General features: G+C 41.5%; 4 protein-coding genes and 1 long non-coding RNA gene across 5 annotated transcripts; 2 read left to right on the top strand and 3 right to left on the bottom strand.

Moving 5' to 3' along the window:
• Positions 1-8,589: 8,589 nt before the first annotated feature.
• CRLF2 (cytokine receptor like factor 2) lies at positions 8,590-27,845 on the bottom strand. The gene is made up of 8 exons (XM_069972377.1): positions 27,768-27,845; positions 27,587-27,650; positions 22,445-22,612; positions 20,183-20,325; positions 14,884-15,073; positions 14,670-14,787; positions 12,793-12,877; positions 8,590-8,835 (listed from the first exon to the last, which is right to left on the bottom strand). Exons 3-8 carry the CDS (start codon positions 22,512-22,514, stop codon positions 8,590-8,592), a joined length of 852 nt encoding a protein of 283 aa, XP_069828478.1. The 5' UTR covers positions 22,515-22,612; positions 27,587-27,650; positions 27,768-27,845.
• A 317-nt stretch (positions 27,846-28,162) lies between these two features.
• LOC138793696 (uncharacterized) lies at positions 28,163-34,994 on the top strand. The gene is made up of 3 exons (XR_011363319.1): positions 28,163-28,331; positions 30,826-30,857; positions 34,910-34,994. It is a non-coding gene; the product is annotated as an uncharacterized lncRNA (long non-coding RNA).
• A 3,111-nt stretch (positions 34,995-38,105) lies between these two features.
• Positions 38,106-63,469, bottom strand: GRK1 (G protein-coupled receptor kinase 1). The gene is made up of 7 exons (XM_069972376.1): positions 62,768-63,469; positions 55,529-55,656; positions 52,564-52,721; positions 51,501-51,584; positions 49,537-49,661; positions 42,384-42,585; positions 38,106-38,383 (listed from the first exon to the last, which is right to left on the bottom strand). The coding sequence occupies exons 1-7, from the start codon at positions 63,467-63,469 to the stop codon at positions 38,106-38,108; spliced, it is 1,677 nt and encodes a 558-aa protein (XP_069828477.1).
• A 7,391-nt stretch (positions 63,470-70,860) lies between these two features.
• ATP4B (ATPase H+/K+ transporting subunit beta) lies at positions 70,861-82,566 on the top strand. Its single transcript, XM_069970811.1, has 8 exons — positions 70,861-71,036; positions 72,460-72,588; positions 74,154-74,267; positions 74,540-74,742; positions 76,829-76,885; positions 78,938-79,024; positions 79,106-79,293; positions 80,981-82,566. The coding sequence occupies exons 1-7, from the start codon at positions 70,925-70,927 to the stop codon at positions 79,265-79,267; spliced, it is 864 nt and encodes a 287-aa protein (XP_069826912.1). The 5' UTR covers positions 70,861-70,924; the 3' UTR covers positions 79,268-79,293; positions 80,981-82,566.
• Positions 82,567-90,347: 7,781 nt separating this feature from the next.
• TFDP1 (transcription factor Dp-1) lies at positions 90,348-141,553 on the bottom strand. Its single transcript, XM_069970806.1, has 12 exons — positions 141,017-141,553; positions 131,185-131,246; positions 124,678-124,744; positions 110,249-110,346; positions 103,701-103,822; positions 103,010-103,175; positions 98,501-98,647; positions 97,140-97,208; positions 96,664-96,815; positions 95,844-96,010; positions 95,192-95,273; positions 90,348-91,894 (listed from the first exon to the last, which is right to left on the bottom strand). Exons 2-12 carry the CDS (start codon positions 131,194-131,196, stop codon positions 91,753-91,755), a joined length of 1,224 nt encoding a protein of 407 aa, XP_069826907.1. The 5' UTR covers positions 131,197-131,246; positions 141,017-141,553; the 3' UTR covers positions 90,348-91,752.
• Positions 141,554-144,179: the final 2,626 nt, after the last annotated feature.

The raw sequence follows: 144,179 nt of genomic DNA, 5'->3' as shown, positions 1-144,179 counted from the left end.
GAAGTAGGTCTGCTCTGTCCAAATGTTTTATTACTAAAAATTTTGAATGCAATCCTAAGGTCTTATAAGAATATGCATGTACGTATTTGAATGTACAAAGGAAAAATATGTTAGCATAGTATTAAGGATAATGTAAATTTCACTTTTAAATTAAAATATATGAATTTCAATGACCAGAAATATTCATTATATTAAAGACTTTAAGCATCTTAAAAAAGGCTAAAGACATTCGGAGAAAAATGTTAAACAAAGAAGCTAAAGAGATTTGCTGCCATCTTCTGGGCAAGTTATAACCTTACAGCAGCTTGGGGAAAATCCCAATGAATGTAATGAAAAGACACTGATTTTACATATATTATTAGTCATAGTGATTAGTAAGGAAAAAAGTAATCATTCAATCATAACTTCATCTATTATATGCTTACAGCTTCTGTAATATAACGCTATGGGGGAAATTTATCGAGGGCTTTGCGCCTGTTTTGAGGTAATTTGATTATTCACCCATTTTTTGGTCTAAGTTCTATTAATGAACCAGTATTCGACGGGTGAATATTTTTAGATGCAATTTTCTTTAATCTGCATGGTGTATTTACCCCAAAATTTGCATAATCAGGGATTCATGCCGAATTTGCCATGTGCAAATTTTTTAAAAAAAATAGCACACAAACTGGTGCAGGCTTACATCCGTCAGTATAAGGTGAATATTTTTGGACAATTTTTTTGCAATTATTTTGTGAATATTCTGCTATTGTTTTTATTCACAAATTTATGAATGTTTTGTACTTTATTGGGCAATCTATCTATAAATACGTTTGTTAGCAACTTACCTGACTTTGGTTCAGCACCGGTCTCCCTGGTTTAGGAACAAGACGGCGCTGATGGTCAGATTTTCTTATGCACCGTGTAGTCTGTACACTGGCCTATTTCTCTGCACAGGTTGTCTCTGTTGTGTTCTCTGGCAATTGCAGGGTTAACATTGGTTTGCCTTGCATCCTGTGACAGGCAGGTTTGCTCCGTGTGTGTGTGTGTGTGTGTGTGTGTTTCAGGTGTCTGTGGTTGGAGATCAGGGGCTGGGCCAATCTTGTCCTCAACCAGTTCCCTAGTTCCTCATATAACACCCTCTGTGTCTGCAGAAGTTGCTGGCTATTTTGGTGTGTGTTCACACAGTGTCTCAGCTTCTTGTTTTGCTATTATCTCCTGTTTCTAACATTTTGGCTTGTTCCTGGACCTTCCTTGTTTGCTACGTGCCCCAATCTTCTGCTTGTCTTCTGACCTTGCTTTGGCTTTGTAACTCAGTACCTCTGCTACCTGACAGTGTATGACCCGAATTGCTGACATTTCTTTATTGTGTTTGTTTGTCTCTTTTTGTCTTGTGTTTCACATACTCAGTGTAAGGAACATCTCCAAGTTACCCACTGTCAGTTAGTACAGAGTGTGATAAGTAGGCAGGGACACTGGATTGGGTCATGTCAGAGCTTACTTGTCTGTGTCCCTGCTTTTAAGGGATGTTCACACTAAGTAAATGTGGTGGAATTCTGTGGCGGATCTCTCGACTGCGTAATTCCGCCTGCCTCAATGTGCCATAGTCTGTCTATGAGAGGGCTCTTGCACCTCCGCTCTCGCCCCTCTCTGTGCAAAGAATTGACATGGAATTCTACTACATTTACTCAGTGTGAACATACCCTTATAACTGACCAGTCATTACAATGTTCTTACTAATAGTTTATCAGTAAGATAGAAAACATTAACATACAAATATTAATTGTAAATGGAGCATTTATTTTAACAATCCCTTTTTGCTATAAAAACTTTTGGAACTCTCAATGATCAGCACAACCACATGGGACAATAAAACCTTTTAGAAGCCCCATTAAAATCATTGCCAATGACATGCCAGGTCCTTCAAAGAGAAAGGCCCTCTACTGCTTTATTGCAAAGAAGCAAACAGTACAAAGACCATATCATCTCTGCTAACCAAGCCTCGATAGTAAAGAAAGAAATAAAAAATAAACATAGTAAACTATAAAAAAAATTAATAAAACAATGAGAAGTGAAATCCTACTCCACCTGTAAGCTTTAGCCCATAAAAGCCACCATCAGCAACACCAACAACCTATAACTGGTTGCGTCTAACCTCCCTTCTGCCTGTTGCAGCTAACTTCCCTGCTCTCCCAAGCTTGATGTCAAAGCTTTCTCATATTTTCCCAGAACCTGTGTGAACCTCTGTACTGTGAGATTTGGTTGATTTAAAGGTCTGGAAAGTAGCCCGGTAAATAGACCTCTGTGGTTAAAAATTCCCAGATGTATCACCCAGACCTGTGAAGTTACCTAGATTGGGGATCTCTAGATTTAGGCCTAGTTTGACAGACCTTAAAGTAGTCAGCTGGGCCAGATGGACAATGAAAGGAGTACAATACTGATACAAATATTCCACAGTCTTAATTTTCCTGAACTTTTTAGTGGTGCTCCAGAAGCAAGAAGGTACATTTACTAAATTTCAATGATGCCTCCACTCCCTTAGTTGGAGAAATTTTTTGATTGCTGGGAGAGTTACATCACCATTGTACCTCTCTGCCTGTACAGTGTTCTATTAACTCCTTCTCTGCTGGGCTAATTTTCGTTATTGTGATTTCGTTGTTTGCTCCTCCTGTTTAAAAGTCCATAGCGCTTGCATTTTTTCACCTACAGACCCATATGAGCCCTTATTGTTTATGCCCCTAATTGTACTTCACAATGACAGACTTAATTTTTGCTTAAAATATGCTGCAAAACCAGAAAAAAATTATATGCACAGTGAAATTGAAAATAAAACACAATATTTTTTATTTGGGTTGGTTTTGTGTTTACCTCATTCGCCCTATGGTAAAACTGACTTGTTATCTATGTTCGTAAAGTCAAAATGATTACAATGATATGTAACTTATATAACTTTTATTTGATTTGATGGCTTTAAAGTGACACTGTCACCCCCTTTGTGCATTCTGACATCTCTACACAGGTATAAAGAGTAAATTTAGAGGTTTTCATACTTTATTTCATATCATACGTCATGGTGCTCGTTCAAGTAAAAAGTGTCTTTTTATCAACTGCAGATTGTATTACGTGGGCGTGGCCTCGCAGCATTAGCGCCACTTAGCCACGCCCACAACGGCACCATTGGCCCCGGGGTGGGGTCTAGACCTTTCGGCCAGCTTGTTCCAATGGCCGGCGAGGGGGGCCAACTGTGGTGTTGTGGGCGGGGCTAGGTGGCGCTAATGCCATGAGGCCCCGCCCACTTAACACAATCTGTAGTTGATAAAAGATGACTTTTTACTTGAACAAGCACCATGACGTATGATATAAAATAAGGTATGAAAGCCGCTAAATTTACCCTTTACACCAGTGTAGAGATGTCAGAATGCAAAAAGGAGGTGACAGTGTCACTTTAAAAAAAAACTGTACTTAACTTAAAGAACTGTACTTAAGGCTGTGGAATCAGTGGCTGAAGCTACTGTAACTTGCCTATAGATGCTTATAGATATTTTCCCAGGAGGAAGGTTAACACATCGAGAAACAGCAGAAGTCATAGTAATTCCAAAAGTTAAAGAAGCAACTTCAACTATGTATGCTGATTACCCCTTCTAAGACGATTAAGAAGAATCCAAGAGTCTAAAGCCAATCAACAAAGAAGAAACAGGATCACCACCACAATGCCTTCCATATTAGGGAAGAATAGACTAGAATCTGACTTTTTACCTACCTTTGTATAAGCCCATTAAAAAATTGTCTCTAAAGTGGTGAAGACCTCAGAGCGTGCACACAGTGGAAGAGATTGTTGGCCTTTTAACCTAGGGATAAAGATCATCTGCTTTTGATAATGGCTTGTTAAGGATGTCATATTTTGTACATTTAGTGAAGCCATTACAATAAGGTGCTAACCTCCTAAACACATAGGGGGACATTTACTAAGAAGTCTAATATGTGCAACTTTTTTAATGAGGATTGGTGTGTATTTTGCTCCAATATGTTGTGACTGATTCATTAAAATGTAGTACTGCCATAGTGAACGTATCTAAGTAAAAAGTCGCACAAAAAGTCGCAAAATTGCAAAAATTGTGCACGCAAAATCCAATTATTCACCAAAAAATAGGTGAAAAGCCCTTGATAAATTTCCCCCATAGAGATGTTTACATTCCTGAAAGCTTATGTAAGGAAATGGCAGTGCTATGCAAGTAACTCATTTCGTACCTCAGCCAATGAAGTACTGACACAAGCCTTAGTAGATTGGATAAACAAGATCCACCCTAACCATCAGTGAGTTAGTGTGGTTGTTCAGTGTGCACTATAAGCTTTATAATTGGTAATTCGGAACAGACAGTCAATGTGACAGCACTCTTGAGTTGCATCCATATCAGGGTTGGGTATGGGAGGGGGAGCAAGGAGGTGTTACAGTTTGCTGCACTTCAGAAGCTCAGGAAAGCCTCTCTGACTTTTCATTCTAGAGAATAAAAGCATTTTTCTACATTCTGGGACCACAGATGGATATATGTGAAAGACCATGTGTCTTCTTGTACTAACAGCTACACAACAGTGTTAGCAGTTTGGAACGTGAATTGCAGTTGGCGGATTCCCTATACAAAGCACAAAGCTGGGGATATAAAACAAAAATGGCAACCAATCAGATTCCACTTTTCATTCCTCACAGATTATTTGGAAAATAAAAGGTGGAATCTGATTGGTTGCTATGGGCAACTGAGCCAATTCTACTTTACACGAGTTTGATAAATCTCCCCCTGTGTGTGTATATTAAAAGGAGGGTACACTGTGAGTACACAAATATACTGATAAAAAGTGCATTGCCAACAAGTGAAAACAACAAACAATTGAATTATAAACTGACATAAAAGAGCCGTGTGTTAATTCCCTTCTAAAGAAAGTTCCCAAAATCACATGATCAATGAATCACATGATTTGCGATGGAAAAACATAACAGAAAAAAACACAACCCAAAAAACATTACACAAAACGTAAAAAAAATTGAAGGCAACAAAAAGCCAGAAAAAATGTGTGCTAAGAGGCTGATAAAAGACATCTATTTTTGTTCATTCTTTTGACTTAACCTTTCTCTCTATTAATTTTATTTCACTTCACATACAGGAAATGTCTTATTTGGCAAGATGGAATTAGATATTAATATTAAACCACTACCATCTAGCAAGTCATAAAATACCTCAATCCACATGGTTTCTATCTTGTTGGATAATGTCTTATTCAAGTCAATATTATTAAAGAAAATATTTTGTAGACAAAGATATATTCACATATATAGATAGGTGTCATAAAAAATTTTGATAAAACTTTAAAGTAAAATAATGCTAGAATTCCTCAAAAGTGATTTTGTATATTTGTACATTAAATGCATAGAAGGTGTTTATAAATTTTAGCCAACAATCTAACCGCATTCATATTTATTAGCTTCATTTTATTCGGCAAAACCAGTTTAATGAGGGTAATATAAAATGCATACATGTTTGAAAAAGCCATTCTGAATAATTGCTAAATCCTGTGCAGGACTCTTAATAGGAAGCCCTGTTTCCCTTTAAAAGCAAAATGTCTATTATATTCTTCTGTGGAAAGTTTGCACACTATATTTCTTTCTTCATATGTAATTGAACATTTGGCAGTTTAATTTCCATTCTCAATATAAAGGAAGTTGCCCATCTGCTAAAATTTGGGGGATCGGCATTTGTGAAAAGCTGGAAAACAGTAAAGAATAGATAAGAAACAAATCAATGGTTGGCCAACCTCTTATGACACGGTGCTTTTTGGCCTTGTGGCCAATTTTTATTTTTGCATTGATTTTATGTTTGCAAAATGTATGACTAAATATTATTTATGGGGTGTAATTGGGAAAGAAAGGCACTATTTTATAAATTTTGGGGTGGGGTCCATTTTTACACATTTTCACTTTACGGTAAAACTCCACCTACAGATCTGTTTGGTGCAAATGCAGTAATGTAAGGGATATACCACAGCTGTTCAGGGACCCCCCTTGGGGTTGAGGGCCAAGGACAATTTCTCAGGTTAATCCCTACAGTGCCAGTATTTTACCACTGCTTTTGTATTGTGTGGCGAGGTATGCACACAAAAGGGAGGCTCACCCGTCTGTGTCACTTGCCTGCTGCTGAACAAGTGTTGTGGGTGAGGGAGGATTCAGCAGGCCAAGGAGCACAGATTAGTCTGCTGGGCCCTGTCATTCAGGTAAGTCAGACTGACTTAGGATCCTATTGCACTGAGCCATTTTTAACGATTAACGACTAATGATAAACGATCGCAAATGAGATTGTTTAACAATAACCTGAAATCGTTCACCATATTACTCAAAACGATTGTCGTTAGATACAATCATTATTGCAATCGTTACTATGATCGTTTATTCCTTCTGATCCCAACAAAACAATGAACAATGTGCAATTACACTGAATGATTAGGGAAAAAATGCGGAACGATTTTTAGATCATTGCCTGCAATTACACAAAATAATTATTGTTTAAATTTGAACGATATAATGATTTTTCACACGATAATCGCCCCGTGTAATAGGGCCCTTACTAAAATGACAGGACAGGATTGTTCCGCCCCCACAGGGACGCAAGAATCCACCACCTCAGGCAGAATCCTTATTCCGCCTCATAGCAGAGCCAGCTCTGGGTACATAATAGGTCCTTAAGGGGTTAAGTAGTAAATATAATATTAATTATAAAGTGTTTTATGCAACTCTACTAACTCTCTGTGTACTCATATCCTGCAGTCATGTGTTACTCAACTCTATCTGCTCCCTACTTCATGCTGACCTTTTGAATTTATTGAATGCGTAGGTTATTTATGATAAACTTTTTCAACTTAAAACTTTTTTTTAAAATCTATTAGTTAGCTAACTACTTGTTGATTAAAACACATTATTTTAACTTCCAACTTCACCAGACCCATTTTCAGACCCCTCCTAGAGGACCTTAATCATAGTAAAAAAAAAAGGGGGAATGTAACCCCCCACCTCCCTGAACAGCTGAGGGAAATACACCTATCCAGGGCTCTACAATTTCATCCACTATGTTGTCACTGTATACCAAGACCAGTATTACCACTAGTACCTATATACAAGGGACAAATTTCATCACACCATGACCATTATTATTACCACCATACTTTTACAGAATAAAATCCTATACTATACTAAAATGACTATCCCCCTATACTGTGACCATACTGTATATTGGTATATACCAGTTCTACACAGGCTCTACTGACATTTAACCCCCATATAGGCATCCCCCCTTCCCCAGTAAGGAGTATTCCCCATATATGTAATGCCCTGTATGTAGAACCTCAAGTAGATATACCCCCAGTAGGTAGTCCTTGTGGTAGTTGGCCCCTCATGTAGGTAGTCCCCCTAGAGCAGCCCCACACACACACACAACCACCCCCCATTTAGGCATCCCTGCTAGCAAAATGTGTTAGATAGCGTACAATTTTTATCTAGAATACTGTGTGAAAGGGTGTAGCTTTAGAAAGAACAAAGATAGCAGTCTAATCTTGGCACTGTACATATTATATGCCACACTTCAATATGGTGTAAACAGTTCTTTATTACATATATTTAACACATGCAAAAAGCACTTTAACTCTAGAAGGAATTCAAGCAAATGCCCATGATAATGCAGTAGGAACTTCCTCTACCCTTAAATTAAGCATGGGAAGTTATATTGTATAAGGAAGCTATAACTAATCATTAAACAGTATTGCATCACCACAGGCCTTAAAGAGAGTGGTGTTTAAGGGGTTAATGACAGGCTGCAGGCTGCCATTAAATGACGGCCATCCACTCAATTACAACATTGTATGAACAGAGCCTTTCTGTGTTTTCAATCCACTCCTGGTTTTGGTTGCAATATGAGGACCACAATACTGACTAAAATATGCTGTGTGTGAACCCAGCCTAAGTTGACATTTGGTATTGCCAGTACCTCAGCTTTTGATTAGTGGTGGCTGCTGAAGTTAAATGCAGCCCCAGGGAGTCCTGGAAAACATTGGAAACAGACTTTTTTTTCTTTTTTTTTCCGCAGGAACGGTTATATTTTTAGTGTCAATATTTAGTTTACAATATAATGTAGATGTCAAGTACAGATTTGAAGAGATCTCTAGTTTTTCACCTTAATCCCCACAAGAGAGTGTGGGTTTTGCTGCAGGCTAACACCCAGTTTCCAGTTCCCAGGGTTGTCCCCGATTAGCAGCCTGATACTGCACTGATGGCAGGATAGTGGGGAAATTAAAACCTAGCAAAAGCTTCTCACTAGAGATCAGCAAACTTCGACCGAACCAGGGCGTGCAGCATTTGGTTAACGGTGGCTGAAGAAGTTGGATGCAGCCCTGAGGCTGCCGGGAAAACATGGAATACATGACTGTATTCATGTTTTCCAGGACTACTCAGGACTGCATCCAACTTCTTCAGCAACCAAATGCTGAGGATGTAGGTAAGAACATGACCTTCATTCTAGTCTTCTAACCTGCTGTTAGTTTCCCCTTAATATATCTAGACCAAATACCCTATTATTACAGCATTACATACATGCTTTCAGTCATTGTAATGTTCATATTTCCACAGCAAACATTAGAAGCTTCCTCCTGCAGCAATGCAAAGGCAGGTGTAACATTGTCCTCTTGTTCATTGACAACAGACTGATTTCCTGGCATCACCTCAGTTTCCTTCACATACGTTGCTACAGGTTCATCATTCCGCACATCCATCACACATTCTACTTCTTGATGACTGTCAGAAATTGCTGTCTTCATCCATTCCTTAATAATGAGAAACGCAAAAATATTCCAATAAATGTACAGCAAATAATGAGAGCAAACAGGGGAGCAGATCCCTTACCATCCTACATGATGTATTTTTGTGTAATCAGGTAGCCTGACAAATAATTATTATAACACAATGCCCAGGATAATCGAGCGCTGATCTGTTAGGTCAGTGCTCGCTTACTAAGCCTATTAGATGGCTCAGTAGTCGTGCAGGCAGGGCCGTTGCTTTAATCAGCCCTCAGCTTTGCATCACCTATTACATGCAGAGATATTTTTTATATGTTAAAAGGCAACAATCAGCAAACAAACGAAAGTTAGTGATTACAGCGAGTCTCGCTGCTAAGACCCACTGTGATCAGGAGATATAGCCATGGAGAGAGCGTTGCAGCCATGACATTCACTACCTGCCCATATCTCTGTAAAGGCCAATTCCGACAATGTCTATAATTATCAGCTGCCCGAGGAGTGGATCACCCTGCTGTCGTGCTCTTCCCCTGATTATATCTCCTGATCACCTTATGCCTTATGACATTTCAAAAGTTATTTTTAGTGATGGGTATGCTTTAAGAGAACCAAAGAGTGCTATGATGAATGTATTCCCCCTACTGCTTCCATTCAAAGGAAACATTTAAAAAAAATATTTTTTTTTTTAATATTTGAATGTATTTCTTTTATATAACTTTATGAAAGAAATTTTAAAAAGAATATTTATTTGAATGACATGGGTCACAAAGTGCAGTATGCAGTTCTCCCCTATAAGCCTTGTATACACAGGTACAAGACAATAAATAGAGTAAGCAATCACCTAACATGAACTGGAGAGAATGGAACGGATCACCTAACATGCTCTTGAGGGTAGGGTATAAAGAAGAGCACTAGGAACGTGGGAGAAAAGACATTAATAATAGCTATTCAAACTATGCAGAAGCTATGGCATGGAGGTCTGGGCATTTTCTGAGGATGTATACATATATGTTCCATTTACAAAAGTCAGAATGAAAAGGTCAGAACCTTAGATAAAAAATAATGACAAGCCTTTGTCTCTAATATAACCTTCAGAGGAACTGTCTACCACGGTTAAACTTTACATAGATTAGCATCTATCCTTTGCATACTGTATGCGAAACTGAACTTTTTAAAAAAAGAATATCTCCCTTTACATAGATAAGAATCCATCTTGGTGTGAAAATTAACATTATTACATGCGTAAGCATATTTTATTGAGATTGAGTTCTACCTCAGACCTTCAAATCTTTAGAATTCAATGCATTGTGATAAGGCAAATTATATATATATATATATATATATATATATATATATATATATATATATATATATATATGAGCCCTGAAGAGCTTCGGCATTGGACTGTGCTGAAAAGAGGTGGCATGTCACTTTTTTCAGAATGTTTCTCTGCTCCCATGAAAGTCAAAAGGAGCAGAGTTTCCACATTCAAAACAGCACATGTTTTGCCTGTGTAAATGTACCCTAATCGGGAATACTGTATGTTTTGTGATCATGATGGTAGCTAGAGGGGTTAAAAAGACTGCAGTCATGCAAGGCTTTGCTGCATGAGGGGTATTGTAATATTCGTTCCCGAGCAGGCTTCAGCGGCAGTCTCTCTCCATGGAATATGGTGAAGGATGCGCTGTTTTTGCCTGATTTTGTGCATGTATTGTTTTATTGTCTTGCACTGGTCTGAACACTGCTCTATTCCTTTCTTAGAGTGTTGACTGGATTCCACCACACCAGTTTCTCCTGCTGACCTAGTCCTGGGCTGCAGATAGTTAAGCTAATGGTGATTGATAGATCCCTTTACCACTCGCATTCCTTCGTACTAGCCTAGATCTGTGTGGTCTAGATGTCACTGGATTGAGCCAATCTTGCCCCAAACACGGACTCTGACATCACATAAGTATACCTCTGACCTTTCTTTTACAGCTGTCTATAAGTTTTATTTGGCTGGTGTTTTACCTGTTTTGCTATTTTCAAGCTGACCCCCAGCTTACCCTTCTTTGATTTTCCATTTTCTTGCTGACTTGGTACTGTATTTGCTATCTCCGGTTTTGACCTACAGTATATATGCCTGACATCCCTTATTGTGTTTGTCTTGTTTTGTCTCTGTGTGCACTGTTATGTAGAAGGGGACTGTCAACCAGTTGTCGCTGACTGCCTAGGGTCAGGTCGGCAAATAGGTAGGAACAGTTTTGTGGGGCCTAGCTCTAGGGCTCACTGTGGTGTCTTTCCTGTCTGACCTCTCTGGTCTTATGGCCCTGACAGGTATAACTGCTCCTCCACATAAATGATACATTGAAGTCATGGTTTGCTTTGTAGCCCAGAAACATTTAGAGGGTAGTCCAGAGATTAAAAAATATATATAAATTAAAAAAAAAAAAAAAAAAAAATATATATATATATATATATATATATATATATATATTACAGTGGTGCCTTGGATTACCAGCATAGTTAATTCTGGGACCGTGCTTGTAATCCAAATCACTGTTAAACCAAAGCAAATTTTCCCATAAGAAATCATTGAAATGCCGACAAATGGTTCCACACCCCAAAACAATGATTTTTTTTTTTTCATTCTGAATAACAGGTAAAACAAAAGAAACAAACATTTAGAAAGCTGGATATGTCATATTATAACAATCAGCATTTGGAGTATAATGTATAGTTAGATCATAAGAATGAAAAAACAGCAGCAGTTTGTAAATACAGGATGGAGCTGGAGATCCCCATAATGAAGCAGGGCTGCTGTCAGAGGTCTGTGTGGTCACATGACTGCAATGAGGAAGGGGGTGTGTTCAGCTTGGAGCAATCAAGAAGTGAGAATCACAGAGCTGAGCAGGAGGACAGTGACAGAAACTTTTCTATACAGCAGTGTGAATGGCTGAGTGTGAGTGCAGGCACATTATAGCAGCAGCGTGTATAGCTGAGTGTAAGTGCAGGCAGATTATAGCAGGAATAGAGAAGATCTGAAACACAAGGGCTGACAGAGACTGCAGGGAGAAATGAGCAGGGCATATGTGGGCCGAGTATAGCAGCACTCTATGTCCGGGGTAGAGAGGGGTTACAGCTATGAAAAGATTACCTCCATAGTCCTGTTCCCTAATGCAATCTCCAGCCCAAGTGGATCTGCTATATGATTTGGAAGGTGAGGGAGACTTCCTGGGTCAGTGTACAGTGTGGTAGACCCCGCTATGCAGACCTTGCCCCTCCCAGACTTTCCCTCCCACCCAGTACAGGGAGCTCTTAAACCAAAGCAATGCTCTTAAACCAATATATATATATAGATATATATATATATATATATATATATATATATATATATATATAGATATATTTATATTTATATAATTTTTGCTAATACATTGCTTTTATAAAGTAATAATACTTTGTAACTTTATTAAAATAAATGTATACTCTATTTATCTACCATTCAACTTCCATTAAGTGGCAGCAGTAAGGGCCAACATGGGCCCCTCTGCTGCCACCAATGTTTGAGTTAGAAACTGCAGGACTGTCTAAGCCCTGCAGTTCCCAGACCGGTGCCCTGGTCAAGCACTGCCACACATCGCCATACAGAGCAGGGTCCCGATCCCTCTGTGATAGCAATCATCACTTGCTGTGCAGAGGTTGACACACACAACAATCGCATTGGGCAGCCTCATCCCAGGTAAAATAGAACTGAGCTGTAACACTAGGTACCAACTGAGGACAGGTGTTTTGGGAAGAAATAACTATTCATTTTAATGGAACTGAGCTGTAATAGTAGCAAACTGAGGACAGATGTTTTTGGAAAAAATCAGCTATATTTTTCTTAATCCTGCGCAGATACATAAATTATAAGCTAACTTTAATAAGAAACATACTGTACATACAGTATATTGCACTGTATTCATGTATGCTGGATTTATTTTAGATAAATTAAATACATGTTACCTGAAAGTATTCATTGTGGCTGTCAAACAAGTTATGAAATGAATTTTTTGGATCAGGTATTATTGGAAACACACAGTTCTTCATTCTGTTAAGAGAACACCTACATATTTACATTCATTCTGTTAAGAGAACACCTACATATTTACACAAATCAAACCTTATAAAAACCTTGTAGTTTTTATCTATCTCAGACATGGGAGGAATCTTCTTACTAAACTGTGATTTCCTGTCTGTACACTGTACTGAAAAGTGTTATCTGCCATCAGTATGCACAGCACAGAACTGTATAAGGAAATTAATAAAGACTGATAGGAAGTTTATTCTAGCAGGATATATAATGCATTTGGAAAGTCTTCACACCCTTTTACTTTACAATTTGTTCTCTCCATCGTTCTGCACTTTATACCCCATAAGGACAAAGTAGAATCAGAATGTTAGAAATCTTGCATTGACATACAGTACATATTCAGACCATTTACTCAGTACTTAGTTGAAGCCCTTTTGGCAGTGATTACAGCCTCCAGTTTTCTGATGTATGAGGCCACAAGGTTTGTACACCTGGATGTGGGGATTCTTCTCTGTAGATCCTCTTAAGCTCTGTCAGGTTAGATTTGGACTGTCAGTGGACAGTCATATTCATGACTCTCCAGAGATGTTCACTTGGGTTCAGGCCACTCAAGGCCATTTACAGTGTTTTTTTCCTATAAGCCTCTCATAGATCAGTGTTTAGAGAGCCTAGTACACGGATCATTAATTTTATGGGGAGAGCCTGCACAATCAATCACTGGATCATTCAGGTGGCCCTTTCCTGTAATCAGCTGCCAGTCACACACACACACACACACACGCCATTAAACAGGGAGATCAGCTGATGTTTTCTAAGCAGGTCAAAAAGACCCAATCTGCTGATAGATGAGCATTTGCTTGTTGGCTGGATTATCGGCAGCCCTTTTACACAGGGCCACATTTGTCTGTTTGGCTGATAATTGGCCTGTGCTTAGGGTCCTAAGTCACTCATGTGCTGTCTTGGCTGTTTGCTTAGGGTCAATGTTTTGTTGGACGATGAACCAATGGGCCACTCTGAGGTCCAGAGCACTCTGTGTCAATTTTTTTTATATAGAAAAAAAAATGAAATATATATATATAATTTTCTTAATTAGGGCTATATAATCAGGGACAAGCAAGCTGGAAGCCATGTGATGTTGTCCAGCCAATGAAAAGGCCAGTAGCCTTTTCTCTCCCATTCACTGAAGCAGAAGATGCTGAAGAGGAGGAAGAACAGGCTCATGACAACATTGACACAAAATAGCACCAGAAAAAGAGGACGTGGTCGACATGATATTGGTATGTATGTCTTTATTTCACTTCTGGGGTGGGGGCAGCTTGTTAATACACATTACAAATTAATATAATTTTGTAATGTGTGTTAAGTAAGTAAAAAAAGAAAAACCCTGGAGTTGTCCTTTAACATGAGTACATGTAAAAAAAATGCAAGAGTATTAAGACTTTCGGAATGCATTGTCCATCAAGCACCTACTTATGCAGCCAAAATGTTGGTAAGATGTAAGCAGCAAATTTTGGTAAATTGTGATTTAAGGCCTCCATTAAACTGATTTGTTTGTCTGCGCATTTTCTGTAGTGTGTACGTACCCTAATTCACAATACTTATTAATAGTTTGCCAGTTGCAAAGTAAAAACTAATGAGAAGAAATTGGCAAAACATTTTTGATAAAATATCTGGACGATTTATTGGTGTAAATAATATTTAGCAGTTGTCAATTGTATCTAAAATGAGAGAGTGAATTGCGATATAGATATCATTAATTTTAACAAAATTCACAGTAAAATAGCCACTTAGTGCTTATTCATTTACTTACCTTTTCATATTACACCTGAGAAATACTATGAGAAATATTATCAATGTGGAAGTTACTGAAAATAAAATGATGAAGAAGCTGGAGTTCTTCACTGGGGGTGTCGGGACATCACATGACTCTGATAAGGAGATAAGAACAAATAAGCATACTAGATACTTCAAAGCATTAGCACAAAGAACACTGCGGCAAATATATGACCAGTCATGACTCATACCTACTAGTCTGTAATTCTCCATGAAGATGTTATCACTCCAGTCACTGACATATGTTTCAGAAACACAGTACTCTACTGTTGCAAACTGCAATTGTACATTGAAACACCTCTCTGGATCAAGATCTGGGTTGGAAAATGCGCAATGCAATAACGAGCCAATTTGGGAGCATTCTTCAGATGTAATCTTTCTCTAGCAAGAAATGTAAAAGTAACATACTATTACACATTAAAATCTGTCCAGAGAGTGCAAAATAAGTGACATACACTACCGTTCAAAAGTTTGGGGTCACCAAAACAATTTTGTGTTTTCCATGAAAAGTCACACTTATTCACCACCATACGTTGTGAAATGAATAGAAAATAGAGTCAAGACATTGACAAGGTTAGAAATAATGATTTGTATTTGAAATAACATTGTTTTTACATCAAACTTTGCTTTTGTCAAAGAATCCACATTTTGCAGCAATTACAGCATTGCACACCTTTGGCATTCTAGCTATTAATCTGTTGAGGTAAGCTGGAGAAATTGCACCCCACGCTTCTAGAAGCAGCTCCCACAAGTTGGATTGGTTGGATGCGCACTTCTGGCGTACTATACGGTCAAGCTGCTCCCACAACAGCTCAATGGGGTTCAGATCTGGTGACTGCGCTGGCCACTCCATTACCGATAGAATACCAGCTGCTGCTTCTGCTGTAAATAGTTCTTGCACAATTTGGAGGTGTGTTTAGGTCATTGTCCTGTTGTAGGATGAAATTGGCTCCAATCAAGCGCTGTCCACTGGGTATGGCATGGCGTTGCAAAATTGAGTGATAGCCTTCCTTATTCAGAATCCCTTTTACCCTGTACAAATCTCCCACCTTACCAGCACCAAAGCAACCCCAGACCATCACATTACCTCCACCATGCTTAACAGATGGCATCAGGCATTCTTCCAGCATCTTTTCATTTGTTTTGCGTCTCACAAACGTTCTTTGTGATCCAAACACCTCAAACTTGGATTCATCCGTCCACAACACTTTTTTCCAGTCTTCCTCTGTCCAATGTCTGTATTCATTTGCCCATCTTAATCTTTTTCTTTTATTGGCCAGTCTCAGATATGGCTTTTTCTTTGCCACTCTGCCCTGAAGCCCAAAATCCCGCAGCCGCCTCTTCACTGTAGATGTTGACACTGGTGTTTTGCGGGTACTATTTAATGAAGATGCCAGTTGGGGACCTGTGAGGCGTCTGTTTCTCAAACTAGAGACTCTAATGTGCTTATCTTCTTGCTTAGTTGTGCAACGCGGCCTCCCACTTCTTTTTCTACTCTGGTTAGAGCCTGTTTGTGCTGTCCTCTGAAGGGAGTAGTACACACCGTTGTAGGAAATCTTCAGGTTCTTAGCAATTTCTCGCATGGAATAGCCTTCATTTCTAAAAACAAGAATAGACTGTCGAGTTTCAGATGAAAGTTCTCTTTTTCTGGCCATTTTGAGCGTTTAATTGACCCCACAAATGTGATGCTCCAGAAACACAATCTGCTCAAAGGAAGGTCAGTTTTGTAGCTTCTGTAATGAGCTAGACTGTTTTTAGATGTGTGAACATGATTGCACAAGGGTTTTCTAATCATCAATCAGCCTTCTTAGCCAATGAGCAAACACATTGTACCATTAGAACACTGGAGTGATAGTTGCTGGAAATGGGCCTCTATACACCTATGTAGATATTGCACCAAAAACCAGACATTTGCAGCTAGAATAGTCATTTACCACATTAGCAATGTATAGAGTGTATTTGTTTAAAGTTAGGACGAGTTTAAAGTTATCTTCATTGAAAAGTACAGTGCTTTTCCTTCAAAAATAAGGACATTTCAATGTGACCCCAAACTTTTGAATGGTAGTGTACACTATGGTGCCCATTGACACCAGAAGATAAACCTTAATCTTAAGGGTGCCTTCACACGTGCCATATCGCTGCGTATTTAACGCTGCGTTTTTATCGCTGCGTGTTTGGTGCGATTTTTACATGTGAGTTTTGATTTTCACATGATTTTCATGTGAAAATCAAAACTCGTATGTAAAAATCGCACAAAACATGCAGCGTTAATTACGCAGCGATACGGTACGTGTGAAGGCACCCTTAGGGATTTCTATTATTCTATTGGCTTTCCTTGTAGACCACTAATGTGAAAGCTGGTCTTTGTTTTAGGTAATGTAGCTGATCGTGACTTTAATTTTTTGTCTAAGTTGGGGAAAAATGTTGGTGACTTGAAATGAATATACATGTGGTCCATTATATTGGTTTGTCAAGTCCATTTGCTATTGCTTACAATGACCTAAAAAGGGGCCTATGAAAAGGGTCCGCTCTTTAATATGGGAAAGGATGCTATTAACGTAACTCTTGTTGTTACATACAATAGGATGGTCCAAAGTCTATTAACTAAACATGACATATAGTTATATACAGTATCTTAGTTCTATATCTTAGTATCAGTGAAACTCAATGTCTCCTTTATGTTAGTTTTTTTCTTGCTAATCTCTCACTGTTGACTTAAAACACTGGCAGTCTATGATTGGTCAGTGCAGGCATCGGTACTGTCTATTTCCAGCTGTTTTTTGAATCTCTTCCATTACGCAGCATACAGCTCAGTGAAGTTTTGTGCCGTACCGCACTGAGCACTGGAACATTTTTGTTTTTTCCTTGTGTAAGATGAACAGCCAGCTGCAAGAAAGTGTAAGAGTTACTGATATAATATCTAGAATCAGATAAGCAAATAAATGCTGACAATAAGGGAAACCGCAGTGATGCCACATGTGAGATGATAAGATAAAGGTAAAAAAAATATATATATAGAATAAATAATATTAAAATGTGTATTCTAAGCCTTTTATGGGTGCAAGTTCTTATAGTACCTCTCCATCTTATTAATAAAACGGAACTTGTTAATAAATGATGTTTTTTTTATTGTGACCATATTTTCACCTGTTAGAGCAGCAGTCTGTGCTCCTGTTCTTTGTTTCTGAACAACTTACCCTACAAACAGGAAAGTTGGCATCCCTTCACCAATCATATATTTCAATTGTGTGTATTGTGTATTCAATATTGTGTATGCTGTGATTATTAACCTTTCTGTTTCTATGTCATTATACACTGATACACAGGGGAAGGTATTTTTACTCTGAGGAAGGGAGAGAGCTAAAAGCACTTTGCTTAAGGAAATGATTTGGTTTAATGAAGGGCACAGTGTGAATAAGGTCATCTTTTTTGAAGTCATGCGTGCAATTTTACTTCAGTATATTACGACTCTTCTCCCGATAAGATTGGGTAACGATAGATATGATCACGCCCGGTGAGTTCTGTGCACAAGCCCTTTTTTCATTCTTTAGGGCTCATGAACAGAACTCATTCAGTGGTCGTATCCATATAGTGTAGATACCCAATCTTGTGGTGGCAGATCAGGTGAAGATTCAGAATGTCAGGTACGCTTTAAAGACAAAGACACTTCTAGCCTTATAGCCCACAGGATTATTTTTATTTCTTTTTACCCAACTGCATTTTGTCAGGCTGTTTGCAGAACTTTTGATGCTGTTGGACTCTCATAAAAACAGAACATGTCCCCAAAAAGACTTACAAGCTTTTCTGTTCTTTTTTATTTATTTTTTTGAGTGCTGCCTCTTCAGAAATGATTTTTGGTTGGATATGTTTGGGACTTTTATTTGGAGTTGGTCCCTCCATGTCATAACTCTGACACTTGGGATTGTCAGCTGTACAAAAAAAATGTACATGCTCCATAATCTATCATTTTTATTGGTATTATGTTGATGTGAATGACATTTTTTATCACTTTTCAGTTTTGTTTTGTTTGTTTGTTTGTTTTCAGATATAATAAAAACTATTTAGCAATCCTGGTGTTTTTTTTCTCTTTTTGTTAATGCTGTTCATCGTGGGGAAATCGTGTGGAACATTGATATATTTTACTAGATCGAATAATTCTGCACACTATACCAAATATGTTTATTTTATTTTATTTACATATTTTATTTGTATAATGGGAAAGGGGGTGATTTAAACTCTTATTGGGGGAGCTGTCATCCCCACCCATGGCTGCTTGCTCCCCCTATGTCATCTCTTCTTGCCAGCTCCTCCTGTCCCTGCTCTGTCCAGGGCATGTGTTCCTATCTCCTTGGGTGCGTACGCACCGGACAGAGCGGGGACATAAGAAGCCAGCAAGAAGAGGCGCCGCAGGGGGAACCAAGCACCCGCAGTGAAAGGTACATGGTTCTCCATGGCACTGAACACACAAGACCATAAAGCGTGTGACCCTTAAGGCCCTATTACACCAACAGATCTGACGACAGATTATCTGCCAAAGATTTGAAGCAAAACCCAGGAGTGGATTTGAAAAGAGGAGAAATCCAGTCTTTCCTTTATGACCTGATCTCTGATTATAGTCTGTTCCTGGGTTTGGCTTCAAATCTTTGGCAGATAATCTGTCGTCAGATCTTTTGGTGGAATAGGGCCTTTAGGGTCCGTTTACACAGAAAGATTATCTGACAGATTATCTGCCAAAGATTTGAAGCCAAAGCCAGGAATGGATTTGAAAAGAGGAAAAATCTCAGGCTTTTCTTTATGACCTGATCTCTAATTATAGTCTGTTTCTGGCTTTGGCTTCAAATCTTTGGCAGATAATCTGTCAGATAATCTTTCTGTGTAAACGGACCCTTATCCTGGTCCAATGGGTGTCGCAAGCATTATGGCATCTGGTGTGTTTGTCACCATGGAGGCCCGAACTTTGGCTCTAAGCGCAGAATTCACCTCTGATCCAGCAGCAGCTCCTCATGACAGGTACACTGTTGCCATCAAACTCATCTTCAATCCCAGAAGCTGCAGCATAGTCCAGTTGGGTTCCTGCTGCTGACAGTGCACAGTGCCTATGTGATCAAAGTGCACTAATAGTCTGGCACAGGTTCTCTGAGAACATCTGACTATATTGTACTATTATGACATAGGTCATCAAGAGGATAATATGTAATGACAGAAAATAATAAGCTTGCTAGCTTTTCTGCATTCAAAGAGAAAATTAAATATGAACTGAAGCCTAAACTTAACTGTATTTCAAAGGACATAGTAGGAAGTAATAGAATTAAAGTGTATGTCCAATCATGACTGCAGCCAAACGTTTGAAAGGGAGATGCAGCTTAGAGAGAAGGCAGCCCGTTCACTAAGTAGTTATATACTACCAGTAGTCTCTTCTACAAAGGTAGCAACATTATAATGATGTGTGCAACTAGGATATTGAAATATAATATATTAATTACCCCTTACCAGCCAATGCATTTCTTTGCTGACTTTCATTTGCAAAGCAAGTTTAAAGCAATCTCTACTCATATCCAGCGCAAACTGAACATCGGAAGTTTGAATCACCATCTCATCACCCTGCCATGTCAAATTCACGATCATTGGGGGACCTGCATAGTTAAAGTATGGAAAATTATATAAAAATGTTTTGTACTAATACAAATAAGAATATATAAAAAAAAAATATATATATATATATATATATATACGCGTTTACGCCAGAAGATTCAGCCCCTTTCTATGTGAGGACAGTTTTTATACCTTACTTTATTATAGATTTCTTGGTGCTTGGTCCAATGAAAAATGCTTTTTATTGTTGGTGAAATGTGCTACCTGGGAAGGGCTTCACAGCTGCTGTGACACTTGGTTCCACCCATATTGCCCACATAGGCCCCGTCCCTCTGTAACATGATTGTAGTCTAGGCCCCGCCCGGTCAGTGGCGGATGGAATGGGCCGTTCTAGAGGTCTAGGGCCCACCCCTTCTAGGTTGGCCCATTCCAATGGGGGGGCCTAGATAGCGATGACATCACTGAGGGGCAGGGCCTATGGAGCAGATTTGGGCAGAGCCAATCCACCAACGATGAAAAGCATTTTTCATTGGACCAAGCACCAAGAAATCTATTATAAAGTAAGGTATGACTATCACTTTAAATTTAGAGATGAGCGAACCTCGAGCATGCTCGAGTCCATCCAAACCCGAACTTTCGGCATTTGATTAGCGGTGGCTGCTAAAGTTGGATAAAGCCCTAAGGCTATGTGGAAAACATGGATATAGTCATTGGCTGTATCCATGTTTTCCAGACAACCTTAGAGCTTTATCCAAGTTCAGCAGCCCCAGCTAATTAAATGCCGATCGGATGGACTCGAACCCGAACCCGGTTCCCTCATTTCTATTTAAATTCAAACGATTTAATGATTTTTTAAAAGGCCCTTAAGGCTACATTAGACTTCTCATCAGGATTCTAGAAACTACTTTTTTTTATCTTTGTAGTCCCTTTCAGCAGCGAGATATACGCCTTTTTGTTAGTGTGTAAATAAGGTTCAAAAGCCCAGGGGGCATTCCCCAGCATGGTTAGAGTCAAATCAGGGGCAGAATAAATAGTTATATTCAGTGACTCATAGGTGATGTCTTCTCTTTCATTCATTTTCACTTTCTTGTTTATCCGGCCCAGGCCCTTACAAAGATGTTTTCCAGTCATATCTTACATTTATAGAGTTTCCTGCTCAAATGTCTCTGAATCCTTACCCTATACACCAGCTTCCTCTATTGTCACAAAATGCCACATGTGTGATCCCTGATCTGAATAATTATGCCACCATGACTCCTTAAAGGAGTTGTCTTATTCATCTACAAAAAAAAATACAGCCTGTATAATCAGAAAATAAAAAATATGCTATACTGACCTGTCAATTTCCCTCTCCCTGAAGAGAGAGTGCGCCTGTATACACTAAATTCAATCACTGGTCTCAGCAGTAGATTGCACAAGATCCAGAAGCCAATGATATTGGGCATCTAATATCTGCAGAGTAGTAAACAATAGCGGCACAGAGGACCAGAGTGGCAACATTGGACATGGCAATAATAAAACAGATGAGTATAATACATTGAAAAAACTAATAGTGCTACTGTACTTCCTGACATCATTTCATTGTGCCACTTTACCCCCTTAAGTCATTTAAGGATGCCACTGTCCCCCTACTAAACTGTGGTAACATCCCCTAATGAACTGTACCACTGTCCCAAATAAATGTTGGAAATTCCATTGGAAATTTGTTGATAAACTTGTAAGTCCTCTAATGTCCAAAAAAAAGAAATAAAAGAACGCTTGCCAAATAATGGCACAATAAATTATACATTTTCAGATCATTTATGTGGCATAACTATCTTTCTTACTAGCAGAAAATTTCAGATTTTTGCTGATTTTTCAAAATTTTCACAAAAGTTTTCACAAATAAACACTGAATGTATTGTTCAAAGTTTACCACTAATTTACAATACTATGTGTGTCGCAATAAGGGACTGAATCCCTTGGCTGAGCACTGTACCCATATGACTCACCAAGTACAGTAGTGAACAGTCAATAGTGTTTAAAGACTACAACCTGTATACAAATAGCCCAAGCAGAGACTAAAGTAGCCCATTATCCAAATGTAGTCAACCATTTTTATAATAAATGTATACTATATGAAACACTAAACTTCTCACAAGTCGGCAAAACTTTACTTACCTTTAAATCTACTTTGTTGAGCCTGCACAGACTCAGCCAAAGCAACACACAAGAGGGACAACAACATCATGTTCTGCAAATGGTAATGTTGATGTGTCACACGTGAAGCAGGGCAGATTGTGCGGCTCACAACACTGGGAAAAATGTCTTTAATGATGAGGAAAGAGTCTGAGGAAGTGACAACAGGAAAGAACTCTAAACAGATTTATACAAGCCATTTGTGGCAGTGCAAAGATCAAGATAAAAAAATATCTATGTAATGCATTTTTCACCTACAGTTCACTTAGTTCAAAGATGATTATTACTGATGGCATGATAGAAGATATGATGTCACTGCATTAGTGTTGTGGAAATTTAAAAAACAATTCCTACATCCTGATATAATAGTATAGTAAATGGGTTATCCAACGCTGCTAAAACATGGTCACTTTCTTCCAGAGACAGCTCCACTCTTGTCTCCAGCTTGGGCGGAGTTTTGCTGCTCAGTTCCATTGAAGTGAATGGAGCTTAATTGCAAACCGCACCTGGAGACAAGAGTCATGTTGTCTCTGGAAGGAAGTGGCCATTTTTTGTAGCACTGGATAACCCCTTTAAGGGCATTGGGTAGTTGAGACACCTTGACGCACTATTACCCTAACTGATCATGCCTTCACTCCCACTGTGCCTACACAATCACTGGTGAGAGAATGGCCATATTACACAATGCCACCCCAGCTGCCATTAATCTCTGGTACCAAAAGTTAACCCTTTCAGCACCATAATCATCCCTTAACGTATAATCTAATATCAAGGGACTCTCTTGTAGCTATGATTGTCAGCCTAAGCTATATGATTGCCAGGGCTGGCTTCACTATGACGATAGCTTTGGACCAGACAAGGGTACAAGGGCTGTCTATTGCCTACCAATCTTAAAGTCCAATAGGAACCTGTGAATATTTTTATGCATAGGCATAAGGCTAGGTTCACACTATGTAACTGTGCGGCTGTATTTTTTATGCGGCTGTAAATGTGCGGATGAAACTACGGCCGTGGGAAAAAATAGACATGCGGCTCAAAACATACGGTCATTTACTTGGAAATCTGGTTCAACTAAAAATAACAAATAAAATCTTAAGAAAGTGATGCAAACACCTCTGGATGCATCTGGGAAAGCAGGGAAACAGTTTACATGAATTGCTATTACCGGGGTTTGCGATCCTTTGCACTAATGCCGATGTCCCTCATGGTTAATCTATTAAAATAATAAAACACATTTTCGTTGTAATAAAGTGCCTTTTGTTGTTCAATAATTAAATTTAAACTAATCCATCATTTTAAAATTAAATATACTGTTAAAATAAATATATACATAAATAAATGTATATTTATATATATATATATATTTATTTTTTGACAGTATATTTAATTGCACAAAGATGGATTCGTTAGAATTAAATTATTGACCAACGAAACTGAATTTATTTCAACGAAAATGTGTTTTATTAATTAAATATTAATTAGTACAGGAAGCTCCATAAGCCGTTAATTCATATTGCCGGCAAAAGAGCATTCTGTACTAATCAACACTTTACTTTAATGAAAACATCAAATGTTTCTTCTAATTATGTTATCACAATAGCATTATTAGAAGAAACATTTAGAATTATATGTGCGCTCAGCTGATTGGCTGTTCGGCTCAGCGCACATATAATGAGCCGGTCCGCAGTACAGTGACTCCATTGTGCTGCGGACCAGCGAAGAGGACACATCGGGGTGAGTATAGAGCTCTCCCCACCCCCTCCCCAGCACTGCACCCCTCCCAGCAAGGAAGGGGGGTCAGTTAACCCCTTCCTTGCTGGGATGGGTGCAGTCTGACATCAGTCTGGCCCCCAAGGGGTTAAGGGGGATGCAATACATCCTCCCTTAACCCCTTGGGGGCCAGACTGTAAGCAGTGATCTGTAAAGATGCTGCATACTGTAAGGAGCACAACACCGCTCATAATGATGGGTGTTGTGCTCCTGTTTGTGTGTTTTTTGTGTGTTTCTCCCTTTTTGTTTTTCAGATATCGGTATCCTGTGGATTACGTCGGATTCCGTGGACTACGTCGATGACCAGCGTTTTTTTAATGGTTTTTTTTAATAAAATGGTCAATGAGGGGTGTGGGGGTGTTTTTATTTGAATAAAAATTTTATTTAACTTGTGTCTTGTCTTTATTTCTTTACTTTATAGACTTAGTAGTGGAAGCCGTCTAATAGACGGAATCCATTACTAAGTTGGGGCCTAGTGTTAGCCGGTATAAAATGGCTAACACTAACCCCCTATTATTACCCCAGTACCCAATGCCACCAGGGGTACTGGGAAGAGCCGGGTGCCAGTGGTCCCGGAGCGTCAAAATTGGTGCTCCTGGACCGGGCGGCAGCAGGCTGGTAAGATTTAGGCTTCCACTACTAAGTCTATAAAGTAAAGAAATAAAGACAAGACACAAGTTAAAAAAAAAATTTATTCAAATAAAAACACCCCCACACCCCTCATTGACTATTTTATAAAAAAAAAACAAATAAAAACGCTGGTCATCGACGTAGTCCACGGAATCCGACGTAATCCCCAGGATACCGATATCTGAAAAACAAAAAGGGAGAAACACACAAAAAACACACAAACAGGAGCACAACACCCATCATTGTGAGCGGTGTTGTGCACCTTACAGTATGCAGCATCTTTACAGATCGCTGCTTACAGTCTGGCCCCCAAGGGGTTAAGGGAGGATGTATTGCATCCCCCTTAACCCCTTGGGGGCCAGACTGATGTCAGACTGCACCCATCCCAGCAAGGAAGGGGTTAACTGACCCCCCCTTCCTTGCTGGGAGGGGTGCAGTGCTGGGGAGGGGGTGGGGAGAGCTCTATACTCACCCCGATGTTGTCTCTTCGCTGGTCCGCAGCACAATGAAGTCACTGTGCTGTGGACCCGCTAATTATATGTGCGCTGAGCCGATCAGCCAATCAGCTGAGCGCACATATAATTCTAAATGTTTCTTCTAATAATGCTATTGTGATAACATAATTAGAAGAAACATTTGATGTTTTCATTAAAGTAAAGTGATGATTAGTACAGAAAGCTCTATTGCCGGCAATATGAATTAACGGCTTATGGAGCTTCCTGTACTAATTAATATTTAATTAATAAAACACATTTTCGATTAAATAAATTCAGTTTCGTTGTTCAATAATTTAATTCTAACGAATCCATCATTGTGCAATTAAATATACTGTCAAAAAATAAATATATATATAAATATACATTTATTTATATATATTTATTTTAACAGTATATTTAATTGCAAAATGATGGATTCGTTAGAATTAAATTATTGACCAACGAAAGGGACTTTATTACAAAGAAAATGTGTTTTATTAATTTAATATATTAACTATTAGAGGCATCGGCATTCGGCATCATTGCCGGCTATTTTTGAAGTACTCCGTACGGACCGCCTGTCAATCCACGGCAGCGTTTCCAGCCGCAATCAATGGTCTTGTTCATTTTTTACGGGTCCGTTTACGATCGGGCCGTAGATTCAGACATAGTGTGCACTGTGCAGCCGTATATCCTATACTTTCCAGCGTACACATGAACCACCAAAAATACCGCCGCACAATTACAGCCGCAAATACAGCCGCACAGTTACATAGTCTGAACCTGGCCTAATACTGTATACTTACATACATACAGATATACAGTACATAAGTATATTGTGAGCAGTATTGTGAGAAAAAAATATATACATAAAAATACAAATTATATATAAAAAATGCATTTCACTTATTAATATTATTTATGTATTTTATTTATTATTTTATTTTTTTCCAAAGATGAAACCAAAAAGTAAGGAGTGCCAGTGGGTCCAGTCTTGATCCCAGACTAGCAGTATATATAAAAAAGATGCCAAACAGCACTCAAAATTTGCTTTTGCAAAAAGTTTGGTGTACTTTAATCCATCAAAAGGCAAATAAATTAACAAACAGGTGCAGCACAGCAAACCAATGCAATGTCTCCACAGCATCACACCATCATTTTCAAGCATGTTATGACATAGTCAGTGCTTTAAATATACATAATACAGCTTCGCATTGGCTATACGAGTGATTAATTAGGCAAACATATGTGAACCACATTATCAAAGTGTTTGTGTCAGCACATGTGCATAGCAATCCTCTTACAAGTATTAGAATCATAAGAGGTTCAAACATTGTGACCCTCTGTATTATATAATCAAATCTGTAAATAATCAACTTGAAAATGCTTTTACATTAAAGTCATGTTCATATATAAATCCTACATAATTACAATCAACGATTTGTGAGGACGCCATGTTGCTCACTAACAAGGTTTTTGTGCATGCTCATATTACAATATGCTGTTGGTCCACATGACAAGAGAGGTGTGTCTACAATGGTCATGTGGTCCTTTCATTCATAAAATATGCATACTATCTGCTGTTACATAGTACCAAAACTGCTGCTTCTGAACACAGTGAATCAGTTATTCACTTTTGTGCTAATGTGGGCTGACCACATTATGGCCATGTTCACACGTCAAAAATATTGAAAAAGCGGACGATTTTCATATTCAAAAAAACGTCCGTTATTGACACGATTTTACTGACTGCAATTGCAATGCATTGAAGTCAATGGAAAGACGGATGTCCAATGCACACAATGCATTGAGTAATGGACATTTTTACCGCGGACGGCAAAATAATTAACATAATCATAATTTTCGGTCGTCTTTGCAAACAGCAGATGCTTTTTATTAGTTGTTCACAGTTTTTCTTTTATCACCGTTCTTTCTCCGTTTTTACTATAAAATTCAATGGACTTTTCAATTAAGCCACACCCATAGAACAATTAGTAACCCAAACTAGAATAATGTACCAACAGCCATCATTGCAAGGGGAGGCCCAACAGCTAAATGACATCCATTATTTTAACTCAAAATAACGGACGCCATTTTAACCGGATGCAGAAAAAACGTTGTGTGAACATAGCCAAACAAAGATTCCATTATACTGGGCCTACAGCAGTGAGTCTCTCCGATTAGAAAAGGCAGAACCCGTGTAGTAACCAGTACCTATACCATCCATCAATATTACATGAGGATGTACCTCATTGATCCAATGTGACAGTCAGGAAACTACATCTGTTTTGGACCATCTTGTATTTCATTATCTGCAAGTAACAAGATAACAGAAATTACAGAGTAATTTATTACAGAATAACAGAGAATATTTAGAGAAATAATATTGTAACTACATTTTGCTACATCAATATTCTGTAACCTCTTACTCTACGACTAAATGGACATTCTCCAAGAGACATGACGCAAGCTCCCCTAAATATACTATTAGACACATGGGGAGATTTATCAAACATGGTGTAAAATGAAACTGGCTCAGTTGCCCCTAGTAACCAATCAGATCCCACTTCTCATTCCTCACAGACTCTTTGGGAAATGAAAGGTGAAATCTGATTGGTTGCTAGGGGCAACTGAGCCAGTTTCACTTTACACCATGTTTAATACATCTCCCCCTATGACCCAAATATAAACTGGTGCAAACTGCCCACAGCAACCAATCACAGCTCAGCTTTCAGTTTACCAGGGCTGAATGCTGATCTGTGATTGGGTACTATAGGCAGCTTATACCTGTGTTTATTTTATACCCTTTGCTAACTCTCCCCCTGTATATTTAGCATTACCCATAAGGGTCCTGTGCATCTAACTTATAAATCCATTGTACTTCTCTCTTATCCACCATTGTGTGCCTGTCTCCAGCTCTCCCACCATGCACCACAAAATCCAAATTCAAAAACCTCAGTTCGTTCTCTATATTTTCTGCTTCATCAATGCAGGTAAGTCTAATTTCTGTTTTTTCATAATGGACCAATGTTGATTGAGTCTGGTTTTTAAGTCATGGTGATAACTTTTTACAATATGCCAATATTTTCTAATAATGCCAACAATTTTATTGGAGAAATATGTGTATGTGGACACAAAGGGAATACGGGTTGGTTTAATAATATTGACCGTTTTCTTTAGTAAAGATTCTCTATCAAGATTCTCCCCCTTTTCCTACATTCCTACAGTAATTTCTGTGGATATCCTCTTTCTTGAAAATCTCCTGACATTCTATCCAATGGTGTTTTCAAATCATCGTCACTGTCTATCATACTCTTTGTTATTAACATTTGGCTGTACAGTAGAGATCCCACCATCCTGACAACTGTCACTTTTCCTAGAAATTAGGACATCTAAATATCTTCTTATTGGAGTATATCGCCATGAATTCAGGGGCAGATTTATTTTACCATAGGCACCGGGCTGTTTAACAAGTCTGGGCCCCTTCACCCCACTGTAACTATGGCAGCACTAGCATGGTGTTCATCGTACAGAATAGATATTGTGATATTTACTGTGTACCTGTAAAGTTTTATGAAAAATGATCAGGCAGCACTGTGTTCACTTTTCATTTTCTAAATTATTTTTTCCATTTAGAATTTGGTGCTTAAATACCCTAACAGAGGCGCCATTGTCTCTGCTCCCCGCTGTTTGTGCCTGTGAATTAGGAGGCAAAACTTCCTGATCCATTCCCAGTTTAAGCCCCAGTGTAATGTTATTCTATGGCGCAAGGCTGGAGACGGGTCTCATCAAGGAGTTAACCCCCTCACTCTGAATTAAATTATAGACACTGGACCCCAAAATGAATTCAGACCCCAAATTACACCAAAATACCGCCTTTTCCTCACACACACCAACACACACACACACTGCTCCAATGACCCTAATGTATCCCTTTGTCCTTCACCCCAAACTGGTCACCCTGTACTCCTCTCTACACTAGAGATGAGCGAACCTCGAGCATGCTCGAGTCCATCCGAACCCGATCGTTCGGTATTTGATTAGCGATGGCTGCTGAAGTTGAATAAAACCCTAAGGCTATGTGGAAAACATGGATATAGTCATTGGCTGTATCCATGTTTTCCAGACAACCTTAGAGCTTCATCCAACTTCAGCAGCCACCACTAATCAAATGCCGAACGATTGGGTTCGGATGAGGTTCGCTCATCTCTACTCTTCACTGATTGTCCTCCCTGTCCTTTTTCCACATACATGTAGCTTTAGTATTCCTCCTCCATAGTGCAGATTGTACAGGACCTGTGGTGACATCATTGTCTCATAATAAGGTCCTTTAGCATGTTCTCTAGTGTTACTGAATTGTCTCCTGGCTGCAGTGTTGCTCTGATTTGTGCAAAATTGTAGTAAAAACACAGCGATTTTTTGCAATTCATGGCAGAACTGTAGCCAGAAGACAATACATCACTGAAAGTGTAAAGCCCCTATTACACGGGGCGATATTGAGGAGCAAACAAGCTTTCTTTCTGTTTTATTTAGCTGCTTTTAGCTTTATTCATAGAAGTTGCATGTCATCCTGAAAGTGGATAAAGTGGTTAACACTAGGGTCCTGAGTTCTGACCAGCAACCCACTCTACATGAAGGCATCATGTTCTCTTTGCATTGGTCTGCATTGGTTTCCTGTGGTCACTATGATTTCCTGCCACACAACAAAAGTAGGTCAACATTTTGAAAACTAGATACAGAATCAAAACACGTGCATGGTCACATGGTTTATGTGTTAATTTGTTTCTATGGAACCAAGAGTTTTTACATTTCAAATTCTGGATCTGAATTATATTTATGAAGGTTGAGAAATTATTCACATTGACTCAGGCTGGGTTCACACTACGTATATTTCAGTCAGTATTGTGGTCCTCATATTGCAACCAAAACCAGGAGTGGATTGAAAACACAGAAAGGCTCTGTTCACACACTGATGAAATTTAGTGGATGACCATCATTTAATGGCAAATAATTGGCGTTATTTTAAAACATCGGCCGTTGTTATGAAATAACGCCATTATTTGTCATAAAATGAGGGCCATCCACTAAATATGAACCGTGTGTGAACATAGCCTTTCTGTGTTTTCAATTCACTCCTGGTTTTGGTTGCAATATGAGGACCACAATACTGAGCAAAAATTTCTGTGTGTGAACATAGCTGTGAAGAAATATCTTTTCGACACTTTAATGGACAAGTAATGAAATGGGTATTACAGTTTAGACAAATAAAGGTTATTCTTTTCTAGAATGGCGTATTAGTAGGAACTATCATTATGGACTAAATGTTATACCCTGGAGGTAAACATGAAGGTTCCTGTTGAATGACTGCAAATAGAGATCTTGAAAACTGTGAGGATATGGTATATGTGATAATTGTATAACTTTTCTCTAAACAAAGAATAACATGCCCAAAAATATACCTTTAATCCGTTCTCTTTCATTTCCAAGGATGGCCAGTAAGAGAAGCACTTCATCTCTTGGTAAGTTCTTGGTAAATCCTTGTTACGAATTGTCAAATCTGATCGCACCCAGAGCAAGAATCTTGGCTTTAAAACAAGAGTGAACATCATAATGGTGCTGTTACTTACTGTTCCATGGCTTGTCACCCTTCTTTTCTTTGGTGGAAAAGGTAACCTTTGCAAATAGCTGATATGTGTGACCCAGCAAGCCTTCTTAGTGTGGGTTCCCACATAACGAAATTGCAGTGGATTTAACACTGTGAGTTCGCATCGAAATTCGCTGTGATTCCCAGCACCTCCCCCTTTAACCCACAGCGGCGCAGTGAATACTTTTACCGATCCCTGTTCCGGCCTGCTTCTGTTGCTCCCAGCATCCTGACGTCCAGGCGTACCATTGATAATTCCCCACAATATATAATATATTCACTGATGTATAGCGTAAGATTAGCAGACTTTAACAGCAACATAATTTCTAGACACTCTATCACTAAGTGTATACACTATGTACCCTGTGTGTCTCATCCCGTCGTTATGTAAGTGAAGCCCTTTGATGTTCTGATGTTTTAATATTGTTTAAAAAACTTTTATAAGAAACTGCAATCCTTAACTATGCTAAAGGAAAAATTAAGGTGAACACATCTGTAAGGGTGCTTTTACACGGCTCAATATGGGGCTGTGCAAGGACATAAGCGAGCACTGATCAGCAAGATTGATTCATGATTGTGAGTGCCACACAAGCCACACAAAGAATCGCTGTATTATTTGTGTGGCTAATAACATTCATTGTTATTGGCGCACATCTCCTGTTTACATAGTGAGATGTGCGGCCAATAACAGTAGATTTTACCACTGGTCAAAAGATCCAATCAGCCGACAAGCTGACGTTTTCCAGCTTGTTGGCTGATCACTTGCACTTTAGGCTGGGTTCACACACAGTATATTTCAGGCTGTATTTGGTCCTCATGTCAGGTCCTCATAGCGACCAAAACCAGGAGTGGATTGAAAACACAGAAAGGATCTGTTCACACAATGTTGAAATTGAGTGGATGGCCGCCATATAACAGTAAATAACTGCCATTATTTCAATACAACGGCCGTTGTTTTAAAATAACAGCAAATATTTGCCATTAAATGGCGGCCATCCACTCAATTTCATCATTGTGTGAACAGAGCCTTTCTGTGTTTTCAATCCACTCCTGGTTTTGGTTGCTATGAGGACCTGACATGAGGACCAAATACTGCCTGAAATAAACTGTGTGTGAACCCAGCCTAAGGCTGCGTTCACACTACGTATATTTCAGTCAGTATTGAGGTCCTCATATTGCAACCAAAACCAGGAGTGGATTGAATACACAGAAAGGCTCTGTCCACACAATGTTGAAATTGGGTGGATGGCCGTCATTGTGTGGACAGAGCCTTTCTGTGTTTTTAATCCACTCCTGGTTTTGGTTGCAATATGAGGACCACAATACTGACTGAAATATACGTAGTGTAAACCCAGCCTAAGGCTGGGTTCACGCACAGTATATTTCAGGAAGTATTTGGTCCTCATGTCAGGTCCTCATAGCAACCAAAACCAGGAGTGGATTAAAAACACAGAAAGTCTATGTTCACAGAATGTTGAAATTGAGTGGATGGCTCCCATATAACGGTAAATAACTGCCATTATTTCAATACAACAGCCGTTGTTTTAAGATAACAGCAAATATTTGCCATTAAATGGCGTCAATCCACTCAATTACAACATTATGTGAACAGATCCTTTCTGTGTTTTTAATCCACTCCTGGTTTTGGTTGCTATGAGGACCTGACATGAGGACCAAATACTGCCTGAAATATACTGTGTGTGAACCCAGCTTTACAGGGGCCGGTTATTGGCCAAATGAGCGCTTCTAGGAACACCCATGTAAAAGGACCTTTATCCACATCAAGCTCCCCCACCACAAACATCAATGAAGTTTACACATTTTAGATTAGGTTTACATTTCAGCCTGAATTTGCACCCTGAAAGTCTGTTTGGCACCACAGAATGGAGTTGGACAGTCTGTTCAATACGAATATGAGAGATCCCATTAACTTCAATGTGGTCCACCAGATTTCACTAGACAGGAATGTTTAAAGGGGTTATCCAGCGCTACAAAAACATGGCCACTTTCCCCTACTGTTGTCTCCAGATTGGGTGTGGTTTTGAAACTCCGTTCCATTGAAGAAAATGGAGCTTAATTGCAAACCGCACCTGAACTGGAGACAACAGTAGGGGAAAAAGTGGCCATGCTTTTGTAGCGCTGGATAACCCCTTTAATGCATTTCTGACAGATAAAAGGGATTTTTGTCCGAAAACACATTTTTACTTGCTGACTTTCACCATAAACACTTCTCCAGTACAAATAGCTTTTCGCTAGTATTAAGGGGGGAAAAAAATCAGTATTTGGTTAAGGCTGGGTTCACACTACGTATATTTCAGTTAGTATTGTGGTCCTCATATTGCAACCAAAACCAGGAGTGGATTAAAAACACAGAAAGGATCTGTCCACACAATGTTGAAATTGAGTGGATGGCAGCCATATAACAGTTAATAACTGCCATTATTTCAATATAACAGACGTTGTTTTAAAATAACAGCAAATATTTGCCATTAAATGGCGGCCATCCACTCAATTTCAACATTGTGTGAACAGAGCCTTTCTGTGTATTTAATCCACTCCTGGTTTTGGTTGCAATATGAGGACCACAATACTGACTAAAATATACGTAGTGTGAACCCAGCCTTAAAGTAAATCTGTTAGCCCCTGACTGCCTACCAAGCTAGAGGCAATGCTAACTAGATATCACTAAATAAATTCAGAACAAACCTTTCTTGCCTGTCTCTGTTTTTTTATTTTAATTTTTTTTTTAAATCACCTTTATTCGGACAATGAAAAATGTCAAGGAGGTTTGTTTTACAATTAATTTTTTTATGAGTTTCAGGAGACACAGTGTATATTGTGTGTATTATAATAAATTTTAGGGGCTTTATTAAATCACAAAAAAAGAAAATGCTGCCACTACATGAACACACGTCTGCACTGGTCAAAGGTTTGGACTTAGCAAGTAACCGGCGTTGCTTACTGGCAAAACAACAGTCTTAAGAACACATCACTTCAAAAAAGGTGTATTATAATAGATTTCAGGGGGTCTGATGTGTATTAGCATGCTAACTCCTGATGAAGGTGTAGGTGATTGTATACCAGTGTGGACTTGCTATTGCAACCTATGGTTTACAGCATGGAGCACTTAGCACTTTCCTTGTATTTATGCCATTGATTGTATATTTTTTGTATTGCCGATTATATACCAATGCTTGATGTACTTGATGATAGTGCTATACTAGCAAGATTCTTTGTAATGGGTTATGTCTAATTCTGCCTGGTATATTAATTTCTGCTCCAAGTATTGTGGGGGCACTTGTGTTTCTATGGTGGCTGTTCTTTGGCCACTCTTTAAATTGTTTTTAACCTCTTGTGGATGTTAGTGCATTAATAAAGATTTATCCATTGTATATGGCTATTGGGTGTGCAACTTTTATATAGTTTAGTAGCTTTTTTCTTGTTCTGGAATATCTCACAGATTATGACAGATTTTTGCAGCCAAAGCCAGGACTGGATTTGAAAAGAGGAGAAATATCAGTCTTTCCTTTACGACCTGTTTTCTGTTTATAGTCTGTTCCTGGCTTTGGCTGCAAAACTCTGTCAAATAATCTGTCAGATATCTGTTGGTGTAATAGGGCCCTAACACACATTCCATGTATTTGTCTAGTTAACTAGTATATGTTTTTTTTCTGTGAACCTTTGTCAGTAAATTGCCTTTATTCTAAAACAGAAACGGTGTAAAAAAAATTATGGTATTGTTATATGGGGAACTGGAGATAAAAATCATAGTGAGCAGCAGAAAAATAACTCACTGCAGCACAAAATGGAGATTCAAACAGATGTGTTTCAAGATAACTTTTTGCTTTACGTGTATATTTTCTGACAGTATTTCACAAGAGATGAGTGATTCATTTCATTTTTAATTTTTTTGGGGGTGATTCCCAGGTCATTTTAGTATTTTTAGAGTAATTAAACTTGGCTCAGCCAATCCCGGCTGAGCAGCTGATGACGCGGCATAGGGGGTCCCGCATGAGGGACGGATGGAGCGGTTCAGCCGGCCTCCCGAAGACAACGTCATTGTCACAAGATGGCGGACGGGGGTCGACACGAATGCGGTAAGTATAATGCACCAACACTTCTGGGTCTAGGGTGGGTGGGGGGAAACATGGGGAAAGGGGCCATTCACATACATAACACACATTACAAAGTTGTATAACTTTGTAATGTGTGTTATTTTGTGAATAAATGTTTAGCGCTGCACTACCCCTTTAAAGGGCTAATACTATCTCAACCTATATAGAGATAAACTCGTAGGGCTCGCCAAATTATATTTTTTCACAAGTCCATGCATTTAGCAAATTTGCTCCCTTCTGTTCTGCTTCTCTTTCCTTCCCATTATTAACAGATGATTGTCTAGGTTACTGACCACCACTCTGCTCTAAAAGCAGTAGTCTAGCTGGTGTATTTATAGCTATAATGTAGATGTATAGTCCTTTAGTGTGTATATATACTAAATAATATATATTATGTATACTATAGCTATATATACATCAGCCAGACCACTGCTTTTAGAGCAGAAAGGTGGTCTGCAACCTAGAAAAAGAGCTGTCAACAATGGAAGAAAAAGAGCAGCACATCAGGAGAAGGAGAAGTTTGCTAAATTATTTATATTTGCAAAAATATTTACCTTGACGAGCCCTAAGGGTATAACTACATTAGTTGAGATGAGAATACCCTTGAAAAATCATGTAATTTTTTTAGTTAGGGAAATGAACAATAAAATGTATTCTGAATCTATTATTTTATGGTAGGTTGACGATTCTTAGAAATAGTTTTTGTTATGCAATGCAGTAACTGGGGGGGGGGGGGGGGGGACTATTAGAACTAGTAAAACTTTTAATACTACCTATGGCCAGAATTAATGATCAGAAAATTTGTTGAAAGATGGAAAATGTAACTATTATTGTAAAGCAATATTTAAAAAAATAATTACAAAAATCTTTAAAACAATGACAACTAATTGTTTAAGAAAAACAAGGATTTTTCTCATTTTTATTTTAAAGTTTAACAAAGTCAATCTATACAGTGTATGCAGGAGTATACAAAGCAGATATGTGCACTTTTCAATGTACATGCTTAACAGAAAGAAAATACAAAGCAACTAGATGTCCTAAAAAAATCTAGCATTCAGGGGATGTTATGAATTAATATCTTACAAGTTTCTAAAAGTTCAGCTGAAATTAAATCCAAGTATTCACTTATTTAAACTATTATAATATTTTCTTTGAAAATATATTTTAATACTTTTATTACAAATTATGAACCTATTTTATGTATTTGTGCCACAGAACCACTTTCATTAAATATTTCACCTAACAGAAAATTGTAACTGTAGCATCGGTACTTTGTACAAGGCAGTCATCCCATTAAGACGAATGTTGCCATTTTCTATCCCTTCTAGTATTAAAATAAAAATTATTTAAAGAGCCTCAACATTTCTTTATTAAAATCACATACATTCCCTCAATGCAGATATATCACAATGTAAGTATTCTGCAAATTGTAGGAACTACTAAAGGTAGTAGTAGTAGTATGGAACACATAAATTTTTCAGATAAAAACCTTACCAGATAAACTTTCTGTGTATCATTTCATTTCATATGCTATACATGAGTAAAGATTTATGAACAGAGTAGAATTTTGTACACATTACTTCTTTAGGGGAATATCATTTAATATAATAAAAAAATAAATACAAAAAAATAATATACATTTGATATATATATCTTTTTTCCGCAGTGGGCAATATCAGATCCCACTACTATCCCATCAGCTATACTGGACAAGAACCTACTTATTCCCATTTTAGACAAATATATATTAAAATTAAACCAGACAGGGCTGTGTGTGTGTGTGTGTGTGTGTGTGTGTGTATGTGTGTGTGTGTGTGTGTGTGTGTGTTTGTGTGTGTTGGATATGCTGTAAGCATTCTTAAAAAAAAGCTAAATTATCTCAGTCTCCTGTTATCTTAATTACCATACATCAGTTATTACATTTTATGTAGCTGTTGTTAGCTGGTCAGTACCAGAATAAATCAAGCTTAGCTTTTACAGTACTTATGTGCTTTAATATTGCATCAGAATATGATTATTTACCACATATATGTGATTATGAACTATTTAAATACCATAACAAAGAGGCTTTGTAATTTACATCATGTCCCAAAGCAATCCTTGAGCCAAAAGAATTGTTTTACTTGAGGTAAAACTCTGGGGAGTAATCATTTCTTTTATACTACTTTTCTTTTATTTCTTTGTAACATAACTTCATTAAAATAAATGTATACTTGTTTATACATGGCAGCAGTAAGGATGACACAAGTCCCTTTGTTGCCACCAATGTTTGTGTTGGGAACTGCAGGGCTGCCTAAGCTCTACAGTCCTCACTCTCCTGCTCTTATCCAGTGGAGCTGCACTGTGCATTGCAACTAAAGTAAAGCATGAAGAAACTTTGCAAATAGTCTTGTTTAAAAAATATGTCTCCACAGTTACAGACTACAAACAAACCCTGTGTAGTCTGATTCTGCTGTCATTCTCCCTTCCATTTGTCCCCTACATCTTTTTGTTTTTATTATTTTAATTCTTTTTTTGAAACAATACAAATAGTTGAAAAGGTGCATGTACTCTTTAAACGGGGAGGTCTTTTGCCAAATTACTATGCAAACAACTTTACAGCTATAGCTAGTTCATATGAATATAGAAAAACTATTTCTTCAGTCACATTTCCAATCAAAATGTCCATGAAATCCAATGCTAGCAAATGCCAGGTCAGGATCTAGTTTTATGACAACAAAAACAATTTCTCTTATGAGCAGAAGAACAATGATTGCAGAAGATTTTTTGAAGAGAATTTAGTAGGTGCTGATCTTTGCATCTCAGGTCCATATAGATTGATCTTTCCAGTGATTATGTGTAATAAATTCTTACCTAAGGGGGTGGGGAGTTGCAGTAATACGTGCCATAACATAATGTCTTAAGTGCTTCAAAGTTCTGAACACTTTCAACAGCCTAATGAGAAGTTCTTACATACAGACAACAATATAGGATAATTAATCTGTGGTTACATATCTTGATCACGCTTTCTATGCAATTCGACATACTCCAGACTTAGCAGAGTTGTCATTGGCAGTGGAATGTCGCCTCATGTCATTTACTTCCGCATTCAGTTCATCATAGATACCAGTTTCAATCATTTCTTCTTGCCATGGTATAGGAATGTTGCCGGATGCAAATTCATCAAAGAATTGCTTATCATTATCCTCAAGGTTGACTCCTCTAACTGTTGAAAATGCTCCTACATCCTGAATATCCTTAGCATACACTGTCTTGGAGTCAGGAGCAAAAGGCGGTGTAAGAATACCTGTTGGAAAGGAATATGAATTCATAGAGACTTATTCATTAACACAAGGAAAATGTCTTCAATGATATTATATTACATTGTAAAATACAAGGGAAAGCTCTGAGCCATGTATGATAAGCATTATTCTTAATAGAGAACATGAATATGTAAGAGAACAGGGATAACACGAGCATCCTTGGCTGTGTACATTGTGTTACTACAGCTCAGCTTATATTCACTTCACTGGAAGCTGAGCTGCAGTAAGTATACACAATGTATGAAACCAAGGCTTCTGGCTCTGTACACTGTGTACATCCGCTTTGTAATTGTTGTCAGAATATTATACTTATGTAATAAGCTGAGATTTCAGCTAGTTAAAATACAGATGGTATCAAATACCAAGAATAAGCAAGGCTGTTACTACCAGTTCCTGGAAAACGTTAGTGATTATTTTTTTTTATAGATATATCATATATTACACAAATTATATGGTTTGGTTGGGTTGTACGTTATAAATAAGGCGTGATACAGATACACATACAAATCAACCTATTCGTTTTAAAAACTTAGGACAGACTGAGCCCAGAGAGGTGATCAGACATTACTATGAGTGGTATGCCTATGCACTATGTTCAGAACTTTGTAATTATATCCCCTCTTCAGACGTGGCATGATCAAACAAGTGTTACTGTCCAGTAGCCAGTAAGCAAGTGAAGGAACATTAAATTGAATCTGCTCCAAACTGAGGACACTGTAAGATAGCTATTCAGTGATACACATGATATCTTTCATATATCCAGCAGTGCTTCCATAACATAGAAAAATGCTTTGATTCTTCAGTGCAAAGTATCACAGAGGTTTCGCAAACTCCTGAAGTGCTGTAAAATGCTTTCTCACTGCCCCTCCCATCCACATCCCTGCTCGATTGTCAGTCAGCTGGAATCTGAACCCCAAGCAGGGACAGGAGTGTGGCCAAAGAAGCATTCCAGCCAGTTCAGAGGCTCCTTGATACTTGACTTGCACAGAAAAAGAATTTTTTACCTTAGGGAAGTACTAATGGAAATTAGAGATGGTATTCAATCTAATATTGCGGTATTCGAAAGATTCTAATTCAATCGAGTAGTGTGTCGAATACGCGGGAAACATTCGAAAGCCCTCCCATCGCAGTTGGTGCTTTTTTAATCCAATCACCATGCAGGGAGACTGTGAGGGACCCTAGGAGTACGCACGCAGCGCGAAAACGGCGTCTACCCTCATTGGGTGGCTGAACCACATGACATCGAATATTTAATAATTGACTTCTGCCTTTCGACTGCAGATGCGCTTTCAACCTAGCCAATGAGAGATCTTGGAGCAGGGAGAGATTTTTTAGTAGCGATTTGGTTAGGCAGGATTACTACTGAACCCAAAAGTCCTTTTCAGGGCTAAGATCCAGCGAAAAAGTCATCTTTGAATCCAAGGCAATTCTCAGTGCTAAGACATAGATGATATAACTGCAGCAGCATCAGCAGCATCAGCAGCTGTATTCATTCCAGTACCCTGTGTGTACAAGTGACTTATAGTGTCCCTGGTTTAGCCCACTAACAGCACATAAACGTTATACCTATTGTGCCAGTTTCCCAGTAAAAGGTATGTGATACCTATTGTGCCAGTTGCCCAGTAAAAGGCGCATGATACCTATTGTGCCAGTTGCCCAGTAAAAGGCAAGTGATACCTATTGTGCCAGTTTCCCAGTAAAAGGCATGTGATACCTATTGTTCTAGTAACCCACTAAAAGGCACGTGTAGCTATTGTTCCAGTAGCCTAGTAAAAGGCACGTAAAGCTATTGTTCCAGTAGCCTAGTAAAAGACACGTCATACATACAGTTCCAGTAACGTTCATACAGCATGATGTGTATCAAATAACGTGATGCTCTATGGATGCACATTGGAATTATGTATGTAATGCTGCGCAAGAAATACGAAGGAAATGTGTGAACATTGCCGTAAACATTCGTAAAGCATTCACAAATATTTTTCATTCGCAACTGCAGAGAGTGGCATTATACTGCGATTTTAGGGTGTTGGGAGCACCCAGGCATGCTCCCCCTGATTTCACAGTGTCATTCCGGAGGTGTTGGCATCGTTTAGGGAGGTTTCATGGGGGACTTGGTGACCTCCAAGTGGTCGAATTTGGATTTCCAAGTGCCGAGATTTTTTTTCCCATAGACTATAATGGGATCGATTATTCGTTCGAATAGTCGAATCTCTGTGCCTATTCGATTCGAATTCTCGAAAGTCGAATATTTCACTACTCGCTCATCTCTAATGGATATGTAAAAGGTACCATATACCTGCCTGACCTAACAGCTATTTAAAAGTGTCAGCAGTTTAAGACCTGATTTGTAGCTGACAGATTCATTTTAAACTTCTGTGTGTCAGGGACTGGACACAATAGGCCAGATTTATCCATCTGCTTTATCACAGAAACCAATCACAAATTGTATTTTATATCTTAACAAGCTCTGGTAAAATAAAACCTGAACTTTGATTGGTTGTTGTGAGAAAAAAACAGACAGTATATGTTTCAGGAAGATTGATAAATCTGGGCCAAAAAGTCATTATCACTAGAGACTAGTGTAGTGTCCTGGTAAAGGGGTCACTAACTTGTTTACTGCCCATCAGAAAGTAACTCTGTCAGGTCTCACACCAAGGGCTGGGAGCTATGATTTACCCCCCAGCCACTAGGTGTCTCCCCTCACTCTCCCCCGTGCATAGCTGCAGAGTGTAAAGGTTTACCTATTTTTTGTATGTTGTCCAATCACAGATGTAAGACAATCTACATTTTTTCTTTCTCTACTCTTCCTTCTTCCTGTCACACAGATATAGGGGAAGATATGGGTTTCCTGTTTAGTTTAGTTCTGTTCCAGTCAGGATAGTGAGAGTAACCTTAGTTCCTGCAAGAGAGACTGAGACCACTAATATGCAGTGCTAAGCTTTAGAAGTGGGGCAACCATGAGCTGGAACCACCCTTGTCTACTCCTGGGGTTCTTCTTAAAGTCAGGTCAGTCACCCCCTAAAGGAAAGGAAGAGGGACTGATCCCAAGTAAGACAAAGCTGCTAAGTGCCAAAGTATCTTACTGACAATGCTTGTTCACTTGGGGGAGTCTTCAGAGGGAGCTTGATGTAGAGACAGAGACCTTGGACTCGTACTACCCTACCGGGGGATCTCCAAGTTGGTGGGGCAGAAGGTGGTCATATATGCAAAGCTTATATTCAAATATCTACACTACAGTCCCGGCAGAGTACTACACTAATTAGACAAGGACCCCTACACTACCCTTGCTAAAATCTACCTGAAGAGTTGTATTATTATTGCACTACCACCTGTGAGCAGTTTTCCCTACTGTATACTTTTTTTATTGTACTGAAACTTCTGGTTATCAACTACTGGTTAAGTGCTGGACTCTGTCACCTTCCTTCCTACCTACCTGCACCCTCACACCTCACTACCGTTCTACCAAACGACCAGTGCCCATGTGTCCATGAGTGGATACTGCCACTCCTGGCCACCGTGACAAGGTTACACCAAAACACCAGAGCCCACCAGCTGCCAACACATCCACATACGGCCCCTGGGTCACAGCACTAGGCATTAGAGGGTTACTAAATAGTAAGGAAAACAGTTCTGCTTTCTGTACATGGTTTGGAGGCAACTATCTTGCCAGAGCTGTTGCTCTGTTGCTGAAGTTCCTAAGTTGGATTTACAGCAACCACATGGACATTGGAAACTCATTGACTTTTAAGGCAGAGTTCTTGGGTATGTTCTATAATCTTTGCAGATGTAGTGTGCGCAGAGGAAGAGAAGGTGAGCTGTCCCCACTACCAATACTAGACACTCGGCAGACACTAAAGTTTGTTTGTCATCTGCTGAATCCAGCATAAAATAGGCAGCCTAGATCTAACACAATAGGGAATTCTGTGCCTTAGGATCCACAATCATTACCGTTCACTAAGTTATTCATAAAAGTATTTGACATACCGGCTTCAAGTTTCCTCCAATTTATGTTTTTAAAGAAAGGAACTACTCGTAGATCATTAGAACTTCCATTTCTAAACCCAATACGTTTCTTGGGGTCTTTTTCCAGTAAGGCTTCACAGAAGGATTTGCAATCCTTATTGAACTTTTCTGTGTATGTTACTGGATCATTACATATTCTGTTCTTTAAGTCCTTATTCTCTACCTAAAACAGAAAAGCACAAAAAATTATTCAGCGTATTTATTCCCTTTATTAAACAATGAGTTGTTGCACATTTCTTATCCTTTGTGAGAAACATATGTAGAGATTAGTGAAATGCTTCACTTAGGGTACAAACCCACTTGACGTATTTGCTGCGTGAATCAGTCTTAAAAATAAGCAGGCAAAACGCAGGTTGGCTTTATACAATTGTTCTGCGTTAAAATACGCAATTGCGTATTTTTAATGCGTTAAAATACGCAATTGCGTATTTTTGAAGCGTGAAGCTTGTTGTTAGCAAAGCATCAGTTGTTAACAACTTGTGCAAAAAACGCATGTAGCTTCACGCTTCAAAAATACGCAATTGCGTATTTTAACGCAGAACAATTGTATAAAGCCAACCTGCGTTTTGCCTGCTTATTTTTAAGACTGATTCACGCAGCAAATACGTCAAGTGGGTTTGTACCCTTCCTTACAGTTAGATGATAAACGGTGTACATGTAAAAGGGTTGGGAAAGACATGAACATAACTGAATTTTTACTATGGATCGCAATGCAAAGAAATGGAATTTGCCAAGCATGAATTTATGGCCAGATGTATATTTTGTGATCCACCACTAGAGGGCAATGTAGTGCTTTATAATCTATTTAAGGTCACCTAATATCATTTTATGCATTTTATAAAGGTATACCTGACTCCTTCTAGACATCCAGTTAGAACTGAAAGAAATACAATAAGGCTAAAGAGTATAGATGTACGTAAAAGAATCAGTTTAAGATTAAGATACTAACATGCAGCCTTTTTAAAGATTTTTACAAGTTTCAAATATCTGCCAGGAAATCTGCACCACAGTTGGAATAATATGGTGATCCTGATCTTGCAAGGTAAACGGCGTAAGTGCAAAAAAATACCAAAGTGCAAAATTGCGCATTTTTTGTCGCATCAAATCCAGAAAAATTGTAATAAAAAGCGATCAAAAAGTCACATATGCGCAATCAAGGTACCGATTGAAAGAACACATCATAGTGCAAAAAATTACACCTCACACTTCCCCATAGACCAAAGGATAAAAGCGCTATAAGCATGGGAAAAGAGCGATTTTAAGAAACATATATTTGTTAACAATAGTTTGAATTTTTTACAAGCCATCACATAAAATAAAAGTTACATGTTACATATTGTTGCAATCGTAACGACTTGAGGAACATATATAACAAGACAGTTTTACCCCAGGGCAAACGGCGTAAAAGCAATTTTTTTTCCAATTTCACCTCACATTACATTTTTTTCTGGTTTCGCAGTGTATTTTATGAAAAAATTCAGCCTGTCATTGCAAAGTACAATTAGTGATGCAAAAAAGAAAAAGGGCTCACGTGGGTTTCTAGGTGAAAAAATGCAAATGCTAAGGCCTTTTAAGCACAAGGAAAAAACGAAAACGCAAAAATTAAAATTGGCCAGGTCTTCTAAGGGTTAAAATAATGGTAATTATTTGTCATTAAATGACCGTCATTGACTAAACTTCAACAGTGTGTGAACATAGCCTTTCTGTGTTTTCAATCCACTCCTGGTTTTCAACCAACAAATCACAGCAATCACTGAGCTCATTGAGATCAGTGAAAGAATTCCAATAAAGTACTCATTCAAGAATCTTAATTGATGCCACCTAAAATTTTAAATATGCAAAAAAGGAGCCCTTGGAGCCTCGGTTATGAGTCTCAAAATACAGGAATAGCCAGATATCCCTAGCCTGCAAACCCTTGTCATGTCGCTATACTCAGAACAGAGTTAGGGTGCCTTCACACTTAACGGATCCGCAGCAGATTTCTCGCTGCAGATCCCTGCCCTGGACACTCTATGGGCAGACAAACTTGCAGCAGGATTGACATGCCGCTGCAAGTATGTCAGCAGCCCGCTCCGTAAACTCCCCACCGCCAGAGCGTATACTTGACTTTTTCCCTGCTTCGGCTTGCTTCGGGGGTTCCTGGCACATCCCGCTTGGCCAATTGGATTGGCCGCACTGATTGGCTGGAGAAATCCGCTGCGGATCCTTTATGCGTGAGGGCACCCGTAGACTTTGACAATAAGAGGCCTGAGCTCAGTAATTGCTGTAAATTGTTGGTCTATTTTTCATTGCCCCATCTAGCCAGGATCCTACTCCACACTGACGAGGGGCAAATACTCCGAAACACCTGTCTGTAGATTGATGCCTGCCTTGGTACCCTTGTCATGTCACTATACTCGCAACAGAGTTAGACTTTAAAAAAAAATGGGCCACCCTGGTGTTTCCCTAGTTATGTTCCAATACTCACAACTGAGTGGGACTTAAGGGGCTACCTATCAGGGGGGTTTGGTGCTCTCCCCATCTGGAGGCACCCCTTGACAACAGGCTAGGGATATCTAGCTATTCCCATGTTTTGAGACTTGCACCTAGGCTCCATGGACTCCTTTTTTGCACACTCCTGGTTTTGGTTGAAAAATACTGAGCAAAAATACATGAACATAGCCTAAAGACGAACTGTTTGCACCCCTGCCACTGCCATCTTGATAGTCTCCAGTGCTTCTTCCTCAACGTGCAGAAAATGCAGCCTGGCCACTACAGGGTGAAAGAGGAATGCAGGAAGCACTGGTTGGTGGGGCTGGGGTCATCCAAACAGCAGTGGCATAGGATAGGGGCACATGAAGGGCAAGTTCTTTATTAAAGTTAAACCAGCTTGGGACAAAAAAAATGGCACCAGAAACCTGTTTAGAATTCAGATGTCATCCTTGCTTATGGCTTCTCTCAGAACTTCTCTTCACTGTGACCATAAAGGCTTAGAATGTATACCCCATGCATTCTCCTGCCTTGTATTAGTATGTAGAGATTTTCCAGGTCAGCCCATTTGAGTGTTTGCTCCTGGAGTGAAAAACTGGTGTGGTTAACAGAGAAAGTAACTTGTCAAATGTGGAAAGCAAGCTCAAATCTAAGTGAATTATTCCTCCTCCTAGGCATAAAGTCAAGGTTCCATTATGATTCTGTACATGTTTCTGCAATCAACCTGGGTTGAAGTTGCAACCGTGATGCAGTTATTACCACTATAACAATTTAGGTAGTACAGTTCCCCTTACTGGGTATTTTGGAGATTCATTTTATTATTGAACTATCCCTGGGTGTAAAATTGAAAAATAACATACAATGACCCCACTAGCTCTCCTGTCGCCACGTACTGCTGTACAGCACTTATGGGATCAGGATCATAGTTTTTATATTGTTGTTTTTTTAGAATTTTCTTAATACTACTTTGAACAAATAGCAAACACTTGGACTGTAATAGTCTTAGTCACCTGGTGATTTGGGTGAGCAGGATAATGTGCATTTTGCATGTTGCACATTCGTGTTGGTGCAGGTGCAGGGCTCCCACTGTACTGGGCTGAAGATTTAGGCTGTATTACATGGCATGATATAGAGGAGGAAGTAAGTCCTGACCTGACCTTGTTCCCACCTTGCTACCTGTGATATTACATGCACAGACAAGGAGCAAGGAGGGGTATGGGGAACTGCAGGAGAGGCTGAGTGGACAATCCTTAGATCGTCTGGGCTGCCCATTAAAGGGGTAGTACGGCGCTAAACAATTATTTACTAAATAACACACATTACATAGTTATACAACTTTGTAATGTATGTTATGTTAGTGAATGGCCCCCTTCCCCATGTTTCCCCCCACCTACACCAGACCCGAAAGTGTAGTGTTCTATACATACCTGCCTCTAGCCGACCCCCGTCCGCCATCTTGTGCCATGACATCATCTTCGGACGGACGACCGAACTGACGTCATGGCACAAGATGGGGGACGGGGGTCGGCTAGAGGCAGGTATGTATAGAACACTACACTTCCGGGTCTGGTGTGGGGGGGGGGAATACGGGGAAGGGGGTGATTCACTAACATAACATACATTACAAAGTTGTATAACTTTGTAATGTGTGTTATTTAGTGAATAATTGTTTAGCGCCACATTACCCCTTTAAAGTCAGTGATGGACTGCTGCTGATCAAGATGTTGGCTGCATGTTGTGATTTGGATGTCAGCTACATCGTGTATGTTGGCTGATTGTGGTCTTTTAACACACGCTATCACACTAAACAAGTGTAGCTAGGGGTTCAGCCTAGGGGGGGCGAGTGAGTTTTAGTAGGCCCCCATTATGTTACCCATAGGGAACCTCAGAAGATGACACTGCTTTTCAAATAATAAAGGGTATATTCTGCTTTTTTACTTATAGTAAACAGGGACTGAGAACTGTGGAAAAGACTTTCTATAGTTCACATATATAACTATGTAAAAATTAAAGGGGTTATCCAGCATTTCAAAAACATAGCTGTCTTTTTCCAGAAACAGCGCCACTCTCCTCCAAAGTTTAAGTGCTGTAGTGCAGCTCAGTTCTACTAAAAGAGAATGGAAACAAGTTGTAAAACCACACACAACATAGGGGCAGCTATGGAGCTGTTTCAATTTTCGAAATAGCCATCCATCCATCCAATTTTACGAGTAATACCTCAACTCCATGACTACTACCATCATCACAACCTAATGACTAATACCAGGGTTGTCAAACTCACAGCCATCCAGATTTTTCAAAACTACAATTCCCATCATGCTTAGACAGACAAAGCACACAGGGCGTGTTCTCTGCATGAAATGTAAGTGACGCGTTTGCTAGGTAGTTTACTTTTCCTCTTTCCTCTGTCTGGCTCGGCCATCATGAAGACTTCTCTTGGCGATGCCTCGTCTCTGCCAGACAAAGATTTTAGGCATCTCACTAAGGCAGCATCCCTATGTGTATTGCTCCACACTGTTGCCCACATTATGCCCTCATGTAGTATTTAGACCCAGTTTTAGCCCTCACATAGAACACAGGGTCCCATATGCTCACATATAGTAAAAAGGCCACCATCTATACCCTAACATAGTAGATTATCAACCCCTTTACCTCCATATAGAAGATAGACCCTCCCTGTGTGCTCCTCCCATATAGTAGTCAGGCCCCTTTGTACCTTTATATTGAAGTTCAGCTTCTCTGTGCTCCATAGTAATTATTTCCCTCTGTTTCCATGTAGTAGTAGTTAGAATTTATATAGAAGTTAGAATCTGCATCTATATATAGTATTTAGACTTCTCTGGGCAGGCAATTCCCCCCAAAAAAGAAAAGGTAGTATCCTCCATGTATGCATCCCTTCCAGCACCAACTTAAGTAGGTAATCCCTTGGTATGTATTCCTCATGCAGCCACGCCCTTTCCCAGCAGTAATCTACCTGGTAATCCTCCTGGTAGTTAGACCCCCCCACACACACCACCACCACCACTGTGAGTAGACTGTACCTCCAAATTAGGTACCCACTTTTCAGTTAGCCAGCACATCCCATACCCCAACCCCCATAGATAACACCTTCCCAGGAGTTAGCCTCATCGACCCACATAGGTCTCCTCCTCTATAACTAAGGGGAAAAAAGCCATACTTACCTGTTGTGCGGTTGCAGTACTGTAGTCTACTGATGTCCACTCTCTCCCTGCTCTGTGAGCGCACAAGTAACATCACTCATGTCCCGCAGCTCTAAGGGATGGAATGGCCTCTTGTAGCCACAACAGTGATTGGCAGGGTGGAGAGCCTTTTCAATCACCGTGCCACATTCAACCGTATGTTCTCCTCGCATCAGGCACAGAGCGGAATCAACTAAATTTAATGGGCTGCCCAACAATCTAAAGACTGTTTGGGCAGCCCCTCCCGCAGCTCCCTACGGCCGCTCCCGCTGCTCACTGCTCACTGTCTGTGCGTGTAATAGTACAGGCAGTGAGCAGGGGACTAGGCAAATCTTGCCATGTAATACAGCCTTTAGTGACCAAGACTTTACAGCTGGTTTTTTTAGGTTAAGGAAATCATTTAAGCATACAGGAAAGCTACAGATGTCCTTCCTTACCCTCTTTTGGTGGTTCACTTTTTCTAGAGAAGCCTGGATTATGATTTGTTGGTATTATGGCCCCATGGCCCTTTGATATCACTGACATTCTGGAGCACAAAGACAACATGTATGTAGATGATTGTTTTTATCGTTATAGTTGTAAATTGCAACCATTTTTACTGCTGGATTTAGAAGTGCTCAACCATACAATGTCCATGTGACCCAGGGTTATATATTTGCTGTAAAAAGTGGGGTTTAAGTTTCCCATTCCTTGCCTAATAGTATTTCAATTTCTATTTCTGCAATGGTTGAAACTATAGTCTATTGGTGAATACAGTGGTCTTCACGTTACAATATCAATTTGCTATAGGGGGGACATTGTATGTTAAAATCATTGTGTCCTGAGACCAAAACTTGTAATTAATTTCAAAGTGTCCAAAATGTCAACTTAAAATAAGAAAAAAATGAAGATTAAAGAAAAAATACAAGATAACTAATACAGATAAATAATATGACCTTACAACTAAAAGTGAGAAATAGCTGCTAGAAGCTGTAAATCACATTATATATAAAGGACGTAAGCTTCTTTGGAGTCTGTAAAGTGCACACAGTGTACTGGTAACACCAAATGGAGCTGTCCTCACCTGGTGTCCAAAGGAGCAGCTAGTGTTAACACAAGTAAAGAGCACAATACCACACTATACTGTAGGGAGGCGCTACCAGACAGCAAATCAGTGCATGTACTTCAATCCTACCAGTTTTACCAGTGAAATGCCCACTCTGATTGGTCAGATCTTCCAGCCAATCACATGATGCACAGATCCAGGCCATCTGTAGGATTGTATGGCTTCAAGTTACAATGGTCCAGGAGAGAACACTGTATGTTGAATATATTGTAGCCTGAGACCATTGAATCTTGAAGAATCACTGTTTTATAGTAAAATAATTCTGTGTAGAATGAAATACTGAAACACCATAAAACCGTGAACAGATCTGCCGTATTTACTGTAGTAAATGTTTAGTTACCTTTTCTCCTCTTGACCTAAATGGACCACGTGCAGCAATCATTTCATATAAAGTCACACCCAATGAGAAGTAATCCACAGTGTAATCATATTCTTCTCCATTCAGCAGCTCAGGAGCCATGAACCCTGGTCCATGTTAAAAGAAGTAGAAAAACATTTAATAAATACATTTTAATACACTGATTTTCTTTCCATATCCTCCTGCAGAATGGTCACAACTATGATTATTATACAGCACAGAATGAAACGTTCACTACAACTCAGGAACCACTAACACCTGTGCTGAATCTAATCTGCCATTTCAAGGCACCCTTATTGGGTCATTGCCTTAATAATCCTTCATAAGTCAATTGATAATTGGCAAAGGATCAGCCATTTAGAAAAAAAACTAGATCCCTTGGAAAACCTGCTGCCAGTCTATTACCCCTAATGGATTGTAAGCTTTTGTACACAGGCCCCTCATACTTGTTGTTTAATTTGTTTAGTTGTTAGGCTGGGTTCACACTACGTATATTTCAGTCAGTATTGTGGTCCTCATATTGCAACCAAAACCAGGAGTGGATTAAAAACACAGAAAGGCTCTGTTCAAACAATGGTGAAATTGAGTGGATGGCCACCATATAAAAGTAAATAACAGCCATTATTTCAATATAACAGCCGTTGTTTTAAAATACCAACAAATATTTGCCATTAAATGGCTGCCATCCACTCAATTTCAACATTGTGTGAACAGAGCCTTTCTGTGTTTTCAATCCACTCCTGGTTTTGGTTGCAATATGAGGACCACAATACTGACTGAAATATACGTAGTGTGAACCCAGCCTTAACACTGTATTGTCTGATTTAATCTGTAATGTACATGTCCCCTCTGTGTTGTATGGTGCTGCAGAATATGTTGGTATTATACAAAGATTTTCAAGTAGAAAGTTTAATAAGTTTTAGTAGAAATAGTGTAGGATATTAGTGACTGACCTAAAAGATTTTAAAGGCCTATCTATAATATGTTTACTTATCATGAATATTGAGAATGGGGAATTTAGTTCAGAAGAAAACAGCAGATTCACAAATAATCGGCAACCATAACAAGCCTACTTTTCTATTAGCCTACTAAAGCATTCCACTTACGTATGACATCATATTACTGGCGTTAAGTTGTCTAGCTTGATATATATTTGTAATTCTTTATTTATATAACAATTTTAACAAATGTCAGAAACGAAACACACTGGCAAGGTCAACAAGACTATTATTTAATTTTACCAATTACTTGACTAGAAGTGCCTTCTCTCCATAGAGGGGAGGTCAAATAATAATTTTCCAAAGACCCCAAGTATGGTTGGATATGGTTGTATAGCAAAGGCGGACATGGGTGGTATTAGACAGGTAAGGAGGAAACATATAATGGTCAAAGAAAGGGAAAAAGAGAAAAAAAGGGTAGAAAGAGACCAAATGGGGGGGGGGATTATAATCCTTGGTACACCAGGGAAAAGGCACAGATTTAATGATCATGATCATTAATGGCTGCCGTAAGTATCAAAAGATGGCCGTCCAAAATGACAGCAGCAAAACGACAGCGTAGAACATAGTTTTAGAATGCAGCATTGCAAAAGAAGAAATTTAGCTCTGGTCACAAATTTACTACTTTCAAAATTTGTGTCCCACGCTCTCATCAGCTCTGGAGTAGAGAGACGTATTCCACGAGGAGTATTCCACAGGGCAATAAAGTTGTCGAGGCAAGCACAGGATGCCCAGAGAGTTCTATGCATGAGCTCCCTTCTAATTAAGAGGATCCATGCATAGAACTCACAGGGCATCAGACGGTTGACTCAGCAAACCCACAGCTCAGTGTGGACTGAGTCTCTCCATGGTAAAGCCGATGATGGAGTGGGACAGAAACTTTACAAGTATAGTATAACATATTATGAAGGGAAGCCTGAAATTTGTTTTAGTCTATTCTCCTTGTACCTGGAGTTCCTGCATAGCCTTTGGTTTTGTTTTTCTTCTCTTTCAGTTCCACAGCCAGCCCAAGGTCAGAAATACGGACATTCCCTGCAAAGTAAACACTGACTTTGTTCATCAAGACTACATACTGTTCTTTCACCCTCACCTACAACATATACCTTACATTAAAAAATGTGTCTGGTGATATTATATCACCCCCCCCCCCCATAAAATAAATAAATAAAATTAAAATAAATAAAGAATAGAAGGAGTTTCTCTATTTTTGTATGAATGTGAATATGTGAATTTTAATGCCTGCATTTAGGTACCCACTTCACAGGATATCCAGTATCTTATGTGCATTTTGGAAACGTAAAAACACATACACATTATACACAATAGAGATAGAGATTTCCCAGCACACACCAGGACATGTTATAATTATGAAGGTTTTCAATGGGGCTGTGGTTTTAAAATACATATATAGTAGAGATACGGAGTTAATAATAAAATAATGTGGGATATACATTGTGTTGTGGTCCTACATCATTATATAATTTTAGCTGGTCTTCATTCATTTTTCTCTTTAGTTCTTAATACTTATTAGAAGTTGCTATATATATTTTTTGTGATTGCTGATCAAACCTACATAGATTGTGTCAAAAAAGCTTTGAGGATAAGCTCTATCTATGATAACCATACCATCAGTGGCATAGCTACCATGAAGGCAGACCACACAACTGCTACAGGGCTTGTGTACTAAGGGGACCCACAGCCCCAGACTGGCATCTGGCCCTAAACTGTGATCATTTATGATGAGTGCTGCAGTGCTCTGACAGAGAAATAAGCTATTGGCTTCCCGCCTTCCAGTCTCTCTTGCACCTTCAGTCACAAGAGGCTGCTCTCTGTCCCAGCTCCATAGCACACGAGTGACGTCACTTGTGCACTTCAGAGCTGGGAGAAAGACGGAACGCTGGAGGACTATGCCAGGATAGGTGGGTATGTGTGTATGAGTATGTGGGGGAGGGAGGGGCTGTAAAGTTCTTTACTACTGGGCCCCATAAATCCTAGCTACGCCCCTGCATACCATCATTGTCCAGTAGCACATTTTCTGGTTTGAGATCGCGATAGATGATCCTGTTTTGGTGTAGATGTTCCATCCCGCATATAATCTGTGCAGTGTAAAAGCAAGCCCTGGGTTCATCTATACCTGGATTTTCCTCATCAACATTGTAAATGTGAAACCTGAAATCAGTAAAGAATTATTACAAATCATACAAGAACAATGTAGTGATAACAAATAGACATGAAGCAGAACATTAGAGGATAATAATTACAGACAGAAAACAAGTAAATTACATGTGAAATATATATTAACCCCTTAAGGACACATAATGTACCTGTGCTATGTGCAGCCGGGGACCCCAGCTTTTTAAATGACAACTGCATTTAAATGCCTCTGATCACCCTTTGGTGGTGGTCCAGTGGCAGGATCTAGCCCCCCAAATCAACGCCCCCCGTGATGCAATCACGGAGGGGAGATCCCTTCTTCTTAGACGCCCAGGCCTTAGCGTCGGACTGACGCTGATCCCCGCTCGGCAATGTATAGATATGATCTGCAGCAGACCAGAGCACTACAGCACTGATCTAATGGAAATAAACACATTCATATATCACCATGTGCTTATTCATCTGAGCTATTAAATTATCACCTTCTTGATCTCGCACAGTAAACGGTATAAGTGAAAAAAACGCAGGTTTCATATTATGAATATAAGATGAAAATTTGAAGCAAGCTGTTCTATGATTTGTTGCTTTGACCTCCAAAGAAATTGATCCATTGAATAAAAATAACATGATCAACACATAGAACAAAATCTAAGGGAAAAACAAAGCGTCACATCACAGGATCACTAGAGACTGCAGTGCAGAGGAACATGCTATACAGACAGGAAAGGGGAGGAGTAAGAGTTAGGCTGTATTGTCACATTGCATTTATGTTAAAAATGCGATATGGGAACACAGCCATATGCGTTAGCGAACTGCAGGCAGAACCCACCTGTAGTTCACAAGTGCATTCTTTATACACCATGGGTAGCATGGGAGGGACGAATGTCCTCAGATACCGGACTACGTTAGATTCTGTGGACTATGTCAATGACTGACATATATATATATATATATATATATATATATATATATATATATATAATGGTCAACAAGGAGTATGGGTTGTTTTTATTTGAATTAAGAAGTTCTCTGGTGTATGTTTTTTTTTTTCTTTACTCACCTTACTCATCCATTACTATGTTGGGGCTTAGAGTTAGCCCGTAAAATGGCTTACACTAACCCCTGCATTATTACCCCAGTACCCACCACCACAGAAACACTTGGAGGAGCAGGGTACCATCAGTCCCCAAGCATCAAAAAGTGGCCTTTCTGGCCTGGTCTGGAGAAGACTGTGATTATTAGGCTGGAAAGAGACAAAATAAATGGTCCTTCTCACCATGGTTTTACTAGGCTGCTGCTGCATGGTTTTTACATGGCTGGTTATGAAGTGTGTGTGTTGGGGGGGAGGTTATGGTTACATGCTTTTTAAAAATAAATAAAAAAATAACTAGGGTGAAAAGGGACATTTATTTTGACCCTTCCCAGGCTAATAATACTAGCCTGGTGTTCCTGCTCCTCTTTAGTAGGCAATGATCTATCTGTATACATCCCTGCTTACTGTCTGATCCCCAGGGGGTTAAGTGGTGATGCTACTCATCCCTACTTAACCCCTTCCTCCCTGGGACTGGTGCAGTGTGCTCAAAACAGCAAGCAGGGGCACAGTAAGCACCAAACTATATATATAAGTGCTCACGGATCCTGTGATTTTCTTTATTCAAGTATGATGCACAGCTGGGATTCCCTGGCCGGAAGAAGCACCATTGAGGCGTGAAACAGTTGTTCCGGGGTAGTGCACGCCCACTGCACCATCTGTCCTCCCTCCCTGCTGTGCTCAATACTTGAATAGAGAAAACTACAGGATCAGTGAGTGCTCATACCTGTTTGTTCATTTGAATATTTATCCTTTTCTTCTGCTTTGAAGCACTCTGCCAAGTTACCAATTCATCTGTCATAATATATGCTCAGTGCCTAAGAGTTACTGTGGTGCCGACTTTATCTCTCATTGTATAAACTATACATAAGATTGCTGTTTAGTTTCTGTCCCAAAAGAGATAAGTTGGGATGCACGGTATCCCTAATTAACCCCTTCCTGGAAAACTTAAAACCCAAACCCCATATACTGTTCAGGGCCTCGTGCCCATATAGAACCCCCTTCTATGTATGAGCAATATGTATCTGGGTAGGGGAGTGATGTATAGGCACTGGGCGCTAAACAGTATCTGCCAAAGGGGGGGGGGGGAGTGCTGTATTGGCACCAAGCACTGAACAGTATCTGGGAGGGGGGGGGGGGTAATGTATAGGCACCAGGCCCTAAACTGTATCTGGGGAAGGGGGTACTGTAGGATAAAGACCCCACACCCCCAGATACCATTCAGGGCTGAGTACACCCCCCAGCATGCATGTGTTCTGCATGGGGAGAGAAAATAAAATGCTACCTAGACAAATTTGGCAACTGCACTGCTAACCTCCCTAGAGAACGAAAAGATAGGGCATGTTGAAATCCAACACTGATCCTTTTTTCCCCCTGACACTTTAAATTGTGGGAAAGTCAAGACAAAATTAGCAGGTTTGACCTTATATTTCCCTGATTAGAGCTAAGAACTGGAACCTGTTCTTTTCTTATGTTTCTATTTTCTGATTGTAATTTTTTTTATTTAACTTTTTGTACATTGTTATTAGGACTGCCATCTTGCCTGAGGTATTTTTACAGCATTTAGTGATGTGCAAGACCTGTGGACCATAGGCACAACAGACAGCCACCCCACTTATGACATGTTCTTTTACAAATTCTCTGCTTAAAAAAAAAAGAAAAAAAAAGGAACTGCTAATTTTAAAGACAGTATACATACAAGTTGTGTAAAATTCTGGTTATAATAACTTACCGTAGGTCACCTCCATTCATGAGGGTCATAACTAAGCAGACCTCACTCTTTGTTTGGAATGCATATGCCAAAGAAACAATAAATCTACTATGCACTTTAGCCAGAATCCTTTTTTCCACCATGGCACCCTGTAAATACAAGAAACAGTATTAGATAATTAAGAAAACGTACAGGTAAACATGATACAAATACACTATATTAGGCTTATGATGGGCGTGTTCTTTATCAATAGAACAGCAACGGGAAGCCGTCCGATGCCAAGGCCTGGTTCCAGAACACGGCGCCAGTCTATTACCGGGCACCAGCCAGGGTCAAAGCACTGGGGGTGGGCCGTCCGCCCCCAGTTAGTGGAAACCCCTGTCTCTCTGTGACGCAGCTCCATTCATTCTAATGGAGCTGGTTCACAGAGAGGCGGGGGTTTCCTCCCACTAGCGGCGGGCCGGCCCACCTCCAGTGCTTCAGCCCCGGCCGGTGCCTAGTAGCAGATCAGCACCTCAGTTCAAAAAAAGGAATGCCACACCGGATTCCCTATGCTGACGTCATTCCATTAATATGTTACACTTAAAGGAAATGTGCCTCATGGTCCATTCGCTTTAAAGCCATCTAAATTGAATTGCAGGTAAAAAGACATAGGGGCAGATGTATTAACATCCAGCTTTTTAGCTTTTTTTGTGCTGTACTTATTTTCAAATTTCCCCAGCTTCACGCCGCTGGATTAATCAACAGCAGGAGCCTCTTGATAAGTCGGGCATAGTGGAGGCTGATGTGCAGGAGGCTAAAAATGCTGGCATAGATTTTTTGCCTAATATGTGCCTAATCGAGGTGCAAATGTTAATAAATGTTGCGCAAGTGGAGCACACGCCTACCTGCACACGGTGCCTTGCCACCCCTCCCACATGGCGAACCAGCCAAAAGGCACTGAATGCACAAAGGAGGTCTTTGTGCAAGCATTTTCAACCTTTTGTTGGTTTACACTAGGCGCAGACCTTGATGAATCTGCCCCAAAGGCTGCACAAAAATGCACTTTACTTAAGGAAGTCACATGAGGTTCTTACCATACAGTTGTATCACACTGACATCCATAAGTGGAGCCATATTGGTGTTAGTGCTGTGTGGTGACCTCTGTTGCTGTGGTGTTGTGGCCATAGGGTTATGCACCCCAGAGTCAAGGCACTTAGTTTGGCAACATGGATGCTGCTAGGCTTCTAGGTTGTTGTTTTTTTTAATGGAATGGGGACCTACTTAAAAGATGCTGTAATGAAGTGTTCTCTCCAACAGTTTTTTTTTAATGTGTGCTAAAAACTTCTTTAAATATATTGATTAGCAGCTCTGGATCACTGTAAATGATGGATGTGAAGTCCTTGCCTCTTTTCTGCAATTTTTGGATGTGCTTTAAAAGTATAAAGCAATATATAAAGAAGATATAAACACCACTTGATATAAAAAAAAAACATGAATGAAGTAAATGAAAGTGGGAAGTGGACCCTGCATGTGAGGGATTACAAACTTTATGGTGTTTGGAAGCAAGTTAGTGAAGCAGTTGTTCATAGTGCTGTACAGTGGAAGTAGGGGCACAGATATGTGAGGTGGGCAGAGCATAGGCTGAAGGAAAAAATAGTTTTGAGATGGAAGTAGCAGAAGGTAGTAACAGTTTGGATATGTGGTTTGAAACACAGGCACAATTGAAGCTTAACCCGATGCTGTGGGAGAGATCAAGGCCAATGACTGCAATTGACAAATCGGGGAGGGGGTTCAAGAAGACAAAAAGGTGGTGTGTGAGTGGATAGGGGGCCAACTCAAGGGGGCCAAGAAATTAGTATTTGTTATAAAAGGGGGTGAAAAACTGGTAGAGAAAGGTAGAGAAAAGGTCAAGAAGGCCAAAGACTTCACAGTATAAGGGTATGTTCACACTGAGCAAATACAGCGGAGCCCTCTGCCGCAGAATCCCGCTGTGCTCAGTGTCCTGCAGTAAGTGAATGGGAGGGACATGTGACTTCTTTGAGCGGTGAGCTGCGGCAGCAAAGGAGCGCACGCTCTCCCATAAAGGGTCAATGACACACTGAGACAGGCAGAATTCCACCATATTTGCTCAGTGTGAACATACCCTAATTGTGAGGTTTTGGCAACTAGCAGATCTTTAGTCACTTTGGTTAGGGCAGTTTCACTAGAGTGGTACGACCGGAAGCCAGATTATACTTTTTGGAGGATTACTGTAATGATCAGATGTTTAAATAAAGAAGAGAAGATCCCAGTGGTTAGAAATATATTGAACATATGGCTAGGATAAATACAGTGGTAAGGCTAGGGATTAGGTGGAATGGGACTGGCTAAAGTGCACAGGTCAAGACTAGCTTGGAGAACTTTTCATCATAATAGGCGCAAGTTATGGGAGAAAGCACTAAGCAGTTGTGAAGATCGGTTGTGGTTGTAGAGACTGTATGATAAGTCTTTCCTTCATAGATGTGGAAGGTGGGCAGTGGGGGCAGAGTAGTAAGTTAAAGTTGTTAAATAGTCCTGTTTAGCAGCATGCCACAGATTTCAACATACAATGAGACCAAACTACATCCTAGCTTCCTAGGGGTCTGTACAAAGTCTGTGTGTAGGTAATAGGTGTCATTTATCTTTTCTTTCAGAGGTAGATTTTCAATTCCACATAGGAAAAGCAGTGGATTTTTATTACAGATAATGGAGCGCACTGACCTCCTCAGAGGACATGTAAGATTTCAAGATAGCTACTACAATAAAATGGGTTCCATGTTACATATTAAAAGACAGTATCAGAGTCATTAGTAGCCCTGTAGTAGCTCTGTGCTGAGGCTAAGGCTGGGTTTTTGCAAAAACGAATGAAAAAAACGGATGCATTTGTGTTTATTTATACAAGATTTTTTGTTGAGGGTAAGCAGTAAGGGGCGAACAACGCTTGTGCCGGGAACTGCAGGCACAACTAACTGATCCAGCACTGCTGCACAGAACTATGGATACAGTGCAGGGTCCCTACTGTGTACTGTATATTATTAGAATATACAGAACCTGGTGGAAAGCTGCTTGTTACTATTACTGTCTGTGGCAGTCTCTGCACAGCGAAGGGTGCTTACTAGAGATTAGCGAACCTCGAGCATGCTTGAGCCCATCCAAACCCGATCGTTCGGCATTTGATTAGCGGTGGCTGCTGAAGTTGGATAAAGCCCTAAGGCTATGTGGAAATCATGGATATAGTCATTGGCTGTATCCATGTTTTCCAGACAACCTTTGAGCTTTATCCAACTTCAGTAGCCACCACTAATCAAATGCCGAACGATCGGGTTCGGATGGACTCGAGCATGCTCGAGGTTCGCTCATCTCTAGTGATTACTATCAATGCTTACTCTGCTAGAGCCTACTCAGTATCAATAGCGTTGTGCAGCAGCACTGGATCGGGAGAACGGGAGCAGGATGTGCAGGACATAGACAGCCCTGCAGTTCTCGGTGTAGCAGGTCAGATTAACCCCCACCCTGACTATACCCAGTTGTAGTTTGGCCTAGGCCAGAGTATACCCTGAAGTATAAAATAGCCTAGGCCAGAGTATACCCCTCCAGACCAGAATATACCTGAGATATAATCGAGCCTAATCTACTTTAACCCTGGGTATAGTCTGAACTCTAAACTCTAAACTCTAGCCTGTTATACTGGCACAAACGTAAGTCACCCTTAAAGAGGTTATCCAGCGCTACAAAAACATGGCCACTTTACCCCTCTCTTGTCTCCAGACTGGGTGGGGTTTCAAACTCAGTTTCATTGAAATAAATTGAGCTTAATTGCAAACAACACCTGAACTGGAGACAAGACAGGGGGAAAAGTGGCCATGTTTTTAGCGCTGGATAACCCCTTTAACTGCTGCCACTCAATGTAAAATCATGCATAAATAAAAAAAAAGTCTACATTTATTTTCATTGTTATATTTCACAGTAATATAACTTTATTAAAGCAATGTATAAAAAAATTGTAACTCTCTGAAGTAGAGCTGGATACAGATTCTACAGCTATAGCCAAATGCACTTTATGTATGATGCACATCAGTGGACATGCAACAAAAACCGCAGAATCCATTAATGTGAACTTTGTAGTAATGAGCTCACGAATGCTTTAACTAGGTCAGATGCTGTTGGCAGGGACTTTACTTCTGTAGGTACAGTACATTCAGTTGTGGTTTAAGGATTAGACTGGTGTCATGTAATCATTTGCATGTCTGAGCAGTACAAGCATTAAAAAGTCCTAATACATTGTGAAGAACTATATAGATATTATGCACTTATTTTAGTGCAGTGCTTCTGAGTACCTGGGATACAGAGGTGCCTTCACCCCCCCCCCCCCCACACACACACACACACACACCAACCTACCCACATCCTGTTCTCACATAGAAAGGGACAGGAACAGAAACTAGACAGACGACATAATTTGCATGTTGTACACAAGCTGCAAAGCATCATGGTTTAAAATTTTTTGCATAATTTAAGGCATTCCCAGAACTGTGAGACTTCGGAGGAGGACACCCAGGAAGGGGCACAGATACGACTGCAAGGGGGTGCTAGATATTGTAAGAGGTGCAACCCAATGTTTTGTTTTATTTTGTCAGAGCAAGCTAGCATTTAACAGCTACACATGTCGTAGGGATTACTTAATCTTGATCTTCAGGCTCATATTTGAGACTTATCAGACCAAAATATTACATTATGCCATCAAAGCATGCTAGCAAACCATGTAGCATATCCTTAGCATTTATATAAAAAATATTAATTACTAAAGGGGTTTTGTAAGGTTTTTTTTGATTACCCCAGGATGGGTCAGGAATGTAAGGAAGGTAGGTATGGTCAGCACTCAGCCTGCATGGATAAGCTTCTGAGCCATGTTTAGCTTGCAGAGTACGAAGGCGAAGTCCCTGGACTCCTGGGTGAACACACAGAAGGAAGAAATGGAATTCTTCAACTCATAAAATTCAATCAGCTTTATTTAAAATCTTTAAAGTTATTGGTAATTTTAAAAATCTGAAAATAATTTTATGAGCTGAAGGAATCCATTTCTTTCTTCTGTAGGTCAGGAATATCTGATCAGTAAAGGTCTAAAACATAGCAACCTTGCACAGAGACTTTAGCTGAGAACATAGCTGGAAGCAGACAGCTCCATACATTGTGTAGTGGCTTTCATGGGTTACTGCAGCTCTGCTCCCATTCACTTCAATGGAGGCTGAGCTGCAATAACTTAGCAGGGCCACTAAACAATGTACAGAGCTGTCTGCTTCTATCTGTTCTAACAGTATATTCAGGTGCCCCAACTCAAAACAGATGATCACACCTGTATTAAAGCTCTACCAATCAGATATTCATGGTATATCCTGATTGCAGGCAATCAATAAAAAAAAAAAGTCCTAAGACAATCCCTTTAAGATTCACATTTTAAAATTAGCATATCTGACTCTTCTTAACATACATAGTACATTTATTCTCTGTCTTAACAACCTGAACACTTACTGTACTTACTTTTACCCAATGCATTTTGTACACAAGTAATTCAATATTTACAATTATTTGTAGAAATATAAAATGTTCTAATAATAATAATTTGTAGATAATAATATTAATAATAATAACAACAACAACAAAAACAACAACAACAATAATAATAATAATAATAATAATAATAATAATAATAATTTGTAGATATCAAGTTGTATTATTTTACAAAACTCCCTCATTTTATAGCTCTTTTACTTTAATTTGATCTGAGGCTAGACGGATGCAGGGGCCTGATGAATGCAACAGAATTATTTTGGCAATAATGTGAAAATAATAATTAGAATTATTTTTAATTATGTTTATTATAACAATGCCAATAGTGGTACATAGAATGAGAATTAGTTAAGGAGTAGTATTACTAAGATGCCTGGAGCACATGAGATCTAATAATAAGTAATAAGTAACTAATAATAAGAGCTTACCAGTCGACTGCTTCAACACTTTTAATCTATTATAGCTGCAGATAAAGGTTTTCTTTAAAAAAAAGTAACTGTAAAAGTGTTCTATCTTGTAACTGTTGCTAAAATTGAGGAAGATGTAAAATTTTACATTTAAAATGTTCAATTAATTTATATTTTAGTAAAGTACCAACTTAGTGTGAATTGTTGCCTTTAAACATATTAACATATACATTTGTATGTAAGAAAAGTAACCTGCACATTAATAAAGCAAAGACAACTGAGGAAAAAGAACAACATTTAAAACTCCAGTTTTAACTTTTTGACCCTTTGTGAAAGTTACTGGTATCAAATAACATGTACAGTATATACTGCATGCCAACTCCCTGTGTCATATATTACTGTCTATCTCTCACAAAAACAGTGGCCTGAACGATCTCAGTCCTGCATTGAAATATCCCACTCTACGTAAGTGCTTCATGAACACAATGAGATTTGTACAACAATACCTGTTCTTTACAGGAAAGTCCCTGAGTTTCCCAAAATTTCATAAACAGAAAATGTTAGTTGATACTGCAGGTATTCCATATCTTCTATATCATCTATATGTTTGTAACCCCTCAATTGATGAAGTCTATCATCTTCATTATATTACGTGCATTATGCCATACACACTTATTAAGAAAGAAAGTTACTACTGACCCTGACCTGTTAGAAACCTTAGTAGACACCTTACATATTACAATTTCTCTCTCTCTCTCTCTCTCTCTCTCTCTCTCTCTCTCTATATATATATATATATATATATATATAATAAACTGTTGTCACTCTATCATATTCTGCATTTTCTATATCACGTTTTAACAGAACCAAAAATTTTAAAAGGGGGTATGGTTAGTTGTTTTCTGTACATCAGTACAGAAATTGTGTACTTGTACCGTCACATTTATAATCTAGCTGTTTTGTAACCAAGACTGTGCATGCTGCAATACCAATACAGATGTTTTAATATTACTCAATATATTATGTTGCCATCATAAGTCAAATATATAAATGAATTAAATCAAGTTTAATTTACAGTTAATTACATATCTGTAGAAAGAAGCACAAAAAATAATGTTAAATGTGATTAACCGTGACCTTCAAACATCTGAGCCTGTCAAGTAATCTGATCATGTGACCTTTAGCCAATCATAGCACTCCAAAGTGTATGTCTTTGTATCTGCTGTTTCAAAAGTAGAAAGTGGAAATCATTATTTGGACTAGTTATAAGGAATCAAATGCTTACTTCAAATCCCTTCCTCTTCTTCAAGCGTTTCTTGTTGAGTTTCTTACAAGCATACATTTTACCAGTTGCCCTCATTTGGGAAGCTGACACTTCCCCAAATCCACCTTTCCCAAGAATTCTAAAGTCCATAAACCAGTCCTCTCCAATAGGCTGCGATTCTAGCCATTTCCATTGAAGGAATCTTGAAAAAAATATGCTTTCCTTGTATTGTGGAAATGCATTTTCCTTTAAATAATTTGAGGTAGACTGAAGCAGTGGTTTAAAGAGCCCATCAGGGACCTTGTTGCATTCGGCCACCACTTCTGCAGTAGACTTCTCGTCTAAATAGTGACAGAAATGCTTGGAATGGGCGTCTAAATATTTGTTAATTATGCTGTTGGCTTTCTGCAAGCGATCATCATCCTCTGCCACATCATAATCCTCGATATCATTCCAGATATGCAATGCAGAAATAAATTGTTGAACTGTTCCCAAAAACTCCTGAAACAACTTCTTGCCAATGGGCTGCTTTTCACAAATATTTTCAAATTCCAGATCAATCTGATTCTTCAGATGCTCACACTCAGATATAGGAGGCAGCTTTAGCTTGGCACGAAACTTCTTGTTCCGAGTAATCTGAGGATTGAAGCCCCCATCAAAGCTACCACGAGCAGTAATATAGGCAGAATTGGCTACCACTGTTTCCAGTGCCCCAAAATCCATCTTTGATCGTTTAGTCTCCTGATCCAAACATGAACCACTTGGTAGCTACAGAACGCAAATCTTGACTGAAAGGAAGATCTGCCTACTGCATTCAGTGCTCCCAGGCTTAGCAAAATCCCTTTGATTGAGGTAGAATTATAGACTAAGGTCTTCAATCGGGTATTGTTTGTCCATGAAACTGTGCAAGAGGAAATAATAGGCCAAACAGCTCATAGCCTGAAGCTGTTCCAAAAAAAAAATTACAAAAATAAAAGTAGAAAAATGAAGGCGATGTGCAGTGAAGATGACCTCAGACGTAAAATAGTAATCCAGATCCTGTGTGATATAATATAAGAATGACTTATTAGAAGAGATAGCTAAATGACAGGTGAGGAACTAATACCCCTGACTCAACACCTCTGTAAACTCTTTATCCACTTAGGTAGATAATTCGACTCTCATTCTCTCTCTCTCTCTCTCTCTCTCTCTCTCTCTCTCTCTCTCTCTCCATCACTATCTCTAGCAAATCTGTTCTGTTCTTCTGCTGCAGTATGTAATATAATAGATTACACATTACACATTTCTTCCTCATCCTTGCACCCAGTGCATTTACCAAAGAACGGTAACCATGAATATCTACTTATTAAAGTATGTAGAGCTCTGTTTAATCGGTTGTGGGGATAGCTAGATGATGATAGAAGTATAGATGAACAGACAAAGACACAGCTGATACTCATTCATCCATTCTTCTACATTTCTTTTTGTTTGTAGACACGCGTACATATTATACAGTGCAAAGTGAGACTGTCACAGATTCCTCTTCACATGCTAGTTCTTTCATTACAGTGGAAATAGGATTATAGTCTTTGCAGACATATATAAAACAAAATCTCTGGATTAGTTCAGGCCTTCAGGAGTTTGTTTTTTACAAAGCAACTAGGAACGTATAATATGTGCTAGTGACTACTTGACTACCATAGATGTGGCTCCCTCTGTGTTTCCCTCTTTAAAATGAGGTGCCACACCCTGCAAATTGTGGCAGTTTTATGTTTAGTTTTATGTTAAGCTTTATTTGTGGCAGCTTCATTTAGTTTTTAAGTCCTTCCTTATCCCAATAAATACATTATTGCTGGATCTGCCTCCCTCAGTGTAGTAAAACAATAAAAAACCAGCATACTTACCTCCCCATTCCATCAAAGCTGCTGACCCATGCTGTGGTCCGCTCCTTTTTCCTCTTACAACATTCCACTCCTTCCCTGCCAAAAACAGATCTGAGATGGCAGTGTATGTGGGGGAAAAAATGCCACAGGAATCAGTAAGAAGAGGACTGCAGAGGGAAAAGGTAAGTATGCTGGCTTTTATTGTTTTACTGCTAAGGGAGGCATATACAGCCACATATATATATATATATATATATATATATATATATATATATATATATATATATTTGTCCAGGAAACACCTTTAATATTTTTAATTTATTTCAAATCCACTTTGACTGGCTACAGGAATTGCTGGCCCAGACCAGCTCAGCATTCATTGTCAGTGTTTTCCCCTTCCCTGTAACTCAGTTACAGGGGGAAAAAGAAATAAAAATATTGTAAAGTCTCACTTCTCCCCTAAAGTTCTTGCATGACATTATGGGGGGCACAATGTATAAAATGAAAAATAAAAACAAAATAAATGAGACAAAAAGCAAAGAAAGCAACAGACAGCCAGAACAATTGAAAATGATATACAGTACATGATGTATAAATGTGACAGTGATAGAAAAAGTATTTTAGTATAAATATAAATATGTATAAAGTATCAGTCAAATGTTAAAGTAGACCTTTTTGTGGACTAGCGTTAAGTGGATATGCTGAACTGTTTCGGTTGGGCAACGTTTTCCAAACTTCAGCATCCACCTTCTCCAGTCGCCGGGAGTCAAATGCAGAGTATTCATGTTCAAGCAGTTTTAGGATTAACACAAACTGTAATTTGTTAATTTTTTAAATTGGAATTAAATGTGTAGCATTTCCAGTGCATTTGCACATATTAGGATGTGTGCTTTTTTGCTGCTTGCGAAGAAATCTACAAACTATTCCTTCTACAAACTGTCCTCAACAAAGTGGCCAATAATCTTATAACTGCCAAAGCCTCACCGACACTCTGTGCTCCATCTCCTTGACCTATCCTCTGCCTTTGACAGTCGACCATTCCCTCCTCCTACAAACTCTTTAGTTCCTTGGCATCTCAGGCTTGGCCCTCTCCTTGACTCCCTTCTACCTTACCAACTGCTCATTCAGTGTAGCACAGTGTATCAGGGTTAGGTAGGATAACTGTCAATCATCGTTGGCTCTGCTACACTGTGCTGCGGCGCAGGTGACACAGGCTGCTTCCCAGGTGTAATGTCTATTCTAACACGAACATGCATTAGGATAGACATTAGGGGAGGCTTAGTATCACTAGCCTGCAATACGAATATTGCACATCATTTTATGGATAGGCCATCAATTCTATAAACCCAGACAAACCCTTTGATATTCTTTCTTTTAAATATATGGTATTTTTTAGCGAAATCTCATTCACAGCTAAGGAAATTATCTGATGGGATATACCATGACCCCAAGCAGCTTCTAGTAGTCAATGACAGTGTTGATCCTATAAGTCCAAGATTACAGTTCCTGACCTCTATAAGCTAAAACAAACAGATATTTAAATAATTGTAAATCCTGTGGAGAGGGACATCTACAACCTACTTATTATACTATGCTGGCAAACAAATCTGTAGTCGAAACGTCCCAAACACATTTATACTATTAAGAGATAACATTTATGTACTTATACAAGCCAAAACACCTGCATTAGCTGCACTGTTTAGCAGCTACTCAATAGGCATTATATGGCATATAGCATATTGCTCTTATAGTTCTTTACAATAATGCTGTATGTATGTACATATGAAAAAACATATGACACATGTTCAGAGGCAATAGACAGTGAAGCATAACAAAGAGTGGAGCAATACTAGGCAATTTAAATATTAGTTAGGTTATTGAAAACATTAAAGTAAAAGGTATAAGGTATAGTATAGGTAGTATAGGGTTAACCCTCTATTTAAAAAAAAAAAAAGCCTATTTTGGACTTCAGCAAACAGTCCTATTGTTCACATCTAGCATGTGTTATTTTTGTGGTAATAGCATAAAGAATGCTTTTACAAATCAAAGTGATTCTGAGGATTTTTTGCCACTTATTTGGCATGTAAATGTACGTTAATATATTTTGTGTTTGTCTAGTATTTGTCTCCTTTATGTATGCATTCTTCTAATAGATTTTTTTTTCATATAATATAGATGATAATAACACGAAAAGGTTATGTTCACACATGTCTTTTAGGACAGCTGTCATTTTGAGGCCAAAAGACGGCAGTTATTTAATAGTGATGCACGTGAGTGTGCAAGAAATAGCGTCATCATAAAGTATAGCTATTCTGCCTCAAAATGACTACTGTCCCAAAAGGTGGCCGTGAAATGACCAAAAAGATGGTGAGTGAACATAGCCATAAGCTTAAAGGGGCTATCCAGGGTTAGAAAAACATGGCTGTATCCCAGTTTTCCAGGCGGTCCTCAGGCTGTATCCACCCTCTCCACGGAGCTGGCAGACAGCGGCAGTCAGAAGCCGAGAGTTCAGGTTCATACGAATCCGAAACTCAGCAGGTTCGCTCATCTCTAATCAACACCTCTACTGTCTTTTTGTGGGGTTCTACTGCTCAATTCCATTGAAGTAATGGAGTTGATTTGTAATATTTTTTGTATATTTCTTTTAAAAATTTAGACATCCCTTTAAGGGATAAAATATACAAAAATCAACGAATAAATGTAACAGGCATAACTCATGGCTGAACGATCGGATATCAGTTATTGAAGGTTATTGCTACCTTTACACAAGCACCAAGCTCGATCAAGCATCCCGATGCTCGATCGAGCACTATGCATGGCTAAGCATGTTCACTCAACACTAGTTAATACTACAACATACCTTTTAATTTTTCCCATGAAAACAACCATGGACAAAGAAAAAACCAAAGAAACAAACAAACAAAAAAGATAGAAAAAAAATCTATTTCAAAAAAGTGGAATGGGGGAGGGTATATTTCGATTCATGACTGTCTGTCATGGTAGTATGTTATCCTGTAGTAATAAAGGGGTGCAGCAGTAGGAATAGTGCAGGGTCAGTGATTTAGTGTCACCATTATGTCTCATGCCAGAGTAGTGTGCGAGCCAGTGTCCCAAGTACCTCAGCCTTCTTTGTTAATGGAATTATTTCAATGATGCAAAGTTCTGATTTTTCTTTGCGATATATCCATGGTTGTTTTAGTAAAGTTATGTTTTAATATCTAAATGGGATCACTGGTCAGTTGTCTGGTGATTTTTTAGAGAGACAAGTTTCAGATTTTAAACATGCGGCTGTGTCCTTAAAGAGGTATTCTCATCTTAATTAATATAGTAATACTTGTAGAGCTTATCAGGTTAAATATTTTTGTAAATACATTCATTTAACAGACTTGTCTCCTCCTGAAATGCTGCTGTTTCCCTCCCTTTGTTGACGGCTCGTTGTCTAGGTTACCGTCCACCACTCTGCTCTAAAAACAGTGGTCTGGCTGGTGTATATATAGCTATAGTATATATATTTATATTTATTATACAGTATATAAACACTATGTTACTATTCGTTTAATATTAGAGCTAGATTCACATCAGCCAGACCACTGATTTTAAAGCAGAATAGTGGTCTGTAATCTAGAAAAGTAACTGTCAACAACTGAAGGAAAACAGCAGCATTTTAGGAGAAGGAGGTGTTTGCTCAATTAATGTATTTGCAAAATAGTTATGTGGAAGGGCCCTACAAGTTAATTGAGGTACCCCTTTAAGGCCAGAATTGGCTGGCCCTGAAGGGGTTAAAATAATAATTACTTAAATAAAAGGAGCAGGAGAATCCTATCACTCACTTTTACTTTTTACTTATATTATATAAAGCTATAATCCCATTACGTCTTAGTACAGCCTCTCTCTATATCTTAAGGCTATGTTCACACTGAGTATGAGTCCGGCCGTAGTGCGAACCGCGAATATACGCACGTAGTTTTGAGGTTGATGCGTTCTCTTGAAAGTATACGATATACGCCCGCACAGTGCACACTACGTATGAGCTTACGGCCGGATCGTATGCGGTGCCGTGAAAAATGAACAAGACCATTGTTTGAGGACGGAAATGTTCCAACTCACGGCCGTGGATTTCCATGTGGTCCCGTACGAAGTACTTATTTCAGCCAAATTGAACTTGATTTTTCGATCCAAAAGGTTCTGTGAGTTGTGCTGGGCGAAGATTTCCAAGAAAATGTCGATTTTTCCCACGCCCGTAGTTTCAGCGGTGTACGAAAAGCGGCCGGACTCATACGCAGTGTGAACATAGTCTAAACATATAAATCCATCCTTAAAGGGAACCTGTCACCCCCGTTGCCGGGGTGACAGGCTCCCAACCCCTCGCTAAGGCACCTTATACGTACCTGATCCCGCCGGGTCCCGCTTCTTGATTCGGTCGGGTGACGGAGATATCAGCGCCTGGCGCACACACTCCTGAGATGAGTCCAACACTCATAGAGAATGAGGGAGCGTCGGACTCACCAGTCATTCTCTATGAGCGTTGGACCCATCTCAGGAGCACGCGCGCCGGGCTTCAGGCGCTGATATCTCCGCCACCCAACCGAATCAAGAAGCGGGACCCGGCGGGATCAGATACGTATAAGGTGCTCTAGCGGTGGGTCGGGAGCCTGTCACCCCGGCACCGGGGGTGACAGGTCCTCTTTAAGCAGTGCACAATTTTCCAGTAGGAATATGAGGCCAAAAGACACACACTGGGAATCTGATGTAGACCAAAAAACTTTTTGCTGAAAAAAACTCAAAAAAGTGCAGAATGCACTCTAAATGCTCAAAGATGTTAATATACGTATATTACACCAAATAATCTTCCTACAGAAGAAACATCTGAGCAAACTCATAAATAATTAATAAAGTTTATTGGGACAATTATTTTGAAAAACATGATTATAAGCAACAATTTCATAAAATATTCTTTATACAAAGAGGAGGACAACACAGGATTGACAACACAACAAAAGGAAAGGGAAGCCACATGGAAACACCTCCTGACGAAGGGCGTGCCGAAACGTGCGTTGGGGTGTTCATGTGGGTAAGGGAACTGCACGGCTCATATGCATGGTGTTTTTGCTTCCTGTTATTTATTGGATTCTTTTTTTCTAAAGTGATTATCAGCTGATATTTAAGCACTCCGCACTTTACTTTTCTATTTTTTCACCACAGGAAACCAAACTATACAACAATTGTCTTACCTTTCTATGCATGCTTTGCCTTCGTTATTTTTGTCTATTGCATGATGCATACAGCACCTTGTGATATACATGATTCGCTGGTCAAAGCATGTTTTCTGTTTTTCCAATATACTCATGCATGGACCGTGTGACTTCCTTTTCCTTTTGTTGTGTTGTGAGTCCTGTGTTGTCCTCCTCTTTGTATAAAGAATATTTTATGAAATTGTTGCTTATAATCATGTTTTTCAAAATAATTGTCCCAATAAACTTCATTAATTATTTATAAAAATTGGTGAGTTGGCTCAGATGTTTCTTCTGTAGGAAGATTATTTGGTGTAATAACACTGGGAATCTGGTAGCCAAATTTATCACCAATTGAGCCCTTATGGGGAGCCAGCTTTGACATTCGGGGAGAGTGCAGGATCTAGAGGCCTAGCTGAAACATTCATGGTAAAATGTGCAGATAGATGCTATATGGACCCTGCATGTCCAGCTATATGTCATCCTTTATCCATGATAGAGGCGTTCCAACAGGGACCTTATAAACTTATCCTGTCCATCAAATATTGTAATCACTTGACGTTACACACATAAAACGGGATTCCAGCAACTCCTTCTTGATGCATTACTTGTGTGTAAGTGTGTATGTAATTTAGTGTGTAGTTGATTGTGTATGTAATTTTACATTTTTTTTAATACACACAAACAAAACAGGGACAAAAGAGAGCTAGCCTTAGCCAGTCTATATTTCATGAAATAAAATGAGAAATGTTGCTAAGGCTTTGTTGCATAAATTCTAATGTCCTTATCAAGGTAAATAAACTAATCAAGGTGCAGAAAATGCGTAATGCTAGTTAATGGATTGTGTAGGTGAAAATGGAAGGGGAAGGACATGCGATATCCACAGATTCTTTGCTGTGTGATATCGGCATCGAGGAGATAAAAATGCTAATGCAGGAGGAAAACTTGATCCGATTTGATGCTAGAACTTGGTGACATCTAAGCAACCTTCAGAAGTCTCTATAAAAAAGCCAAAGAATGACCGGAGGCTGCCTAGTTGTTGGACTTGCTGTGTTGTGGAAGGCGTTCAACTCTGGTCATCAGACATGGCGACGTTTAATGAAAAGAGGACATGCAGCGAGCGAATGGAAAACTTTGGCCGCTTTGTATGGAATTCTGACACAGGAGAGCTGATGGGAAGAACCTTAGTCAAATGGGGTATGTTTTTCAGCCATGCTAAAATAAGTATGACGATGATGAATGATATAGTTATACATCATAAAACAATAACATAAAACATATTGTCGTGAGGACATGGACATGTAGTAACACTGAAAAAAAAGGGTGGCACTAAATGTTTCTGTATTAGGCTATGTTCAAACAGTATTTTTGCTCAGTATTTTGCAACTAAAACCAAGAGTGGATTGAAAACACAGAAAGGCTCAGTGTTCACACACTGTTGAAATTTAGTGGATGGCCGCCATTTAATGGCAAATAATTATCGTTATTTTAAAAGAATGGCAATTATTTGCCAGTAAATGGCAGCCATCTACTAAATTTCAACAGTGTGTGAACATAGCCTTTCTGTGTTTTCAATCCACTCCTGGATTTGGTTGCAAAATACTGACCAAAACACTCAGCAAAAATACTGTGTGTGAACATAGCCTTAAAAGGGAAATAGACTTAAAATTTTACTAGAACTTCCTATTTGTCAGAAAAGCAATAAAAGAAGGATGGAAATTGAGGATAGATTTCTTGCAAACCTATTTAAGATACTGCAGAAAATTTTAAAGTTGAGAAATAAAAGGTTTGCTTTCTCATAGAGACAACGCCATGAAAAATATGTCACTATTTATACGTATTTTTCTACAATGCTTGCAATACAATTTTTCTTTTTAGCTTACCACTTTATCTTTGAGAAACTGATCTGTGCTTCTAACAATGTGGTTATACACATATGGATTATATGTTCCACGTGACCAATAAGGAACATGCATGACACCAAGATGATCAGAGCTAAACAAGTGAAATAATTGCATTTATTTATTTATAAATATATTAGCAATATTGTATATTTGTATCTTTGAATTTTAGAAAACATTTGCCAATTTGGCTAATTATGAAATCAGGAGTATTTGTTATTACCAAGGATTTTTACCACGCTTGGCTTGGTCTGAACTTGAGGGTGCAACATTTGATTACTGGTGGCTGAAGAAGTTGGATGCAGCCCTAAGGCTGCCTGAAAAACATGGATACAGCCATAGCCTATGTTCCCACAAGGTATTTTTTATGGCAAGAATGGCCATTGTTTTCAATTCTCGTCATAGCAAAATGTGTTACATTGAAGTCAATGCAAACAATGGCCGTCGTTCACAGTAATCAAATGTTGCACACTCAAGTTCAGACCAACCCAAGCCTGTCCCAGGTTCACTCATCTCTAGTTACTTTTTGTTTATTTATTTATTTTTTGTAATATAAATACACAAAGTCTCAAAATTTCCTAACGGTAAATAAATGTAATTTTAAAAGAAAAAGATACAATAGGAAAGAAATAGAGTGGTTGTCTAGTTTCGGATGTATAACACAAATGCCATACATAAAACATATAGATGTAATACTTCTATGATGTTTATCTTTGCAGTGTATATAAGTCTTTATTATGTGGCTTTTTACATTGTTATAATTGGACTGTTTGCACTTTCCATCTACTCTTTGATGCAAACATTAAACCCTTACGAACCGGATTATCAAGATCTACTGCAGTCGCCAGGTAATTTTAACCATTAATCCCCAGTATATAATGTGCTAGCGAACAGACTGTTGTCCTATTACCATGAAAAAAGCAGATTATGTCTACACAACATTGTTGGAATGACAGTTTTGTAACCTAAAGGCAGAGCACAAATCATCTATTCTGTCAATGATGACATTGTTGCTTTTGTGCTCAGGGGTCTACAACATGCTAAAACCCCTTATATACATTCATGATTTTACAGATGCAATCTGTGCCATGAAAGAAACCGGCATGCCCTATTGTGGCCTGTATTCGTGGCACAAAGTCCCTATAGTGAGTGAAGGGGTCCATGCAACTGCTAACCGGTTGCAGATGGTTGCTGGTACACATCTTTGGGGCTACGGATGTGTGAACAAGGCTGAAGTCCTTCACAATCTGTATCCCATAGACTACACAGTATACTGCTATGTAATATTATGGTGGTATACAACACTTTTTTTTATTTTGCTGATCAAAAATTGCTAAATTGCAGCATGTGCCTTGAGATTTTGTAATTTTATGGCTGGTAGCACAAGCAGAGCTGTGTGTCTTGCACTATGGAACTATAGTGTACACTATCATTTACACTATGGGGAATTTACTAATACCATCTAATTCTTGGACATTGTAAACTTAAACTAGTCTAATAACTCAGGCTGATAAATCTGATGCATATGTAGGCTGTTTAATCTAGGTTGCATTGTGGAATCCAACTTTAGAGCAACAATTTGTTGTCTTACCTTAGGCAAATAGTTTGGGGGCATATGTGGTGTACGGTTTTGAATTTTAAACCAAGAGACCCCTTAGAGTCAATCCACGTCCCTTTTTAACACAAAGCATGCATGCATGTTTTTAAGGCATAAAGAGTCAAAAATATTCTATTTTTCTGTAAATAATTTTACTTTTTTTGTGTTTATGCACTTTGTGCCTTGCACAACCAAGGGGCATGGCTTCAGAATAAAAGAGGTAAGAGGTATGGCTTTGGTAAAAGGGGGAAAGTTTTTTACCCTGTGTGACATTTGATACAAATTGTGCCATTGAAAGCAACTTAAAGGAGAAAAAGTTAGAAAAGTGGAGTGAAAAATGCAACAAATGATAAAGTCCACCCCCACTCACTAGGTGTATAATAAATGTGTTGAGATTGCCACAATTCTGGTACAGCGGCCATTATAAACCTGGGCCACTGGTGCCTGTTACAGATGAGCAAACCTGGAGCATGCTCGAGTCCATCCGAACCTGATCGTTCGGCATTTGATTAGCGGTGGCTGCTGAAGTTTAATAAAGCCCTAAGGCTATGTGGAAAACATGGATATAGTCATTGGCTGTATCCATGTTTTCCAGACAACCTTAGAGCTTTATCCAACTTCAGCAGCCCCCGCTAATCAAATGCCAAACAATTGGGTTCGGATGGACTCGAGCATGCTCGAGGTTCACTCATCTCTAGTGCCTGTTCTTTTACCAGCCGCACTGGATCTACTTCAATAGCAGCCAATAATTTAGATAGAAAATGTCTTTAAATATACATAAAAGTACACATTGAAATGTACATTATTGCTGGACAGGAGTGACAATGAGGCCAAATGCGTATGGAGACGGAGGATTTGAAGTTTATTACAATGTTTCTGATGAAAAGTCTTACAAAGGAATTGTGAAAAGTCTAAACAAATTTCTCACAGGTAGGTTTTTATTATTATCTTTACGCAACTTTTTTTGACATAGAACAATGGAATAATTAGGCTATGTTCACCATGTTTGTTTTGGGCTGTCTTTTAGGACAGCTGTCATTTTAATCACAGCTGTCTTTTGAGAACTATGGTCATAAATAATGATCATTATTCATGTCCGTCATTATCAAAAGACAGCTGTCCAAAAAGACATAGTGGGAACATAGCCTAAATGCACATTTGGATAAATTCATGCAAATTCTCACTGTTGTAATAAATTACAGTGTACAACAAAACCAACCAGGAAGCAATGCATAACAAGGACTGTCGCAACCTCACTGATGTCAAACATATGCTAACCGGTATCGGACGAACTAAGTATGCCTGTCAGTTCACTACTGAAATGCTTGGAAATTGCTCCTATGAAAAGGATCCCACATTCGGCTATGCATCAGGACAACCCTGTCTGTTTATAAAAATGAATAGGGTAAGAGTTCCAGAGATACTGTATAAGGGTATATTCACACGGACGGGCTCGCAGCGAGATTCTCGCTGCGAGCCCGGCAGGTCCTGGCAGTTCCCATACACTACATACTTGCTGCGGTCTAAACGACCGCAGCGAGTATGTAATTATACCGCCCTTAACCCCTTCTGCTCCCCTGCTGTGTGTATATACTTTACCTGTCCTCGCTGTACGGGTCCGGCGTCCTGCTCTCCTGTCCGGCCAATCAGTGTGTTGCCCAGCCACAGCCACTGATTGGCCGGGCGGGAGAGCAGGACGCCGGACCCGTGCAGCGAGGACAGGTAAAGTATATACACAGCGGGGGAGCAGAAGGGGTTAAGGGCGGTATAATTACATACTCGCTGTGGTCGTTTAGACTGCAGCAAGTATGTAGTGTATGGGAACTGCCAGGACCTGCCGGGCTCGCAGCGAGAATCTCGCTGCGAGCCCGTCTGTGTGAATATACCCTTAGGTTTACTTTTACTACAGCGCACATTATTTTCATGTGTTTTGCAGTTATTGATGAATGTGGAAAGCTACCATTTTATAAACCATTTGTGGCCATGAACTTGATTTTCAGACATAGAGGTCCAGATGTACTAATGTGTCTATTCCAGAATTCTATCCAAAATGTGGCACTTACAACTTTTCTCCACATTTTTGAGGCTTTGTAGACACTTAAAGGGGTTGGCCACATTAGAGTAAAATAGCTCAGTGTACAGTATTGGTAAGTGTACTCACAGTATATACTGACAGCAGCTCCCTATGTACCTCATAGAGCTAAAATCGGACTCCCCTCCTCCAGGCTGTGCTGCCCTGCTATGTGGTGAGTTTGTCTATAAGATGGCCAACATGGAGGAGCATGTGACCATGCCCCGCCCACCAGTGTCCACCATAGCTATACACAGGCTCAGTGTTAGACACTTGGGGACGGGGCACGGTCACATGCTCCTCCATGTCGGTCATCTTATGGACAGACTCACCACAGAGCAGGGTAGCACAGCCTGGAGGAAGGGTTGTCTGATTTAAGCTCTTTGAGGTACGGTACACTGGGAGCAGCTGTCAATAAGTGCTGAGAGTACACTTACTAAGGCTATGTTCACACTCTGTATTAGACCGGCCGTTTTGTGACCCAACCAGGTCACGGAACGGCTGATCTCTGCCCGGATCTTTCTGATCGTGGTGTCTGACTTTGAGAAAGGGATTGGTGCGATCCCGAAACGAGGTGTGTCGTCTTTTTAATAAATTTTTAGTACTTTATTTTGCCTTGCTTTTTTTTACCTGGACCTGCGCCCGTTGGACCCAGTTGTGGAGTGGAGGATTCTGTTGCTGTTCTTAGTAAATCTGGCCAGCAAAATGAGAGCAGGGCTTTATTTTGGACCATCATAACAGTACGCCGGTCTTAATAAATGTCCCCCTAAGTGTGCACATAGCTAATAAATCTGGGACACTGAAACAATGGGGTAGATTATCTAATACTGTCTAGTACCCGGATATTGTAAACTAGACAGGCTGAAACTGAGGCAGATTTATAACAATGGCTTGTGCTGTTTTGCAACTTTAGGATACTTGTGGTGTACAACTCATATCTTTGAAATTCTGCCCACTCCTCAGGGCCTCCATTGGGCATAACAGTGTATGGGTTTTTCACCTTTACAGTTTGTAAACCATAATTTGCAGATTTTCTATGACATAAAAGTTGGAGAATATGCATGTTTTTTTGTAGCACAGCTACCTCCATAAAAAATTGCATATGCTTGTGAATGGAGCTAAGATAGTCACTAGTAGACTACGATCAGTGCATTCAGTCCCATTAAATCAATAGGTGTAGCACGGTAAACATTGGCATACTGTTTTATGGGGAATATATAACCTGAAATGTCAGCCAAACATCATAAATTTAGGTTGGTTGTATTATTTGGTTGAAAAGTTTTGAAAATATCACAATTTAGTACCTGAGACAGTAAAGTATGTACCCCAAAGACACCAGCAAGACACTATATATGGAAGTAGATTCACATAGATAATAATAGTTTTATGTAACAGACTATATCCCATTCTTTACTTTCAGATCATAAACTTTGTTCCTGACAATAAGACAGCTGCAACTCTACATTGCACCTCAAAGGTTTGTTTGATGTACAGTACAATACTTTTGTTTTATGCAGTTTTAATCGAACCCTAAATCACTAAATTCTGTAGCCAGTGATGAAACCGGTGCAAGGTATTTTTTTTAGGAAGGATGAAGGAAGGAAATGACATCATCTGCATCTAGGCCCCGCTTCTTCAGCAGCTATTGGAATGAGACAACCTAGTCAAGTCAAGGCCCTCTAATCCGGGTGTCACAGAGAGGGTGAGGGCTATGCCACTAGGTTGGCCCATTCTGACGATGCTGCAGAGGTGGTGGGCCTAGACACCTATCATGGAGGGTCGGGGCCTACGGCACCAATGTTGGCAGAGATATTGGGTTCCACGACCGTTAAGCCCCACCCCCACGGCACTGTCCACCAACTTTTAGAGATTATCAAACATCAGGATTTTGCAGGTTCGATCGAACTTGAACGTTCTCGAACCTACAGCATTTGATTCCCGATGCCTTGCTGGTCCGTGGGAAGCAGACAGCCTCGGTACCGCCTGGAATTCCGGGATTCAGCCTAGGTAATAAGATGAATCCCGTAATTCCAGCCGGTACCCGGGCTGTCTCCTCCTTTCCCACAGACCGGGAAGGCATCGGGAATCAAATGCTGCAGGTGCGAGAACGTTCGAGTTCGACCATCTCTACCAACTATAATATGCATTTTTGAGGGAAGAGACCACAAAGAAATCCTTTATATAGTAAGATATGAAATGTCCACAATATAAGCTTAAGAATGGTGCAGAGAGTTCCTTATTTGAAAAGGGGGTCACTTTAAAGGAGAGATTGCTGTTATGACCCTACCTAAAGGGACTGTTTTAGGCCTACCTAAAGAGATGTGCCTTTAGGACACACTTAAAAATGTAGGTGTTAGAAATTAGTCTAAGTGTTTTGTGTATCAAAATCAGAGTCAAAAAGCTATGGTAAGGCACCTAATACTTTTTAGGGGGCTGTAGTACAGTTTTAACACATCAAAGGTTTATACTATTATGAAAAGTCATGTGCATGAGGCTTGAAGGGGTTGTCCTGGAATCTAAAATAGTATTTCTTACCGACACAACTCCAGTACTTTTCCCCTCGTTAAGGATATAGGCTGTGTCAATGGGGCATGTATATTTTGCCTACATGTGGCAGTGTCAAATTAGTACACCCAGGCAGTAAGAAAGCTATGAGTAAGTGCAGTGCAGTATGTCCACAATGTTCTATTTTGTAATGGATCCTTACAAGCATTTATTCTTCATAAATCAGTTTCAATTGGTTTTTTTTGGTGGCAAATAATTTTAAAGCAGTGAAAACAGTGGCAGGGTAAGGCGTTAAAAGTGACTCTGTACCCACACTCTGTCCCAAACCGCTTGTACCTTCAGATAGCTGTTTTTTTATCAAAGATCTGTCCTGGGGTCCGTTCGGCAGGTGATGCAGTTATTGTCCTAAAAACAACTTTTAAACTTGCAGCCCTGTGTCAAATTGGCTTGACCTAGAGTGTCTGTGCCCTAGGCCTGCGATGACTCTCTATCCCTCCTACCCATCCTCTTCACCATTAGGAATGCTCCTGGCAGAATTTCTCCTAATCATCACTTGTCTGAACACAGCATATGTGTTGGATTGTTAAGGCACCTGTACAGTGTTCAGACAAGTGATGTATAGAAGAATCCTGCCTGGGGCATTCCTAATGATGAAGAAGGCAGGGAAGAGAGACAGAGAGGCATTGCAGGTCTAGGGCACAGACACTGTAGGCCACGCCAATTTGACACAGGGCTGCAAGTTTAAAAGTTTTTTTTTTCCGGACAATCACTGCATCATCTGCTGAACAGACCTCAGGACAGTCTTTGGATTAAAAGCAGCTATCCAAAGGTAAAAGCAGTCGGTTGGGGGAGGGGCAGATTGTGGGTACAGAGTCGCTTTAAAGCCTCTAGAACAAAAGAGTGCTTTTATATATTTAATTGTGTAGCCCTATGATTTTTTACTTATAATTCTTGTATAATGTGGCATAAATAACACTACATACAATTATTCTATAATATACATATATATGTTTATACTACATAGGGTAAGAATCTTCTTGGACATGTAGAATATTTTCCACATGCATCTTTTGGTATGCAGTACTTCCCATACTATGGAAGGAAGGCACAGGTATTTCTATACTTAAAAAACACGTTTCCCCGCTACATTGGTCTGTAAAACTCCCAGGATCTCATTTCTGTTTTCTTGTAGCCGAACTACACCAATCCATTAGTGGCAGTGAAACTTCTGAATGTTCCGTACAACACAGAAATGGAAGTTGAGTGCAAGGTTAATGGAAGCAAGATTATAAATGACGACCCTCATGAACCATATGTAGGAAAAGTGTCATTCAAACTGAACATACACAAGTAATATGCCCTCTGTGAAAAGAATAAAAGGTATGACCAGTGTGGCAACGGTTTATTATAAGCGTCACATGAAAGGTAAACTAACATTGAAACAGGGCGAAAATCAAACACATGTGTTTGCTAACCATGACTTTGGGAAATATTTAGACGTAATGCAAGGTGATAAGCTATCGGTATACCCATGTTAGTTCCAAATCCGCACACATGGATAACACACAAGGACCAACAGAACATACACAGTGATAGTATTTTGAACGTTTTTTATATTAGCTTCTGCACTAGTTATATAAAGGGGACATAGTTCTCTATTCTATAAAGCATTGTCAAATTGTAAAACGGAGTAAAAAAACAAAAACAAAAAAAAAAACAGTAAAGCAAAACAAATGTTCTGCTGGACTGCTTTACAGTATGTAATAATAACCCTTCTCCTATTTACAAACTATAGCAAGTTGTTGACTTGGCGGTTTTATGTTTAGCAATCCCTTTTAGTTAAGTAAGACAACCCCCAGTGATCAGCTACAACCTGTGGAGGAAACTGTCAGCAAATGTTCCATTCCCTGTTGCCCCATAACAAGGGACTAGGGATGGTCCAAACCTGCCGAGGTTCGGGTTCGTATGAATCCGAACGCTCGGCAGCAGATTCCCGCTGTCTGCCCGCTCCGTGGAGCGGGCAGATACAGCGGGAGTAACGTCTGGAAAACTGGGATACAGCCTATGGCTGTGGCTGTATCCCAGTTTTCCAGGCGGTCCTCCCGCTGGATCCGCCCGCTCCGCAGACAGCTGGAATCATTACCAAGGGTTCGGGTTCGGACCCGGTTCGGACCATCCCTACAGGGGACATTCGGTTGAAAATGTTCTGCTTTTTCCTTTAATGACATTTTCAGGGATTCTCCATGTTGGGCATTTCTATATATTTTTTAAAGATCCTTATTGAGAGGAAAACTGAATACTCTAACAGAGTAGAAAGCGTAACCAGACCAATTAATATAGTGTAGTGGGGAGGAACATTAATAGACCATTAGGAAGATAAATAGACCATAATCATCATCATTTCAGCCAACATTGATCTTATGCTTATGAACCCATGTACATATCTACCTATAGTTAGGCTCTGTTCACACGGAGTAAAACTGGCGGAATTCCTCTCCGTGCTGAATAATGAACATGTTCATTCTTCAGCGTGGAGAGAGGAGGCGTGCAAGCAGTTTTACTCCATGTAAACGGAGCCATAGGATGAAATGTAATGTGCAGCCCTCTGGAAATGCTTTAGATAGTCTAACCTTCTAAAGTGCTGCAAGGTTGCACCCTACGGGCCCTTGCACACTGGGGAAACCATGCAGATAATCCGCCGAAGATTCAGTCTCTCGCTCCCCCCGCTTGAAGTTCCAACAGTCCCATAGGTTCCATTCCATGGTCAGACAGATTCTGTCGTCTGCTCAAAGAAGTGACATGTCACTGAATCCGCTCGAGCATAGACTGGAGTCTATGGGATGGGAAGAGAGTCAAGCAGGAGCGCACACAGAATCCATGTGATTTCCTCAGTGTACAAGGGCCCTACCTCACTAAACCGAGAAGGCAGGCTACATATTCATTGCACATTACCACAATCTGCCAATGAGTACAGCACACAAACATTTCCAACACTAGAATAGTCTAATCCAAAATAACACTGTATATTCATTTAAGGCATAATAATAATGTCTCTTGTCATTCACAGAGCTATGCCCAGCAGGAGAAACTCTGTTGTTAAACAGACATTATCGCCTGCAATCGGTAAACCAGTGGACTCTTCTACAATATGTACATATCACAGACTCGGCGAAAGAGCAAGACAATGGCATCTTTTCATGTTTTATAACCAGCACTGATACATGTGAAACTGAAATGTTAGTACATGAAGGGGCTAATATTTCAGAAGATATTTAAGTAGTTCATACCTACATATATTTGTTATACACACACCCATCAAAAGATATGCGAAGAAAATTTCATACAAATATTACATGAAAAACAAAAAAAATTGCCATATGTAGATAAATATATTCTAGATAATGTTATATTTATCTTAGGTTATAATAATCAACTATAATAGTGCATTCACTGTTTTGTGTGATTGAATAAGCAGTCTCGTATGACACATGTATTCCAAATAGATAAATTGCAACCAAAGTCAATGGTTACGTTATAGGGATTATCTAGCAATACAATTTTTTTTTTTTTAAATGGATCAGGCTGGTTTAAAAATAAGGGTTACTCACCTGCAGGGCCGTATTAACAACTGCTGCTGCACTAATCCTGAAGACGCTGTGGTTTTTAACTGCTTAAAACATAAATTTCCTTATTGAATCAATGATTAGAGCCGTCTGCATAATGTCTGAAGGAATTCTCACCACAGGATTGGTAGGTAATAGCTCCATAGCTATACCAGACCTGATCATACCTCCTTCTCCTCAAAAAGTCACCAGATTTACTTATGTTTTTCCCCCTGCTGCCTGGTGCTGCCCTAGGCACCGGACCACGGGTGCCTAGTGGTAAATACGACCCTGCTCACCTGCTCTATCCAACCCCTGCAGTTACACCAGAGCCCAAGTTTCTATGGGAAATTCCTGGTCAGCCAATCACTAGTCATAAACACACCCTTAGGCCCCGTTCCCACTGAGCAAAACTAGCGGAATTGTCCGCCGCGGAATCCCGTTAGCCTCCTGCTCATAATGGGAGTCTATGGGAGGCACGCGCTCCTGCCCTGTCCGCGCGCTAACAGGATTCCGCGGCAGACAATTCCGCTAGTTTTGCTCAGTGGGAACGGGGCCTTACGGTGCCTTTACACAGAGATTTATCTGACAGATTTTTTGAAGCCAAAGGCTTAAGGAATAGAATATACGCAGCGAACAGGTCATAAAGGAAAGACTGAGATTTCTCCTCTTTTCAAATCCATTCCTGGCTTTGGCTTCAAAAATCTGTCAGATAAATCTCTGTGTAAAGGCACCCTTAGTATTGGGTCAGATTTACCAGCTTTCCAACACTTTCCTACTTGCCTTTGTTTATGTCAGATTCATCACCAGAGTGCCTTGTAGAGAAACCTGTAACATGCTGCAAAGGAAGAGAGACCAGCGCATTGTTCCTATACTGCACCGATACTGATAAATCCTCGTCTTTTAATAAGACATAAATGAATTGTATATTTTACAACAATGTATAATCATTGTCAGTAGCTTCGCTGTTCATACTGTATCCTTTACTTCTATTAACACACATATAACAGATACTATCATCACAAATAAAGGAATAATGGTAATGAGTTAACCCTTTACATGTTTGTAATTGATATAATTGTTTATTTGTCATAAGACACATCATTCAGTCTCCTTTAGTGAAGGGAAAAGAGCTCAGTTTTCTTTTATTAAAGTGTACATAAACTTTCAAGAAGAGAATGAAGGGGCCAAGAAATGTGCTCCTTTGCTTCTGCTCACCTCTGCTCCTTTCATTGTATGGATTCGGTGAAAGTCCAAAAACCCAATACACTTTACTCTGAAATCCGCTTGTCAGCCTGCTGATCTTCTGTGCCATTCCTCCTCGGGTGCCGGTAAAAACTAGATCGATTCCTGGGAAACTTCTCCCAGTTTCCAGGACTGAATCCAGCTTTTCCCAGCACCCAGGGAGGAGCAGCAGTGAGTTATTGTGCGTTTACACAGACCATGGAACAGCCCATAAACAGGGAACAGGCCATAAAGGAAAGACTGAGATTTCTCCTCTTTTCAAATGCATTCCTGGTTTTGGCTTCCAAAGTCTGTCAGATAAATCTGCCTGTGTAAACGCACCATTAGAAGGCAGCCGGCTGATGAGCGGATTGCAGATATAACGAAACCCTTCACTTAGTACTGTAAATTCCCTCATCTCTACGCTACACTTTTGTCAGCCAAACAGTATAAGGTGTATGGGAGTCTCCACTGAAAGATTTTGGTGGAGATAGGGGTTGGGCAGTGATCTAAATCACTGTCCGACCCCTTTGATGTCAGAGAGATAAGCAGCCACCAAAGCAATCTAGCTGCTGCTTACCAATCCCCATAGAGAATGCAAACATTTGGCCCAATGTTCTTTAAGGTGTATGACCACTTTTACAGACTTTCATTGAAGAGCTTCAAGAGAAGCCAGAAGCAAAGGGCTATGCAGATAACCAACGATGAGATTTTGGAAGACAAAAGCTAAATTACACTAAATTTTATATTGTGCTGTCTTTATTGGGGTCTCTATCCTGACAAAGGCATTTTATATCCTTTAGGACCATCAGATAATCTAGATCAGTATGAACACCGACACTATTTAGGTCCCATGTATGACACATTAAAGAAATGTTATTGTATACTGGTACTGTGTGCATGTTTCAATTTTCATTTTTTGCTCCACTATGACATTCCATAGACCACAGTGTTTGAAGCGCCCTAATTTTGCCCTATAGGCAACAATCTGAGAATACAAAGTGGCCATAGGTGAGAGTGGGTGTTCCCATGGATGGTTGAAAGTATACAGAGGCCAACAGGGGGGGGGGGGGGGGGAGAGAGAATCGGTATTATAGAGTTATCCGGGACTAAAGAAAGCAAAGCTACTTTTTTGAAAAACTAGTGCCACCTCTGTCCCCAGGTTGCATGTAGTATTGCAATTTAACTTCAATGGAACGAAGCTGCAAAACCACAGCCAAACTGAGGACAAGAGTGGTGCTATTTCTGGAAAACAGCAGCTACTTTTTTTCTAAGCCACTCGTCTACTCCTTGTCTGATCCTAGCCCTGGATTTAAACTTTTACAAATTATCCCAGCATGCATTGCACCTCAGAACCAACTGCCACTGTCATAGTATCCAACCACCTCTGGCTCGATCTGCTTCACATAGTATGTATCTTTATCTATTCATCTACTTAAATTAAAGAGAACAAACAGCAGGGTCTCCTTTTCCCTATACTACTTAGGAGAGGCTATTGTTTTCTAGCCCTTGTACAGGTGATCACTGTGTGCCTGTGGTGAGCAGTTTTACAGATGGCGTTACATCTTGCCTGGTAAAGAAGAGACACAGATCATGTGACCTCTGTCTCTGAAGGGAGGGGGCCAGAAGAGTGGAGACAGAGTGTACTAGGAAGTGAGAATTTTCAGCAGCTTCAGGGAGTCAGTCAGGATGTGTTCCAGTGATTTCCTATTGCCATCGGACTCATCTCAGCTCATCTGCATATTGAGCTGGAGGAGGAAAGGAGCCGGTATTTATGCTGTGACCTGTCCGGGGGGGGTTGGAGGGGCTGACCCGGCTGACAGGTTTCCTTTAACTGCATCACAGTACCACACGTTCAGTGAGGCCTGGAACAACAAGACTACATACATACATACATACGTACACTTACACAGCCATATTTTTGTGGTAATGGGAATCCTACTCCCTCTTACTGCAGTCTATTTTAGATTAAATTAGCCTGTATTAAGTGTATTTAGCCAGTGTGATCCCAGACTCAGGGCCCTATTACACCAACAGATCTGACAGATTTTTTTTTTTTTAAGCTAAAGCCAGGAATAGATTTGAAAAGAGGTGAAATCTCAGTCTTTCCTTTATGACCTGCTCTCTGTTTATAAACCATTCCGAGCTTTGGCTCACAAAAATTTGGCAGAATCTGTTGGTGTAATAGGGCCCTTATGTAGTCCAAATAATGCTGACATGGGTATTGGATTGTCAATTTTACACATTTCTAGGAAAAATAGCAGGGGAATGGCCCAAATTCACACTACGGATTATAGGTTCTAGTTCCATCACATCTAAGCCCTTCATCAGTAGTATATGTTGGGAATATAGTTTGACAGAAAAGTCATCCTATGAAACATAGAACAGGTGAGGTCCTGCTGTGCAATTTATCAGGCTACAAGCCTAGTAAACCATTAATCGGATCTAATATGACACACAGCACAGTAATCCTATTACTGTGTTAAGGGAACCTGCTCCATAATACACAGGGGCATAGTTTGTGCATGTGCAGCTGTAGACAAAAAACACACTAGGATGCATTCCACATAATCTCTAGCGGACAACTTTCACAAGAGAGAAAGTGCAGAACTGAAGAATTTCAAAAATAAAGAATATGGCTTTGGTCTTTACTCAGACATTGTATGCCTCTGTATGGACATCTGTGTAGATTACCTTCATGCTGTCATCTGGCAACAGCATATTAGCAGCAGATCCCCTAAGTCAGTGATGGCTAACCTTGACACTTCAGCTGTTGCAAAACTACAACTCCCATCATGCCTGGGCAGCCAAAGCCATTTCTTTGGTTGTTCAGGCATGATGGGAATTGTAGTTTTGCAACAGCTGGGTTGTCAAGGTTAGCCATCACTGCCCTAAGTCCTTTAAAAGTAAACTAACACTGGTTAGAGGCATCTAACCTGTGCACTCAGGGTGATAGGCCCCCAAGGCACCAAAACTACCACTGAAAAAAAACAGTAATTGTACCCTCATCCTCAGCACAGTGTGCTATAGGGACATAACAGCTTAGATCAGGGATGTCAAACTCAAGCCCTCCAGCTGTTTCAAAACTACAAGTTCCATCATGCCTGGACAGCCAAAGCTTTGGCTGTCCAAGCATGATAAGAATTGTAGTTTTAAAACAGCTGGAGGGTCTGAGTTTGACACGTCTGGCTTAGATGCTTCTAATCTCCTCTTTCCCTCAAAACTCCTTGACCAACATGTCTACCGTGAACTGTCCTCACACTTGACAGTTGACCATTGCCTCCTCCTAAAAACTTTTTTTTATTCCTTGGTATCACCAGCTTGGCCCTCTCCTGGATCTTCTCTTTTGTCTCCAGTCACACATTTATTGTCTCCCACACTACCCCCTCTCCTCGCCCCTTTACTGTTGATGTCTCCCAAGGCTCCTTTCTAGGACCTCTCTCTTTTCCATCTATACTTTTGACCTGGGACACATCATAGAATCCCATTGCTTCAAGGACAACCTCTCTGCTGATGACACTCAAATCTACCTCTCTGGTCCAGATGTCAATTATCTGCTATCTAGGATCGCAGAGTGTCTATTGGATACATATTTATTATTCTCTTCCCGCTTTCTAAAAAATGTTGACCATGACATATTGCAATCTACAACCTGTCCTCTCTGTATATCTCAGACCCAATATCCCACTACCGTCCCTCACACAATCTCAGATCCTCCAAAGACCTCAGTTTGGACTCCCCCTTGTTCACCCATCTGCCTGCAAGCTTTTGCCAGCCTCCTACATATGCTAGAACTCACCACCCCAACCCATCTGGCCCTCATCCAGCATTAAGGCCTTCAGAAGCAACCTGTAAACTCGTCTATTTAAACTAGGATAGAACCTACAATAATTCTACACCACACTTTGGCTATGTGCCCTGTTACCTTCCTAGATTGTAAACCCTCGTGCGAAGGGTCCCCTATCCCTATGTACCAGTTTACCTTATTCATGTAATATGTTTTGCTGTTTTGTTTGTCAGCCCCTGATCGCTTTTATAGCACTCTAGAAGCAAGGGCTCTTTAGAAATAAAATATATACGCAGCTAATTGGGGAGGAAATGTGGGCATGGTTCGCACAGTGTTTTGAACACAAGTGGAAACACAGCAATTGCTGGGTCACAACAGCTCTAGATGCCTTTGGCTGCCATTACAATGACAGACATTTATAATGTTTAAATGCCAATGCCAGAATTAACAGTGGCATTTAAACTGTTAAAATAGCTTGAAAGGATTTCTCTCCATGCCAGCTATGAGCCGTGGTCCTTAGCAGTTAATAGCAGCCGGAAGCCACCAGCTTTGATACTTTCCCAATAACAGACCCACACCGTCAATCAAAAGGTGAAATTATTTGGTCACTATCTAGTTTGGTTGGAAGTGTCTACATCTCCACAAATTTACCCCTGCCGAAATCCCAGAAACGTGTCCACCAGTTTGAAGGTCTCTCCTCCTCGATACTATTTACAAATAACTTTACCAAGATGTAAAAGTGGCTGCAAAAGTACCAGCCCCCAACCTGAGGTATCTTAAGGCAATAAGACTGGCACTAATGCAGTCATAATCTATGCAGTTAACATGTGCTGATACAGTCAGAGCTCTGTTTTCTACATAAACACACAGTAAGCACCAGGAGTTTACCAATAACCAAGAATGACAAAATGTATAAATCTATATACAATGAGACTACAAATTGCAAACAAAACTAAAAAGGCTAAATTGCACAAGCTTAATTCATAGAATATACCACAAGTCATAATATATACCAAAATCCATTTGTTAAAAATACCCACAAAGATGAGAATCATAACTTTTTTTTCCCTAACATTTTATTAAGTAGGCAAAAGCAAATAGACATCTCAAAAGGAGCATGTGAAAAAAAAATTAGGATTACAGACATTGCTCACAATAGTAGAACCTTAGGGTGCGTTTACACAGATTTATCTGACAGATTTTTGAAGCCAAAGCCAGGAATGGATTTGAAAAGAGGAAAAATCTTAGGTTTTCCTTTATGACCTGTTTCTGTTTATAGTCTGTTCCTGGCTTTGGCTTCAAAGATCTGTCAGATAAATCTCTCTGTATAAACACACCATTAGTGATATTGTCTAAATACAATAAAACAAGATCATGCCTACAATTTTTTATAGTATACCAGCAACAATGAAAATATATAAAATCTTTCCAGATAGAAGATGTTATTTCAGGTTCATAACAAATATGGGAGTGAACCGTAATCGTAAATCATTGTTGCCAGAAATTTAGTAGGAAAACAGTTTATCCTTCTGAAGTTAAACAGAATAAAGAACAAACTATTAACTGCAGCCAGAAATGAGATTGAAAGAATAAATGGGCCCAATAAATATATATATGGTAGACAGTAAAATGGCAGTGAAAATCAGAATATCACATATCAAAATGTCAGTGAATGCAGGGCCCTTGAAACAGGCGGCCATATATACATGGGCCCTGCAGTCACTGACATTTTGATATCCATTTCACTATCTACTATATTTTATAGATCAACTATGGTGCTACTTTTAACCAGTGTATTTTGATATATTCTATGAATTAGGTTTGCGAGAATGAATTGTGAGATATTTTATAATTTCAAGTGTGGTTATAACTTTCAAAATCTAAATCACCAGCAGAGGACATAAAGCAAGTTTGCAATTTACATTAAGTAAGTTATCATGGGAAAAAAAAGAGCCCTTTCAAAAGAGTTGAAACAGAAAATCCTATGTTTTCGAGGCCAACTGTATGCACATAGAGAAAGACAGTCAATTATTTGACTGATGCACACAGTGAGCTGTGATACTCTGTACTGGCTGGGACTTCATTTTTTAGTCTTTTTTTCAATCAGCACAAGACTAAAAAGCTGGAGAGTGGACCTGGATTTCTGGTAAGTATAGCTTTGTTTAACAGCATAACTAAAAAAAAAATGTATATTGAAAACTTGCTTTATATCACATCTACTGTTGATTTAGACTTTGAAAGTTATAATGACAGTGATACTAAGCTTCTAAAATCTAAATTAAATTCTTAGTTTTCTTTGCACTTTTTGACTTTGCTTCTATTTTTAGAGGGTTCTATCCAAGTTGCAGGATACTGAATGCAACTGTAGGGATACAACTTGAGTAGCTGTTTTGGTTGGTTCAATTAAGTTATTGTGAATATTATAAAGTATTTGCTGCCTCATCTCCTTCCTTATTGTGGAGTTCTGATCAAAGCTTACAGTATGCTAAGGCATAAGTATTCTTGAGGCAGTTTTGTAGAGGTGTCAAGTGTGGCAAACAAGCAAAAGTTCTATGACCACAAAGATCATATGCTTTCTACTGTAAAATTGAGGTTTAGCCCACTAAAATCAATGCATAATAGAATAATGCGCCATACGTTTGAGACAAAAATTTGAGTCTCAATGAGATATTGAATATACCTAACACAATCTACGGGATGCATACTTCAAATCAGCAAAGGAGTTATACAAATAGGACCTGAGACAGGAACCCGTTTCACCAAACAGGTATGTATTGGTGGACAACTGCTTGTAAAATGTTATGTCACCAAGATTAAGTTTACACCAATATTCTAAAATCAATTATAAATATAATACCCATATTACTAGTTATGTACATGTCTGGTATTCTTGTGACAGCTATGGGAGGGGGAACAGAAAAAGTTGCTTTTATGTAAAACGTGACCAAAACATGACCTGGTAGTGGAAGGGTTTAGATATTTTATTTATATTTTTTACATGTCCAGTAATGTAGTTTGACAGTTTTTAAGAGTTTAAATCTTACAAACAAGAAAGTAAAGAGGGGAGGGATGGGTTAGAACACCCATAACCATAAGCCACACAATACATCATATACAAACTGCATATGAATAAAATATTACTTCAAGTAAAATTACTACAACAAAACCATCTCAAGATGTTTACACCTTCGGAGGGCAGCAAAAATGGTTACCAATACAGCAATCAATTTACCACGATTATTTCTTAGTTAGGCAGTGATGCCTCCTCTTCTTCCAAATCGCTACAAAACTAGGGAAATAGCATTTTCGGATATTAGGGAAGCTGGATGACAATTCCTACAGGAGCTATTTCAGAAGAGACAACTTAAAAAGGTATATGAACTTAACTTGTGAACTTCTGATTAAAAGGGGTTATCAAGCGAAAATCTTTTTCTTTCAAATCAACTGGTGTCAGAAAGTTATATAGATTTGTAAGTTGCTTCTATTTAAAAATCTCAAGTCTTCCCATACTTATCAGCTGCTATATGTCCTGCAGGAAACGCGGTTTTATTTTCAGTCTGACATCTTTGGCCAAAACAGGAACTGTCCAGAGCAGGAGAGGTTTTCTATGAGGATTCGGCCAGAGATGTCAGCAGAAAGCACTGTGTCAGACTGAAAACTAAACTAAATTTCCTGCAGGACCTATAGGAGCTAGAAAATATGGGAAGACTTGAGATTTTATAATAGAAGTAAATTAGAAATCTATATAAAACTTTCTGATATCAGTTGATTTGAAGGAAAAAGATTTTCGCTGGATAACCCCTTTAAGCAAAGAATAACCCAACAAGGATATAGATCCATCCATCCATCTATCTATCTATCTATATCTCCTTGCATTCACATTCTTCCAATGGCTAATTTTAGAATGTTTTTTTCTCCCAAGACTATGTTAGAAACAATAAAATATACTATATGAATATATAAAATAATAATAATGGAAGCCCCACATGTTAAATCAAACACTATGTATATATGAATGTGACAGGGCAAATTTAATAGCAAGTACCAGGAAACCTTAAAAAAAAGCAGAAAAAGTACTATGAACATTTTTGTAGTAAAATACCTCTCTGGAAAAAAATTGGAAAATAAGTGACCTTTCTAACAAATCTCTTGGAAATTAAACTGATAAACAAATCTTTAATGCCCATGCACTTTTTATTAATAAAACTAACAGTGCCAAGTTAAACAAATCATTTATAAGTCTCTGTATAGTTAATAAAATTACATAAGTGTATGTATGTTCCAATAAAAAGAATATTGTATTTCAGCAGGCAGCTGACAGCATTTGTGCAGGTAACCATTTTGTCAGGTTTTATCCAAAACCATTACAGCTTGCCTTGAAATTCATAGTATAAAATATGAACTGCTAAAAACGATTCACAAATCCAGAAGGGCAAGGGGGTGGGCGGAAAAAACAAACAAAAACCTTAAAATTCTATAATTTTCCACATTAATAATAGATTACAATGCATGTTTGGGAAACAAATACAAAACATTTGCTTCGCAGCACATTTAAATGATAATTATGTAAACTATATATAACAAAAAATAAAATCAAAAGAATACCTGGAAGAATTCAGGCAAATTATACTATAAGCAATATTTATATTTATATACTGTAAATAGCAACCTTCAAGACATTTCATATAGCTGTACCAGCATTGCAGAGAAATCCTTGCCAGAAAATGTGTCATTTCCCCCCTAAGCATAAAAAATGGCTATAATTCAAATTATGAATTTCATATGCAAATACTAAAAAAAAAAAAAATGTGTCTTTGGACGTTGCATGATTTCACAAAACCATACCCCACATTATTGAAGTACTTGAAATGAATGCCAATTGGAAGGTTTGTTCAGTTTCTTCACACATATGCAGAACATTTTATTTTGTTTTTAATGTGGACAATACATCAGTAACAAAATAATGCAAGATTAGGGAGCCGGGGGGGTGGGGGGGGGGGGCTAACAAAAACATTGAGAATAAAAATAAATCTATCCAAACATTCACTGCACAAAAATGGAGATAGGGAAAAAATACCTAGATTAGAGAATCCTTTGCTCTGTTACAATGAATTGCCTTAGCAATTCTCTTCTCAGCAGTGATGTTAAACAAGAGGAAAAGAAACACACAAAACAAGTTCCTGTAGCTTTTTTTTCCCATTTTTTTTTTACTCAATACACATCACATCAGTCATCATCATCATTCTCATAGTCATCATCGTCATCATCTTCCTCCTCTCCAACATAAGACACAGGTGTCTCCACCCTAGAGCTGCTGTACTGTGATCCATTGGAACTAGTCGCAAGTATCCCATCAGTGGTCAAGTCACTACAAAAGAAAGAACATTGTATAATTCCATGCTAGATGAATTAACATTCATTTTTGTTTTATGATGTGAATAATTGCCATAGCGTACAAAAATATTTCGTGTGATCACAAAATTGTCTAAGGTCACATTCACATCTGTGTCAGGTTCCATTAAGAGTCTCTGCCTCTGAATCCATTGGTAAGAGGAGGGCTGCATGCAGTAATATTTTGTCAGTCTTTGGAACCAGACAGACCCCATTACATGACAATAGGTTCTGTCAGGTGCCTCTGTGTCCATTACAGCATTGCAGCTTTTGTTACAAATGGAAACCATAAATGTACATATGAACACTGCCAAAGTGCTAAAAGCTTAACAGACCCACATGACTGCAAAAATCTTAAAGGGAACCTGTCACCCCCCGTACCGGGGTGACAGGCTCCCGACCCCCCGTTAGAGACCCCTATACTTACCTCATCCCGCCGGGTCCCGCTTCTGGATTCGGTCGGGTCCCGGAGATCTCAGCCGCTGCAGCCCGGCGCGCGCGCTGAGAGATGAGTCCAACACCCATAGAGAATGACAGGAGAGTCCAGCGCTCCGTCATTCTCTATGAGCGTTGGACTCATCTGTCAGCGCGCGCTCCGGGCTGCAGCGGCTGAGATCTCCGGGACCCGACCGAATCCAGAAGCGGGACCCGGTGGGATGAGGTAAGTATAGGGGTCTCTAACGGGGGGTCGGGAGCCTGTCACCCCGGCACGGGGGGTGACAGGTTCCCTTTAACTAGTTAAGTGACTATCAATGACCTAAAAGCATAATTTCAGATTTTTTATTATAAGCATAGCCCCAGTGGGGGGGGGGGGGGGGGGGGGGAAGCTTTTCCTATTAAAGCCCAGCTTTCTGCTACAAATCTCATTCTCATACAAAGACTGCTACACCCCTTTCTCGTGCATGCACATAGTAAGCAATAGAAAGTGCTTGCTAGTATGGGTGCAGATGATGCTGCAGGAGTAACATGACTGTTACATAGTTCCCTCTACATACAAAACTTTTAATTCCCTATTTTGTTGTTATCGCCACAAGTACCCATTCATCCTGCAGACATACTACCAATGCTAAAAAGTGCATGTCTGTAACTGGCCTTAGGAGCATATCCTAAGAGGTTTTAGGAGCTGTAACATTGCCAAAATGTACACATTACAAATAGATGTAACAAGCATGTTGCTCACTGGTTTATTCTATGAACTAGAATGGAGACATTCTACCAGACATGTTCATACATTACAGCAGTGCTTCTCAATTCCAGTCCTCCAGGCCCAACAACAAGTCATGTTTAAAGGTTTTCCTTACTATTTCAGAAGTGATATAATACTCAGTGCATCAGGTAATACCACAAGTGTCCTCTATAAGGGATATCTACAAAACATGACCTGTTGGTGGGCCAGGAGGACTGCAATTGAGAAGCACTGCATTAAATAACTGGCCTCTACATCAGCTAGTACAAATGTATAACTAGACAAATTCTCCAACACAAATCATTTGAAGAGAACCTTTCATAAAAAACAACTTTGCATAGTCTGACATAGGCATCAATATCTAGCATATTGACATTTCACTCAATTAAAAAATATACTTTTCTGTGTGAAATTCAATGTTACATTGGCCACTAGGTGTCACTGTTTAGGGCTTCGAAGCCTATTCTCAATGCCTAAACATCAATAATCATAGCAACTTAGAGGTGATCAGGGAGTAAAAGATTCAAATCTTTTCTCACATGCTGTCAATCACAGTGCAAGGAGAGAGCAACAGACATGGGGGCGAAAGACAGAGGCACATTAGGTAACCTCCTGAGCTGATCCTATATACTTTGTGTATATGAGACATTTATAATTTCTTTTTTATTTCTACAGTATAAATGTATGCTTATATTGAGAAATAGCTTGTTTTTTTTTTAAATGCAATTTTTCACAAATTTTTGCAATTTTTTCAAGCCCCTCTAGAGTATTTTGAGCCATCTCCCATCTTTCTAGCTGTCACCATTCCTAAGTTACAAGTTCTTCTAAAAGCCGATCTATATCCAAGATGGCACTGGCCGGGAAAGTACATTTATCTCAGAGCCAACTGGCAAGTATCCGACTCATCTTGTATCTGCCCATCACTGGCTCACTCTGCTTCTGCTTTACACTGTTAAAGGGAACCTGTCACCCCCCGTACCGGGGTGACAGGTTCCCGACCCCCCGTTAGAGACCCCTATACTTACCTCATCCCGCCGGGTCCCGCTTCTGGATTCGGTCGGGTCCCGGAGATCTCAGCCGCTGCAGCCCGGCGCGCGCGCTGAGAGATGAGTCCAACACCCATAGAGAATGACGGGAGAGTCCAGCGCTCCGTCATTCTCTATGAGCGTTGGACTCATCTGTCAGCGCGCGCGCCGGGCTGCAGCGGCTGAGATCTCCGGGACCCGACCGAATCCAGAAGCGGGACCCGGCGGGATGAGGTAAGTATAGGGGTCTCTAACGGGGGGTCGGGAGCCTGTCACCCCGGCACGGGGGGTGACAGGTTCCCTTTAACAAAATATCTATTTTTTCAAGTTGTTTCATCTCTCTTTGTATTCTGTGCTTCCTTTCCACTATACTGCTTAAGAGGCTGTCACTGTTCTGTTTCCCTGCCACTTGGCCAGGTGCTCACTGACTGGTGTAATGTCAGTTGTGGGTGGGGTTACAGATGAGAAGTTACAGCTTGCCTGGCAATAGAAGTGACAGATTATGTGTCTTTGGCCTCAGAAGGGAGAAGGAGGACAGAGGAGCAGAGAGGGTGGACCAGGAAGTAAGGACTTTCTGCAACATCAGGGTGTGAGTCAGGATGATCTGCAGACAAACTGCCTAATTCATGTAACAGAAACCTATAACAAACAAGCTTAGATTATGTGTGGGGATTGAACAGGATTAAATCTTACTTAAAGGGGTACTCCGGGCTGGGGTGCTTTTTACTGTATGGCCGGGGAGGGGTTGGATATAGACTTCGCCGTCTACTTAACTCCCCAGTTTCAGCGCCGCGTCCCAGATCACACCGCCCAGTGTTCGCGTCCCGCTGAAGCTTCCTGGTCTGAGCTACCTTGAAACTTCACATTCCAAGCCACAGCTCAAACCAGGAAGCGGGACGGGAGAACGGGGCATCACGATCCGGGACCCGGCGCTGGAACCGGGGAGGTAAGTGGAAGGCTGTGTCTATGTCCAACCCCTCCCCGGCCATACATATCTGCTTCTAAAAAACTATATAGTCAGCAGTATGCCATAAGCAAAGATGTACTAAAAAGTTACTTTTACCTGGCAGAAAACCTTCGGCCATTTGACACTGATCCTGACGTAGACGACACATACACACTGCTGATGGATCCCTGAGCCATTTCTAAAACAGAAAGAATGTGAATACAAAAAAAAAAAAAAAACCCTCAATACTGAATTAAGGCTACGTGCACACAGAGCAAAAGTGGCGGAATTCCACGGTGGAGAATGCTGCCAGCTGTAGACAGTAAATAAAAACATTGGGTCTTACTTATCAAAATTAATATGCGAGGACCCTATTATATGGGAGGGCTATTGGCAAAATAGGAATATACCACTAAGTCCTGAGATCAGCTGACAGATGAGCAAACACTTGTTTGTCGGCCATAAGCATTATTTTAACTAGTTTAAAAAAAAAAAAAATTATATCTTGCCTGCCACACATTTCCCCATGTAATAGGGGATGTATGGCCAATAAATCATGGAAGCATGGGGCAACATAAATGATCCAAAAATCAAGGAGTCCAAGCTCAGAGATAGCCAGGCATTGTAATATGGTCTTTAAAAGCACCGATGTATGAGACTGGCACTTTTTTTTTTACACTGTGCATCGACTAGTGTAATAAGACAAAAAGGCACAGCCTATGTTTGGCTGTTTCTTTTTTACAACTGTTAATCATTGCAAGATACTTACCTGTAACATAAGGTTCTAGAGCCTTTGGTACTAAGCTCCTTGCAGTTTTAAGATCTTCAGCTGAACAGCTACCAGATTCCAACCCACATGCCATTCCCATTCTTTTCAGTACTTCTATATCATCGTGTATTTCAAATGTGTTGTCAAAATTAAAAAGATACTCAAATCTGAAATAAGAGAAAGTAATAAAAAGCTGTATGAAAGTCAGATTAGCTAGGATATAACTTAATTCAAGATCGGATGTAGATTAAAACTTCTAAAAATCTTAAGACTTTGTTTGTGCCTTCAAGTCACACCTCAGGCTGCCAGCATTGAATTTTAATGAGGATATCTAAGGAGGAGGAGAAACCGCTACTGTTACATCCTTTATTGACTGCCAAACCCATAGGACACTGACATTTATTAACACTACTTTGCATTTATTTGGTTGTCCAGGGATGTTTTTTTTCCTATCCCAATCCCCTGCCATTCCGACAGCTCTCTGTCCTCTAAGTTTCTTTCTACTTACAATGTGTTCATCCTGCAAGCAGCGCTCAACTTTAGTTAGTGATTGGGTGACCAGGAACTGTAAGCTGTCATGGGAATGTTTTATTTTTTCTGTCTTTTTTTAAGCTGTACACCACCTAGAGCCCCCTACATGGTAGCGGAAATGTAGGTCTTCATTACCACCACCCAACAAAGGCCAGCAATATGAAAAGCTGTGAGGTCCATATTTATCTACCACATCATAGATTTCAAGAACCTGTAGATTACTTTGCTGGTATACTCTCCCTTCAACTGACATACATGTGGCTGAGGGAGTTGTGTAATTTTTACTTACTTGTCATTAGAAATGCTACAATCAATCACAGTCTTCTTGCTGGTATTCACTATGATAAAAGGTAAATGTATGACTGAATTGACAGGAGGAGATCTATTTGCTTGCTGTTCTGTCTGCCGATTTCTTTGTACTAGGTTTTTAAAGGCAATTTGCTGAAACACAAAGTAACATATGTATTCACTTAATGGCTGGGGCAGGTTTCCTTGCATACATCTAGTGCACTATTCTCAAAAATGAGAGGTCTCAGGGTCACATACATAAGGCAACCCATCAGCATATTTAAAACAGACAAATTTCTATGGACAATGGCAACATTTTGGTAGAACAGCTAGCAATATATATTTTATATATTTAAATATATATATATATATATATATATATATATATATATATATATATATATATATATATATATATATATATATATCTGTTATATACACAAATGACAAGCAGGTACCTATGCATGCCAACATTACCTGTAGTATAAGTTCCTGTAGCTGGGACTGTTTTTGTTTTATTCTTTCAAGACGTCTTTGTCTTTCAACCTGAAAAACAAAACAAACCTCTCTCATTATTATAGGTATCATCAAATTACAAACTATACTCATTACTGTGTAATGTATAACGTCTCTTAAAAGGTGCTGGACTAATGGCCGGGGCTTACATTTGTATATGCATTAGGCTGGCACAACCTCTCTGTCCTTCCTCCCCACCCTCCTCATCATTAGGAATACTCCAGGAACATTTACTGCTGTTTGAGCTTTGCACAGGTGTGTTAACAATCCAGCCCATGTTCATTATACACACAGGTGGGGAATAGGAAGCAATCTGCCTGGAGCATTCCTAATCATGAGTAGGGTGGGGAGGAGGGACAGAGAGGTTGTGCCAGCCTAACGCATACACAAATGTAAGCCCCGGCCGTTAGACAAAGCGCTGTAGGATTAAAAGTAAATTTTTAGCACAATAACTGCATCACCTGCCGAATGGACCCCAGGACAGATCTTGGATTAAAAGCAGCTATCCGAAGGTACAAGTGGTTTGGGGAGGTCAGATTGTGGGTACAGAGTAGCTTTAAGTATCTCATCAAAAAGCGTAGCAGAGGTAGACCACAGCACACTGAAGCGGACCCATCGACTCTATGGGCCTGAAGTAGTCACCATATTTCAGCCACTTCTTGCACACTTTATTAACTGGACTCAATAGGATAGTCTTCTGCCAAATATATTTATGTGCATATATAGGTATATAAATGTGCAGGAATTGGTATTAAAATAGTCACTTGATGACTAACTTTGGGCCATTAAGTTGACTGGGCCTGCGGCAGCATACATGACTACATCAGACATCAACTAAAAAAGAATATTGCAGGGGCAGGTGGGGGAAAGTCAACAATAACTGGCCCACATGAGAGCAACCCATAAGTGGCAACAGGTTGGTTAGTAAAACCCCATTTATTGGTTTTCTTGCCCAGTGGTGGAATGCTTTATTATATTCATGGTCTAAACAACCATTTTCTTGCAAAAACTGCACCACTGTTATGTGTGCTATTCCAATTCAGCTCCATTCACTTCAAAAAGGAACGGAGCTGGAAGGTTGTTCAAACCCTGGTCCTGGCAGTTTAATATTGCTAGCGATACTGACCCTCCCCTGATGCCTATTGTAATGTATATTCTCCTCAGAATTGATGATGTCTGTCAGAAGCCATGCAGTCACAGTTCCCTGCAGCACAGCCTTGGAATAACTGTCAAACAACTTTTGTTCTGAAAGCACAGATGTGTATAGGAAAGGTACGATGTTTAAATTTAAATAAAGATGAGAAATAATCACTAAGACATACCTCTAAATTTTGACATTCCTGAGCAGAGTTTGTTGGTAGACCAATCCACTTTATTTCCTTTTTTTCTTTAGAAATAATGTTCATAGCCATAAGCACATTTAAGGCATCATAAACACGACGTCTTATGTTCTTCTGGTCATACGCTTGCTGGAAAAAAAAAAAGTTTACAAATAAAGAAATAGAAGCTGGCCTTTAACATGCATGAAGAGTCAGAATGCACTTTTTAGGTTAGTCCAGTGACTAGAAAAGTTTGGACAACTCTTGGCACACTAAGACAATGTCCACACACCGTATAACAACGTCCTTTGCTTAGAAACCGCCATTGTCATACTGGCCAAACACCGGACAGAGTTTGTATGTTCCTGTGGTAGTCAAGAGCTCTGACAGCTGCAGGAACATTTATTTCCAAATGGCTAATTCAGGGTGTGTCTGCAAATCAATTAAGCATTGATTTCCATACAAACCACAGATGGACAGCATCCGTGTGTGCAGGAAAGATTCCACTAACAGCGCCTGTTATTAGAGGACATGCTTTTTTTTCGCATGGCCCCAGAGAACAACGGCCGTTATCGGTGCAGCGTGCGCATGGAACGGGTGGCATTACATTGATTTTTCTGCTGACAATCTTCTATGTTTATACTAAATTACAGGTATCTGACACTTAGCAGTTTTCCTTTGTGTGTGGTAAATATTTAGAGGTCAGACATGGCACAGATTTATCGTCTGTCAGCACCCGGAATCATCGTGGCCCCTCAAGAACTACCCACTCAGCCAGTGACTGAAGCTCTCAATTGCCTCACTCACCGATTGGCTGAGTGGCCATGACATCACAGGATTGGGAGCTCAGCAGGGGACCATAGGCAGTCTTGAAGTGCTGCATGGCCATGGGGACGGGTGAACAGGACTTTATTATAATCCCACCACCCCGTGTCCCTGCTGGATCTTTCACTGTTGCCCAGAATACCTTTTTAATTTCTGCCACTCTCTCTAGCGCACACACAGCCTGCCGCAGCCATAGTGCACCCACACAGCCTGCCAAAGCCATAGCGCGCACACAAAACCTACTGCAGCCAAAGCAAACACACACCAGCAGTCTGGTGCATCCACAGCGCACACACACACACACGGCCTGCTGCAGCCACAGTGCACGCACACGCACACACACACACACACACACACACACACACACACAGCAACGATTTCTCCCAAAGAAAAAACACCACATTGAGGACACAGGTTACTGCTACACTACTTATGGCTTCTTCTCCTTTTCTATATTACACAGGATACCTTCATATTACACTGCTGCTCATATACAGTCATCCAGGAAGAGATCACAGATCTCCCCCCACACAACAAACTGCCAAATAGTGACCTCCAGCTTTTCCCGACCCCCTCATCTAATAGAGCCAGTGCTTTATTACTGATATATGAAGGAAATGCTTCACCCTTTCTAACTAAATGTAATGTGAGAAAGTTTTTCTGGTTTTAATAAATAAGCTGCTTAGATAGATAAAACAACAAGGAACATTTATAAAAGTCATATGAAAATTCAATTACAGTGGTACCTTGGTTTAAGAGTAACTTGGTTTAAGAGATTTTGGTTTAAGAGCTCACTGTACTGGGTGGGAGCGTGAGTGGGGGAGGGACATGGTTTGCACTGGGAGGTCTACAGCACTGTATTCTGACCCAGAAAGTGTCCCTCACCTTCCAAATCATAGCAGATCCACTTCAGGCCGGGGCTTACATCAGGGGACAGGACTGTGGAGGTAATCTTTTCATAGCGCTCTCCCCGGACAGAGTGTGCTGCATTTATGTGCCTACATATGTTCTGCTCATTCTTTCTTTGGTTTAAGAGTGGATTTGGATTACCAGAATGGTCCCGGAACGAATTATGCTCGTAATACAAGGCACCACTGTATAAAATTTTGAAAGAATTTTTTTTTAAGCTGGAGAACATTTTTCCCGACTCCAGCCAAAACTAGCTCCGACTTTACAGCCCTGATCATCACTACTAAATACTGAACACCCACATACCATACAAAATACAGGTACACTATCACAATCCACAAATCTGTACATATGTACACAGCTTCCCAGGTAAATGACAACTTGCATAAACCTGTATGTGCTTAGTCTGAAGAAACAGTACAGAGATCCAGTGGTAGTATCCATGAAAAAGATGGAGCAAAAGACGGCACTTACCATGCATGGTATAGATCTTGAATGTTTGTTTAGGGAGGGAACATGGGGGAGATTTATCAAACATGGTGTAAAGTCAAACTGGCTCAGTCGCCCCTAGCAACCAGCAGTCAGATTCCACCTTTCATTCCTCACAGACTCTTTGGAAATTGAAAGGTGGAATCTGATTGGTTGCTAGGGGCAACTGAGCCAGTTTCACTTTACACCATGTTTGATAAATCTCCCCCCATGTTTAGATGCAGGGAAATATGTATGGGCAATCGTGGATTCGCGGCATTTGCCATTTCGTTTGGCCCTAACATCACCACAGTGCCCTGTCAATTTATACACAACTTTATCATTAAAGAGCAAAAATTTAAACAACCCCCAAACCTTAAAAATATTTAGACATGAGACAGGGAAACTAAACACAAGAAGCAAAGGATAGAAAAAGTATGAATTTCATTTAGCCCGTGTGTATGGATTCTAATAAATTCAATGTAACTGAACATAAAGAGACTTAACTATGTTTTTGTTCTCTTTTTGTAGGAGTACTCGGTCACCCACCACTGGCACTCACATTATGTGTAATAACTTTGTGATCAATGATTTGCTTACAAGTAAGACCTAGCAGCCTGTGTATGTGCACTTGTGTCTTTTTCTATGTTACACTGTCACCAATCTCACAGGCCAAAGGCTGGGAAACAGAGCCCCCTTAGGGACCTGACTAAAACTTGACTTCAATAACATAAAATATGTGCATAAACCAAAAGAAAAGTGAAAAACACAAACTCCCTGTACTCATGTTTACATTCTCTTACTACCAGTGACAATAACTGGTGTATCATTAGGCAGGAACACTTACCATATGAGTCCAGGGAGTTTTGGTTTAGTCTATGGACATATTTAAGAATATCTAATAAAAGTTGAGCTTTAGTTAGGTCCCTAAGGGGGCTTTGGCCTGAGGGATTGGTTAAAGTGTAACATAAAAAAACAAAAAAACAACAAAAAAAAAAAACACAAGATCGTATATACACACAGACTGCTAGGTCTTGCATGTGATCAAATCATTGATCACAGTTATTACAACAGTGCCTAATTCATTTCGTTTTTATGGTTACCAATTTAAAAAATAAAAGGGAATAAATTTTTACTAAATTTTTTGACATGTGACCAAAAATCTGGCATTGAATTAGTTTTAATTACGCCATTCACCAAGCGAAACTAAACAGATTTAGAGGGTTTTTTTTGTTTACATTTTACTTAAATGAGGAAAGGGGTGATTTGCATTATTGCACTGATCTGTGATCTTGGCACTCTGCTAATAAAGCCTAAGGGGGAATTCACCCTTACAGACGGGAAAGAATGTAATGGATTTGTTCCCCGTCCGGCATGATGTGTCAACATCATGCTGGCAGCAGAAAACTCTTTGAATTGCCGCAGCAGGGGAATGAATCCATTACATTCCTTCCCCATCCGTAACATTCACAAGTTTACGGACGTGTGAATGTAGCCTAAGGAAGGCTCATGGGGGGAAATTTATTAAACATGCACACGGTATACACTCGGAAAAAGGAGCAAAAAAATCTGCACCTCTTCCTGAATGTACGCTCTGCTACCCTGATGTGTGGGCAGGGGTGTGGCATGTGCCACTTAGTAAATCCGGAGTGAGGCATTGAGGCAGGGCATTAAGACTGCCATACTTTATAAATTCCCCTTCTTAGAAGTCTGCTTGGCAGCAACAGAGGCCTCTGGTTGCCCTTATAACCAATCAGAACCCCATAATTGCATTACATGTATGCTATTCAGGACCCTGACAGTTGCAGCACCAGTCATGAGCGGTATTAATCGTAGCATTTAAAGTGTTAAAACTGTCTCGATTGAAGGTCGATACCAGCAGCAGGGAAGTGTTCAGCTCACTCCATATGCAGTGACTGCCCAATTGCCATAACACCACATATGAGCGGTCACTATGGGTTTTTTTTTAGGACTACAATGTTTAAAGGGGCTGCAGTATTCGGCAATCATTTTGTAGCACCTATGTTGGGTATATAAGAAATTGTAAGAACAAAGTGGTGGACCACTTTGTTATTACAATTTCTTATATGTCTGTACTCAAACAGTGGGGACTAAAATATATCTTTAACTATTTTGGAGGACTGCACAGCCAATTTGTTTGTTCACCTATGTTGGGTAGACAGATTGGTGCTGTTCACTTTAATTACACTTAACTTTGCTTAAAACTAATACATTTTTTTCTGTAAGGGCTTATTAACTATGTAAGCTGCTCAGTTGCTGTCGAGGCAGGACCAATGTGAATCAACTTACCGATTCATTTGGTGATATGTGGTTATCAGTTGAACTAAATTCTGCTACAAGCTCATCAGCCACCTCATTGTAAGACGTTGTGCCCTTTTTCTGTACTTTTTCACAAACCTTCATTGAAAAGTGACGTAAGCCTTTGCCATTTTTCTCTCCTTTTTTATTCCTCTTCCTATATAAAAACAGATTTTTAAAGAGTTATGACTAACCTCAATAGCAGCGCATTACGGAAAACTTCTAAGACTAAGGATGAAGTGTTGATCTGTGGTGTTTTTAACAAAAATGTTCCGCCATTTGGCTAATAGAAGCCATATGAAATAGTACAATAAATTCATAGTTACATATCCAGTGTTATTTAAGGCAAAGCTCTCCCTCTGCCCCTCTTACCAGCGATTGATGGCTGGATACCAATCATGGACATACTCGCTTACCTGGCTGCGTCGAGGGAGCATGGGATGGTAAGCATGGGCTGTTTATTTATTTATTTTTTTTACCAGCACAGCAGACCTGGAAGCCTCTTATATGATCTACCAGCTACATCTCACACTTCAAATAAAACTTCAAGTGGCAGATGGAACTAAGACAACAACTTTATTTTTCACCTAATATATTAGGCTCTAAAGCCATTGAATCTAGCACTTTCAGGAAGTACAAACACCTACAAGAAACAAACACCTTGTGTATACAATTTGCTTACCCAGCAGACCACGGAGAGGAGTCTGTAACTTGGTTCTGTGAAACAAAGTGCGTGTTGGGAGTATGTGGACTTCCTAATAAAATAGTATTTGGCGCAGACTGTCTTTGTGGTGTGGTGATCACCTGTGATTGAAAGAAAAAGCATTGAAAATGTAGTTACATGTCAGATAAGCAAGGTAGACTGGGGCTCATCCACATCTAAATCTCGAAATATTTATGGCTCATCTAACATATAGCTTAAAAGATAGCATGAAGTCGCCTCACTCTAGGCAAGCTCTGACTGGATAAACCTTTAACACTCCACATAACACCAAGTTCATGGAAGCAAAGTGTTGAATTACAAGCTCTTTACAGGTCACTGAGCGGCAAACTACTCAGTCCAATCTGCAGAAGTGGCAAATCTAAAATTTAAACAATACCCCTTTACTGTATACAACAATCCAGAGTCTCCGGACCCCCTTGAACCTTGAGCCACAGACGTGTGTGCAGAGGTCTGCTTTAACCCCTTGATGCGGCAGTCAGTTTGGGTTTGCTATATGGTAAAAATGTTATATCCAAACAAAAGAATGCCCAAATAGTTCAGTCCTGAACGCACATAGAAATATATATTACACCAAAAAAAAGATCCACAAGGGATCAAAAAAGTGCAGGACAATCACAAATAAATATAATTGTATTCTTTATTTAGGTAATTTTAATTTAAAATACATACAAAAATGAATGAAAAAGATGAAAAGAGGTTGAGGGAATGAAACAGAACCAAATACATAAACTGGTGAGGGGACATAGAAAAATGTTTTTATGAGATCATATATTGCACATGCATGGAAGTTAATAAAGACTAAAATAACTGTGGCAATACAGGCACCCTCCACTGGGTAATGAATAATGTAAGCAGTAGTGATTAGCAGCGAAAGATAAAGTATACAAGGTAAAAAACCTATTTAAAGCTGCAGTTGCTGAATGAGCAACACACTCAGGTGAAATCATCAAAAAAATATATATACAAATACAAACTAGGAGGATGCGTGTATTGCAACAAGTCCCACACACCTACGCACCCTACGCACGTTTCGCGTGGCTCGCTTTTTCAAGGGATATGACAAATATCCCTTGACAAAGCGAGCCACGCGAAACGTGCGTAGGGTGAGTAGGTGTGTGGGACTTGTTGCAATACACGCATCCTCCTAGTTTGTATTTGTATATATATTTTTTTGATGATTTCACCTGAGTGTGTTGCTCATTCAGCAACTGCAGCTTTAAATAGGTTTTTTACCTTGTATACTTTATCTTTCGCTGCTAATCACTACTGCTTACATTATTCATTACCCAGTGGAGGGTGCCTGTATTGCCACAGTTATTTTAGTCTTTATTAACTTCCATGCATGTGCAATAAATGATCTCATAAAAACATTTTTCTATGTCCCCTCACCAATTTATGTATTTGGTTCTGTTTCATTCCCTCAACCTCTTCATCTTTTTCATTCATTTTTGTATGTACTTTAAATTAAAATTACCTAAATAAAGAATACAATTATATTTATTTGTGATTGTCCTGCACTTTTTTGATCCCTTGTGGATCTTTTTTTTGGTGTAAATGGTAAAAATTTTAATTAATCCTTGTCAGGTAATGGCCTAAAGTGAGACCCAACTTATCTGACATTTACGAAAACCTGTGGTATACACTCTAAGGGTATAATGTTCCCACTGAGCAAAACAGGCGGAATCCAGCCTGCCTCAGAGTCTCTATGAAATGGCTCTAGCAGCTTTCCTCTCAAAGAATTGACATGTAAATTCTTTGAGCGGAGGCGTGCGAGCCATCTCAGAGAGACACTGTATGACACTGAGGCAGCTGGAAGCTCCACCGCAGAATTCCACCTCTTTTACTCAGTGTGAACAGGCCCCAAGGTTGTTTTTTTTTGCCTTAAAACGTAACTACTAAGTGAAAGATCATTTTCACAGCACAGTATTCTGGTCAGAATTTATAAACCAAACGCAAAGTGTGGGGGTGTATTCATCTATACAAGTTCATTCTACCTCTGCACGACAGAAAACGCAGATGAAAAACTATAACTAAACTAAAACCTAAAACTAAATAAAGACTGTTAGTAGTTATTACATTACCATCTTATTTTTGTATGTTTTTAGATCTTTGTAGCACATTAAGCTATCCATCACTGACCTATTTCATAACCTTTTACCCAGGGCGTACAGCAACCTCTTTCTTAGAGGATATACTGTAATACTCTTACCCTGTTATCACACTAATCAGCATTATTTAGGCAAGAGTTAGTACTTTTTATTACTTATAAAACTTTTGTGAGCCTCCTCACAAATGTTCCTCCTCCTATCCCTGACCCTGCTTGGGACTCCAGCTGACTGTCAAGAATATAGAGAGATAAGGATGGGAGGGAGATGGCACTAAAGCCCTCAGCACTTCAGGAGTTTGAGACAACTTCTGACACTTTTCTACATTAAAGGGGTTCTCCAGGGCTACAAAAACATGGCCACTTTCTTCCAGAGACAGCCCCACTCATCTCCAGCTTGGGTGAGGTCTTGCTGCTCAGTTCCATTAAAGTGAATGAAGCTTAATTGCAAACCACATCTGAACTGGAGACAAGAGTCGTGTTGTCTGTGAAAGAAAGTGGCCATGTTTTTGTTGCACTGGATAACCCCTTTAAAAGTGAAAATACCAGTAAAAAAAATGTTCTCATAACTGTCTGCGCCAATGTGGTGATCCCAGTGGTGTGGTCGATCTTTCAAAGCGCCACCCAGTTCCCAGCTCAGCACCATTTCCTCCTTGTGCATCAGGCAGCTCTATGCACTGGAGGTGGGCCCAGCATCTACCAGTGTAATGATATCCCCTCTCCTGGGTGACACGCCGCCATTACAATCAAGCAGGTCTGCGTCACTGAGGGGAGGGGATATCATTACACTGGGGGTTGCTGAGCCCGCCTCCAGCACATAGAGCAGTCCTGTGCACAAGGAGCAAACAGCACAAAGAGTGGGAACTGGGCGGCGTTTGGAAAAATGGACTGCACCAATGGGATCACCATGACGGCGCCGACAGGGTCACGAAAAATAAATTGACTTCCAAGGTGGTACATTCACTTCAAACAAAGAGGGATATATGAAAGGTACCATGTGTCTCCTTACCCTAGCAGCTATCTAACAATGTCAGCAGTTTGAAATGTAAATTGCAGCTGACAGATGCACTGTGGTCCTGGCCCATTGCCATTACATTGATGTGGTCATTGGACCACTTTATCCATGTGCTCTAGTACTGTATGCACATTTGGATATGCCATGAACCAAGCCCACACACAGATGCAGATATAGTGCAGAACATACAGATGATGCAGTCATGAAACATAGATGTCAAAGAACTTGAATGTATGACAGCTGTTATCCAGTCTTACATACAACTTTTTACTCTGTTGAAAAAAAAATAAATAAACTGGTTTCAGACAGTTATATAGATTTGAAAATTACTTCTATTTAAAGATCTTAAATCTTCCAGTACTTATCAGCTGTTGTATGTCCTGCAGGAAGTGCTGTATTCTTTGCAGTCTGACAGCTTTCTGCTGTCCCCTCTGTCCATGACAGAATTGGTCTGTCCGGAGTAGTAGTAAATCTCCATAGAAACCTTCCCTGCTCTGGACAGTTCCTATCACGGACAGAGGTGGCAGCGGAGAGCAGTCTCAGACTGGAAAGAAAACACCACTTCTTGCAGGGCATACATCAGCTGATAAGTACTGAAAAGCTTTTTTTTTCTTCTAAATAGAAGTAATTGACAAGTCTGTATAAATTTCTGACACCAGGGGATTTGAAAGAAATTATATGTAACTTGACTTTGCAATTTTCTGAGGAAACAACTGACTTCTAGAGAAGCTCTTTGTGCCTAGTGCTATGCACTCCCACTGCTTAACTCAAAGAGTATGATAATACAAGGGGTGTCAAACATCACAGAAAGAGCAGAATGTATGTACAGATTAACATAACATTGCTGCAAACAAGGCTTCAAGTTCCCCATGATAAAAATTACAGATTAATGAAGAGCAAGGTTAATGTGGAACTGCAGATAATATCAGGAGTTATTTTAAGCTAGCTATCCCTTCGTTCCCCTCCTTAACTGGATAAATGCACTACTTACCATGACCCTATTAGATGCTGAGAGAGGATTTTTTTTTTTTTTTTATTATCTGCTTTAAGTCCAGGTGACCTCGTTCAGTGTTAGCTGCACAAAACCAGGTTAAGGCTGAAGCTACACACAGACTTTTCCATTAAGGCTGGGTTCACACTACGTATATTTCAGTCAGTATTGTGGTCCTCATATTGCAACCAAAACCAGGAGTGGATTAAAAACACAGAAAGGATCTGTTCACACAATGTTGAAATTGAGTGGATGGCCGCCATATAACAGTAAATAACTGCCATTATTTCAATACAACAGCCATTGTTTTAAAATAACAGCAAATATTTGCCATTAAATGGCGGCCATCCACTCAATTACAACATTATGTGAACAGATCCTGTGTATTCAATCCACTCCTGGTTTTGGTTGCAATATGAGGACCACAATACTGACTGAAATATACGTAGTGTGAACCCAGCCTTAAACTATGAAGCACCACTCGCAGTCCACAGGGGAGAAAAGTTGCATGCAACTTGGAGTACTTGTAACTGTGGAGACTTCAAAAATATCCATGTGCAGATGACACACATGCCGGTAGTGTGGGTTTCTGTGGAAACAACCCATGTGACATTGAGTCCCGTGCACAAATCCTACTGTAACTTAACAGGGCTTGTGCACGGAAGTTGCCAATGCATGGGATGTTTCCAAAACAAACCCTAAAGCTCCAGAGTCAGCATGCAAAGTTTTCAAAGTCACCACAGTGACAGGTATACTTTACAGTGTTTCTATATCCCTGCAGCTTGATAGATAAAATTGGAAAATCTTGCTCCAAGTCTGATTAGTCTCACCTTTTAAGCCTGTTTTACACAGGCGTATGGATACTTGTCCATAAGGGATTTGAAACTTAAAACTGTGTATGGGAATTTAAGCAGGACATTGAATTTCACTTAGGGAAAAACTTGCTAAATACATAAAAAGGGACTACACCTGCATGCATCTTTATTGTATTCTTATTTGAGAACTTTATTGAGCATTTTTCATTAGAATGCAACTGCATCATTAAGGTCAATGTGACACAATGTAACTTTTATATATCAGTCTGAGCTTCCAAAACATAGAAAAATACTTTAATTCTCTGGTGGAAAGACCCCTCCCATACCTGATCCTGCTTGACTGACCGCTGCAAAATAGCCCCAGGCAGGGTCAGGGATGGGAGAAAGGCAGAAGATCAGAAGCTTGGGAAAGCCTCTCTGAATAAAAGCATTTGTCTACATTTTTTAAGAACAGCTGAACATTTTGAAAGGTATGTTGTGTGTCCTTGACTTCATGGAACATGAATTGCAGCTGAGAGATTCACTTTGAAACATCTATATTTTGCATAGCCATGCCAATACCCCCATAGATTAACATTAGCTCCACATTATGGTCTACAAAACATGGATGTAATAAAGATGCAATATATGCTTTTGTGAAGGAGACCAAAAGCGCGAACACATGCTGCAGTTGAACTGTGTTAAAGGGGTTGTCCAGCGAAATCTTTAACTTTCAAATCAACTGATATCAGAAAGTTAGATTTGTAATTTACTTCTATTAAAAATTGCCAAGTCTTCCATACTTATTAGCTGCTATATGTCCTGCAAGTAATATTGTTTTAGTTTCAGTCTGACACAGTGCTCTCTGTTGACATCTCTGGCCGAGACAGGAACTCTGTCTTGGTTTTATATGAATGCCCATAGAAAACCTACTCCTGCTCTGGACAGTTCCTGTCTCGGCCAGAGATGTCAGCAGAGAGCACTGTGTCAGACTGAAAATAAAAGTTTCCTGCAGGACATACAGCACCTGATAAGTATTGGAAGACTTGAGATTTTTTAATAGAAGTAAACTACAACTCTATATAACTTTTTGACACTAGTTGATTTAAAAGAAAAAGATTTTCGCGCGACAACCTGGAAAAGAATAAGATGCTTGCTCTCACAGTTCTGCTACCACAGTGGTTATCTCAGTTCAGCAGCACCATGCACAGGCAGTCTTAGGATAGTTCACAGTGTGTGTTATGCAATATACACAATTTTATACTCCTGAAAAGGATAAAACATTCATTGAACGGATGCTGTTATATACCATAAAGCATTCTCATGGCAATACATTGTATGTTTTAAATGTAAAGCAATGTTTCTTTTTTGTGGACACAACAGCACGGACTACTATGTTATACTATATAGCAAAAAATCTAAAACCAAACCATTCAATATTATTAAGAGTACATTTCTTAATATTCTATGTTTAAGCAAATAACCAGCTAATGTTACCATGAACAGTGTGAACAAGTATAAAACAGTATAGGAGTAACAAATGTGTTATGTTTATTGCTATTAAGACACCATAAAAGTCACACTAAAAGAAAGTTTGCTTACCACTTGTTGAGAAATATTAACATTGGACTGTCCAAATGTTTTGGGCAATAGCTGTTTTCCGACAGAAGATGGATGAACAGCCAACAACGACACTACACCTACAAATTAACCAAAAATAATGACTGAAGACCTGATAGCAATTTATTCAAGTAGGAATTAATTTAACACCGGTTTGCACACATTAGGAATGACAGCGAGAGTACGTCCACATTACACATTGTATCGCCTGCCAGGAAATTCCCCTATTGAAAGGCCCCTATTTATGTTCAGGAGGCAAAGCCGAGCTGGATGTGTCAGGGCATCCATTATATCAGGAATGTACTCAGTTCTGTACAATTTTACCATTATAATGGATTACCTCCCTGGGTGAATACTAACATAATGAGACCCATTGCAGACATTTGCATTACTTTCTGCAACAAATCTGCCAGATATGGACACAAATTGACATTTCTAACTCACTCAGTAGCAAACTTGGGTTGCACATACTTTACACAGATTCTAAATCCATCTCTTTTTAATGTACCAGTTAGAGAGAAGCGCAACATAAGCATGCTTGAGTCCAATAGCTTAGCATTTGAATACCGGTGGCTAAAGACGTTGGATGCAGCCCTAGGGAGTCCTGGAAAATATGGATACAACCTAGGACTCTCTAGGGTTCCTTAGCCACCGGTATTCAAATCCAGTAACCAACACCGGGATTACAAAAACAATACATTTGCAAATGGTAAAAGTTCAAACACCCAGGGATTTTCTTTTTAAAAAGCTTTATATATATATAAACACTTTAGTGCCCATGGATAACTTATAAGCTGCTGCATGAATGCTAATAGGGATCAGTGTAGATCCCTTTAAAGGGGTTATCCAGCGCTACAAAAACATGGCCACTTTCTTCCAGAGACATTCCCACCCTTGTCTCCAGCTTGGGCGGGGTTTTGCTGCTCAGTTCCATTGAACTGAATGGAGCTTAATTGCAAACCGCAGCTGAACTGGAGACAAGAGTCGTGTTGTCTCTGAAAGAAAGTGGCCATGTTTTTGTAGCACTGGATAACCCCTTTAATTACTTGGACTATGTGAATGATTTGTACACCACACCCAGGTTAGGGTCCTTTTATACACACATAACTGACCAATTTATTAGGCCGAAGCCAGAAATGGATTTGAAAAGAGGAAAGATCCCAGTCTTCCCTTCATGACCTGTTCTCTGTTAATAGTCTGTTCCTTGCTTTGGCTTCAGAAATCTGTCAGATATCTGTGTGTGTAAAAGGACCTATTACACAAAGCTATAATTGTCCATATCTGCTACTGTCCGCTCTGTGCAATAGAGGCAGCAGTAGGTCGCTGCTATCTTCTGTGGGCAGCAAGTGCTCATCTGACAGGTTGGTGCTCTTTTGCTGTGAAGATCGGGCTGTGTAATAGGGTCCTTAGTGTCAGTAATTTACATCTCAGAATACCAGTGCAATATTCACTGTCATTTACAGTAATTTAACCTCAGATTATACTTCTTTGTTCTCGAATTTTTATCATTTTTCTAATTGAAACAGTCCTCCACCTTAAAGAAGCAGTTCACTTTTTTTTTTTTCGCCCCCCCCCCCCCGGGTAGCCGCTGTCATGTATACTTACAGAAGATGATCGGTGTCCCGTTCCAGTCGGTCAGTTCCCGTCCCGCGGTGCCGTTCAAATCGGGCGCTGTGACTCCTCTTCTCTCCCTTGTAATTTGAACGCCGGAAGTCACGCGCTTCCATAGCGAATGCATGGAAGCGAGTGACTTCCGGCGTATAATCACTGGTGAGAGAAGAGGGCTCGCAGCAGCCGGCGGACGTGAGCGCGCACGATTTGAACAGCACCGCGGGACGGGAACTGACCGACGGGAACGGGACACCGATCAGCTTCTGCAAGTATACATGACAGCGGCTACCCGGGGGGGGGGGCGAAAAAAAAAAAGTGAACTGCTTCTTTAACCCTATTTAGTCTGTTAATAATTTAAAAGTTTTTTATTGTCCCCGCTCTTCCTTCTTTCCTCCAGACTATGCAGATTTAGATCATTAAGTCTTTCCTGATATGTTTTAGTCTTTAAACCTTTCACCATTATTATACCAGCTCTATTTTATCAATTTCTTTTCATAGGGGAGGTCTTTAGCTGACATGAGATGAATCTACAGTATTGGTGAAGCGAAGGGGTTCACTATGCTCGGCCGGGTGCCCGGAAAAGCTGAATGCAGCTTTTCCAAGCACCTGGAGAGGAAATCAAAGGCAGCATTGTCTTCTGTGGGTGTTGTATGTTCTATATACACTTTCAATGTTTATTTGAAGCACTTGTGTTCTCAGGCTCAGTCACATGACCACTGTGTGTTTTCTTTACTTCCTGTGATGTCACTTTCCCTTTCTATTTCAGCTGGGTGGGAAATGCATCCACACTGATTTAGCCCCACCAACCCTTTTTTTCTGTGCGTATATAAGAGGGAAGAAAAGAACAGAGATCGAGAGAGCGGGAGGGAGAGGAAAAGACATTGACATGGTTGGAATATCAAATTCAACAGGGCTACTCTGGAGGAAGGAGGAACTGAGGAGCAAACGGGCACTGTCAGCGCTCGTTTGCTCTCTGCTCGCTACCGCCACTACTACACGTGGTGGCAGCGAGCAGGTAAGAGCCGGGGGGGGACACTGCCCGGGTGATCACTAGATCGTCCAGGTAGTCAATAGAATATAGCAACAGTCTGCTGCCACGGGCGACAGCAGCAGATTGCTGCTATATGAGTCGTTTGTCTTTCAACATGTTGAAAGACAAACTACTACAATAATCAGCCGACATCGTTCATGTCGGCTGATCGTTGCCTTCTACTACACAGGACGATTCCATGTAAAAGGGACTTAAAGCCTTCTGTAATTCTTACAGAGGTGGAAAGATTTTAGATGAATACAAACCAATTCCACAGAATGAACAGTACTCCCATCCAAGGGTGACCTTTAGTGTGAAACAAGGAGGGAAGTTGGCCTTTCGACATGTTGAAACGCAACAATCATGTTGATGGTGGCCTGCTGTCTGTTGCTTTGTGTACCGCTGCTGACTTCAGGGAGCGATCTAAGGATCATCTGAGCCGCTCCTCCCTAGTCGCTGTACATGTAATAGCACAGTCAGCAAGTGGGGAACAAGAAAAAAAAGAGAGCTGACAGGTCAGCACTCGCTTTCCCACCCCGCACAGGGAGCATAAACCAGACAAGGTACGGTTACACCGTGAAATATGATTACACAGCTTGACGCATGCTTGATACTGGGCATAGTACATGGATCACTTGTGCAGCCCTATACTTCTTTCATTCATCAGTCGCACATTACACAGGGCGATGTGCAGCTGACAAATAAGATTTTTAAACATGTAAAAATCCCTTGTCGGGCATATTACGAAGAGTCACAGAAATACTGGGTTTGGCAAGTCAACTTTGTAAGAGAACCCTTACTTCGAAACTGTAGGGCATTTCACAGAACAGACTATTTAAAAGGTCTTATATGGCAGTACCATGTTTTACATGGCATGCTCTGTAGGAATAAGGCTACGTTCACACAGAGCAAAAGGGGCGGATTACGCGAGGAAATATTTCCGCCTGAAATCAACTGACGCTGAATTCCGAGCAGAATATAAGCAGAATGTAAGCAGAATTCCTGCGTATTCCGCTAGGAAAGTGTTCAGCTCGTAAGCAGCTCTTGACAAATTCAGCGCGGAATACTCGAGGAATCCGCGCTGAATCCGCATGCATTCAGCGCTGAAATTCAGCGAGTATTTGGCGAGTAAACTAGACTATACCAGAATATATACTAGAATCATCCTCCCCCCCCCCTTTATTCCCCATTTCAGTGCGTAATTTCCGCTTGTATTCCGCGCTGAAACAGAAAATCAGAGACCCATTGGTTTGTATAGGCTTCCGCTAGCGGAAGAATGAACATGTTCATTCTTCTGGTGGAAAGCGGATTAGTTCAGTGCGGAAATTCCACCGTGTGAACTGCAGAGCAGAATTTCCATTCAACACAATGGAAATTAGCTCTGCACCTATTTTAACGGCTGAAATTTCAGCACTGATTCAGGGCAGAAATTTAGCTTGCTTTTGCTCTGTGTGAACGAGCCCTAAGTCCTGCATAAATGTCCTATGCAGAGTGGATTAGGTGATCTAAACAGCATTTTAAATTATAAGAATGTAAACACCGCTAGATCACCAAATAAACCAGAGGAATAATGTAAATTACAATTTCGCAATGAGATTTAGATTAGCATGGCTGCCAGCACACACATGCGGTAGACAGTGCCACTGTGTGGACAGATCCATTACTGTTAGTAAGCTCTTTAAACATCGCTGGAAATGTTTCGACAGCCAATAATCAGCCAGTGTAAAAGTTACAGTGATCAACAGGAAAACGTCCACTTAACGGTTGATAGCATGTTTTGTTCAGCCCTATAAATCATAGTTTATCTGCCACATATCTCGCTGTGTAAACAGGGGATGTGTGGCTGACAGTAATGCATTTAAAAGGCTGCACGGACAATACAGGGATTGTTCGGTGCAGCTTGGCCACTCGATTAGTTGTGCCATGTAGAGGCACTACAAATAAGCACTGATCGCTGTTAAAGACAGTCAAACATTGCACCATCTAAAAAAAGGACCCAAAAGTCATTATTTGTTTTCGCTCCCATCACCGACCTGCAGCCCTTTGTTTGGGGGGAAGCAAGCTTGCTCTTAGCTCCCTCGCTCCCCCCTCTGTTATACTAGCATTCGGTCTCTGCTTTGCTCCCCTTCCTAGTGCTAGGGTTGGCAAAAGACACTACCATGCACACTACTACGCTCTGCCCATCACTGGCTGGGGCGGACCACCACTACAGCCAGTTATTGTAAGGCTTTATTTAGATTTTCACAAACAAACCTGCTGCTGATGTGAACTAAGGGCTCAGCCACACTAGGGTTTTTCTTTGTTTCTAACGGATCCGTCCATATTAAACGGATGAGCATAAACTGATGAGCAGACTAATGCAAACCGATTGCAAAATGTTCATCTTTTTTTAATGGTCAGTTTGTATTTTGGCTTAAAAAACCTGACTTTTGTACATCAGTTTGCATCCGTTTGCATCAGTCAGCATCCATTTTTCTATCCGTTTATTTTCCTTCTTTGGTTTCTTGCTGCTTCTGCGCATGCTCCGTGCAAAAACGGATAAAAAAAAAAACGGATGTGAACGGAAATACCTTCTATTTTAGATCCGTCCTCATTGACTACAATGTAAAAAAAAAAACGGAAGTGCACTTTCTGTTCGTGATCAGTTTTTTTAAGCGGAAAGAAAAATACTGCAAACACTTTTTTCTTCCGTTCAAAAAAACGGATCTTGAACGGATTGAATGCAAACGGAGCACAATTAGGGCAAACGGAGCACACTAAAATATCATAGGAATCTATGGGGATTTTAACGGATCCGACAGTTTCCGTTTTGCTTACTCAAACACGGAAAAGGTAGACGGAATGGTGCCGGATGGTCAAACGCTGATGTGAACGTAGCCTAAGGGGGAGATTCTCTCTGTGCCGTTATTGTAACCAAGGAGACTCTTACTACAACACATGAAGATAAAACTCCCCCAGAACATGCGCAAGTTACTGGGTCATATCACTAGTTGCTACGGAACATGCACAGATGTTCTAAGCAGGAAGACAAACACTTTATAAAATACATTATTTTAAAGAATTTATATTAAAAACGTATTTATTCATTGGTGTATAGTGTCAAAAGGGCATGGTCTAGAGAGCATTGTGCCCCAGAACTGCAGAACCTTTTAGTTCTGTTACTCCACTTCTGTATAATAAATTAAGCTCCTATTACACGGGGCAATGTGAAGAGCAAGCAAACGCCCACCTGTTTAGGTCAGCGCTCGCTTGCTCCTCGTTCCCCCGCCTGCTGCTGGCACTATTACAAGCACAGACAGCGAGCGAGGAGGAACGGGTAACAGCTAGGGGGGTGCAGGGGAGCTGCCCAGGCAAATGTCAGATCATTCAGGCAGCCCAAAGGAGACCGTGGCGGTCTGCTGCTGCCACTCCTATTTAGTGATGTCACGATACCAGAATTTTGAGTTCGATACCAATACAAACTTTTTTTTCAATGCGATTCGAATACTTAATAAATTTTATTTTAAAAAAACAAACACACACAAGAATAGAGATGTGCCCGTACGGACCATATTACTTTAAAAATAAAGTTTGCATTATTTAAAATAAATGTAGTTTTATTTAGTAGCATGTTTTTATGTGGTACTAAATTTGGTAGTTTTTCCGCTTGCACCATTTACCGTGCGTGATCAGGAAGGTCATAATCTTATAATATGCACAACAACACTTCAGCTATCAGGGCGATGATGGAGACTGTAGTCTTGTAACACACTTCAGCTATCAGGGATGATGGGGGTTGTAGTCATGTAACACACACTTCAGCTATCGGGGATCAAGGGGGTTGTAGTCATGTAACACACACTTCAGCTATCAGGGATGATGGGGGTTGTAGTCATGTAACACACACTTCAGCTATCAGGGATGATGGGGGTTGTAGTCATGTAACACACACTTCAGCTATCAGGGATGATGGGGGTTGTAGTCATGTAACACACACTTCAGCTATCAGGGATGATGGGGGTTGTAGTCATGTAACACACACTTCAGCTATCAGGGATGATGGGGGTTGTAGTCATGTAACACTTCAGCTATCAGGGCGATGGTGGGGGTTGTAGTCATGTAACATACTTCAGCTATCGGGGATGATGGGAACTGTAGTCATGTAACACTTCAGCTATCAGGGATGATGGGGGTTGTAATCATGTAACACACTTCAGCTATCAGGGATGATGGGGGCTGTAGTCATGTAACACACTTCAGCTATCAGGGATGATGGGGATTGTAATCATGTAACACACTTCAGCTATCAGGGATTATGGGAACTTGTAGTCATGTAACACACACCAGCTATCAGGGATGATGAGGTTTGTAGTTGCACTATTCCAGCTGGATTCGGGCGGCAGAGTAATGTGCAGGCTACAGCCCCCCTCCCTCTTTCCTTCACAGTTGCAGCCATGCAGACCTTTTGCTCACCCCCCACATTGCTGATGCCGGCCCGGGAGTGTCCTGACGGCCCCCACCTCACAGCCATCCACCTCCTGTCAGATCTCCTCCTCGCCTCCCCCACCTCCAGCTTTCTCTCCCGGGCCGTGCAGCTCTAAGCCTCTCTCTTTCCTCTCCTGCCGCCGACGCTGCTCTGTAATGCTATACTGACCCGGGACCACTCGTACACCTCGGCTCTTGTCAGATACTCACCGGGCCCAGCTCTGTCTCATGCCTGGTGCCTGTGGAGGGGGGGGAAGCTCATGCCGCTCCTCATTTTATTTTATATGACCTCAGCACTATCGCAGTTTCCAACCCCGCTGTGGCACACACGTGTCCCTGGGTCGGCGGTGTCCCCCGCGGCGATGTGAGGCAGGAGCAGCCAGCGGCAGCTGCATGGTGTGCGGAAAATCGGGATCCCAGGTCTGTGTTCGCAGGGGTGGCACATAGAGAACATGACAGGTGATCAAGTAGCCGCCTGTCATGTTCTCTGCACTATACTCTGTTAAACTACGCTATTTTGTAGTTTAGAAAAGGAAAGCCTCGTACCGAACTGTTTTTTTGCCCCGAAAATCGATAGTAGTATAGATTTTTTGGTGCATCGTGCATCCCTACACCTATTACACAGAGTGACTGCAGCAGATCGTTGGCGTTTCAGCCTGTTGAAAGACACGTTGGCTGACTGTAGTCTTCTATTACACAGAGCGATGATCGGTGGGTATCGGTCTAATACAGCCGATAATCACTTTGTGTAATAGGGCCTTTACTCGGAGGGCTCTGTGTAAATCGCAGTCCCCTGACCATATCTTGCGCAGGAACCAAAGCTTCAGTTTACTCCCCTTCTGCTTTATATCACGTCTTAGGCCCCCTTCACACGTCCGGAAAATCTGTCCGGATTTCCTATCAGGAAATCCGGACGGATTTCCGGACTCATAGGCTAACATTGGACACGGACACCCTTCCGGATTTTTCCGGAAGGGTGTCCGTTCCGGAAAATAGGACCGGATTTTTTAGATCCTGTCCTATTTTCGTCCGGAAATCCGGCACGGACGCCCCCATAGAAGTCTATGGGAGCTCCGGAATCACGGGCATTTTCCTGATGTATATCAGGAAAGTGCCCGTGATTCCGGAATGGTAGAGAGCCAGGACCTCACCACGGGGCCGCTCGCTCGCCCGCAAACTCCGCTCGCCCGCCCGCCCGCAAGCTCCGCTCGCCCGCAAGCTCCGCTCGCCCGCCCGCCCGCAAGCTCCGCTCGCCCGCCCGCAAGCTCCGCTCCCCCGCCCGCCCGCAAGCTCCGCTCCCCCGCCCGCCCGCCCGCAAGCTCCGCTCCCCCGCCCGCAAGCTCCGCTCCCCCGACCGCAAGCTCCGCTCCGATCGCCCTCCGGCCCGCTCCGCTCGCTCGCCCGCACCCCCCCCCCCCCTCCCGGAAACTCACCACCGGCCCGCCGCATGCTCCGGACCTCCGACCGCTGCCGCCGCCCGGATCTCTGCACTGCACTCTGCCCGGACCTCAACCTCGCTCCCCGGACAGAGCAGGATCCAGGACAGGTGAGATTACCCCTTTAGGACTACTACTCCCACCATGCTCTGATGGAGTTGCCAGGCCATGATGGGAGTTGTAGTTCTGCAGCCTGTGGCCATCCAGGTTGCAGAAGTACAACTCCCATCATGGCTCTGCTGACAGGCCATGATGGGAGTTGTAGTTCTGCAGCCTGTGGCCATCCAGGTTGCAGAAGTACAACTCCCATCATGGCTCTGCTGGCAGGCCATGATGGGAGTTGCAGTTCTGCAGCCTGTGGCCATCCAGGTTGCAGAAGTACAACTCCCATCATGGCTCTGCTGGCAGGCCATGATGGGAGTTGTAGTTCTGCAGACTGTGGCCATCCAGGTTGCAGAAGTACAACTCCCATCATGGCTCTGCTGGCAGGCCATGATGGGAGTTGTAGTTCTGCAGACTGTGGCCATCCAGGTTGCAGAAGTACAACTCCCATCATGGCTCTGCTGGCAGGCCATGATGGGAGTTGTAGTTCTGCAGCCTGTGGCCATCCAGGTACACTAGGGGCTGTGTGGGTACCTGTGATTTATGTTGGCATACTAGACCATCTCATCAGGAAATCCTGAAGGTTTTTCCTGATGGTTTCCTGATGGTAAAAACGGATTACTGTCAGGAAATCCTGATACTATCCTGATGACATTTGAGGTCTCCTGATCAGGATTTCCTGACAGTAAAAACTGACACGGACGTGTGAATGGGGCCTTACATACCGCACTATTCCTATTTCATTTAGTGTATAAATGTGACTCCAGATACTAGGGCTGGGCGGTATACCACAAAAATACCGATACAGTCTCTGGCGTTTGTTAACCGACCTTAACTTGGCCAGGACGGTATCTGCAGTATTTTTATCTCCTAGTCTGAGCTGTCCAACCTGTCAGAGCGCCTCCTCCCCGCTCCAGTCCCGGCTTATCAGTACCTTCCCCCAGTCAGAGCGTCCCCCAACAAACACACGTGCGGCCCGGCGTGAGCGCTGCACGTTACGTGCAGGGACGCCGGTATCAGAGTGGTAGGTGGAGGGGCAGCAGTGGTGAGAGTGTGAGTGCCCCATCCTCCTGCACCCGGCCCATCAGAGCGACTGCACCCGGCCCGTACGATTCCCCTCCCCCCCAATTTACCAAAGCGCCTGCGCCCATCCCAGTGCCCCCTCCCCCATCAGTCCTGTCCTGTGTGAGCGCTCCCCCCCCCCTCCGCATTAGTCCCATCATACCCCATATACTACTGTAGTTCCCTCAGCATCATTAACAGTACAGTGCTGCAGCTTAGGAGGAATGAATGGGCTGCAGCACACAGAAATGTCTCCTATAAGTTATGTGTGTGGCATCCTGCCTACTTCCCATACCCCCATCCCTATGTGCCCCTTATATAGTAATAAAGCCTTAATCGTCCCCCCTATAGTCATACACCCCTATCCACCATCCATCCCTATGTGCCCCCTATATAGTCATACACCCCTATCAGACCCCGTATAGTAATGCACCCCTATCAGCCCCCCCATAGTCATACACCCCTATCCGCCCCCCGGATAGACATACACTGCTATAAGCCCCCTGTATAGACATACACCCCTATCCGCCCCCTGTATAGACATACACCCCTATCCGCCCCCCCCCCCGTATAGACATACACCCCTGTCCGCCCCCCCTGTATAGTCATACACTGCTATTAGCCCCCCATATAGACATACACTGCTATCAGCTCCCCTGTAGTCATACACCCCTATCTGCCCCCTGTATAGTAATACACACCTATCTGCTCCTCCCTTTACAGTCATACACCCCTATACGACCCCACCATCCCTATATGCCCCCTTTATAGTCATACACCCCTTTCCCTATGTAACCCCCTGTAGATACACATCCAGGTCTCTGTTGAGACCCCCTAATAATGACTACAAATAAATAATAATAATAATAATAATAATAATAGTGGACTAAATGGCACAGCCTTGGGTTGCTGCTCAATGAGTTACTTTTTTTTTTTTTATTATTACTTTTTTGAATCAAAATATTGCTCGTTTGGCATGGCAAGTGGGTGTGGTTTGCAAAAAGGGGCGTGCCATAATTTTCGTTCAATTATCGTTACCGCAGCTACAACAGCACTAAACCACGAAATTGATTTAGGCCAATATCGCCCAGCCATACCAGATACGCCCCCGATTTACCAAAACTGTGTGAGACAAACACTGTCTAATTTGCACCCCACAGCAGCCAATTTTATTCCTACCAGATCATTTTGGTAAATGAGAGGTGATCTTTCATTGAAGGCTATTGGCAACAAAGACCGATGCCATCACATTACACCTTGACTGATGGAGACCAAGACCGTCTAAGGCCTCATTCACGTCTGCACAATTTGTAGACTCTGTACCCACAATCTCCCCCCAAATCACTTGTACCGTTGGATAGCTGCTTTTAATACGAGATCTGTCCTGGGGTTAGGTCGGCAGATGATGCAGTTATTGTCCTAAAAAACAATTCTTAAACTTGCAGCCCTGTGTCAAATTGGCATGGCCTAGAGTGTCTGTGCCCTAGGCCCTTAACGCCTCTCCTTTCCTCCTCCCTATCAGGAACCCCCCTAGAAGAAAGCGGTGCACATGTGTGTGGGAAGGAAGAGGCGTAGAAGGCCTAGCGCACAGACACTCTAGGCCACGCCAATTTGACATAGGGCTGCAAGTTTAACCCCTTAGTGCTGCAACTAGTTTGGTCCTTAATGACCAAGCTCATTTTTCAAAATCTGACCTGTCTCACTTTATGCGCTTAAAGCTTATATGCTTTAACACGCTATCACTTTTTATCCCCCGTCACCAATGATTTATGGTGACGGGATGAAAAGTGCTTCCCTGCACTGGGTACAAGCGATCAGCGGTATATAGTATATACCGCTGATCGCTTGTTCCGGGACCACCCAGGGTGGTCCCCAATCACTGCCCCATGCTCTCCGCTACCTCCAGTGGCGGAGAGAATAGGGCTTTGATTTTTTTTTATTTTCCATCACTGTGAACAGACATAGTGCAGCGGAGCACGGGAAGGGGGCCGAGCGGAGCACAGGGAGGGGCCGGCTCGGAAAGGGGGAGGAGCTGAGTACAGGAAGGGGGCCGGATCATGGAGGGGAGGGGGAGAAGAGCACGGGGAGGATGACAGCAGTGGCGGCGGGAGGAGGCAACGTGCTGCAGCCTCCTCCCAACACCGATCAGCAGGAGACTTCAGATCTTCCCATAGACGCTGCGGTCGCATCGACCGCAGTGTTTATGGGGTTAGCTGTCCGGGGGGGGAGCAAGGCTCCCCTCCGGGTAGTGGCAGCAGGAGGAGGCTGTGTGACACAACCTCCTCCTGCTGCCTGATCTCATCTAGGGACAGTGGGGGGAGGCAGGGAAAGCATGACATCCAGGGACGTCATGATGCGTTCTGGCACTGCTTTTCATTGGGGGAAGGGGTTAAAGAGGATGTACCATTAGGTACACTCTTTAAAATTACACATGAATCGGATGGCGCAGGCATGGGGAAGCCGGTGCCGCGTTACTTTTTTTTTTTTAACCGGGTTAAGCACTGGAGGTGGGCCAGCCCACCCCCAGTGGGAGGAAACCCCTACCCCTCTATGATGCAGCTCTATTAATAATCAATCGAGGCACGTCATGCAGGGGCAGGGGTTTCCTCCCACTGGGGGTGGGCTGGCCCACCTCCAGTACTTAACCCCCGGCCTGGTAACCATGAACAGAGTGGCGCCGTACATGGGAAGGAGCTATCTGAGGGTACAGAGTTGCTTTAACCCTTTGAGGACCAGGCCCAAAATGACCCAATGTTAATTTTTGCGATTTCGTTTTTTCCTCCTCCCCTTCTAAGAGCTCTAGCACTTTCAGTTTTCTATCTACAGGGCCACGTAAGTGCTTTGTTTTTTACAGGAGTAGTTGTACTTTGTAATGGCGTCTTTCATTCTACCATAACATGTATGATGGAACCCCCAAAATATTATTTATGAAGATATAAATTGGTGAAATCGTAAAAAAGAATGCAATATGGTAACTTTTGGGGGTTCCTTTGTCTACGTAATGCACTATACGGTAAAAGCGACATGATACTATTATTCTGTGTGTCAGTCCGAACATAACCATATGCAGGTTTACACAGATTTTCTTCTGTTATATATATATTTTTTTATGAAATCCATTTTTTTTAAAATTAATAATAAAATGGGCCTATTGTGACGCTTATAACGGTTTTATTTTTTTCACCCACGGGGCTGCATGTGTAAGTTTTTCCACCATGATCTCTAGTTTTTATAAATACCATATTTAAGAAGATCGGACGTTTTGATCACTTATTAACTTTTTTAGATATAATGTAACATAAAATCTGAAATCCTGGCACTTTTTTCGCTCTTTTCGCCAGCCCTCCCCCATAGTCTGTTATGGAGTAGCCAGCCCTCCCCAATAGATTCACCCTTCCTGCACACCCCAGCCAGTGCGGGAGGTGCCGGACGCGCGTGACGGCGTCATCGTGTTTCCGGCGTCGGACGCTTCTTACATACTGCGGCCTACAAGATTATAATATGGGAGGTCTGATCGGCCGTTCAGACCTCCCATATTATAATCTGTGATGTCGGCGGGCCAGAATTAATAAGAGTAAAATAGTGTGGCGGGCCAAAAATAATGGCACCGCGGGCCAGAGTTTGACATGTCTGGTATATTATATGTTTATTTATTTATTTTTAGATCTTTTAATTTATATAATGGGAAAGGGGGGTGATTTTAACTTTTATTGGGGGAGGGGTTTTGGGGTAGTGTAATAATGATTTTTCTTTTTTTTTTTTTTTTTTTTTTTTACACACTTTAAGTCCCTTTGGGCGACTTTAACATACAATTATTACATTACTCACACTGATCATTGCTATGCCATAGGCATAGCATTGATCAGTGAGATAGGCGATCTGCTCATTGAGCCTGCCTGTGCAGGCTCAGTGAGCAGATGGGCGATCAGACCCCATGGAGGCAGGTGAGAGACCTCCGGCTGTCTGTTACAATGATCGGGACCCCCCGCAGACGACCATTAAGTGACAGGGGACTGCCCCTGTCACTTACGCTTAAACTCCGCGGTCGCAGCTATTAAGGGGTTAATGACACGCTGCAGCCAGTCATTAACGTTGAGGGCCCGGCTGCTGACTGCAGCAGGCCCCCACCTCCCATGAAGCGCGCTCCTCTCTGGAGCGTGCTTCATAGGAAAGGACGTACCGGTATGCCTAGGGTCTTCTGGGCACAGACTTCCAGGAGATACCGGTACGTCCTTGGTGGTCTAGGGGTTAAGAAAGATACAAAAGAATCATGTCTATGCATTGTCTGAAGAGATGGAGGTTTGTGAGTGAGAAAGCAGCATCTAGATTCTTCCCCTGCCTAAGGATGGATTGTGCGCATATATTTTAATAATTGGTATACAATACATCAATTGAAAGTCAGATACAGCAACGAAAAGTAATTTGGGTATATAAAGAACCACCTTTTTCTTTCCCCAACTTTGCAGGGCTATTCAGCTCTCTTTTGCATAGGAGCCTAGGGTTTCTTGCCATTTTAATGACAACCTAGGATCCATATGGCACAAGCACATCACAACTGAGCTACATAAGACAGAGCAAATCATTTGGATGGAAGCACATTATCTGAAGCAGACTTAAATGGATGCCCCCTTCCTAAAATAATGAAAGCAACACTGTCATCTTCAAACACTCCAATAATAAAAAATCCAAAGACTTTGGTATCTCACCTTTGCCTGGACTAAGATTTTGATCTACAAAAACTTTCAGCTCTCCATTTGCTTCAATTAATCCAGCCTAAGGAATACAAAAGTAAAAAAAGAGAAAGATGAAATTACATTTTTTACTGCTACAAAGTTTTTTCAAAGTATTTTCTAGTGATGAGCTATAAATTCCTGTAATAAGACATAGGGTCAATGTTACTTAAATAGATGGCAAAGGAAGATTACCAGTCTGAACAGACTGGAAAAAATTAGGGCCCTTGTGATAAGCGCAGGTGAAAAAGTTTTACCAGCCCAAGGGCTACACTGTGCAGTCAGTGCTGCCATGTCTATGACAAGCCTAATCCAAGACTCCAGTAATGCATAAATTGGAAATAAAAATATTTTGGACAGCAACGCGTTTTGCTTCAACTTTGCTCCAGAGCCTTTCAAGCAAATAAAAAGTTACTTGTACAAAAAAAAATGCGTTGCTGTACGAAATTTTTAGTTGGTTTTATACATTACTTGAGTCTTGGACTAGTCCTGTCAAACCACGGCAGCACTGAACGCACCGTGTAGCCCTTGAGCTGGCATAACTTTTTTACCTGCGCTCATTACAAAAGTGTTCATTTTTGCCAGCCTGTTTAGATTGGTAATCTTCATTTTGCATGCACTACACACAGCCAGGACCCCTTCTCCAACAGTTGGAAACTGAAAGCAGTCTGTTCTCAGCTGTTTAACACTTAACGTGCTGCAGTCTATAGGGGCCGTGCAATGTAAAGAGAATGATAGAGTGAGGGAGCTCCCTCTGTCAAACCGGAACCTGCTATGACTTCCTGGAATGGATACAAGTTTACTCTAGACAGTTAAAGGGGTTATCCAGTATTGCCCTGTTGAGAAACATAATTAACATGTTATGCTTATCTCTCCACACTACCCCGCAGTCCCATGCTGAATGCAGGCTAGCTACTTCCAAGACTAACTAGTTTTGCAAGGGACAGCCCGCTCAGCCAATCACTGGTTGTGGTAAAGTCCAGTCTCAGCGGGCAGTCAACAGTAAGACAAATTAGTTGGCAGTCAGTGGAGGACACGGGCAACACTGCATTGGAACACCAATAGATGGCGGAGAGGTAAGCATAACATGTTTATTATGTTAACCAACAAGGCAGCCATATCTATTAACATAAAAAAAATAAAATAAATAAAAGGACAACTCCAGCGGGACCTTTAAAAAAAAAAAAAAAAAAAACAGACACACACACAGATCATACTCACTATCCCTTTGGGGATGATCAGCATTTGAATTCCCCGCCATGCGAGACTCCGTCACCTCCGGCCGGCGTCTTCAGAACTCCCTCACTTCCGGGTCAGTGTTAAGTGAATGTAAGAAAAAAGGCTGGCGGGTGCGCATTCGCACCGGCATCCTTTTAATTGGCTGGAGCGCATCACATGGCTTCCAGCAAGCTCAGCCAATCAAGGCTGAGAAAGCTGGAAACCATGTGATGCACACCAGCCAATGAAAGTGCTGCTGGTGCGCAAGTGCACCAGCAGCCTTTTCATGTCCCATTCACTTCACCAGAAGACGCCAAGGAGGATGAAGACCTGGCCCGCACCCTGCTGTGACGATAGTCACAAAATGGCGTCTGGGAGAAGAGGACGGGGTCGACCGTAATCGGGTATGTATACTTACTTCCGGGAAGGAGGGGGGGGGGGGGGGTCGGGATTAGGGCCAGATAGCTTATTTAGACACATTACAAAAGTTATATAAAACTTTGTAATGTGTGTTAAATAAGCTAAAAAAGAAAAACGCCGGAGTTGCCCTTTAAACTCTGTATAACCCATTTAAGCTTTCACATGCTGCGTGATAGTGACGTTGGTGGTGGTAGAGGAGGTGTTGTGTTGCTCATTACTGCTGTCGCTCAGCACAAGTGGCTAAGACAATACATTTATTTTAATGAAGTTATATTACAAAGTTGCCAGCATTGCAACAGCATTATTAAAAGTGATCTTATACACCATCCAACAAAAGGGACCAAATATCCAGTAAAGGGATTCTTCACCTGTAGCAACAAATATCTAATTTACTTGTCTAATTTACTTTTCCATGTCAGACAGGGTATGTTGGACAGACAAGCAAGCAAGCAAATTAAAATTAGTTTGAACTACCAATCTGCCAAAACAAACTGATTTAGGGCCTTATCACACGGGACGATTATCGTATGAAAAATCGTTATATCGTTCCAATTTAAACGATAATCGTTCTGTGTAATTGCAGGCAACGATCGAAAAATCGTTCGTATGTCGTTGATTTAGATCTGAACCTAAAATTATCATTCATCGTTCGCTGTAATTCCACATTCGTTCGCTCACGTTCCACATTTTTATCACTAATCGTCTAGTGTAATTGCACTTTGTTCATTGTTTTGCTGGGATCAGAAGGAATAAACGATCATAGTAATAATCGCAATAATGATCTTATTAACGATCGCAACTAACGACCATCGTTCTGTGTAATATTGTGAACGATTTCAGGTTAACAAAAAAACAAAACAAATCTCCTTCGCGATCGTTTATCGTTAGTTGTTAATCGTTAAAAATCGCTCCGTGTAATAGGCCCCTTAGGGGAGACCTTTGGATTGCTTTTACTTAGGGCTGGGTGGTATACCGCAAAAATACTGATACCGTCACTGGCGTCGGTTAACCGACCTCAACTTAGCCAGGATGGTATCTGCGGTATTTTTGTATTTTATATCTCTGTCAGAGCGCCCCGTACACACGCACGCGGCCTGGCCTGAGCGCTGCACGTTATGTGCAGGGACGCTGTCATCAGAGTGGGAGGTGGAGGAGCAGCCAAGCCCAGGTGAGAATGCCCGAGTGACCCTTTCCCCCCCAAGTCTAAGCGCCCACCCACCTGTCCGAGCTCCCTCCCTCCCCACTCGTCCGGTCCGAGGCCCTTTCCCGACGCACCTGACCTGTCCAAGCGCCCACCTGTCAAGTCCGGTCCCGTCCGGCGTCCCTGCACACACAAAACATTAACATGTGCAGCGCTGGCCGGCCGGCCGGAGGGTGGCAGCGCTTGGACGGGACTGGTGCCGGTTCCCCTCCTCGGCACAAGTCCCATCCGGGCGCCCCTCCACACACACACCCGGCAGGCCAGCACCGCACATGTTAATGTGCTGTGTGTGCAGGGACGCCGGCATGTCAGAGCTGGAGGAGCAGCTGACCTGTAGTCCCCTCAGTAACAGTACAGGGCTGTAACATAGGAGGAATGGATGTGCTGCAGCAGGCAGGATAAGTTATTGCTGTGTCTGGCATCCTGCCTGCTGCAGCACATTCATTCCTCCTATGTTACAGCCCTGTACTCTTACTGAGGGGACTACAGGTCCCAGCATGCACCTCCCTGTATAGCAATACACCTCTATCCACCTGCCATCCCTATGTACCCCCTTGTATAGTTATAACCCCCTGTCCGCCCCCCCCCTCGTATAGTCATACACTCCTGTCCGCCCCCCCTCATATAATCATACACCCCTGCCCGCCCCTTGTGTATACACATCCTGTAGAGGCTGTATACCTGTATGCACATGTCCAGGTCTCTGCTGAGACCCCCTAATGACAAATAATAATAATGATGATGATAATGATGATGATAACAGACTAAACACTGGTTGCTGCTCAGCGAGTTCTTTTTTACTATTTTGAATCAAAATATCACCAGTTTGGCATGGCAAGTGGGGGAGGTTTGCAAAAAGGGGCTTGTCATAATTATCATTCAATTATTGTTACATTATTGTTACATGTAGCGGCTACATGTGCGATAAACCGCAATATTAATTTAGGCCATTATCGCCCAACCCTTCTTTTTCTCCATGTTTACCCCCACCTGCTGGAGAGCTGCTCGCTCCCTCCACCAAGGATGCTATACTGTGTATAGGAGGACACCAGTCAAACAATGCCAGATAAGCAGGGGAAGCAGCACCCTGCACGCTTAGTATCCTCTGGCTGCATTACACAAAGTTATACATCACTAATCAGGGTCTCAGTCACTAGTGGACTAGTGGACTACAATCACATAGGGCAGGATAAACCTAGTGATACACTCCCTTTAAATAAGTCTTAACCAGCCGAGAACCACATACTCATTACACATTTAGTTTTTGATGAGTCGATTTCTGTTTTCACAATTTTCCTTCCTATTCTTTTGAAACACCATACAAAAAACAAATATATAAATACAGTGAAACCTTTATGAGCCGACCATGCAATTTTGCACCAGTCTTATCACTGGTATCAGCTCTATACACCATTCTTTTACATCACTGGTATCAGAATGTATACACCATTTTATTACATTGCATCACTGGTATCAGCTGCCAGTGCAGTGCACTCCGCCAGCCCTCCCCTCTCTCCCTGTCGGCCTCCGTAGGCAGCCAGGACACCAGAGGCCTGAAGCCTCTAGTGTCCATGGCTACCAATGGGACTCTGTACACCAACTGGGCCCTGTGATGTAATCGCAGAGGAAGAATTCTACTTCTGTGCAAGTAGAATTCTCTCTGCAACCCTATAGATGCTGTGGTCGTGCTGACCACAGCATTTACACAGATAACGTATTGGAGCGTGGCTCCAGTGCTGACAGCTGTGGTGGACCGGGCTATCACTGACAGCTGGGAACCGTGAGATGACACAGGCTCTGTGCCACTGTCATCCAGAGGGTTGCAATTAACAGGGAAGGAGGGGGGCGTCTGTCTGAGGGGTGTCAGTGGCTGCTGAAGCTGCTCCCCACACAACACCATAAGGCCACTGTGAGTGCTGTTCCTGGATGCTATTCAAATACAGAGGACACCATAGTGACCCAATAACCCTTATTTTACCAAACGTCACAATATAAAATACCTTTATTGTGAATAGTTAATCAATACACTGTGCAGGGATGAGTTTAAGTAAAAGTGGGGTATATAAAGTATGTGCTACCTAATATGGGAGAAATGCAAGCTGGTACTAAAGCTATGTACAAACTATTCACTGTAGAATCAGTGTCTGACTGGAGCAAACAGAATTGGTTGCTGAGAACAGTGTAACTGATGGCATCAGTAACGGTCAAAAGAGTGCAGAAGTGGTATAGGTTGGATAGTCACACTATTGCTATTTTCAACACAATAGAAGCAATCTGGGACGCTACAGTTTATCACGGTTGATAAACCTATTAATCTATTTTCGGTGAGCACCAGTGACAGTAGCAAGGGTGCCAGGACTGTGTCTATTTGTCTAGATATACACACTGTAACCCGCTACGTCACTGTTCACAGCTAAACCAACTGTGCTTGGCAAGGAGTGTCCAGTGGTCGCCGGGACACAGACACGTACCGTATAAGTCATTGACACTTTTACTGTTGCGCTCCTTTAATATAGGTATACTGGGCCCTGCAAGCTCTACTGCAGTTAAAGCAATTACAGCAGAATCTCTTGGAATCCCAGACTAATATAAATCTTATGAATCAAGCCTGATCAATAAAATCTTATTGATCAGGTTTGATTAATAAGATTTATATTAGCCTGGGATTCCGGGAGATTCTCCTGTAATTGCTTTAGGTGTTCATTCATTACTCATTCACAATAAAGGTTTATTTGTTCTTTTTTTTTTAAATATTCTGACATTTGGCAAAGTTAGGGTTACTGGATCACTACGGTGTCCCCTGATTCGGCCGGTTATCACTCCGTGGAATAGAGACAACGATCAGCCGATGATAGTGTCAACAGCTATTTCACAAACACCATACATTACCTAAGCATGTTGCAGGTCTTCTGCGTTCTTTCTTCCTCCCGGTCCCGTACGCAGCAGTTTCGTTGCGGCCTGTCTTAGCAGACAGACCACTCAGCCAATCACTGGCCAGGACCGCCGAGGCCAGTAATTGGCTGAGCGGTCTGTTAGCAACATGTTTAGGTAATGAATGTATGGTGTTTAAACAAGGGCTACAAGGACATCGGTAACAATGTCCCTGCTGCCCTCGCTAAACGATTATCGGGCCTTATAATAGGCCCAGTAAATGAGTGCCGATCTAGGAGATCAGCGCTCACTTACATTATTGATCGTGGAATAGGACCCTGACCCTAGGCCCATTGAATAGAACCCTAACTCTGGCCTAGTAAATGAAGGTTTGAAAGTACTCTTTTTGCTCGGTTATTCAAAAAAAAACAACAACTTTTATGTCTGGGATACCTAAGATTTTATCTCTGAGCTATTCTATAATAATTTTAACATAATCCACGTAAGACAAAAACGCAAATATGGTTATTATGTCCATATAAAGGGGGGAATTTATTATTTGTACCATGTCCAGTATGCCAGTAACATTATTATGAAATGATGAATACATTTTAAAGATTTTATGGAATGTGGAGCTGAAGTATTATTTTGTTCAGTGATCAGAGGGCCCATCTAAAGATCCCCCTGAACACAGTCTTTTAGTACACACATTAATGAAAATTTTTTATGCCATCAAAGCGAAGTCACTTTCAACGTGTTAGCAGGTTACTTACATCTTTTGCCATGTTACCAATTATGCAGAATTAAGTGAGCAGGATTGCCAGAGTTGAATCTTCTGCAACAAAGGACAAATAGAGTTAAACATAAGTATGCTTAAAAAAAAAATGTATAATATTATATATATATATATATAGGTTTTAAACACACAAAGAATTCACAAGAATAAAAGGTCCCAGATTTAGCTGTGAACTGTTCCCTGCACTTTCCACCTAATAGCCAGCGCAGATAACAAATGGATTAAAAGCTGTAGCAAACACTGGAACCCCTTAATACTAAAGGGGTTATTTGGGAAGAGTTCCATAAAACAGTTTGTGCACGGGTTGTATGCTAAAGACCGGACCCCAGACCTCCCAGCATCATCATCACTCATTATGATGCCTTGATCTCAAAGTCTTGAAAGTGTTAAATCTTTATGCTATTGTACTGATACAGCTTTGTCAGTACCGTAGTGTGAAGCTTTAGCAGTTTCACTGCCACCCCAAAGCCATGCTGGAGATACAGCTCCCGAGACAAAGGGGGTGGACGGGGTTGCACACTAATTATTTAGAGGCCATTCTGGTCCCGCTGAATGACCACGACTAAGGGTGAAATAGAGAGAACGATCAGCCGATGATCGTGTCATTGGCTGATCGTTCATTTAGGGCCAGACCTAAAATCATCGTTCCCCCACCACGCATCGCTACGGTTGAATAGCGGTGCGCAGCGGGCGACCGACGATTTGAGAAGAAACAGCAGCAGCATCATCATCATACATTACCTGGCTGCAGGGCTTCTTCTCTGCGCTGTCTTCATCCCCGGGTCCTGCGCGCTCTATCTTCTAAATGTCCGGTCAGCTGACGGAGCGCTCAGCCAATCACAGGCCGGGACCGCCGCGGCCTGTGATTGTGAGTGTGGCCTGTCAGCTGACCGGCCATTCAGAAGATAGAGAGCGGGGGACTCGGGGAGGAGACGGAGCGGAGGACAAGCCCTGCAGCCAGGTAATGTATGATGCTGCAAGGACATCGGTAATGATGTCCTTGCAGCCCTCGCTCAACGATCATTGGGCCGTGGAATAGGCCCAGTAAACGAGCGGCGATCTAGCAGATCGCCACTCGTTTACATCGTTGATCGGGCCCTCCTCGGCCCGTGGAATATGACCCTAAGGGTCCATTTACACAGACAGATTATCTGCAAAAGATTTGAAGCCAGGAATGGATTTGAAAAGAGGAGAAATCTCAGGCTTGCCTTCATGACCTGATCTCTGTTTATAGTCCGTTTCTGGCTTTGGCTTCAAATCTTAGGCAGATAATCTTTCGGTGTAAATGGACCCTAACTTCAATGTAGAACAAAAAAAAGTTAGACCTGAAGTCATTGCCCTGGTAAGTAAGCAAACCACCATACTTCCACAGTAGGCAATAAAACAAGTTTCAGCAGCAGGAATCAGAAGGCTTTAGCCTCCGCAGACAAACCCTAAGTACACAGTGGGTTTTGGCCTTGTTGACACTGACAATTTTCATTTTTGCTTTCATTATTTCAGTCTCGCCTCGCAAATAATATTTTTTTGTTTCACTTTATTTTATGGTAAAATAAAAGGTGTCATTACAAAGTAATTACAAAGTCTGTACCACAATAAAACAAGCCCCCATACAGCTCTCTCTGCCGTATATGGAAAAAGAGTTATGGCTCTTAGAAGGAGAGTGAAAAATAAAAACGCAAAAATTGTATCCACAAGGCCACTGCCGTTTTAATTTTTTTTTGCAAAAATCAATAGTACATTAGTAGATTTTAAGAAACTTTGTAATTGGGTATATTAGCCGAAAAATGCATTTTTATCATGAAAAAGCAGTTTGAAGCTCTCCCCCGTCTTCATTGTTCTCTATTAAGGGGGGAGGGAGATGAGGCACCAAAACAGGACAAAGAGTTAATTTACAGCTACATCACCGGCTATCTCCTCTGACATCAGCACTGACCTCTCAATACCGGCTATGACACAGGTCCCGCTGTGTAATCCTTTGTTCTCTGCTGCCAACTAATCTCCCTCCTCCCCTCTGCATAGAACATAAGAGAAACAGATTGCTGAACTCAGGGAGACCAGCCAAACGACAACACTGCCGGCTGCTAGTAAAAGCACTCAATGCAGTGAAGTCCTAGGTGCATTGCCCCCTGGGAAACATGAATATGCAAAAGAGGAGCCCGTGGAGCCTCATTGAAGAGTCTCAAAACACAGGACTAGCCAGATATCCCTCCGGGAAGGACCCAGCCAAGGGGCAGCTCTGCATAGAACAGACAGGGCCTGACTGACGTAAAAGAGTCGAGATTTCCAGATAATGAGCAGTGGATGAGAGAAAGGAGGGGAGGGGGGGCCTGGGGAAAGTCTTTTTGAATGCAGATAATGGCATATTTGCCTAATAAACCCAATTACAAAAATAAAATTTGACAGTGACACTTTAAGGGTGCGTTCACACGTACAGGATCTACAGCATATTGATTTGTTTTAAATCTGCTGCATTTCCTGTACGTGTGAATGCACCCTTAGTACACACATACAGGATCTGCAGCAGATTTGATAGCGCAGATACAAAACAAATCAAATCTGGGCCATCAAATCTGCTGGGGATACTGTACGTGTGAACGCACCCTTAAGAGGTAAAAATTGCTTTTAACAAAAATAAGCATGTTCAAAAAGCCCTATTCTGAGCACTAACTTCAAGGGGAACAATCAGCAGGTTATACGAATCTTACCTGCTGATAGCTCCCTATTGCACACGTGGCACAAGGAGGTCTCTTACCTTTCTCCTTGGCACCGCTCCCGTGCTGATAGCGTAACCCTCAGTCCAGAGCATAGTTAGCACTGCCCCTCCATCCCCATAGCAAGAGGCGGCAAATCCGCTGCATTGATCAGCATTTGAAGGAGCTGGCCGCTCAAGCTTTGGGGGCAGAGCTCCCAACAGAGGATTACACTGCTAACAGCACGGTAAGAGGCATTCAATCCTCCTTGGTGCCCTGTATGCAATAAGGGGCTATCAGCTGGTTAGATTAGTCTAACCCAGTGCTTCTCAAACAGTGAGGCGCCCCCTAGATGTTGGTGAGGCCCAAGCACCCTCTTGGTCAGTCTGGTGAGGCCCAGGCATTGCCTTGGTCTGTTGGGTGAGGCTCCAGTAGATAAAGTTTGAGAAGCGCTGGTCTAACCTGCTGTCAGTTCCCCTTAAGCTTTTCTTGTTTATGGACCTGCATGAAAGATCATGTGTCGCACCACAATCTCTAGTTTCTATTGGTACAATTTTAGGGTAGATGGACCTTCAGATTTCTTTTTTTTCCTGATATAACAAATTAGCAATTCTGGTGCTTTCTTCATTTTCAATTTACACTTTTCTACACTATTCTATACATTTTGGTTTTATTTAAATATTATTTGAAAAAAAGGTGCTGACTTGAAAATTCTTTAAAAATTAAAAATGTTTTAACACTCTGCTAGTAGAGTCTTCCTGAGCCTGACTATCAGCAGATCACCCAGTGGCCAGCATAAAGGTCTTCAGCAGGCCTCTGGCTGTCATGTACACCAGCTGGCAACCCAAAACCATGCTGCATAGGGGCCAACTGGGCACCCGACACCTACGTCTCCTGTCATTTTAATATTATATTAACTGTGCCATTTACAGCGTTAGAGGGAAACTTGCAGCAGGTTACAAGTATCTAACAAGGTTCCTATGGCATACAGGGCACTAAGGATGAAGGCACATTTCTTACCGTCACCCTTGGCGCCATTTCCAAGATATTCAGAGTTTAATCCTTATGCAAATAGGTTGTTTTGGTGCACTGATCCATTTCCGTCTGGCCTGCCCCTGTTATTGAATATCAGCAGCTGCCTTCTATTTAGCACAGAGAAAAAGTGGTGGCTTTCCTGACACAGTCCATATAGCCCAGGGGTCTGATGTCTCAATCACTAGGTTCCCTTAAAGGACAAGTGCCATGAAAAACTTTTTCCCAGTAATTGAAGCACATTACAAAGTTATATAATTGTGTAATATGCTTCAATCACCTATCTGCCTCCCTTCCCTGTCTTTTCCCCCCTCCACCCCCCCACCAGGAAGTGTCCTGACTCACACAGACCTGATTACTGTCCAAGCTCTTCTCTCAGCTCCTTCTCCTGTTACACCAGCCTCCCCCCTCCCCTGCCTTGTCAGGTGACAGGCTTGCTCAGCTCCCATTGGCTGAACAACTGCAAGCCATCACTTGTCACATCTCACTTGCTTATCTTCCCTCAGACTGACTCCGGCACATAGGCAGCTCCCCCCTCCCCTCATACCCTCTCTCCTGCTGCCCTGGACTCAGTGAAGGAGTCATGTCACTAGAGAAGATAAGCTGAGCAAGCAGAGTCACCTGACAAGGAGGGGGGGCTGGTGTAACAGGACCTAGAGCAGCCCTCCTGCTGATGACTCATCCTCACAAGAAGGAGCTGCCTGGTGAGGGCAGTCATTAGGTCTGTGTGAGTTAGGACACTTCCTGGTGGGGGGTGGAGGGGGGAAAAGACAGGGAAGGGGGGCAGATAGGTGATTGAAGCATATTACAGAGTTATATAACTTTGTAATGTGCTTCAATTACTGGGAAAAAGTTTTTCATGGCACTTGTCCTTTAATGCTACTGGACACTGACTCCACGTTTTATACTAAAAGTTTTTTTTTTAATTGCATTCAGCTATGTTTCGAGGCGGCCACCCTCCTCTCCATCAGGCATCAACATTCCTGATGAAGAAAGTGGCCTCCTCGAAACACATAGCTGAATGCAAATAAAGAACTTTGTCTAATATTGCCAAAGGAACTCTTGGTCTGGTTACCAGAAGGTGGTGGCCTGCAATCCCACTGATACATCAAGCTCTAAATAGTGTCAGGCCTAAGTCAGTACAACCCCATCAGGTGAGCATGCATGTTTGTGGGTTCCTAAAAATCACATTGCCACACAATTTGTATGCACAGTACAGGAACATTATTTGAAAGTAGGGCTAAGCGCTGTCTGTAAATCAAGCACAGAAAGAGCTTGGGGTGGAAGGGTGAGGGGCATCCTGGAAGCACAGCTGGATATATGAAAGGTACAATGACCTAACAGCTATCTTTTAGCAGTTTGGAATGAGAATTGCAGCTGATGGATGCCACTTTGTCAAGAGACGATGTTCACTTCAGAGCTTAGGGTACTCTATTTCAAACTCAAGGTGAATACTAGACCTAGTTAGTCATTCCTTGATATTTCCCTGTCTGAGTCAATTCCTGGCTTGGCAGAAAAAAACTGCATCAAAAGAGCCAATATTTTTTTTTGCATATTAACCCCTAGACGACCCTGGACGTAGGGTTACGTCATGGAAGTCTGTCCCCAGACGACCCATGACGTAACCTTACGTCCTGGGTGTTTCTCCCGCTATGAAGCGTGCTCCGGAGCGGAGCGTGCTTCATAGCAGGTGGGGGCCGGCTGCAAACAGCAGCCGGGACCTCACCGGTAATGACACGCTGCAGCGATCGCGCTGCCGCGTCTCATTAACCCCTTAAACGCCACGATCGCGGCGCAACCGCGGCGTTTAAGTGTAAGTGACAGGGGGAGTCCCCTGTCACTTACCGATCGGGACCCCCGCAGTGTGACTGCGGGGGTCCCGATCGTTGAAACGGACTGCTGGAGGTCTCTTACCTGCCTCCGTGCGGTCCGATCGGCGATCTGCTACACTGAGCCTGCACAGGCAGGCTCAATGAGCAGATCGCCGATAACACTGATCAATGCTATGCCTATGGCATACCAATGATCAGTGTATAAATCAAAGTACTGTATGTAAAAGTCCCCCAAAGGGACTTCAAAAGTGTAAAAAAAAAAAAAAAAGTTCAAAACACTATTACACTACCCCAAAGCCCCTCCCCCAATAAAAGTCTAAATCACCCCCTTTTCCCATTATATAAATAAAACATATAAAAATAAATAAATAGATAAACATATAATATACCGTAGCGTGCGTAATTGTCCGATCTATTAAAATATAACAAGCGTCATTGTGATCGGTAAACGGCTTACACGAAAAGAGGGGAAAAAGTGCGCAGATTACCGATTTTATGTTACATTATATATAAAAAAAAAAATCAATAAAAAGTGATCAAAATGTCCGATCTTCACAAATATGGTATTAATAAAAACTAGAGATCATGGCGGAAAAAATGACACCCCATACAGCCCCGTAGGTGAAAAAAATAAAACCGTTATAAGCGTCACAATAGGCCCATTTTATTAATATTTAATTGCCAAAAAAAAGGATTTCATAAAAAAAAAAAAATATAACATTAGAGAATCTGTGTAACCTGCATATGGTTGTGTTCGGACTGACCTATAGAATAATAGTGTCATGTCGCTGTTACCATATAGTGTATTACGTAGACACAGGAACCCCCCAAACGTTACCATATTGCATTCTTATTTACGATTTCACCTATTTATATCTTCATAAATAATATATTTGGAATTCCATCATACATGTTATGGTAAAATGAATGACGCCATTACACAGTACAACTATTCCTGTAAAAAACAAGCACTTACATGGCTTGTAGATAGAAAACTGAGAGTGCTAGAGCTCTTAGAAGGGGAGGAGGGAAAAACGAAAACACTAAGATCAAAATTTGCGCGGTCCACTGGGTCATTTTGGGCCTGGTCCTCAAAGGGTTAAACTATGTGACTAATGCCCCTATTCCACGAGTCGTTTGGAGGAGCAAACGAGCGATATTAGCGCTCGTTTGCTCCTCGTTCCCCGCTCGCTGCCGCTGCTATTCAACGCGGCGTCAGCGAGTAGGTGAGTGCGGGAGGGGCGGCGGGGAGCGCTGATCGTCCGGGCAGCCCATAGGATATAGCAGCATCTGCTGCCGACGGTCCTATTCAACGGAGCGACGGCAGCAGATCGCTGCTATATCAGTCGCTTGTTTTTCAACATGTTGAAAAACAAGCGACTGCAACGATCAGCCGACATGAACGATGTCGGCTGATCGTTGCACTCTATTCCACGGGACGAATATCGTTCGTAGCGGCCGTTATTGGCCGAATACGAACGATATTGCTCCTCTAAACGACCCGTGGAATAGGGCCTTAAACCTTTACTGGCCCCCATACACCTCAGCGAAATGTCGGGACTGGGGGACTGTGTATAGAGACCTCCTGACTATGATCGGGTGCGCTGGATTTCAGCTGCCTGACTCTGATTTTTTAGGCGACTGCTGCCAACCACAGCTTACCCCACAACATGAATATTCACCCACAAGCTATTAAAGGTGTATGGGAACCTTAAGGGTTCCACCACGAAAAAAAGGCCCACATAACAGTGGCTCATTGGTTAGCACTGTTGCTGTGCAGCACAGAAGCCCTCAGATCAAATCCCACTAAGGTCAACATCTGTAAGGAGTTTCTATCAGTTTCCTTTAAGTGCACCCACCCCTAAAACATACCGAGAAGGGAATCGGATAATGTGAGTGTTGACAAGCTCAATACAGTATTGTACATTTAGCACTATATTAAAAATATTAAAATTCACTTGTTCTATTATAAGTTGTTCCCACCAAAGTCAGTGGGGGCTGAACTCATTTCACCAGCCTGTAACTACGCTACCTATAGCATAATCTACTCCCACCCCTATTGCTCTGAGATAGCAGCACTACGCCCAGCGACTGATATCTACTCCCATTTGTTTGATATGTGCACCCAGGCTCAGGCTACCTAGATACAGTATACACCACTGGAACCTACCTACTGTAGTCAACAGGAGCTCTGATGCAGATGTGTGTACAGCAACAATAACAAAGTGCCAGGCAGCACATAGACATCTGCCTAATAGGACTACGTGGGTTGCTGTCTATTGTGGAAAAATCCAAACAGATCCTGGAATGATGCAGCCTGCTGACTGAATGTACAGTAACCTTCAGTCCTAGGAGACAGGAGAAACACTGTCCTGGAATAACCAAGTAGAAAAGGAAAAGATACTGATATTACTGGGGGTAACCTGCACATACTGCACAATCCTATCCGCATACCAGACTCTTCCCGCTGTATAGATATAAAGGTGTGAAATATATAACAGCCATGCGCTAACAGATAAAATGAATATGTAGGATAGCAGCCAGAAAAAAGTAAGAGAAATGCTCCAATAACACGTCACATGACCTGGTGCCCTACTGTCTGCCATCCACTGCTGTGTAGCACAACTTACACTATTATGGGAATCATGGGAGCCCTCCATGACACTGGCAGACCACACAGGACTGACGTCCTATTACGAAGAATGCTTCCCTTATCAATGTCACCATGCGGAAGTTAAAAAGGCACTGTCATTACAACTATCAAAATCTAAAACACAAGATGTGAAGAAATGGTTTGCAATTTATATTAATTTTTTTTTTTTTGGGGTGCCTTCACACACACCGGATCCACAGCGAATTTCACTGTGGACTTGCAGCGAAATCCGCTGTGGACCCAGTGTCAGTGCATCCCTATGAGAATACTTACTCGCAACAGGGCTGACATCCCGCTGCGTGTATGCAAGTTAACCCCCCACGGCCGGAGCATACATCACCTCCTCCCCGATCCGGCTTGCTTCGGAGATTCCCGGCAGGACTTCCCGCTCAGCCAATCTGTGGGTGCGGCGGGGCAGCACACGGATTGGCTGAGTGGGACGAACAGACGCCAGGAACTCCCAAAGCAAGCCGGAGCAGGTGATGTATGCTTCGGCCGCTGGGGGGTTAACTTACACGCAGCAGGATGTCAATGTATGTATTCTCATAGGGATGCACTGACACTGGATCCGCAGTGGATTTCGCTGTGAATCTGCAGCGGATCCGCTGTGTGAGAAGGCATCCTTAACCCCTTAGCGACCCATGACGTATCTGATACGTCATGGTGCCGCGCGGGGTGTTCAGAGAGGGGTCCCGCCGGGACCCCACTCTGAACGGCGCTGATCCAGGCTGATATGTACAGCGGGGCAGTGCCTCTATTAGCCGGCGTGGGTCCCGTTGCCGCGCCGGCTAATTAAGCCTCTAAGTGCAGCTGTACGCCAGTATACGGCAGGAGGAGGCGGCTATACGCCAGTATACGGCAGGAGGAGGCGGCTATACGCCAGTATACGGCAGGAGGAGGCGGCTATACGCCAGGAGGAGGCGGCTATACGCCAGTATACGGCGGCTATACGCCAGTATACGGCAGGAGGAGGCGGCTATACGCCAGTATACGGCAGGAGGAGGCGGCTATACGCCAGTATACGGCAGGAGGAGGCGGCTATACGCCAGTATACGGCAGGAGGAGGCGGCTATACGCCAGTATACGGCAGGAGGAGGCGGCTATACGCCAGTATACGGCAGGAGGAGGCGGCTATACGCCAGTATACGGCAGGAGGAGGCGGCTATACGCCAGTATACGGCAGGAGGAGGCGGCTATACGCCAGTATACGGCAGGAGGAGGCGGCTATACGCCAGTATACGGCAGGAAGAGGCTATATACCAGTGAGGCTAGCAGCCATGGTGTATGGGCCTGCAGTGTGGGGGCAGCAGTCCTCCATCCACATCCCCGCCGCTGCCCCCACACGGAGCACACTCCAGGCCCGTACACACCGAGCAGCCATCCTGTGGCCACACTGCCCGCACCACCCCCAGCCGGGCTGTGTCACGGAGTAGGCCTCCGCCCGCCCGGCTCATCCACACGTCAGCCTCCGGCCTCCTCCTGCACACAGGCCCGCAGCCCGGTACACAAAGGGCCCCGGCCGGGGACAGGGCCCATATCCCGGCCGCCATCAGCGCACAGCCGGGGGTGTCCTGAGCTCAGGGCCCCGGGCAGGACACCCACCTCTCGTTCCGCTGTCCGGGGAGTTCAGCAGGGGGGCTCAGGCACGGCGGCGGCTGCAGGACGGTTCATGTGAGTGTGGGAGGCGGAGAGGGGCAGCAGCTGCCAGCACGCAGGACACAGGAGAGCGGCGGGCGACGAGGCCTAGGCCTGTGCGGAGGATGCCCTGCGGGAGAGCGGGCTGTCACACGGAGAGGGCTGCAGGGGCGGGCAGGACGCGGGGATGCAGCATCCTCAGCGGGGGGAGGTCGCCGCTACTTATCGCCACAGCCCGCCGCGGGCCCCTCACCCCCGTCCACACGCGGTACCCGCGCGCCCCGCCGCTCTTCCTTGTAGCCCCGGCTGTCAGCTGCTCGGAGCCGGTGAGTCTCTCCCGCGGTGTCCTCGCACTGCCGCCGTCCCCCTAGGCCCGTCTTCTCTTCCTCCTCTCGCTGTATCCTCCCTTCCCGTCACCTCAAACAAAAAACCGAGCTTGGCGGCGTCTAGCCGACCTGTGCGCTGATTGGCTGAAAGGCGCGTCACGTCACGGAACGTAACTCCGCCCAACGCCGGCTCCGGTGTGCTGTTCTCCATTCTGTTTGGGTAGAATAGTGGCTGCCAGTGACGTCACGGAGAGTTCCGACTCCTTGCGAGCGGATTGGCTGTGCCGAGCGTCAGTGAGAGGGAAGAGGTGTGTTTATAGGAACTCGTGCACTGGTCAGTGACGTCATCAACTGCCTGAAATATTTACCTGGCTCAAGTCCAGCCGCTCCGGAGTGACTGGAACTACAGTGTCCCCTGTGGGGCGCCGCCCACTACTCACCTGCAGCCACTACACCTACAGCCAGAGCAGTGATAAGGATCCAGGCTGCAGGACACCTAGAGCTAGTGCCAGAGCAGTGATAGGGATCCAGGCTGCAAGACACCTAGAGCTAGTGCCAGAGCAGTGATAGGGATCCAGGCTGCAAGACACCTAGAGCTAGTGCCAGAGCAGTGATAGGGATCCAGGCTGCAAGACACCTAGAGCTAGTGCCAGAGCAGTGATAGGGATCCAGGCTGCAGGACACCTACAGCTAGTGCTAGAGCAGTGATAGGGATCCAGGCTGCAGGACTCCTACAGCTAGTGCCAGGGCAGCCATAGCACTCTATACTGCAAGACACCTACAGCTAGTGCCAGGGCAGCCATAGAGCTCTATACTGCAGGACACCTACAGCTAGTGCCAGGGCAGCCATAGAGCTCTATACTGCAGGACACCTACAGCTAGTGCCAGAGCAGCCATAGCACTCTATACTGCAAGACACCTACAGCTAGTGCCAGAGCACCCATAGCACTCTATACTGCAAGACACCTACAGCTAGTGCCAGAGCAGCCATAGAGCTCTATACTGCAGGACACCTACAGCTAGTGCCAGAGCAGTGATAGGGATCCAGGACATCTACAGCTAGTGCCAGGGCAGTGATAGGGATCCAGGCTGCAGGACACCTACAGCTAGTACCAGGGCAGCCATAGCACTCTATACTGCAAGACACCTACAGCTAGTGCCAGGGCAGCCATAGAGCTCTATACTGCAGGAAACCTACAGCTAGTGCCAGGGCAGCCATAGCACTCTATACTGCAGGACACCTACAGCTAGTGCCAGGGCAGCCATAGAGCTCTATACTGCAGGACACCTACAGCTAGTGCCAGAGCAGCCATAGCACTCTATACTGCAAGACACCTACAGCTAGTGCCAGAGCAGCCATAGAGCTCTATACTGCAGGGCACCTACAGCTAGTGCCAGAGCAGTGATAGGGATCCAGGACATCTACAGCTAGTGCCAGGGCAGTGATAGGGATCCAGGCTGCAGGACACCTACAGCTAGTGCCAGGGCAGCCATAGCACTCTATACTACAAGACACCTACAGCTAGTGCCAGGGCAGCCATAGAGCTCTATACTGCAGGACACCTACAGCTAGTGCCAGAGCAGCCATAGCACTCTATACTGCAAGACACCTACAGCTAGTGCCAGGGCAGCCATAGAGCTCTATACTGCAGGACACCTACAGCTAGTGCCAGGGCAGCCATAGAGCTCTATACTGCAAGACACCTACAGCTAGTGCCAGGGCAGCCATAGCGCTCCATACTGCAGGACACCAACAGCTAGTGTCAGGGCAGCCATAGAGCTCCATACTGCAGGACACCAACAGCTAGTGCCAGGGCAGCCATAGCACTCTATACTGCAAGACACCTACAGCTAGTGCCAGGGCAGCCATAGAGCTCCATACTGCAGGACACCTACAGCTAGTGCCAGGGCAGCCATGGGGCACTATACTGCAGGACACCTACAGCTATTGCCAGGGCAGCCATAGCACTCTATACTGCAAGACATCTACAGCTAATGCCAGGGCAGCCATAGCGCTCCATACTGCAGGACACCTACAGCTAGTGCAAGAGCAGTTATAGCGCTCTATACTGCAGGACATCTACAGCTAGTGCCAGAACAGCCATAAAGCTCTTTACTGCAGGACACCTACAGCTAGTGCCAGGGCAGCCATAGAGCTCTATACTGCAGGACACCTACAGCTAGTGCCAGGGCAGGCAAAAAGCTCTACTGCAGGACACCTACAGTTAGTGTCAGAGCTGCCATAGCGCTCTATACTGCAGGACACCTACAGCTAGTACAAGGGTAGCCATAGCGCTCTATACTGCAGGACACCTACAGCTAGTACAAGGGTAGCCATAGCGCTCTATACTGCAGGACACCTACAGCTAGTACAAGGGTAGCCATAGCGCTCTATACTGCAGGACACCTACAGCTAGTGCCAGGGCAGCCCTAATAATAATAATTTTTATTTATATAGCGCCAACAGATTCCGCAGCACTTTACAATTCTGGGGTTACATACATAGACAAAAAATCGACATTACAGAGATACATATAATTATCCATACATGAGGAGTGAGATCCCTGCTCGCATGCATGAGCTTACACACTATCAGGAGGGGGTGCGAGACATAATGGCAGAGGGGCAAAGTGCATCGTTGTTCTTATGGTCCGGCCATCATTATAAATAAGGCAGTGCGGGTAAGGGTGGATGAAACTGTCACCAGCCAATGCCTGCATGCACAGGTCTAGGTGCTTAAATGCTTGGTGTGTGTGTGTGTGGCGGAGGTAGGTGTGTGTGTGTGTGGGGGGGGGGGGGGGAGG

This window comes from Dendropsophus ebraccatus, chromosome 5, assembly GCF_027789765.1.
Source record: "Dendropsophus ebraccatus isolate aDenEbr1 chromosome 5, aDenEbr1.pat, whole genome shotgun sequence".
NCBI lineage: Eukaryota > Metazoa > Chordata > Amphibia > Anura > Hylidae > Dendropsophus > Dendropsophus ebraccatus.
This window is presented reverse-complemented; position numbering and strand designations above follow the sequence as displayed.

Coding starts and splice junctions, on each gene's coding strand:
- CRLF2 (XM_069972377.1), bottom strand. CDS start 22,514: ATGATGTTGTTGTCCCTCTTGTGTGTTGCTTTGGCTGAGTCTGTGCAG. Junction 14,788..14,883: donor GGAGAATTACAGACTAGTAG/GTATGAGTCATG, acceptor TCTCCTTATCAG/AGTCATGTGATGTCCCGACA. Junction 8,836..12,792: donor GCCACAATGAATACTTTCAG/GTAACATGTATT, acceptor CTCATTATTAAG/GAATGGATGAAGACAGCAAT.
- GRK1 (XM_069972376.1), bottom strand. CDS start 63,469: ATGGATTTTGGGGCACTGGAAACAGTGGTAGCCAATTCTGCCTATATT. Junction 55,657..62,767: donor AGAAGAGGAAGGGATTTGAA/GTAAGCATTTGA, acceptor TTGTATTTACAG/GGTGCCATGGTGGAAAAAAG. Junction 42,586..49,536: donor TTAGGTCAAGAGGAGAAAAG/GTAACTAAACAT, acceptor TTTCTGTTTTAG/GTAGAGAATAAGGACTTAAA.
- ATP4B (XM_069970811.1), top strand. CDS start 70,925: ATGGCGACGTTTAATGAAAAGAGGACATGCAGCGAGCGAATGGAAAAC. Junction 72,589..74,153: donor AGATCTACTGCAGTCGCCAG/GTAATTTTAACC, acceptor ATTGCTGGACAG/GAGTGACAATGAGGCCAAAT. Junction 74,268..74,539: donor TCTAAACAAATTTCTCACAG/GTAGGTTTTTAT, acceptor AATAAATTACAG/TGTACAACAAAACCAACCAG.
- TFDP1 (XM_069970806.1), bottom strand. Junction 103,823..110,248: donor TTAATATTTCTCAACAAGTG/GTAAGCAAACTT, acceptor TTTCAATCACAG/GTGATCACCACACCACAAAG. Junction 97,209..98,500: donor AGGAATGTCAAAATTTAGAG/GTATGTCTTAGT, acceptor TTTGTTTTTCAG/GTTGAAAGACAAAGACGTCT.